The sequence below is a fragment of the Hydra viridissima genome, unplaced genomic scaffold (genome assembly GCF_058129835.1).
Source record: "Hydra viridissima isolate aposymbiotic clone 2 unplaced genomic scaffold, HvirCarnegie_v1 scaffold_9, whole genome shotgun sequence".
NCBI lineage: Eukaryota > Metazoa > Cnidaria > Hydrozoa > Anthoathecata > Hydridae > Hydra > Hydra viridissima.
The window spans coordinates 9,499,621-9,643,799 of NW_028324308.1; the positions used below are offsets into that span (position 1 = coordinate 9,499,621).

General features: G+C 30.8%; 8 protein-coding genes, 2 long non-coding RNA genes and 7 pseudogenes across 32 annotated transcripts; 8 read left to right on the forward strand and 9 right to left on the reverse strand.

Annotated features, from left to right (window-relative positions):
* Nucleotides 1-11,395: 11,395 nt before the first annotated feature.
* Nucleotides 11,396-38,201, reverse strand: LOC145191447 (uncharacterized). Of its 4 annotated transcripts, XR_016455844.1 has the most exons (6): nt 20,498-20,905; nt 19,919-20,379; nt 18,430-19,474; nt 18,186-18,361; nt 12,681-12,842; nt 11,396-12,115 (listed from the first exon to the last, which is right to left on the reverse strand). XR_016455844.1 is itself a non-coding variant. In XM_090098448.1 (4 exons), the coding sequence occupies exons 1-4, from the start codon at nt 38,082-38,084 to the stop codon at nt 11,496-11,498; spliced, it is 1,152 nt and encodes a 383-aa protein (XP_089954574.1). In that variant the 5' UTR covers nt 38,085-38,201; the 3' UTR covers nt 11,396-11,495. The 4 variants fall into 4 exon arrangements, 1 of the variants encoding a protein (XP_089954574.1); XR_016455843.1 differs by having other exon boundaries at nt 18,186-19,474; XM_090098448.1 differs by lacking the exons at nt 18,186-18,361; nt 18,430-19,474; nt 19,919-20,379; nt 20,498-20,905 and adding exons at nt 37,483-37,681; nt 37,914-38,201.
* LOC149883929 (uncharacterized) lies at nt 18,818-19,821 on the reverse strand. The gene is made up of 3 exons (XM_090097426.1): nt 19,657-19,821; nt 19,364-19,474; nt 18,818-19,312 (listed from the first exon to the last, which is right to left on the reverse strand). Exons 1-3 carry the CDS (start codon nt 19,819-19,821, stop codon nt 18,818-18,820), a joined length of 771 nt encoding a protein of 256 aa, XP_089953552.1.
* A 14,724-nt stretch (nt 38,202-52,925) lies between the features above and the next one.
* Nucleotides 52,926-57,693, forward strand: LOC145201049 (uncharacterized). Of its 5 annotated transcripts, XR_016455644.1 has the most exons (9): nt 52,926-53,284; nt 53,524-53,634; nt 54,109-54,189; nt 54,310-54,390; nt 54,502-54,615; nt 55,846-56,012; nt 56,109-56,261; nt 56,708-56,818; nt 57,008-57,693. XR_016455644.1 is itself a non-coding variant. In XM_090097741.1 (8 exons), the coding sequence occupies exons 3-8, from the start codon at nt 54,123-54,125 to the stop codon at nt 57,394-57,396; spliced, it is 915 nt and encodes a 304-aa protein (XP_089953867.1). In that variant the 5' UTR covers nt 52,926-53,284; nt 53,524-53,634; nt 54,109-54,122; the 3' UTR covers nt 57,397-57,693. The 5 variants fall into 5 exon arrangements, 4 of the variants coding, with proteins under 4 accessions (XP_089953867.1, XP_089953871.1, XP_089953870.1 ...); XM_090097741.1 differs by lacking the exon at nt 55,846-56,012; XM_090097745.1 differs by lacking the exon at nt 55,846-56,012 and having other exon boundaries at nt 54,310-54,385.
* A 3,136-nt stretch (nt 57,694-60,829) lies between these two features.
* On the reverse strand, nt 60,830-62,042 carry LOC149883930 (uncharacterized). The gene is made up of 2 exons (XR_016455645.1): nt 61,868-62,042; nt 60,830-61,639 (listed from the first exon to the last, which is right to left on the reverse strand). It is a non-coding gene; the product is annotated as an uncharacterized LOC149883930 (long non-coding RNA).
* A 213-nt stretch (nt 62,043-62,255) lies between these two features.
* LOC149883931 (uncharacterized) lies at nt 62,256-63,181 on the forward strand. The gene is made up of 3 exons (XM_090098666.1): nt 62,256-62,406; nt 62,530-62,883; nt 62,961-63,181. The coding sequence occupies exons 1-3, from the start codon at nt 62,256-62,258 to the stop codon at nt 63,179-63,181; spliced, it is 726 nt and encodes a 241-aa protein (XP_089954792.1).
* A 358-nt stretch (nt 63,182-63,539) lies between these two features.
* On the reverse strand, nt 63,540-64,408 carry LOC149883932 (uncharacterized; annotated as a pseudogene). Its single transcript, XR_016455923.1, has 2 exons — nt 64,228-64,408; nt 63,540-64,111 (listed from the first exon to the last, which is right to left on the reverse strand). The product of XR_016455923.1 is annotated as an uncharacterized LOC149883932 (transcript).
* Nucleotides 64,409-66,439: 2,031 nt separating this feature from the next.
* Nucleotides 66,440-67,913, reverse strand: LOC149883933 (uncharacterized; annotated as a pseudogene).
* A 2,394-nt stretch (nt 67,914-70,307) lies between these two features.
* LOC149883934 (uncharacterized) lies at nt 70,308-75,255 on the forward strand (annotated as a pseudogene). Its single transcript, XR_016455711.1, has 6 exons — nt 70,308-70,384; nt 72,316-72,520; nt 72,715-72,960; nt 73,036-73,167; nt 73,246-73,535; nt 73,729-75,255. The product of XR_016455711.1 is annotated as an uncharacterized LOC149883934 (transcript).
* Nucleotides 75,256-84,498: 9,243 nt separating this feature from the next.
* Nucleotides 84,499-98,619, forward strand: LOC149883935 (uncharacterized; annotated as a pseudogene). Its single transcript, XR_016455610.1, has 4 exons — nt 84,499-84,650; nt 94,480-96,200; nt 96,411-96,501; nt 98,398-98,619. The product of XR_016455610.1 is annotated as an uncharacterized LOC149883935 (transcript).
* Nucleotides 87,922-92,955, forward strand: LOC149883936 (uncharacterized). Of its 2 annotated transcripts, XM_090097677.1 has the most exons (3): nt 87,922-88,273; nt 91,238-91,453; nt 91,659-92,955. In XM_090097677.1, exons 1-3 carry the CDS (start codon nt 88,120-88,122, stop codon nt 91,682-91,684), a joined length of 396 nt encoding a protein of 131 aa, XP_089953803.1. In that variant the 5' UTR covers nt 87,922-88,119; the 3' UTR covers nt 91,685-92,955. The 2 variants fall into 2 exon arrangements, with proteins under 2 accessions (XP_089953803.1, XP_089953802.1); XM_090097676.1 differs by lacking the exon at nt 91,659-92,955 and having other exon boundaries at nt 88,009-88,273; nt 91,238-91,647.
* Nucleotides 98,620-99,228: 609 nt separating the features above from the next.
* Nucleotides 99,229-100,161, forward strand: LOC149883937 (uncharacterized). Its single transcript, XR_016455612.1, has 2 exons — nt 99,229-99,276; nt 99,877-100,161. It is a non-coding gene; the product is annotated as an uncharacterized LOC149883937 (long non-coding RNA).
* A 605-nt stretch (nt 100,162-100,766) lies between these two features.
* LOC149883938 (uncharacterized) lies at nt 100,767-107,012 on the reverse strand (annotated as a pseudogene).
* Nucleotides 107,013-108,733: 1,721 nt separating this feature from the next.
* On the reverse strand, nt 108,734-112,823 carry LOC149883939 (uncharacterized). Of its 7 annotated transcripts, XM_090097866.1 has the most exons (5): nt 111,027-112,823; nt 110,802-110,929; nt 109,562-110,477; nt 109,125-109,364; nt 108,734-108,948 (listed from the first exon to the last, which is right to left on the reverse strand). In XM_090097866.1, the coding sequence occupies exon 1, from the start codon at nt 112,698-112,700 to the stop codon at nt 111,261-111,263; it is 1,440 nt and encodes a 479-aa protein (XP_089953992.1). In that variant the 5' UTR covers nt 112,701-112,823; the 3' UTR covers nt 108,734-108,948; nt 109,125-109,364; nt 109,562-110,477; nt 110,802-110,929; nt 111,027-111,260. The 7 variants fall into 7 exon arrangements, with proteins under 7 accessions (XP_089953992.1, XP_089953995.1, XP_089953994.1 ...); XM_090097869.1 differs by lacking the exons at nt 108,734-108,948; nt 109,125-109,364 and having other exon boundaries at nt 110,210-110,477; nt 111,031-112,823; XM_090097868.1 differs by lacking the exons at nt 108,734-108,948; nt 109,125-109,364 and having other exon boundaries at nt 110,210-110,477; nt 110,799-110,929; nt 111,031-112,823.
* Nucleotides 112,824-115,591: 2,768 nt separating this feature from the next.
* Nucleotides 115,592-118,522, forward strand: LOC149883940 (uncharacterized). 3 transcript variants are annotated; one of them, XM_090098332.1, is made up of 3 exons: nt 115,592-115,882; nt 116,192-116,241; nt 116,644-118,522. In XM_090098332.1, exons 2-3 carry the CDS (start codon nt 116,198-116,200, stop codon nt 118,505-118,507), a joined length of 1,908 nt encoding a protein of 635 aa, XP_089954458.1. In that variant the 5' UTR covers nt 115,592-115,882; nt 116,192-116,197; the 3' UTR covers nt 118,508-118,522. The 3 variants fall into 3 exon arrangements, with proteins under 3 accessions (XP_089954458.1, XP_089954459.1, XP_089954457.1); XM_090098333.1 differs by lacking the exon at nt 116,192-116,241; XM_090098331.1 differs by lacking the exons at nt 115,592-115,882; nt 116,192-116,241 and adding an exon at nt 116,255-116,537.
* Nucleotides 118,523-118,628: 106 nt separating this feature from the next.
* LOC149883941 (uncharacterized) lies at nt 118,629-125,253 on the forward strand. 3 transcript variants are annotated; one of them, XM_090098335.1, is made up of 9 exons: nt 118,629-118,707; nt 118,891-119,142; nt 119,283-119,378; nt 119,478-119,637; nt 119,717-119,772; nt 119,905-120,077; nt 120,176-120,335; nt 120,558-120,713; nt 125,001-125,243. In XM_090098335.1, the coding sequence occupies exons 2-8, from the start codon at nt 118,929-118,931 to the stop codon at nt 120,665-120,667; spliced, it is 969 nt and encodes a 322-aa protein (XP_089954461.1). In that variant the 5' UTR covers nt 118,629-118,707; nt 118,891-118,928; the 3' UTR covers nt 120,668-120,713; nt 125,001-125,243. The 3 variants fall into 3 exon arrangements, 2 of the variants coding, with proteins under 2 accessions (XP_089954461.1, XP_089954460.1); XR_016455812.1 differs by lacking the exon at nt 118,629-118,707 and adding an exon at nt 124,538-124,657 and having other exon boundaries at nt 118,863-119,142; nt 125,001-125,253; XM_090098334.1 differs by lacking the exon at nt 118,629-118,707 and having other exon boundaries at nt 118,863-119,142; nt 125,001-125,240.
* A 1,679-nt stretch (nt 125,254-126,932) lies between these two features.
* LOC149883942 (uncharacterized) lies at nt 126,933-129,596 on the reverse strand (annotated as a pseudogene). Its single transcript, XR_016455976.1, has 7 exons — nt 129,331-129,596; nt 129,103-129,237; nt 128,298-128,421; nt 128,041-128,213; nt 127,769-127,833; nt 127,367-127,458; nt 126,933-127,149 (listed from the first exon to the last, which is right to left on the reverse strand). The product of XR_016455976.1 is annotated as an uncharacterized LOC149883942 (transcript).
* A 145-nt stretch (nt 129,597-129,741) lies between these two features.
* On the reverse strand, nt 129,742-131,947 carry LOC149883943 (uncharacterized; annotated as a pseudogene).
* Between the last annotated feature and the right edge of the window lie 12,232 nt (nt 131,948-144,179).

The window sequence follows — 144,179 nt, forward strand, 5'->3', positions numbered from 1 at the left end:
ACTCTTTAATCTCTAGTAATTTGGAGAGCTTTGAATCTGGTAATAACAATCAAATACACGTCAGAGTGAAAAAATAGTGTACTTTTCTTTCATTTTGTCAGCAATATACTTTATTTTGTTTTATTATTAATAATAAAAAAGCCTAAGAGATGGTTTGAACTGTATTTTTCTTAAGTGTTTAGGATATTGTAAAATATATTTGAAACTATTTTATTTAAAATAAGAGCATTGAAAGAAGACATTACTTTTAAACCAAAGCTTAAGCCGAAATCCATAATCAAAATAAATTTTTATGCTGAGTCTTGGGATTATCTTGTTTCTGTTGATGATATTCAGGTTGAGCCCCCAACAACATAACGTCAGAAATTCTGAGAGAGACTATTAAATCAAACCTAAAACTTTCTGTAGTAGATATGCCTAACAATTCTCAATCTGTGGAGAGAGCAGTTAAATTAGCCTCAGAGGCATCTAAACAGGTTTATGGTTACGAAAAGAGACACAAATTCATTTTTGACTAAAACCCAAAGTCGAAGAGAGAATAAAAGAAATGTAAAAAAGTGTGGCTGTTTTATAAAATGAATGTCTAGTATTTTAGTTATACTTTATGTTTATTTGTTTTTTTTTTCTTTAAATGCTGAATGAAATATTTACTGTAGTCAATAATCTAAGTATAGTTCTATTGATATTAATGTCCTAATTACATAGACTTCCAGGGCCGGTTTTCTAGGGAGGGGGGCAGTTGGTGAAATGGACACAGGCTTCACAATTTAGGGGCCCCCAAACGCTAATGAACTTCTTATTAAAACTTTTTTTTTATAATTAATTTTGCAACTATTCAAAATGACTAAAAGTACACATAAAGTTATTGTAATTATTAAAAATTTGGTTTCATCTTAATTTTCGATAGTTTTTCTGTTTTTTATCTTTGAAACCTTTTTTTTCAACCAACTTCAAAAATTTAAGAAGAATGTTAGTATAAAATTATATTTATATCTGTGGGCCCCTAAAATTATTATTGCACGCGGGCACCAGAAATAGAAAACCGGGCTTTTAGACCACTAAAAAATAAGCTATTTAACATATCAAAATGGCTTAAAAGTGTGATTATTAAATCCAATTTACCGAAGTAAAAATAACTTTAAAAAAAGTAAATCTTATTGTTTTGTGTTAATAACATTGCAATAAAAAAATGCCAGGATGACTCTTTTTGACTTTAAAAAAAAAAACACCCAGTAGGCAGTGGCCTACTGATGTAGGAAATTCACACAAACAAAAATTTTTAATTCTATGCAACTTAAAGGAACTTTATGCTGCGTCCAAATTAAAATACCCAGAAATAAGGGTTGGTTTCTTCACATTTGCCAGTTTAAGGCCTAAATGGTGTGTTTTGGCAGGGTCTTCTGGTACACATAGTGTTTGCGTATGTCAGCATCATGAAAACCTAAAACTCAAACTTTGTGCTCTTGATAGTACCTTAGAGCTAACAACCATGATGGCTGGCTAAACAAGTATGCAGTGTAAATTCAGAAGAATGCATGCTCCACAAATGTGAGAACTGTGGCAGAGTTAACACTGTAAAGATGGAACTGGAAAGATATACTACTTACACTTTCAAACAATAGGTTAATGTTGACCGCAGTGAATTAACAACAATCGCATAAGATGTACATGTGTTTATTGAAAATTTAAATCTCTATATTTGGAAACTATCCATTCATGAATTTGTCAAGCATAGAGAAGCTGCATACCTTAGAAATCTGAAGGATTTACTTCCGCAAAATGAAATTCTGATAGTTAGTGACTTTGCCAAAAATTATACATGTATTGTTCAAAATTCCATACAAGCAGCATACTTCTCAGACACTCAAGTGACATTACATCCATTTGCTGCCTACTACAACACAACCAATTGCTTAACATCAAAATGTTACTGCATACTGTCAAACTTCATGGATCATAACCATGTTGCTGTTCACTCATTCCTTAAAGAACTTTTACAAAAAGTCAAATCACTGGTTTCAGAATTGAAACACATTCATTATTTCAGTGATGGATCAGCTGCACTACAAAAATTGGTGAATAATCTATACCTATAATAATAGGCTTATTAACAACCTTAGTAAAGTTGTACAGCATACACTTCTACGATTTTAGATACATCTTGTGAATCTTGCAAACCACAAACACGATTTTGGTGTAGAAGCCTCCTGGAATTTTTTTGCCACAATCCATGGCAAAAATGTATGCGATGGTATTGGAAGTACTGTAAAACGAGTGTTGTCTAAGTTATCACTCCAGGGACACCTTCTTAATAATGCTGAAAGAATTATGAATTGTTGTATTGATAAGATTAAAGGAATAGAATAAGCACTTTACACTCACTAACTTTATTTTATTTTGAATCAATAACATTGTTACAGTTCAATTTCAAACATATCATAAATATTTGCAAAAATAAAATGATAATAAAATTTTGCAAAAATAAAATAATAGTAAAATTGAAATAAAAAAATAAATGATAAAAAATAAATGATTAAAAAATAGTAATGAATGAAAAAGTATGAAAAATAATTAGTAAAAATGATATAGTAATGAATAAATATGATTTTTAATTTTAGATTCATCTAAGTTAGTTGTTTCTCAATGCCAATCATATCTACAGACTCAATACCAAAAGATGACTGATCCAATAAGGGGAGCCCAATCTTTCCATGTCTTTTGAATAACAGATAATGGTCTTGCTGCTTATACTCTCAGTGAGCATATCAATTGAACGCTTGTTATTCCAGTTAAAGCAAGCTTATTTAATTAAAAAAAAAAAAAAAAAGCAAATATACTTTTAATTACAAGAAATAATAGCAATAACAATAAACAGGTAGCATACATTTTTGTAAATTCTTTTTTGAAATTTCAGAAAAATCAAAGTATGTGAAAATAGGTGAGGTAACATATATCCCGATAAAATATGAGAAATAAATTATTAGTAAACTATTTACAATTGTCAATAATCATCATGACTTTGATTAGTTTAGTTGATGATCATGTTTTTAACAAAACATTAAGTACAATGTATTAAATTATGAATTTAATCAGGTATTCAGTATTATCTTAACATGTACATTCTATTTTTATTTAATAGTCTAAGACATATAATTTTATATTGAAGAAGATTAGTTTACTGTCTAATCTTTATTTTCATATATAAATTTACTTTTCAGCATGATTCCTGTTATGGGAACCTGTGATATCAGTTCAAGAAATTCTGGGGAAGCCGAAATTGCACCTAAAAGCAAAAACAATAGACAATTTTATTTTTTGTATTGAAATAATGTATACATTAAGCATCTGCGTCTTGAATCAAAAAGTATTGTTATGATAATTTTTAGCAAGACTTAGCAAGACTTTTCAAGACTTAACAAGACAAGACCATAATGGTCTTGTCTTGTTAAGTCTTGAATCAATCAAGACTAACTTTTTAAAAAAATTACTTTATCAAGAAATAACAAGACTTTAAAAAAAAATAAATTTTAACAAGACTTTTCTTGTTTATAATTTTTAACAAGACTTTTCTTGTTAATGATTTTTAACAAGATTTTCATGGTGAATTCTTTTTTACCTATATAAGCAATTTTAGCCACCTTGCAAAGTTTGTGTTAATGAAACTATTAGATGGTATAGATGAGTGCAAAATTTTAAACTTGTACGATAATATGTCAATAAGGCTTCAGGCCTATTTCCGGTGAACTGTAAATAAACGGTGAAAAACCTTTGTTTGGATCATCTTTAGTTTTTTTCATCTTTAGATGGAGCTGCTACTGCAAAGTGCAAGAAGTGTTTCAAAACTTTTGCAATCAAAAATTCCAATACATCCGGTTTGCTGAAGTACTTAAAAAATATCCATCCCCAAATTTTCAAAGAAGTACAAAAGTCCAAAGACCAACAGAAAAGGCCTGCTGAAGAAATGGATGAGGAGGAGGAGGAGGAGCCAACACAGAATGTAACAAAAGTTCAAGGACACAAAAAACAGTGCCTTGACAAACCAAGCACTTTCAACAACCGAGAAGGTCAACAAACAGTTAGGTTATATTTCTATTTTTATTTAAGTAATTTAATAACTATACTCTTAATATATCTTTGACTTTTCCCCTCAAAATATTGCATTACATTTTTCAAACAAGCTTTATTTTTTTACCAAAATTATAAAAAATTCAATGTAAACTTTGTAAGTAAAAATTTAAAAATCGACCTTTTCCAAATTTTCTTTTTTCAGTTCTTACACAAAGTATAAGACTTATGACACCAAACAACTCAGATGGGATCTGGAAATCATGAAATTCATTGCAAGGAACAATGTTCCCTTCAAAGTCAGCAACAACATTCAGCCGGTTCAAACTACCTTTGTTGTATGAAAATGTGAAGTTCGCTGTTGACAAGGTTCTCTCAGAAGAATTACCTGGCTCTGGTGGCATGGCAGTGTCAACTGATCTCTGGACTTCAAGGGCAAATGATAATTACCAGTCATTGACCATCCACTTCATCAACACATCATGGAAACTTCAAAACTTCGTTCTCAATGCATCTCAAATCAAAGGTATATATTTCCTGTATTTCTCTATGGTTTTCATTATACAAAATACAACAAAATATCTATTACAATACTGCTTTTTCCTCATCCTTCAAAGACTGATGCAGTTTAAGCCTTTGACAAATTTTTATCTCATTATATTTGAATTGGCTAGTTTATATTTTCATTCCATTTACATGGCATGCATTTTCAACTCCATTGATTCCATCATTTAAAATTCAAATTGATTTTAGTTTCAATCAGCTTTTATTTCATACATGCATTAAGACTTTTTTTTGCCCAAAATTAATGTGGTTATTGAGTCTAGCAAACTTTTAATTTTACCTGACTTAAAAGTTTTAACCAAAAAAGGTAGTCTACCTTTCATTTATTCAAATAAAATTGATAAAAATTTGTTTAGGTCGTCACACTGGAGAGGCTATATCAAAGAAAATTGAGCTGCTGATGAAGGATGTCCCATGTGCTGAAGATCTTCCCATTGTTGCAGTTCACGATTCAGCAGCCAATATGAAGAATGCCATGAAGGGAAGCCAGATCATCGACATTTCCCTCCCCTGCTCTGATCACTTGTTGCAACTAGCAATTTCTGGTGCTGTTGCAGACTGTCTTAAGATGAGTGAGGCGGTAAAGTGCTGTACTGCCTTGGCCTCCAAATCCCACAAGTCAACTCTGGCAAAGGAAAGGATTCAGTTGGAATTTGAAATTGAAAAAGATGAAATGGATGTTACTTCAGGTAAAAATAATCCTTTGAATCAAATTGCCTGCATACTTTTTGAGAATAAATAAGCCAGTAGCTTGTGAGGAAGAATCTATTGAATAGGTAATAAAAGATTGATTGTCTCCAACAATTGCAGTTTGCATTAAGTCAATTATTTAATGCATAAAAAAATGTGTAAGGTATTTATATTAATGCTTGGTAATGTTTTGTTATACCCCAAAATGAATTGTTTTTTCTTTAGAGGAGAGTGAAAACTATGCTCAAATCATATCGCCTGTTGCTACAAGGTGGAATTCGGTGACCATGATGCTCCAAAGTGTGTTGAAAATGCGCAGGGCGCTCTCAAACATTCGGGACAATCCAGGTCGTGAGGATGGAAACCTATTAGATGTTATTCCAACTGAAGAAGATTTTGATCTGTTTGAAGAGTGTTTGGATGTAATGGTTCGTGTAGCAGAAATCTCAGAAGCATTTTCTGCTGAAAATCATCCAACTATCAACCGGGTAATGTCTCTGTTGTTTGAACTTCAATCCACTATTAAGAAAAAATTGGCCCAAAATCCATCAGCGGTGGCTGAGTCCTTCTTCAGAGCCCTAAACATTGAAATTAAAAAAAAGGTTTCCAAAATGTGGTGGAATGGTGGCGGCCTATGCATTTGGCAACATGCTGAACCCTTTCTATCGTGGTGTGGGTGTGGAATGCATCAGTCAAAATTTTCCGGAAATGTATTCTTTGTTGATCACCAATCACCAAATGTGGCTGACAAAAACGAATCAAGGTAAACAGCACTTTTTAATTTACATATATTTTCATCTTGCCCTCTGCATTGTAAACATTTTTTATTTGGATTCCTTATAATTTCTTTTTTAGAGACACCTTGCAGCCATTTTAAGATATTTCAAAAGATATTACTATAAAGCAAAGTAAGATGATTGATCTTATTGTTTATTTAAAGTTAAGAAATTTTTGCTTTTAGGTCGTGTCAGTATGATTTCTGATGAAGAGGAGGAGGATCCCCTAATGGCATTGGCACTCTCACAAGACCTTTGTGAAGCTCAGCGTCAACCAGCATTGTCGAAATCTCTGATTGAGACAGAGTGGGAGGAGTATAAATCAATGCAAAGGCCAACCAAAGATGATGGAGCAGGAAACATTTTAAATTGGTGGAAAGCAAATGAGAAGAAGTTTCCACTTCTGGCAGGCCTTGCTCGACGCTGGCTTTACATTCCTGCATCATCAGCCTCATCAGAACGAGCTTTTTCTTCTTGTGGAAGCATTGTTTCTTGCAAGAGAACCAAACTTCAACCAGAAAAAGTAGATAAACTTCTTTATATTCAGAGAAATTATGACAATGTTGAAATTAGACGTTGGAAACTCGTCTCTAAAGATAAGTTTGATGAATTGCCAAGATTTGAAGATGAGGCATTTGAACTTTTGTCATTTTCTGGTCACAGCAAGGTGTAAATAATTATTTAGATTTTGGCAAACTTTTTTTTTCACTTAAACTTTTTCTATGTCTTTCCTCTTTTGAAAAATGAAATAAATATTATAAAATGAACCACTTTATACTTTGGGTCGTGGAAAGTATTATTATGAAAAACATTTTTTTTCAATTATAAGATCTATTAGAAAGGTCTTGAAAAGTCTTGTTAAGTCTTGTTAAGTCTTGTTAATCTTGAAATCATAAACCTATTACAAGACCCATTAGATAGGTCTTGAAAAGTCTTGTTAAGTCTTGTTAATCTTAAAATCATAAACTTATTTCAAGACCAATGTAAAAGAGTCTTGAAAAGTCTTGAAACATTTCAAGACAGCATAAGTCTTGTCGTAGTTTGGTATTGAAATAAATTTATTTCGAGACGCAGATGCTTAGTATACATACTTGCTTTTGTATTAATTTGTTAAATAAAAATGTTTTTTTTGTAATATCAGTTTATGTAAAAATATTTTTAAAAATTAATTATGGTTGAGATTAGCGTGCTAAATTATAAGATTATATCATAATATATAATGGCCTGTCGTTTTTATATTTTACTGAATAAATGAAAAATTTTCTTTCCTAAATAATATGCTATATATGATTATTATTTGCTGTCATTATTAGATCGTTACAAGGTATCAGAAAATTTTAATGACTATTTAAATTAAGTCCAAAATATGTCGATTTCCATCAATGGCAATTTTTAACCATCTATATATTTTTCCTGTTAAACAATAAATGAAGATTTTTTAAATTTTAACTCTACTTTTGTGGTAGAGATTATAGTTCTAAAAATATATATAGTTTATTATACATCAGAAAAAAGTTATAATGGCATAAAAGTAGCATTTTTTTTCAATTTAATGAAAATTGTTCCACTTTTGTGTGCTGATTTTTTTTTTCTGAAATCAAATAAATAAGCTGCACCTTGTTTTTTATTTAGGCTAAGTTACATTTACTTAGTAAATAAAAAAATATGCATTTATTATATCACAGAAAAAGGTTATAAACGTTATAAAATGCCAAAAATACAGTGTTTGAAAAAGTAGGCTTCCATCGCAAATCTTTAATGCCTATAATTTAGTCACGGGTAATGCAAATACATTGAAATTTTCAGATTTTTAATATTTTATTATTATTAACATAATTTCAAAGAAGAGCAAAATTTGTGACAAAGTGCCACCAACCTTTTGTTGAATTCTACTGGAATGACCCACTTGCGAAGAGTTGAAAGTTTTGCCAAATTATATAGACAAACTTTTTAAGTGTTCAATTATATTTGTTACAAATATGGGTCGTAAATGCTGTGTCATAACTTGTAACGGAAATTGGAATAAAATTTCCAAAGAAAAAGCTTTTCGTCTTCCTTGAAGACCAGTAGAATGAAAAAAAGTAACGAAAACGAAGAGCTCAAATGACTGAATCAAGAATTAATTCTTTTTTTAGAGTTCTTCCATAATATAGGTGTGCCATTGTTTGTTCTGAAAATAATATCTTTATTTTTTAAGTCAACTGTAAATTTTTCATCAAAAATCTGTTAAGTTTTTTTAAACTTAACACACAGTAGATATAAAAATTGCATTCTTCTATTAGATGGTAAGACTATGAAGTTTATATTAAGGACACATTGCAGTACCATGGAAGAGCGGTTTTCTGAAAAACACTTAATAATCCATGTGTTCTTGCTGATACTGTTTGAGTTTTATGGTAGTAAATTTGTTTGTTGGACCCAAATTTTCAAATAAAATTCTTCCTGTGCTTAAATTAGATTCAAATTTTCTTTTTAAACGAACAAGATTTATTTTGTTGTATCTATAGTTTGTGATGATTATATATATTAATCAGGCATTTTTCAAGAAATTTGAGACAGATGGCGTACATTGGCGAATAATAGATAATATCTAGCTTTTATAGGATTTCGTGTAACTTTTAAAAAATATTTGCAATAATTAGTTAAGTGAAGACTCAAAAACTTAAGTTTTTTTGTTAACAACAATTAGAAAGTTGCTAAATGGTCTCATATTGCAGTCTATTATAAATTAGAATTAAATTCAATGATAAAAATGTTTAAACTTATGGACGTTGCTATATTTCCCAAACCAATTAAAAAGCAAAAAAATTCGACTTGCCTAAAAGTATTTTGTGAAGAAAGAGTGTTCTAAAAATGTCATCCAGAATTGAAAGATGTTGACAGCATAAATTGTTTTTTTAAATGATTAAATTTTGGAAAATTGTTAATGCTTAAAGCCCCTGATACAGATATAGGTAAGTGTAATCCAAATCAAACTGCTATTTTCTCTTCTGGCAATTTTTATCTTAAAAGCTGTTAGAATTTGAAAACAGAACTAACCAAATGTGCTCTTCTTATATTTGTTTTATTGTTTCACAAAAGATATTTCTAAAAATTTTTATCATACTTGTAATGGTGCCTTTTGGAGTTGTCAAAGTTCCTCTTGTCTACAAATCATAAATATGTTTTGCTTAGAACATTTACAAACTAATCATTTTGTGAGGGTGGCGTTTTTTTAAATGAATTTATATTCAATTGTTTTAATTAATAATTGTTTACGTCGTGTTTTAAGGAAAGGATAAGGTAAGTTAAGGTTTGGGTTTAGTGTTGTTGGGTTAGGTATATGGAGGTTGGGATTGAGGTTAGTGGCCTGGGGAGCACTTGGTTAGAAAAGAGCGAGGTTTGGTTTTAGTTTGGTTAATAATAGACAAGGTTTAATCTAAAAGGGCTTAACTTATATTCGCCGTCCTCAGTATATTCTATAATATAATAAAACTCAACAAATGTTCTATTAATGTGTAATGGTTAACACTCTTATATTCATAACTTTTATATAACACAAATAATATTTGCTTACGCTTCTTGCAGTGTTCAATTTTGTTTATATCAATCATTCATCTTTCTTTTATATCTTCTTTTATTAAAAATATCTCTTCTTTGATTAAATCTTTTAGTTATTCTCCAACAATCAGTATTAAAATCTTCTTTTCTTCTTTTATTCAAGTGGTTATAAAACTGCTTGTTCATCAAAGTACTCTTCTTATCACAAAATTCTCTCTCTTTTTAAAATTCTTCTTAAAACTTCCTTAAAACTTTCTCTTTAAGATTACGTCTTCCTTCTCCTTTTAAAACTCTTCTTCTAAAGAGACGACTGTACTCATCAGTCGCTCTAATCCTCTTGTTTATTTTTTTTCGCTTTTAGCTCTATTTAACTTTTGCTACTTATCACTGAGAATCATAAATCACCTCCCTTGCACTCTCCTCTACCTTCCCTTAAACTATATAACTTCATGATCCCCCAACTCCCGACTTAAATTGTCTGGCACTGTGCTACATACTCTCAGTAGAAAGCTAAGCGTGTCACCACCAAGCACTAAAGAGTTGCTCCACAAACAGAAAGACTGTAAGTATTCAATTAACTTTGTTTCTCTGGAGAGAGAGAGTATTAGAAAATTAGTGATTGAAGAAGCTGTTAAACAAAAAGAAGAACTTAATGAACATTGTAAGGGACGCTTTGTGATTCTTAACAGAGTGAACTATTTTGCAAACAATGTTTAATTCTTTTTTGAAAAAAATGAAGCGGTTACCAAGACATTGGCAGTAAAAGACATCAAAGCTAATCATACCAGCAAATTTCTCCAGGTCTTAGTAGAAAAGATTCTTAAAGAATATGAACTTAAAAAAGAACAAGTTCTTTCTGTCCAACCGACAATATTTCAAACATGATTTTGAAAAATTCATGTTATTAGCGACTGCATAAGAGTTTATTGCATAACAAGAGTTCAGAAAAGTTGTTTGTTCAGAAATCGTTTTCTAATAAATATTGTTTAAAGCACTAAGTGGTTGGATTATTTGTATCATAGGAATGAAATAGCCTATGTTAACATTTTACTACAGTATATTTGTTGTTAAGAATTGATTACTTCTGAAGGAGTCGGGGTCGGTCCATGATAAAATCAAGGAGTCGGAGTCGGAACAGCAGCTTACCGACTCCCCAGCCCTGGTTTTTACTTAAACGAAGAAAAATTTTTGATAGTTGATAACTTTTTAAATTTAGAAAGTACAAGGTGACAAGAAATAACGACTCACTTTTTAAACATTTCAATAGAAAAAGGCATCAGTAAAAAAAAATCAAAAAATAAAAGTTTTTTAAATCCAGAAATTCCTAAAAGATTCAGATGACTCGTACTTTTATTATGATAAATTCAAAGATTTTCCGAGGAATTTAGTTGTGGAGGATTAACCGTACCCGAGGATTGATATTTCAATGGGTAAAATTCTGCTATATTATGTTTCATAAAGTAACTGATCATAAGTGAATTTCGTCTTTGTTACAAAATGTTAGTTTACTTTGTTGTAACGTTTTAAATGTCAATATGCTAAACTAAGTTGTTTTTTAAATTTCAAACTGTTTTAATCGTCATGCAACGTCAAGTGATGTTAGAAATTGACTTTTAAATATAGTTTTTAAAGAAGTTAGCTAAAATAGTGTCTTCTTAGCGCAATAAATTTTAAGAACAAAAAATTCAGTTTTCTTTAAAGAATTCTTTAGGAGCTAAATCTTATTCATCAATCTTCTCCTTATCTAATTGAAGAAAAAATTTTTACCAAAATTTTAACTTTTTATAAATTATCAAAAACAGATTTTAAATAATACGATTTCAAACTCAAATAGATCATTATTTACAACGAAACAAAAAACTAAAATAAATCTTTCCAATAAGATACTGCAACAAATGCTAAAGTTGAAAACACTAAAAGGACATTAAAACTTTTGGTACTTAAACTGTCATTAACGTGACCAGAAGCAACATCAACATTCTTTTCTACCTCATGTAATTTTAAATTTGAATTATGGATTTTTTCATGTTGTTCTCGGAGTAAGTCAGCTTTAGTCTTTTCGATTGTTTCAGCATTAATCTCCAGATACTTTTCAAATAGAAAAATTTTTGTTTTGAACTCAATAAACTCCTTATTATGCAATAAACAATTCAAAATATCTTCAGGTAAGTCTTTAAGGAATTTTTCATTAAAGACAGGCAACCTTTGAGCATTTTCATAGAATACTTTTAAAAAAGTACAAGCTTCTTCAAGCTTATTTTCAAACATTTCGATCACTTTAGAACCATGTTTATCTGAGAAAATCCCACTATCGCTTTTCATAACCGCTTCGCTAAGAGAATGAAGCTGTGAAGTTATAGCTGTTTGATGGTCCTTAAAATTCATTTTCATTTCGAGTAGAACTTGACTAATTGCTGACTGAGTAATAGTGCTCATTCCTTCCAATCTGTTATGCGTGATAAGAGAAGAAAAAGTAAAACCTAGAAAAAAAATCATTTACATTCCTTTTGCCAAATAAATCCACTGTGGAACTGATTTCATATGATCATAAAGAGCAAATGACATATATATATATATATATATATATATATATATATATATATATATATATATATATATATATATATATATATATATATATATATATATATATATACACATATGTACATATATACATGGCCGCCGAGAGCGGGGGGGGGGGGGGGGTAGTAGTGGTGGACAGGGAAGATTCCCTGGGTCCTGTGTGTGTACAAATAATTTTTAAAAGATTTAAATAGTTTTGATTTTTAAAAGATGTAATTAACTTTTATTTAACTTTTAATGACCAGAGGACGCTTCTATTGGTTCTGGGTATATAATTGATCATAATGAGGGCTTTTAAGAAAGCTTCCCCAGGGCCCGAAAGTTCTCTGGGTGGCTATGTATGTATATATATATATATACACACACACACACACACACACACACACACACACACACACACACACACACACACACACACACACACACACACACACACACACACACACACACACACATACGAACCAAGTATAGTTCCGCCAATAGATGCAATTAAAGACCAGTACTTTGTCCGTTCACTGTTTAACCTCTCTCTCTCGTGAGATAGACGAACCGCACCGGAGTACAAACTAAACAATTGACGCTCTTGCTGCTCAGCAGCGCTGAATTCACGATGGAGATGTTTGGCTAAGAGCAAAATTATTCAAAATTTAACATACAATAATGAAATAATTAAATATAGAGGTTATTATAAATTCAGTGAAGTATGAAATGCTCTTAAAGTTGCGAAAATAAGGCGCGCAAAGTTATTCTTTACACGGCATGAAGATACAGAAAATAAAAAGAAAAAATATTTCAAAAAAATATTATTTAACTTAAATATAGATTTGAAATTATCAAATTTTTTGCGAAGAAAAAATTCTTTAAACTTGAGACTTCGTATGCTGCTTGTTTAAATGACAGGAGTGTACAAAAAAGAGTACAAGATTTTACTAGATTAAATATGATTAGATTAAATTTGTTCATTTCGGACAAGCCCATTTTAGTGGAAGTTTGAGTCCAGCAAACCTTTTGAGGACTTTTTATTACAAATGATAAAATTGCAATAGCATTTTATAGATGTTTTCAAACTTTATTTTAACTATCTTTAGCTTTTTTTAAACAATCAGCTAACACTTACTCTAGAAAATGTACAATACACAATCTAACTACTAGCTAAGGAATAATTTTCAACAATTATTACTGAAAAGGCCTCAGCATTAGGCACAGTAAAATCTTTAAATAGTTTTGAAATTAACAAATAAGATAAGAAGCAAGAATTTGCATGCCACTTGTTACTGTGCATGCTTTTGCAGACACTCTGCACAACATTTGTTACTTTGAAACTTTATGTAAAAACCTTTCAGAGTTTATGATATTTACAATTTTATTTTTCTCCTTCTGTCAAAAAATTGATGAGAACCATAAGTCAAAAAATAACTTTAAAAACTCAAAAAATGTTCCATTAAAGTTGTAACAATAAAAATAAGCTTGGAGAAAAATTTAAAAAAATAATTGCATGCTTCATAATTAAAATCTGCTCTTATGAGAATCATACAGAAGCGTACAAAAGTAACCGGAGAAGCGCATAACTTGAGATAACTTTTGAATAAAAAGTCCAATTTCTTTCAAAATTTCACTGGAATATCAAAAGATTGACTAAAACTTAAAAAAAAAAAAAAAAAAATTATAACTAAATCTAGACAATCTAATCTTAAAAGTTCATTTTATTGAAATATGCGGTGCAAAAGTATCCAGGCAAAACTAAAATAATAAAATTCCAATACTTTTGTCGGCTTTTATCTAATGTTTTAAAACGATAAATACCGTAGATTTCCTTAATTCCGAACAGCTAAAGTTCTTAGATTGTCAATTTTCCCATAATTTTTGTAAAGTTTTTAGATTTTAAAATTTCCCCTAATGACGCAGATGAGTGGCATAAGCTAAAGAGTGTTTTTGAAAAGTTTAAGGGTGTCCCTGAGACTCAACATTTTTTGGACTCCTGTCGGATAATCTGCCTAAAACCTGCCTAAACATTTTGAAGAACGCACTTTTTCCAATACTCTATTGCAGGACGTAGTAAATGATATTTTAAACTACCTTTCTGATAAAAACAAATTCAATGGTGAGAAATGCGAGAAATTAACCATGAGTATGAAGGATGGAGAAATGAAGTTTGCAATATTTAGCTGGTTATATTATTCACAAGCTGTTCAATAAGTTACTCAAAAAACTCTAATTCTTTTTATAGCATTCAATGCTGTTCTTTACTTCTAGTATGTAAAATAGAATTGCTTGTGATAGAGGTGGCTTAGGAAGGGTGAATTCTAAAATCGTCGATGTATTTGTACAATGTGAACTATTATTAATAAAAAAAAATTCAACACTTATTACAGTGTTTTTTGCAGATGATTTTGTAAAAGAAATTCTTACAAATATAACAGTTACATCTGATTTAAACAATGTTTGTATGCCAACTGATACTTCTGTTACAAATGAAATTAAAACAAATGTGCTTGAGCAGATTATCAGTTTGTTTGTAGGAGTTCAAACATTTTCATTTGAAAAAGATAAACGTAAAAAAAACAGAAAGTTACAAGGAAAGACTCCAAAAAAAGATCACTGCAAACTGAAAGGAAGAAACTTAGCTGCAGCAACAAACTTGTGTAAATTAAAACGCGTTAAAACTGCTATTAATCTAAATTTATGTTTTAAAAAATTACTGCTAATTATAAATTTTTAAGAGTATTAAATTAAAAAAAATGTAAGTTTGCTAACAATAAAGAATACAAAAGTTACATCAAACAACAAGTGTTATTTTAAAATAGTAAAATATCTTTTATATTATCACTCTATATTTTCTTAGCTTAATTAGGTCAGTGTAAAATACTTTTCTTATTTACTTTTTTTAAAATGTATTTATGTAAACTTAGATCTACAGGGATAAATCAGTAGATTATGTATATATAACATGACGTTAAACTGATCATATAATAGGGCAGGCAAGGCTCATTAGCCTTGGTAAAGAAAACTTCTTTAAAAGAACAAAAAATCTGCGATAAAATTCCCAATTTAATTGTGGGTAATGTCAGGAGGAGCTAGTAATCCTTTAATGGTAAACCTCCTAGAGGGGTTATTATAATAAAAAAAACTCAGTTCTGATCTGCAAAACAAATTAACATCAGGAAGGGCATTTGAATGTAATAAATTGCTCCAACTTCCATAGTGTCAGATTTGCTTATTTAAATCTGACATTAAGCTTCAATAATGTCATATTTAAATTAGAAAATGATGTTATGGAAAACTGTCCATAGCACACACACATATAGTGCATATAGTATATATAAATTTATATATATATATATACATATATATATGCATATACATATATATATATATATGTATAAATATATATATATATATATATATATATATATATATATATATATATATATATATATATATATATATATATATATATATATATATATATATATATATATGTATGCATAATACACACACACATATACACAAATATATATACCAAACAAAAAAAAAATATTGGAAAAGCTTTTCTTTTAAAAATAAGAAAAGGTAAGAAAAGATAACTAGAATACTTGATCACTACTGTAAATAAAATACTGTAAAACAAACAGTAAACAGTAAAAACAAACAATATTAAATAGCTTATCAGTATATATCTTGTTGTTTTGCATGGCATACCTTTTTCTTTTATACTGTTTAATACTAAATAACTAGTTATACATACATACATACATACATACATACATACATACATACATACATACATACATACATACATACATATATGCATGAATGCATGCATGCATGCATACATACATACTTAAATATATATGCTAAGCAAAAAAAAAATATTGAAAAAGTAATATTAGATTATAAAAGAATAATATTAGTTTTCTTTTTGTGCACCTTCAACAGGTCGTTGATACAAGTTTCAAAATAAAGCAGTTGAACAATAGAAATGGTCTTTGTTTCCAAACTACGTATTCTTGTGACTATACTTTAATTTACAACATTTTTAGTTTAAAAAATCTTTAAAAAAAAATCTACTTTAAGTACTTTTTTCTGCCTGGATACTCTTTTAAACTTTTGCACGCGCATACTTCAATAAAATGAACTTTTAAGAGTAGATTGCTTAGATTTACTAAAAATTCATTTGTTATTAGAATAGATACAAGATATAGTAGTATGCTGTAGTAATGATATATTATGATATAAACCAACTAAAATCTTAATAAAATTTTGAAAAGAGCTTACAACAAGTTTCAAGAAATATTTTAATTCTTTATTTTGGAAAATATTTATTTAACAAATATTTAAGAAGCAAAAAATTATTCTCTTATATATTAAAATGAAATTATGTGTGTATGTTGTGCTATACAAATTCACAGCTCATCTGATCACATCTGATCCTCGTCAAATTTTGCACACAGGTCTAATTTCTCCCAGGGAAGGTTTAAGGCCAGGTTTGGACCACCCTTGACTCCATGTTTAAGGTGCTTATGGCCAGAACCAAGTTCCATCTCCCTCTGACGCTCCTTGCCCCCGGCGAGGAGGTGACTACAAAGCTAATAATTTTAATAGTTTTTGCCAGTGAAAGCCAAAAAATTGTAAATATGAGTTCGCGGTTTTTTATGACAAACTTTGAAGGATACATTTGGAAAAGTATACGGAATAAATGAATGAGAAAATTTGTAAAGCAGGTTTTTGTTTGTAGAGATTGTCATTTATGACAATCTCTACAAACAAAAATGTGTTTGTTGCGAAAAAGCTAGATTACCACACAGGGCGCTACAAATCGTTTTTTAGAAATGGACGCTGAAGTTCGTATCTTAAATTATTGACAAACGTCTAATTTAAGAGATACATGTCAAATAAGGGAGTTTTATATTCAAATAAATTTTTATTCTAGTTAATAAGTTTTTGGATATATCAATTGTCATATTTTCAAAATAATTTTTCACGCAAGTGCGCGCAAATTATTGATTATAACAATACAAAACCTTTTTTTTTCAATTTAGTTCGTTAAATTTATTTACTCATAAAATATACATATAAACGTGAAGAAATTAAAATAAACAGAACTAAAGAAATAAATCGCAAAATCACATCTCATTAATATTTATATATTAATTTTTATATTTATATAAATGGATTTAAGAATCTAGAATCTAGATTTTAGAACTTTTTAATTTACGGCCATCCAAATGTCTTATACCAACTACTGCGTAAATCCAATTCTTGACATGTTTTTGGGGCAAAAAGTCCTAAATTAACTCGCCATCAAGCTTTATACGCATAATATCTTCTAAGGTGTCGTCATTAAATGAAGTTGTCAATATAAATTCAACTAGTTGTTGCCCGTGTTTTTTATTGCTTGGCGGCAATCCATTTACGGTGTTCCAAAACATAAATTTAACATCTTTTGGCCATCACAGGTACCCTGAAGGTGACTTAAGACCTTATATCCCATAAGTTATTTTTTTTGATTTTGAAAGTAGTCCATTTGTACATTCCAAAACTGTCAACATTTAAATCCTTTTATGGCAGCTTTTCGAGAAAACTTAGTTACAATACTTGTTTAATCTAGAGATTATTACCCCTCTGACTCATACTAAGACCCCTGAGAGTGGATCAAATGGCCGTATAAAATTTGTTAGGTTATTTGTGCTATTGTATTGATACTTTGTGGATCGGATTTAGAAATAATTTCTGATAACAACTTGGGTTTTCTAGTTTGAATTTAGACTAATTTATAAGGTTTTAAAAGTTAGTTTTTTTTATTGAGGAGGATAAGATAAATTACAGGAATAGAGTGGTTTTATAGAATGATCTTGGAACTTGGGATAAAAAATTCTAAGTAAAATAGTTTTTTTTCTAAAAAAGAAATATTTACTAAAGCATAAATACTACATTTAACTAAAGTTATAAAGTATATATACTACATACACGCTTTGTTTATATGTATCCCTTTAACTATAAATGCCTAGTGTTGTACACGCAGACAGCTCTTTGCAAGACTTCATTGAAATTAGCGTTGTGTTGTCCTACCTTTTGTATTTCCCAAAATTGTTTTAAGTCTTGATGAACTGATTCCAATGATTGCTCAGTCCAATATCCTAAACCTTTGGAAATATTGAAGATTAATACTTTTATATGTAAAAATCTAAAATGTTTTTTAATATACACTTACCAAACTTTCCTCCTTTCATTATGATAAACTCTTCAACATGATGCTCCACAATATGAACTTTAGGTGTAATGTTTGTACCAAGATCTCTAAAGCTTTGTGAAAATCTTTTAATATATTCAGAGTAGTTTGGATTTAATGTTTTCCCAAAACACCCATGAACAATATCACTAAAGTCTCTCAAAGCTTTCATATACTTTCCACCAACAATATTGTGCTCATTCAAATAGATTTGAAAACGATCAAGTTTTCTTAGAAACTTGTTAGATCCATTTCCTTCTAACCTGTGTTTACCTTGATAAGGTACTCTGGCAAGATTAATTGTAGATAAATAACTATTTACAAAATGAAATCCTTGATAAGTGCTCTCAAACAAGTTTTTTTCAATTAGTTAGAGAAGTTTGTCTACTATGCCAAGCAAAATATGTAACCCTGGTATATTGACAATTGATAAGATCTTCATTGCTACATTTCCAGTCAATAAAGGAGGATTAACTACGTTACTAAAATACTTAGCTTTTGCAATGTTTCCTCCAGCAGCCATCCATTTATTATACCACTCACACATAGAAGTTAGAGAATATGACTCAGCTCTCAGCATACTAGGTGATTCTGTTTCACAAAATGGACAAGGATGCTTTGAAGCTGCTGACTGCTTTCCAACCATCAGCAGAAGAACCTTTAGATCTTCTGAAATAGAGTAATCCAGAGAGTTAAGTTTTAATTTATCCAACAACCTTTTTATATTTGCATACTTTTCATCAATAGAGGGTAATACAGCCAAAACTAAAGTTTTGTGAACACTAGTAAACTTAAAATCTTTACATCCATACTCATCAGAATATTTCAGTCTTTTCTTTTCACTTAAATGTGCATCAAGCTCTGGCTTCAATGTAATTGATTAGGTAACCTTTAAATAGCCTTGCCCTCCATCTACCCCAATCTTAACATCTACATTATCTGGTTCAAGAGATCTATGTTGTAAAACCGTTGCAACAAACTCATCAACATTATTGCATATTACACCAGGAACAGTTCTTTCGATGCACTAAACAATAACAAAACAACTTAAATTCAGTATGCTGATTTGTTTTATGTTATCAACTTAATCAAAATATAAAATTATTATGTTGCATTAAATATTATTTTATTATAATATATTACTATTTTAGAGCTTTTTAGTGGAGCTAAAATCAAAGTAAACAAAGTATAGATATGTTTTATTTATACCGCTTTTTGCTTATCTCCGATATCCTGTTTAGACTGAATCAGCATAAGCTCAGCATCAAACAAAGACAATAGATTTTTATTTTCTTCTGTTAACTTTTTGGAAAAACAAGACTCAACAGATATTCTCCCCCCATTTATTCTTATAAATTGAGCAATCTCTAACATCTTATATTCACTAGTAAATTGGATACAAATGTTAAAAACAATGAACGTTTTTTAAAGTAATGTATATTTTTTGAACTCTGTAGTAAACAATATATACCTTGTATGAAGTTTGCTTTATAGTTGTTTCAGCTTTGAGAGAGAAAAGTAAGGTGTTTTTAGTTCAACTACTCCAACAGAAACAACAAGTCTCTTAGGGCCAAAGGTGTTCAATTTTATTTCTGTGTCATTGGTTACTAAATTGTTGATTGTGGTTGATAAAAATTTTCCCTTTAGTTACACGTGAGGTAGATTGTACAATATGCGCCAAATTCTTTTGCTTAGCTAACTTTGTGCAAGGATGTTTAATACCTTTTCCTATAAGTTGAAAACAACTTTTGCAAAGAACAAAGTTTTCATTGGTTGCAGAAAAATTCACATTATTTAGAATGTGATCTACATCTTTATTAGTTTCACATGAAACCATTGGTGGAGGAGTTGCCATTTTAGTACCATTTGTACGCCCATTAACACAAATAAAACATTCACATTTCCCACCTTGAATAACTCTAGTATTAAGACCTAAAAGTAACAAGAAATTAGTTTTTTTAAATGAAAACATAATATTGTTTATAAGAAAAATAATAATGAAAAAATTAACTAGTTTTTATTGGCTTATTTTTTATTAGAAAAAACATACCTTCGTACTTGGGTCGAGCGGTGAATAAAAAGCTTTTTGAATCTGCTTTTTCTAAACTCACTAGATTTTTTCTACAATTTGAACATAATATTTTAGGCAGATCAGGGTTTTCAACAGAGAAGTTTTCCCAAAAAAATCTCTTGATAAGATTTTCATAACGTTTTCCTTGTTGTGGGCATGAATTACTACATTTGGTTTGAATGCATCTTAAATCATTGCCTTTTTTCAAACAGCATATACAAAAGCACTTTAAAAACTCGTTATGATCTTTAGCAAAGTATGGCATTTCTTTTCTTTTCTTGAGAAATAATTTTTATATTTTCAAATTAATTACTTACTTTAAATTAATTACTGTGTATTCAAATTGAAATACACAGTAATTTTATAATTATTCTCGCTGTTATAACTTAAGTCTTTATTATTATTTAAGTCAATAATAATAAAGCCAATAAGCCAATCGGAAACTAATAAATATTATTATCACCAATCGCGTGGTTGCAATTACAGAAAGTAAACAGCAATAATGGCCGATGGAAAAATATTATTTTAATATTAAAACATCGTCATTTGTAAAACTTCTTACTAAGTTTTCTCGAAAAGCTACCATAAAAGGATTTAAATGTTGATAGTTTTTAAATGTACTAATGGACTAATTTCAAAATCAAAAAAAAAAATTAATGGGATATGTTATAAGGTCTTAGGTCACCTTCAGGGTACCCGTGGCCATATATTCAATTTTCTTAAAGTCATAGCACAATCCAAGTCATTGCACTTTTTTTTGCATGCTTAGTTTTTTTCTCTTCTTCTCCTTTGCATTTAATGCTACGCTCTTTTTTGCCATGTTTCTTTAACATCGAAAAGATGCTTAGTTGTTTTTAAATTTTTTAAAAAACTTTAACAATAATAGTAGATTAAGTATTCAATTATAAGTTAATAAAAATATCATATTATTGGAGTTGTTAAACGCACAATAAAAAAATTAAAATTATAATAAACATAATAACTTTTTAAAAACTTTTAGAAAACTTTTTTTTAAAAAACTTTTTTTTTAAAAAACTTTTAGAAGTTTTAAGACTTTTAGAAGCAAACAAACTTTTAGAAGCAAACAAACATTACTTCACTTTAAGGAAAATAAGAAAAAAAAAAAAAAAAAAAGCACGCTATTGAAGAAAGCAATCGTTAAGTTTAAGCATGGTTTTTTAAAAGTCATTGCAAATGCAGTCATTTTTAGTAAAATTTTCAATGTTTTTGTAAATGCATGTAAAAACCATGCTCAAACATAATTATTTTCTTCATTCCTTTGAAGAAATAAGTTTTAGCGCGGTTTCTTTTAAAGCCTTTGAAAATGCGTTTAAAATTTTCGTAACTGTTTTTTTATTGCAATCACTTATTTTTTATAATGAATAAAAAATGATCAATCGCTTAAATATTTAGAAAAAAAAAATTACCGAAGTAATGCGTTCGTTTTGAAAAATTTTGAGCGAACGCCAACGTTTGTGCAAGGATGTTTTAGTTAGATGGACGTTCAACGCACCGTTTCATAAAAAAGATAAGCGTGTTAAGGAATTGTTTAGATAACAATTGCGAAACAATAGGTGATAATTGCGAAACCGGGGAGTATTTTTATTTTATTCAACGCACTATGAAGCGAAAAGCTCAAAAAGTGGCCATAAGTGGAATTTTTTTAATACACCATTTTCATTAATTTTTTTTTACAAATTATTAGAAAAAATATCAAATGATAAGAAAAATATATATTTTGGTTCTCTCATGTCTACTATCCTAGTCAGAGAAGCATTTTTTCCTACCTGGTGGAAGGTAAAAAGAGTTCGCTAAAATTCGCGAACTTTTTATACTTTTTCTCATTTTTATTTTTTTTACTCATTTATATGATTTTTTTTATTATTATTATTTTTTTATCATAAAGATTTATTTAGGCATTCTTTTATCTTTTTCAAAAGTAAAAAGCTTAAAATATTGAATAGAGCTTTTGCTAAATGAGTAATTAAAATATTAGGTGAAAATATAAATTTTCCGATAAATATTGTTTTTGAAAACAATATATCTCAAAAGTTCCGCAGAGTTCCACCCTGAAATGACTTTTTTATTCTAGGGGATGTTATCATGGAAAACTGAAAAAAAAATCAGCTGCCCCAAATTGCCCGAAATGGATTTATGGGCATAAGTATAAAAAATAAAAATCTGAGTAAAATATTTTTCCCCCCACAATGAAGGGGTTGTAAACTATACGTGGTCATTTCTTCTGAACGCAAAAAGATTTTTTTTATGAAACTTGAATTCTATTGATAAAATTAAATTTTATTTTAAGTTTTGAAAACAATTATGTTTAAAATATTGTCCCCCTCTCAAAGGGTTGGAGAGGGGCGTTATTTGGGTTCTTCATGTTCCCAAGCTCCAATAGGGGCATTTCATGTCAAGTGGAACCACCCATCCGACATCACCGTCTCGGATTTTGATAAAAATTGGCTCATATGTTGGGCATATGGTCAGAAGAAAAACATGTAAATTTTTTTGATATAGGTCAATTATTTCCTGAGATATGACCTTTCAATGTTTTGACCTTTTCACTTGACCTTGGTTATTTAAAATGTCAACTTTTTTGATATCTTTTGGATTCCCATAAACAGCTTTGAGATTAATATTAAAGCATAAGTAGGTTCTAAAAATTTATTATTTAAATAGCTTACAATTATACAGAATTTTAAGGTAATTTATTGAACGTAGGCCCTAGGTTATATAATATCTACTATATACCAAATATACTATACTTTAGTGATACTTGGCCTCTCTCTCTTTTTATATATATATATATATATATATATATATATATATATATATATATATATATATATATATATATATATATATATATATATATATATATATATACTACTGTGATCAAAAAGTAAGGTGAATTTTTAATTTAAACTTCCCGCCTTATTCGAATCGTCCAATCTTTTTTATTTTTAAGTTGGTAGGAATGTCATTAACATTTGCGCCAAATTACATGTCAAACTCATAATTATTTTTTTTTGTTTACGCTTGTTTCTGAAGTACCAAAAGTGCATTCGGCGATTTTCACGATGTCTAATTTTGTTGAGTAAAGAAGTGCTATTAAATTTTGTTTGCGGAATGATATTTCTGCTGCTGAAACGTATCGAATGTTGCAAAAGGCCTTCGGTGAAGAGACTATGTCTCAAAAAAATGTTTACAAGTGGTACAAAGACTTCAAAGAAGGCCGAGAACGTGTTGATGACTTGGAACGCTCCGGACGACCATCGACTTCGATTGATGATCGCCTCATCAACAAAATCAAAGAATTGGTGCTTGCAAATCGTCGGTTAACCATTCGAGACCTTGTTGACATGGTTGGAATATCATTTTGGTCGGTGCAAGCGATTTTGAAGGATCATTTGGGCCTCAGAAGACTCAAATCACGTTTGGTGCCGAAATTTCTCAATTTCTTTGAAAAAGAGCGTCGCGTTAAAACGTGTGAAGCAATGTTTTCTGACTATCAAGACGTCTACAAACAAATTATTACTGGCTATGAGACTTGGGTCTACGCATACGACCCTGAAACAACCGACCAATCGAGTGAATACCGTGAAAAAGGCGAGCCGAGACTGAAGCAACCACGTCAAAGTCGCTCAAAAATCAAGGTCATGTTGACTGTTTTCTTTGATTATTGTGGTGTCGTGCACTACGAATTCCTTCCAACTGGCCAAACTGTCAACAAGGAATATTATTTAAGCGTTATGCGACGTTTGCGTGAAGCTATTCGCAAAAAGAGACCGGAATTATGGGCCAATAACTCTTGGATTTTGCACCACGATAATGCGCCTTCGCACACAGCACTGGTTCTTCGTGAGTTTTTCGCCAAAAACTCTACCCATGTTGCTCCACAACCACCGTATTCGCCCGACTTAGCACCGTGTGACTTCTGGCTGTTCCCAAAGCTCAAGAGACCACTCCGGGGAAATCGTTTTGAGTCCATTGAAGAGATCCAACGTGAATCGGCACGCGCATTGAAGGCTATCCCTACCGAGGACTTTTCGGCATGCTTCGAAGACTGGAAAAAACGTTGGCAAAAGTGCATTGGGGCCGGGGGGGATTATTTTGAGGGGGACGATACAAATTTGGAAGAATAAATAAAGATTTTTCATTTTATAAAAAAATTCACCTTACTTTTTGATCACAGTAGTATATATATATATATATATATATATATATATATATATATATATATATATATATATATATATATATATATATATATATATATATATATTATATATATATATATATTAGGGGTATGACTAAAAAAAAAATTTAAGAATTTTTTATTCCCCATGTAACCATGAGTGGAGAAATTATATTTATAAACATAAAATATATTTTTTTTATGTAAATTGTCAAAAAAGATCACCCCTCAAGCTGAAAATAATTTTTCCTATCTTTTTAGTGAGTTATAAATTAGAAATATAATAGAGAACCCAATCTTACTCAATATACGACTGTGATCACAAACATTATAAATTCTACAGATTTCTTTACGAGATAACTGAAACTTTTAATAACTGCAATTTTCGATTTGAACCCTGTTGGACCGCGCGGAAGTGCTTCAGCATTTTATAATTGGTTTTTTGTATATAACCGGAATTGTCTTCTTTAACTTTGTCAAACTGTTATCTTGTGTTTTGAACATTATGTCCAAAAAAAGAGTTGCTTCAAACAAGAATAAGAAAGTTTGGGAATCAAATTTAGTAAGGTTTGAAAAAGCTAAAACTTCCAGAAAATGTACTACTGTTGTTAAAAGTATTACTGAAATGAATAAGATGCCAACAGAACAGCGTATCATTGATCGATTTAAAAGTTTGTCATCAAATGTGAAAAGTAGAAAGGAGAGAATTGCAATTGTGGCTGAAGAAACTAAATTGCTATGGAGAAAGCTAAATATTCCTATTCAACAAGGGAAATCGGCAGCAGAAAGAAAAATAGAAAATGTATTGAAAAAACTTGACAAAGATAGTCGAAAACCCGGAACTCAAAATTTTACACGATTATTTGACATAACCGATGAGAAAGGTGAATGGTTGTGTCAGGAAGATAAAGAATTTTATTGTCTTCAAAAGTCAACAAATGGAAGAGCTGGATATTGTACCACGATTAAAGATGCTGAAGGTATTCATCCAAGAAAATTAGTGTTGATAAAGAAACAAATGTCCATCAGTCAAGGACAAGATTTTGTTGAATCAGCTAGTGAAGGAGAACCTTCAGAAAGTGAAGAGCAGTGTTCCAGCAGTGATATTGAAGCTGAAGGTCCTTCATCATCATCTAAAAAACAAAAAACAAATTCAGCAGTAAATTTAGTGATTTCTGCTAAGATTAGTACCAAAAAAGCACATAAAGTCTGTAAAACTCTTTCAGAAAGTGGTATTTCTATTCATACTCCAACGCAAAGTGGTATCTACAAAGGTGTTATGAAAGAAGGAGAAGAGTTGTAAGCAAATTATATGGAAAACCTAAAAAATGAAAAGTGGTCTTTGCACTTTGATGGAAAACAAATAAAGAAAATGGAACATCAAGTAGTTGTTTTGAAAAATGAAAATAGAGAGGTTAGGCTTGCTGTTCTGGAAATGATGAATGGAAAAAGTGAAACAATATATAATGGGATAAAGCATGCGCTAGATGAGTATGAGCTGTGGCCAGCCATAAAAATGATTGTATCTGACACAACATCTACAAATACAGGATTAAGAAATGGTGTAGTTACACGGTTACAGAAACATTTTAAAACCATTGGACTAGAAAAGCCTGTTTTTATTGGATGCCAACACCATATTCTAGATACTCTTTTGAAACATGTCATGAATGATCTTTTTGAAGGATCGACAATGTCACCATATCTCCATTACCCTTTTGTGACAAGGTTGCAGCAAGATTACGAGAACTTGAAGCTATTGTTTAGTAATATTGGAAATCCTTTGACAAAAGTGAAGCGAACTCGCTAGAGAGAGGCCATGGATTTCCTGAATCACTTAATAGCATGTTATAGAAAGTTTAAAAGCACAGGTAACTTTCCAAAAGTTAATTTCAAATCACTTCCTGCTATAAGCAATTCAAGGTGGAATTCGAGTGCCATTTTTATTCTACTTGCTTACATTTTAGTACCAGAATACCAAGAATCAGAATCAGCTCAAGCAGCATGTGACTTCATCTGTGGTTCATGGGGTGATATATGGTTTGGGGGTCACTACTTCAATCCTGCAGACTTTGTTAATCTATTAGAAGCATGCAATGAGCATCCTAAAGCATTGAAATCATTGAAAAGGTTTTGGTCCACTGAGCCAACACCAATACCAACACAACGTTCAAATATATGTGCAGAACGTGCTGTGAAAGTGATGCAAGACTTAATGCCATTATGCCATAGCATAGAAAAACTAAATATTAAATACTTATTGTCAAATACACAGTAGACAAATTTTAATTATACATGTTTATTGGTTTCTATAAAGTAGTGGAAGATGTGTTGCAAAACTACATTTTTTAAAAAAAATTTACAAATATTTTTTAATTGGGGGGTGAACTTTTTTGACATATAGTAAAAATGCTTGTTATTTTTCTGATTTTTGCACAAAATCTCCACTAAATTTAGTATGGGGATATAGGGTTGCAAAATTGTCATATCCCTAATATATATATATATATATATATATATATATATATATATATATATATATATATATATTGAAAAGTAACAAAAATGCCTTATTTAGCAGTTTTAACTACATGGCAGTACAGTACTGAATGCAGTATGATATTTACACCATTACCATTGCAATACATATTTGCTAATAATAAATTAAAAAAGCTATAATAGTTAATGATGATGCAAGTTAAGTGCTTTGGTTGCTCTTTCAGACACTTTAGAAGTAATGAAATATGACCGACCAGTTGTAGTTTTGGGTTTGACTGCTAGCTAAAGATCATTCAAATCAACGGTAAAATTATCTGGAGGATCTCTGAAGAAGAAAAGTAGACTTCGACCATTAGGGTGAAGAAAGTTCATGGTTACTTCTCTTTTTTCTGGATTGCTCTCCAACACACAACCTATCCACCAATGTTTATCATACTCTACAACCATGTAACCAGTAATTGAACTTTTTGTGACGTATTTTTTTAAATTCTAGACACAGAACTGGAACTATAATCTTGTACTTGAAGTTCATTCGTAGATAATAGTTTAAAGCAATGAAATTTTTGGATACCAGGAATCGTTTTAGCATTCGAAAATCTTTCCTTCAATATTGTGGATTCGATTGCCAATCATTTGCAGTGAGGTACTCAAAAGAAATTCCATGGATATTTTCTTTAGCAAAAGTATATAATTGATAAGTGGTCATTATTTGGTCATGGTATGGACGTTGTAAGCTTGCTTTTGCCGCTTCACGTTTAACAGTTCCTCCAACTCAATCAAAAGGGCACTTACCATGACTTGTGGCAAAGAAATGCCATTCGGCTGGAATACCAAAGTCCTCTTTTTTAATACCTCAAATTTCACTTTTAAAAAATTAATTAGTTTACGCTGTGTCATGAGTATTACATTCCAAAAGCAGCACATAACTTCCATGACATAAATTTCCTTCATATTTATAATAAAAAACAAAAGGATCTATAGTTGCTTGACTATTTGTCCAATGATATCCCTGTGCTGCGTCTTATTGACTTGAGCAATAAAATCATGTCTAGTAAGTGTTTTCAAGCTCCCTAAAAGTCTTTCAATAAATTCATCAGTGGACTGTATAAAGGTTTGAAGCTGGGACCTATCTGTTGTAGTCCACTGTTTATACTCAATTTCTTTAACTCCTTTAATTTCAAAGCATTGCAACAGCCATTCCTTTAGCATAGCAACTCCAGGGCAATTTTTACACTTGCTTAGAGGACATGCTGGAAAGGAAGGATTGCATTGGATTTTCAAATTACTTAAAACTAATCTTTTCGGAATATGTTTTCTTTCTCCATTTGCCATAACAGATAGAAAATCAGGCATTACACGGCTAACACTGTCAGAATAATAAAGCTCTTTTATCATATCTTTCACATGTACAGGTAGTGATTTCCCTTTTTTTGGGGTTAGGGGTTGATAAAACACCTTTAGTTATTAAAACTTCTTTTGCTTGAGATACAAATCGATGCAAGCAATTGGATTCTCTCAACACTTTTTGATTACTTCATTGAGCAACAAATATTGTCAAAATCATATCTTTTCACTCTTACTTTGTGTTAATTTATACTTATCCTGGAGCGCTTAAACAATGTCATCAGCACATGTGTTGGAAACTTTTTTTTTAGTTGCTTCGTATTCATCATCCTCTGAAGTATCAATGGCAATAGCATCTGAATTAGAAGATAAAAGGTCTAACTTCCTTTTTACAAGTTGTTTAGGCTTTTTCTTTTTCTCCGGAATATAACTTTTAACAGTTTTTTCCAAGGGTGACTCACCCAATTTGAAAGTTGCTAAAAACTTCTTCCTAAGTTGTCTTTTGATGACTAATTCAATGGAAATGAATATATTATTTTGATATAAATATATATAGCTTTAAGCCTCATATAGTTTAATACTGACTTAGTATGTATATATAGTACAAGTAATTAAATTACAACCTAGAAAATAAAAGGAAAAAAGGAAATAATATATATCTACAATAGGCAATTTACAAAAAATGACCTCAAAATGTTGCATTTGTGAGGCTGATAAACATTAAACTTTTAGAATCTACTTATACTTTAATATTAATCCAAAGCTGTTTATGGGAATCCACAATAGAAAAAGCAATGTGTAAAAAAAAATTATGAGCTTTGACCTTTGCCATTGACCTGGGTCAAAGATCAAATGACAAAATTACCATTAACTTTTTTTTTTTATTGAACTTATCATTTTTTAGACACAAATGTGCAAGAGCTTCTCTATGCAAGAGCTTCTGTTCGCCACCAAAACAAACTTCCTAAGTATAATATCAAAAAAGTTATGACATTTTAAATAACCAAGGTCAAGTGAAAAGGTCAAAACTTTGAAAGGTCATAATATCTCAGGAAATAATTGACCTAAGTCAAAAAAATTTACATGTTTTTTTTCTGTCCATATGCCCAACATGTAAGCCAATTTTCATCAAAATCCGAGTCGGTGATGTCGAATTTGACCAAAAAGTGGTTTCACTTGACATGGAATGCCCCAATAACCATATTATTTTGTAACACATCCTCATTTGACAATAGTATTAAAATAAAAAATTTAGGAGTTCACATTATGCCTGGAAAAATGTTTCATCCGTATTTCATGAATCTTGATTTAGGGTATATCTCTGCATTCTATTTCAGTGAAGAGTTATTAGAAACTCTTCACTGAAATAGAATGCAGAGATATACCCTTCAGTCAAAGTAATATTTGATGCAAAATCCAAATGTTATCCAGAAAATTTAGAAATTTTAGAAACATCTGCTAAATGTTATGTTCAGTCAATGGTGAACCACACTTTATCAAGAATTATAAACATATTTAATACAGAGTGTCTAGATGGATCAGAAACAACTGGAAAATTCTATATGAAAGCTGGAAAGGATGGAGCCTCATCTAAAAGTGTATAAAATCAAAGGTTTGATGACACAGATCTTTCAACAGGAGTTGAAAACAAAAAATCCTTGTTCCAAACTGGAATTGTTCCGCTGAAACTGGAAATAGGGGCCATCACCGTATGGTCAAACCCAATACCTTCAAGCCCCCTCTTTTGCAGGCCTCTTCACCTGCAATACCAAAAAGAAACAATTGAGTCAACAAGAACTGAAGAATAAGATGTTAGGAAACAAATAGAAAGTCTTCAAGATTTTGAACTTGAAATCCCGTTCTCTAACCAGAAAGCAAAAATAAAAACAAAAATTGAAATGACCATGTTGGACAGCAAGGCAGTGAATGCTATAACAGATACAAACTCAACTCAATCTTGCAATGTTTGTTCTGCCAAGCCTAGTAAAATAAACAAGCTGGATGTAATTAGAGAAAAAGTTTGCAATAAGCAAGCTATAGCTTTAGGATTATCCACACTGCACTGTTGGAATTTTTGAATTCATTCTACACTTGAGATAAAAAATGGATAGTAAAATATACCAGTCTCGATCTCCAGAAGATAAATTATCTGTAAAATCTGGGAAAAAAAAGAAATCAAAAAAAAGTTTAGAGAGGTGTTAAGCTTAGTGGTTTACACTCCTAAGCAGGGATTTAGAAATACTAATACAGGAAACAGTGCAAGGAGGGCATTTCTAGCAGCAGAATCTTTCTCTGAAATAACAGGAGATAGTTTGGACATCATTTTAAGACTAAGAAACATATAGAATGTGGTTTGCAGTGGATTCCACCTGAACTTGGATGCTTTTAAAGCATACTGTTATAAAACTTCAGAGCTGATAGTAGAAACCTATCCTTGGTACATTATGCCACCTATACTTAATAAGGTTCTGGAACATGGATTTTTAATTGTTGAGCATTTGGATCTTCCCATTGGAGTGTATTCGGAGGAGGCTCAGGAAGTACAAAATAAGGCCATAACATCTTAATAAATGTTATCTTTTCAAATTTAATCTTTTTCATGTAAAAATTCACTTATCAGTATATATAATCAGGGATTACATATTAATGCTTGATAAATAAGGTAAATTTTTTTCACTTACAAAATATTTTAGAATAATTTCTAGAATCTAAAAATTAAAAAAAATTGCATTGAAAATTCAAGGAAAGAGGGGGAGGGAAGAGGGGGGTAAGAGGAGTGGTCTATAACTTGAAAAGTTTTTAACTACCCACTTTTTATGTTTTATTGAATTGGAACAATAATTTAATAAAAACTTTTATTACTTTACAAAACTTTGAGTTTTGGCCGCTTTTTGATCATTTCGCTTCACTGTGCGACATTGGAAAAAATGGTCTTGACTATCCAATAAAAATATTTTCAAAAATATTTTTCTGAGCAGCAATACATAAAATGAGTATGACAGAAAACTTCAATATTAATCAAGAAGATTATTTTTCTTTGCTTGTAAATATTGAAAACAAAATTGAAATAATTATGGATGATTTTATTGAGATAGATCTTGAAGAGTTAGCGGACTTGTTATCAGAGGAATTTGAATTGGAGCTTATACAGAAAGAGCTCTGCAGAAGAAGAAACCAAAATGCTGAAAAAAACAGAAGAACCCTTAATAACTAAATTTACCTGTCCGAAATGTCACAATAAATATCTTAGAGAATCTAATTTTAAAAAGCATGAAAAGAAATGTTACATTGGCACTAAAGGTGTGTTTATACTCACATGTTGTAGAACTTAATATCTAAAATATTTGCAAATACTCCCAGATTATGAAAATATTGTAATAATTCTTAATTTTGATTTTAGAAATGGCTAGTTGAATGTAATAGATAATTGACTTTCATTACTCTTTAACCTGGATTCCATTACAGGCAAGTTAGTATGGTAGATGGTACTGAAATCACAACAGACTTCTGAACATATCAATGAACAATCTTTATGTCTAACAACTTTAAAGTTTTCAACTATATTGCCTTCTTTTGTTTCAATTATTCCAACATCCTCATTTGATGTGCTTCGGAAGTTTTTAAAATCAGAAAATTTATTTCTGATTAGAAAAAAAGATAGTGGAAGTCATTATTACCTTTACAGATGTTTATGCATGAAATGTTGGAGAATATGATATTTGCAGATTGAAGATTTAGTAGACCTGGAAGAGATTTGTTAACATTATTGGATAATAGCACTTCACGATTTAAAACAATTTGTCTCCACATTCCATTTGATTGGCGATAACTATTGATTTTAACTATTACAAAATAATTTTTGTTATTTTTATTGAAACAGTCAAAACCATGTTTTGATGCAAATGCTTTTAACTGTTGATAAATACTTATCACATGTACTTTTTTATTTCTTCCAACTCTTGTGAGTGTGTTACATACATAACAGGTTTCTGTGTGTTCAGAAAAAATGAATAATTTATCATTCCTCTCAACTTCAAAGCCTTTTTTTGATTTTAAATCTAACCTGCATAAGACCATGTTGCTTGCTTAAAGATAACAACAGGTTTAACTGATAGTGACTATCCTATTTTATTATGCAGCCACACTTTCCACATAAATGTTTTAAATATTCCTCATGAAGACTCATTATATATATCCAGTAATAGATAGAAACATAAGATTACTTCTTTTGATATATTTAGAAAAGGTTAAAAATAAGGTTGATATCACTTAAAGAAGGCTCAAGAATATGCAACAAAAGGTATGGTCTTACTATTTTTATTATCATGTTGTTACTATTAGTAACAACAACAATAATAAAAATAATAAGATCATTATAAGTTAAAGTAGCTTTACATAACTAAAAGCATCTTAAAGTTCATGAAATCAATAGTTTTTCATGAACTTTAAGATGCTTTTAGTTATAATACCTTTAGACAAAATGCGATTTAGGGATCGAAAATAAGAAAATTTATACTTAGGATATTCGCAAAAAAAAAAACACAAATTCAAGGGGAAAAAAAGCGAGGCAAATAAGTTTGACATTTCTGAAAAAAAAAAGAAATACTCTCTGATTTGAGCCTTAAAGTGGGTAGCATAATCTAAGAGTGGGGTGAAAAGAACACTGAAAATGTCTTATTCAACCTTTAAACTATATCATAGCAACTTTATTTTAACAAGGAAAATTTGTTTCACTTTACTCTATCCATTCTAGTAAACCATACATTGTCTTTTTGCAAAAGCCTAGTTTTAGACGTCAAAGTTTAAACACAGTTAAATTTTTATTAAGCAAAGTTCATGGCTCAAATCAACCTTTTTCAGATTTGTGAGCTTTTCTTGATTAATATTTTTGTTTTTTATAACCATAAGATTAATATTTTTGTCTTTTATAACCACAACTATAATGGGTTGGCTGAGGGAGGTTTTTTGAAACAAATTTGACGGGTAGAAGTTGGAACATCTGTATCATGATTTTAAAAAATTGAGGGTAACACGCATAGCTTTTGGCTAATTGGCGGCACCTTTGATCTATAACAATGCATTGAACATCCATCTATTAATACATCCTTGGTTTGTGTAAGGAAAAGTAAAGGAAAGTGACATTCGTTTTTCTGTCTTTTTTTTAGCAGACGTTCTCTTGTTCGTCAATTTGTTGTGCCCTGATCACAGTGTGATTTAGTTCCCAAAAACATGACCATTAAGCTACAAATGGATTTTTGATTAATATAGTAAAGTCTTATACCTAATTGCTGGAAAACCTGGCACATTGCACAGGGAATTCTAGCTAGAATATATTAAATACTAGAGTAATAAAAACAATGAATCTAACTTGTGTTTCAATCAACCACAGTTCACTTAATTTTTACAGGCAACATCTTTATTCTAGTTTGCTCAGCCAAATAAACCTTGTATCTTTCATGTGGTTTTTTAGGAGATTTTATTAGCTTTATTATTTTACCTATTTAATATAGTTTATTTTAACTGAAAAAAAAAAAAAAAAAAAAAAAAAAAAAAAATTTAGAATTTTCCTGCTGAAGGGGAAAGTAGACAAGGGCAATTTAATATAAAGGTTTTTTTGCATAACATTTTTCTAAAAAGATAATTATTCGAATCCAACTTTATCAGGCAGAGACTCTCATTTAGGTAGAAAACAGAGTTAGGCAATTTTAGCACTATAACAACTTTAAATGTTAAAGGAGCAATCAGGATGAAGAAAATGTGAAGAAATGCTGTAAAGTGAAACATAAAATGGTAAATTTTGCTGTAAATATGCTACAGAAGAAAAATTAAACTCCTTGCACTCTAGCCTAAACTTTTCTTCTATTGAATTGGAGAGAAAACATTTACTTAACTTTTGGTCCTAGTAATTTCCTATTCTTGTGAAAATCATAAGAAATCAAAAAATCCTAATGCTTTATCACAAGGTAAAGCATTAAAATCTCAAAAGGTGATCAAAACACCTAATCTTTCTAAGTAAGTTTTAGAAGAATAAATGTTTGAAGAATAATTTTGAGTAATTTACATTTGCAGGTAAGCAAATAAAACAAAAATGCCTAAAAAACTTGTAAAGATGGTTAGAAGAAGCATTGGTTAGTGCATTTGTAAAACTTGTTTTTTTACCACAAAATCTTGAAGTTTTCTGATTTAACCTTTTCTCTCCTGGGATATTTCCCGCTATATTGCCAGAGTCAAAATTCCTGATTCTGACTCAAACACTTTGAGACCTTGTAGTGACTAAAATAATAAACCAATCTCTCTGAAACTTGGCCTCTTTTTTACTAATACATTGATCGAACAAAATAACTAAAAAAAAATTATTTATCACAATTGTAAGACGTCACAAAACTTAAAAAACGGCCTTTGACATAAATCAAAATTTTGCTTTTTCAAAGTAAAATCTAAAAATACTACTACCTCAATTTATTTTACTGTTTTTCCGAATACCACCCCAAACTTTTACTCTTTTTCGTTCTGCTATATCGTTTTTTCTAGTGGAACTTAATAATTGATCAGGGAATAGAATTTTATTGATTTTGTTAGGGTCTGTTTCCTCACTAATATTTTCTTCAATTTCAGGTAAAGGTAAATTAGGAGCTATAACAAATTCTTTATGTTCCTCTTCATATTCCCAATCTGTTTCAGGTTCGCTATCATCTGCTGATAACTCACCAAGGTCCAAATCATCGCTGCTATCATCCTTAACAATTTTTAAAATTTCTTCCATATTTGAATAAGTTCTTTTAAAACTAGCCATTTTTTAAAATGCTTTTGAACTAAATTGAATTTTGACAAACGGTTTTCAGCATTTGATATAAAAATTATTCTATTTTTCATATCTGTAAAGGACAATACATGAATCGTTATAAAAGCATGGTTAAATTGCAGATGTTTGCATGACCCGCACAGCGGATCACTGGGAAAATCACAAGGTTTGTTGTGACCTGCTGTGCGGATTAAAAGAAATGTCAAAATATTTTCTAAAAAAACCAGATACCAAAATGTTCTCTGAAGCCAATTGATGTATTTAATGCCAGCTCTCTAAGCAAAGTGAACTTTATGAAGAAATGATTGTCTAACTTTTCTTCTAGTTAAACTTTGTTAACCTTCAAGTTATCCATCTCAAAATCCAAGTTAAACTGAAATTTTCATTAATTATTAACAAGGTGCTGGTGGTTATAATGACCAACAAAGAAAGAAATACATTATGTTACTTTCTCAAATATTTATTTTCCTAGTACTTAAGATTCATACTGTTTCCTTACCTGCTTTGTCATTGCCTCATTAAACTTGAATGTTGAAAAACAAATAGTGTTTGTTAATAACACATTTTAACATGTTTTATCTCATTAAAGCTTCCATTTTTATTATGAGAAATTACTTTTGATTATTTGATATTTTTCAAAAATCTGTGTTACATACTGACTGGTTAATCAACTTGTAACCAAATTAACTACATAAACTTTAAAAATGAGTTTTAAAAAAATGTTACACTCAACATATGCAAACCTTTTAAGTTCAGTTAGTTGAATGTGCTTAGTGTAACTTTTTCTGTGATACTTGCATGTAAACATACCATGAAAAGGAGAAACACTAATTACAAACATATGTTTATATATAAAGTTTGAATTAATTTAGCATTTGAATAAAAATCTGTTTTTAGTAAACTTTTGGCTTATTTACATGGTTTTCCATGCTCATATAACTATAAGATGCTGAGTTGAAACCATGTTTCCTCTGTTAAATAAGCATAATCAATACAATCTGTCATTTAAGCAATAGAATAAAGGTTGATATCAATAAAAATTTCATCTACATCAAATAAAGCTTTCTAATGCCTTTTCTATAAGTGTATGCATATTTTTATAACTACAGCTTTATGAAGGTCACATACACATAATTTAAGGAAATCCAAGTATGACTTTTCCTTTAGTGAAAAAATACATCCATGCTAGATTCAACCCCAAAATGAAGAGTCTAAATCAGATTTATTTTTTTCTGCAATCCACAAGCAGCAGGTGGTTTCAATGATCAACCAATGAAGAACCAAGTATGATGTTGGAACTTCTTCTTTTTTATTTGATCAGTATTGGATATATTCATTATAATATTAATTTACATTTTGTAGTTGTTTTGTCTAGCATGAAAGTAAAAAGTGTTTGGCGATATTACCCTTTTTTAACATAAGAAGCAATCTTAAATTAAACTAAACACTTAGCAACAAATGATTCAGGGAAAATGGTACAAACTCATTCATTATAATTTTATGCAGATCTAAAGCTGTAACTTAGTCCTAAAAGTTTCTGGAAGTAAATAAAATAAGTTACTTCTAGAAATAACTTATTTTATTTACTTCTAGAACATTTTAGGACTAAACTAAAGAGATAAATATGAAATAAATTGTAAGTTTATAAATGCTTCATAATTTGTAAAACAGTAGTTTTAAACTATTTTATGAAAAAATTTTTCGAGATGAGCATTTTCATATTCTGTTGCCTGTAAGAATTTGTTAGCATAAAGAATAACAAAATCAAATGAAAGAAAGTTTATCTCTTAGCAAATCAAAAGAACTTCAAAACAAACATCAGACTTATAAAGTTGGTGTTTCAAAGTTTTGTTGGTGTATCTAGTAAAAAACTATCAAATATATTCTTAATTCTGTGAAGATATATGTATTCTATTTCAATCCATAAGAGAATAGGAGATCAGAGAAAATTATTTGCATTTTTAAAATGGTTTAATGAAATGAAATTTTAAATCAAAACTTAACAGTTATATAAGTTTCTTCTTCATTTTTATTTTCTCATTTCATGACTGTAGTTTATGAAACCTTTGAAATGTAATGCATCCTATAGAAAATAAAAAGTAAAAAAGAAAAATTTACTGTTTAAGAGGAGCTTATGTTCATCTGCAACAAGAAGCAAATAACTTTCATTATGTCGGTCACACCTATCCAGTTTGTGACGTATTTCATTTAGAAGATCTTGTTTTTCTTCCATAATTTGTTTAATTGCATGAACTTTATTTCGTGCATTCTCAAATTGCTGCTCATATTTTGAAACAAGAGATTGAGCTTCAATAACCTTGAAAATTTAAAATTTTGCACAATAAAAAAATACAAAAATATAGTATTATTAATACTATAGCTGTGTTGTAAAAAAAAAAAAAAAAAGTGCTATGGCTAGGTTAGATATTTTTGTTTGACTTTACAGAATTAGGACTAAACTTTCTTTTTATGCAATGTATTATTACTAAGAATAGTTTTTAACATAAAATTTCATTTCTTTGTCATTCGATAATAAATATATATTTAACCTGTGAAAAACCAACAACATCATCAAATAAATTCAGAGTTCTTCTTAAATGTCCTTTAAGTGGAAAAAATAGGTTCCATGCATTAAAATATTTACACTTTCTTCTTTCTATATAAGAATTTTGATACTGCAACTTCCCATATATGCTTCGGCCAATAACATTAAACTTCATCTTAAAAATCAATATATAAACCTCTTAAGTTTTTCACCTTTTTAAACAAACCATAACATTATCGAAATATCGATTACCTGATAATCGATAGTTCGTTAATCCGTTAGCTCAAAAAAGTTCGGTCCGATAAACTGATCACGTACACAAAAAATATCAGAAGAATTTTAAAACCCATTTTGAAAAAAAACCGTACATCTTTTTTTGTGATATTTTTATTGAATAAGTGGCTTTAGGTTTACACTAAATATGATACTTTACATACCTTGCCGTCCAATTTAGCAAAGTACCTTGATTGGAACGAAGTAAGATGAACTACTTTGCCTATGCCTAACTATCTCTCTGGTTGAGAGCTTCAGGCCTCAACTTTTTTTATTGGAAAAACTGGCCGATCTCAAGCATTATCACCACATAGCTAGAGGTCTGAAGCATTATCGCCTCTTCTTCATCACTCCACGAGCTCACTGTGCTAACAGGTCTGATTGTGATTTATAGGAGGCTGTCTATAAGCTAGATGTCAAATATTTATCAGTAATTGTTTTCAGAAATTTAACTTTGACGAAATAATAAAATTAATTAATGAAACATTTCATTATCAAAGTATTTCTCTTCAAATAAATAACATTTTAGGATAGTCAGATTTTTTGTCAGATGGTTTTTAATTAGTCCGATAGTTATCGAATATCGGAATTCTATTTTTGCTCTGGTATTTGAAGTCCAATACATATGTTAATCCAATAGTCTGATATTTTTCTCTTACAGTATATTAAATGTAATTATATATATATATATATATATATATATATATATATATATATATATATATATATATATATATATATATATATATATATATATATATATATATATATATATATATACAGTATAGGACAAAACATTTGCAACCAACATCGAACAATGCTAAAAAGTGTTCCTAATTTTACAAGTCTTAAAAACGAAACGAACTATACTACCACAGCAAACAGTTCAGGAGTCTGGAGTCATAGCATGCCATGACATGAGCAATCAGCTGACAGGTGACAGCACACAGGCAGAATTTCGTTGACAAGTGCCATTTTGCAGCGGACAAAACAAGTGCAACTTTTTTGGTTTGTTTCATTTTTTTAAGTCTGGTCCGTGTCAACGTCACGGAAGTTTTTTAATAATTAAAGGAAGTATTCAGAAGTTTCCAGAAGTTTCCAGAAGCATGCAGAAGCTTGCAGAAGTTTCCAGAAGAAGCATCTGGAAGCATCCAGTAGCATCCAGAAATATCCAGAAACATTCAGAAGCATCCATACGCATCCAGAAGCTTCCAGAAGCATTGAAAAGAAGCATCTAGAATCTTCCAGAACAGGTTCACACAGGTTCATTTTACTATATAAGAGACATGTAAATCGACATGTAATTCAGTCAGTATATGGAAGTCAATCAGTCAGTATTATCAAGACAGTTTATCGAAGTGAGTTTTATCAAAGTGTTTTATCGAAGAACATCATAACAAGAAGTGAAATACAACAAGTGTTTCATTACATCAATACAGTCCACATCCAACCAAGACGTTGTGTTCCACAGAGCATTATTGTATCATCACAAGGTAAATGTAACACGATAAGCCTTGAGAAGCGTGATTATTTATTTTTATTATTTTTATGACTTCAAGTGCAAAATTGGCTCCGGACAGTCTTGAATTGGAACTAAGAAAGAAAATTATTGAAGATTACGTAAGTGGAATGTCACAAAAAAGTATTTGTGATAAATATCACGTTAAAAAATGGACCGTATCAAGACTATGTTCTAAATATCGTTCTACGGGGAAGTTGGCAGCAGATAACAAAGGTGGAAGACCGCGTTCCACCACTTCTAGAGAGGATTCTATGATCGTCAGATCCGTCAAGAAGGATCCCTGGATATCATCAGTCGAGATACAAAAGCAATTAGAGCTGCCTGTATCGGACCGAACAATCAAACGACGTGCTATTGAAGCCGGATTGTTTTCTCGACGCCCTGCAAAGAAACCGCTGACTTCACTAAAAAACCAGAAGAAAAGATTCCTGTTTGCTACATCTCATATTGATTGGAATGTACAGAAATGGCGAACTGTCCTGTTCAGTGAGAATTTGCCGTGTACGTCGACCGGCCGGAAAACGCCTCGATTCACGTTAGTGCCATAAGACCGTGAAGCATGGTGGAGGCAATGTAATGGTCTGGGGGTGTTTTTCTGCTAACGGTCTAGGTCCAATGCATCGAAACGATGGAATAATGGACCGTTTCATGTATAAAAATATCCTGTAAGATGTTATGTTACCTCATGCTGAATGGAATATGCCAATAAAATGGGTTTTTCAGCAAGACAACGATCCAAAGCACACTGCAAAAGTAGTCAAGCAGTGGTTTCAAGATAACCACCTATCGGTGATGGATTGGCCGCCTCAATCTCCGGATCTCAACCCTATCGAGAACCTGTGGGAGATCGTCAACCGCATAATTTATCGTGAAGGTGTTCGTAATAAGGATCAACTGTTTGAACAAATCCAAAAAGCCTGGGCAGCGATTCCACAAAGTTTTATTGATCACCTGATCGAATCTATACCTCGAAGATGCAAGGCTGTGATCGACAACAAAGGATTCGCCACGAAATATTGATAGCGAAATACAGCTTGGTCAACTTTTTGTCGAGTTGCACTTGTTTTGTCCAGAAGAAAATCAATTTTTTTAAATACTTTTGATTAATTTATTATTTTTCGTGTACAAATAATGAACTTTGTGATGAATAAAACTTGAAGAACTTTGTCTCTAAACAGTTACATAGGTATTTCTCTAAATTGAAAAAATGCAGCACTTTTATATAAAGAAACTAAATTAGCATTATTTGGTTGCAAATGTTTGTCTAATACTGTATATATGCATATAAAGAACTAACTCATTTTTGATTAGATCAATGTAGATTTTTTAGTCATTAGCATTTCATAATCAGCATCGATATACAGCCCCAGAAAGCTCTAGACTTTGCAAAGTTGATATCAATCAACCATATTGACCTTGAGAGTCACTGATTGTATGCCCAAATGAATATAGACTGCATTTATCCAACGCACTCATGGCAGTTAGCAAAAAAAACTCAACTTTTGGAACTAAGAGATCACAGATCCAGAGCCGTAGTGAAGGGGTGGCGAACGAGGCCACAGCCATGGGCGGCAAATTAGCAAGGCGGCAAATTTCAAATTTTAATAAACATTTTTTAATATATGAAATGTTTTAAAGACGCCTCAACACCAAAATAATTTTAATCAGCGTTTCAAAATCTTTGGACACGCTTCATAATTTTTTTCGCACCTTCATGCAAATTAAAGTAATATCCAAAGTGAAATTAAAACATTAATTAAAAAAAAATTAAATAATTAAAACAAAATCTGAAAGGCAGTGGAATATATATTAACGAAGATTTCGCTAAAGAAGCTATGGAAGAGAGAAAGAAACTATGGGAAGAAGTGAAAAAACTGCGCAATCAAGGTAAATACGCAACGACTAAATATAACTAAATTAATTGTCGCGAATTTAAAAAATAACTTAATTTTTTTTTTAAGCGTAAGAATTAATTACTCTTACAAATGGCTAAACAAACAATAGATTTTGGAACGCAACACTTCAATGTTTTCAAAACTACAAATATTGTTTTAATTAATGACTTTTACGACCCAGATTTGCAATTTTTTAATGAAAATAATTTTAACTCACAGTTTTTTGACTTGAGAACTTTTAAAAAAGAAATCGAGGCAAAATAATTGCATTTATATTTATTGATTACACCTAGTCGCACACAGAAACTTTCATTCTTTCTTTGCCAAGAAAAGTAAAATATTTTGAAATAAAAGTTTTAAAATCTATTATGTCACCATCAAAAAAAAGAATAAAGCTATCTGGTTCAGCTTTCAAAAAGTTAAAAAAGTAACGACTTGAAAGTGACAAAAAATTACAAAAGGTGTTTGCAAAATGGATTAAATAAAGCGAAGATCAAACAGAACAACCAGGTAAAAATATTTTTATTGATGGATTTTCAAGTCAAAATCACAAATAAATTTAATTAAAAAACTTAGCAAACTAAGCCATGTCATTTGCAATATTGCAATGGAAACAATGTTGATATAGTTTATTTTTATTTTTACAACACAAAAAAGTCCAGTTTTTTTTGATGTGATGATGAACAGTTACTGCAAAACAATGAAGTCAACCAAAATGCAATTACAACAAATCTGTTAGAATTCAAGTTTGATGATCCACCAACTTGACCCAAAATTAATGACAGTCTAAGATGTTCTTTGGTTGAACATGGTGCTAAACAAGACAAGAGAGAAGTCTATCCTACCACAACAACATCATCAGAAAACCGACATTTCAGTTCTAGTTGGTTTGAAAAAAATCTTCCTAATGGGGAAAAAGTTAATCGTCAATGGTTGTTATACAGTTCATCAAAAAATTCTTTGTTTTGCTTTCCATGTATCCTTTTTTCAAACACAAAGACAAGCAAGTTTGCAGATACATCAAAAGGTTTTTCAGAAAGGAAACAACTAAACCCTTGAATCCCTGAACACGAGAATAGCTGTGAACATTGAAAGTGTTTCACTTCATGGAAAGAAATGGAAAAAAATCTGAGAGAGGGAAGATCTTTAGACAAAGACATTCAAAATGCCATCCAAACTGAAAAAGAAAAGTGGTGAAATATTCTAAAAGTTGTTATAGATTCAATTATGTTCTGCGCTGAGAAAAATTTGGCTTTTTGAGGCAGTTTCAATATTATTGGTGAGCCAAACAGTGGAATCTTTCTCAACACAATTGAACTAATAGCAAGCTATCATCATCCTTTAGCGGAACACATTACGAATGTTAAACTTAAGCAGAAATCTGTTAGTTACTTTTCCCCAAAAATTCAGAATGAACTAATTGAACTTCTTGGCAGAAAGGTGAAAAGCGAGATAGTCACGAGAATTAAAAAAGCCAAATATTATTCAATTTTATTTGATTGCACTCCTGATCTCTCTCACAAAGAACAAATGGCAGAAATAATCCGATGTTTATGTCACTGATGGAGAATGTTCTATTTAAGAGAGTTTTCTGGATTTCATTGAGTCTCATCAAAAAACCGGAGTTGGTCTGGCTTCAGAAATATTATTCAGCTTAAATAAAGATGAATTAAACATCGAAGATTGCCGAGGTCAGGGTTATGACAATGGAGCCAACATGTCTGGAAAATATTCTGGTGTTCAAGCCCAAATAACTGCAAAAAATGATTTAGCACGGTATGTGCCTTGCGCAGCTCACACTCTAAATCTTGTAGGAGTCCATTCAGCAGAAGTTTCCCCATTTATGATTACATTATTTGGAAAGGTTCAAAAAATATTCGATATCTTCTCAAGTTCTACTACCAGATGGGACAAACTGATGAAAACACTTGAAGTCACCCTAAAAAGTCAAAGTGAAACACGCTGGTCTGCCAAAAAGAAGGCTATCCATTCATTAAATAATCAAATCACAAATTTTTGCAATGTTTTACAGGAAATTAGTAATGATTCTCTGCTAAATGCTGAAACAAGGTCCGGAGCTAGAGAGATTTTGATTCAAGTTGATTTTGAGTTTCTTTGCTGGCTTGACCTTTGGAACATGATACTTACATTAATTGACAAAGAGAATCGCAGCTTACAATAAAAAAATATGACAATTGATATTGCATGGTCTGATTGCTTCTATACAAAACCTTCGAGACAGGGGTATTCATAACAGCATGAAAAAAGCTGAAATAATATCAAAAGATCTTGACATTGATGCTAGCTTTCCAATCGAAAGAAAACGAAAAGCAAAAAGGATGTTTGATGATGAAACAAGGGAATAAAGTTCACACATACCTCCAGAAAAAGATTTTGAAATTAATAGTAATATTGTCTTTGACAGTATAATTACCCAATTGCACTGGAGATTTGAAACAATGGCTAAGATTTCATCAGATTTTGAGTTTCCAAATGGCAACTCTCTTGCAAGTATGTCAGTTGAAGATCTGAAGAAATGTGGAGATAAACTTTGTCAAAAATATGTTCGTGATCTTAATGCTAATGAATTTTTATCTGAAATTGAAAGCTTTAAGTTTCAAGCCAGTGTCCTGATTCCAGATTTAAAAAACACAAATCCATTGAAAATCTTGCAATTTATGCACACCTATTCTTTGACTGAGGCATACCCTTTCATTGAAATTGCTCTTAGAATCTCTCTCACACTACCCGTCACTGTGGCATCATGTGAACGTAGCTTTAGCAAACTTAAACTTTTGAAAAATTATCTAAGATCCTCCATGGGTCAAGAACGTTTGACTAATCTTGCCATTTTGTCAATTGAAAATCCCCTGGCAAAGTCTCTGTGTTACGATGAAATTATTGATAACTTTACATAATTGAAAGCTAGAAAAATAAATTTTATTTGAATGTGTCTAATTTTAATATTTATTAAAAAAACTAATGCCTGGTAATTTTTTTAATGACTTTCAACCACAAAGCACGATTTAAAGTTGATTTTAAATGTGCTTTAAGTAGGTTTATCAAAATTTGAATCAAATTAAACATTAAAAAAATTATTAAATTTGAGGCGGCATTTTTTCTCCTTGCCCGAAAGGATTTTTGATCTCACTACGGCCCTGCACAGATCCACAGACCTTCAAACTCGCTCTCTTCTTCTTAGGTAATTCGCCTTCTCCCCCCCCCCCCCCTTTTTTTTTTTTTTTTTCTTGTTTTTCCATTTCTTATCCTTCATTCAAGAAAAACACCACAAAGTTAACATACAATAAGCAACTCAAAAAATAAATTATACTTGGCATAGCCTAATGAACATCCAACACTTACCGTGCGACTCTATTCCATTTAAGAAATTATGCCAGGAACAAATTAACTGAATAATTCGAAAAAACCAACATTCAATAAAAAAGTACAATAACCTTAGCAAATTATAGCCATCTCCACCCATAACAAACTACCGAAACACCAAATTGATTTGAGATTTATTCAAGGTTATTAAATAATGAAGATTATCATTATTGTAATTATTATGATAATGGTTAATATAGTTATGATTAGTATTATGATCATTATACTATTACTAGTACTGATATTATTATTACTATTACTATTACTATTATTCAAAAAAATTGAGAACTGGACTAAAATTGCACTAAGACAGTTTAAACCTTCCTTGAATAATTATTATATTCAATAAGAAATGTCCACTTTTAAACGAATATTGACACAAAGCAAGAATTCTCACTTATTTTAATTATATAAGTCAAGGCTAGAACTTGGAGAATTAGGCTAGAAATACACCGAATAGATATTTAATCCCATTAGAAATGTCAATTTTAAAACGAATGCAACACTGGACTAGAACTTTAAAACGACTGTTAAAACTTTTGCAAAAAATTGAAAAATCGGACCAGAATTATATCAAGCAGAAACTTATTTCAATTAGAAATGTAAATTTTAAAAAGAATATTAACATTTTTTCATATTAGAAGTAGCCATACAATCTAATTCAATCGCAGAACTACATGAGGCGAGTGAAGCATCATAAGTGGGTTAAAAGGGTGTTTGAGTAATATGTCAAGAATTTAACAGTTTTAGTTCTCTCTACCAATAAAAAATGGAAACTGTGTTTAACGAAAAAAATATGAGTAGTCAAACAAAAGAATATTAAATCTTTTAACAGAATTTGATGATTATAGACCATTCAATTTTTCTTCCGATTGCACTGATGAAAGTTTTGACTCCAATTATAAAACGGAGGACTTTTATTATAAAATGGAGGATTATTTCTGAAGTTTATCTAAAAGTCGTTTACGAACTTTTATATATTCTTAATAGACATCAAAGTTGCCAAAAGGATCCTTTTAAAAACCCAAAGACTTTTGTGTTTTATATTCAAAATGATTTAAATAATTTTTTATTCTATTATTTTTGCATATATCTACATATCTCCTGTCTACCACTTAAACAATCTTTCTTTCTGTAGGTTTTCCAATAGTCAAAACACTGTCAGAATAACATCTTTCGAGGGAATTGGTTTAGATATTGTCATACCATAATTGAACTTCTTTCAAGAGATATTGCAGACTATCAAAGTGATCTTTAAGAAAAGTCTCTTCAATATCTGAAGTAAAACGTCTTATATGCGGACATTATAGACCGTTTTGAGATATTATTAAGCGTTCTTTAATAAGAGGTCCTAAAACCGTCATCTAATAAAGCTATTAAAAGATCTTATAAATCTTTAAAAGGACGCCTTTTAGACAACTTTTTGTTTCCTGGGATCAATAAAATAGCACAATAAACTCTCTAAACTTTTAAAATATAAGTAAGATATATCAATTTCACAAGTTTTTGAAGTGATTTTTAAATGACAAATTATCATGAAGGAGAATCATACGTTTAACTCTTTAAAAGCTAATTTACATTAACATTTTGGTAAACTATACCGAAGATTGTAATGCAATCAGTAAAGTTGGTTTGATTATTTCTACCCTAATAGCGTCATAACACATTGTTAAAGTATATAAAATAAAAACAAAAAAAGTTCCCCTTTATATTCACAAAAACTATTTATTACTAGCATATAAAAAAAAATTCCTTTGTGAGTATTTCTTGTAAATTTAGTATTAGGAAGATCCAAGATAACAACGATTAATGCCAACAATAATTTAATTAGCAAAGTTCAGATTTGCAACAAGAGCAATGGACTGCCTCTTCAATATATACATCCGCACTAATTTCCGAACTGCATGTGCTTAATTGGAAATGTTTTGTTTTTGTAGATACTGCACAACAATTTTGACATATACCCTCAAAATAGGGAACATCTTGAAGTGGTCTTTGAAATGAACCGCAAACTCCTAAACATGCTTGAACATGGAATATTTCTGGTTTACAACCAATTCGTGAAATTTCTTTTTGAAACTGATGTACTTCACAATATAAACTAATATTATTGTATTTCCAAATACTTTTACTTGCTATTGCATTTGATATTATAAACATGACTACATATAAATGGATTCTCTCAAACATATTTACTTCATAAACTGTACTTTTCATGAACGTTATAAGACAGAAATCTCCTAAGTACTTCGATTTGTTTCGTCAATAATATTCAATTCAATATCTTTAACCTATTAAAATTCTTTTTAAATTGGTTTAATGATAAAAAAAAAAAAAAAAAAAAAAAAGTTAAACGCAATATGTACGCAAAGTTTTTTTTTATCATCTTATGATTTAAACAGTATGACTTATTGATAGCTTACTAAACAAAAACCTTGCAATTGATATTTCAGATTAGAATCAAATAATTATGATGATCCATCGCGCTGGGCGATGTTTTTAAATGCTTAATTTTTCAAGCATTTTTCCATTCTGAATCCCACAGAGCTAATGTAACATTAAAAAAGTTTTTTATAAATAGTCAGTTAGATGTAACTTACATAAAACTCCAAAATCCTACTCTTAATTGAAAACATATCTCTTTCTGTTAAGTACATAATTTACTTAAAGACTCAAATTTATACAGGATTAACTACACTGTAAAAAAAATAAATTATAGCTACTGTAACCAGGAAATAAATTCACCTAAGATTGGCAAGCATTGTTACAATTTGCTTTAATGATGTATGAGTTGGAAGCTATTCAAGTGGAACTTGATTTACAAAGGCTTGTGCAATAAATTCGATAATATTATGAGAGTCACGGCTAAGTCTGAGTAATTTTAAGGTTTAAAAGTTTCCTTTCAAACTCAATAAAGTTACTCTTTCCTTTGTCCATCCAAAATGCGCTTTTACAGCAGAAGTTGTTTCCAGTAAAAAGCTTGCAAGAGATTTTTCTTTTCTCACAAAGGCCCGTGATTATATTTCTCAAATAAAGCTAGTTAGCGCATATAAATGCCATAGAGATGTGACCCCAATTTGGTAAAATGAATAAGCTAAATATGTGTAAAGGCTAAAATCAGATGGCTTTCATATTTTGGAAAGCTATATGCGGATGACGCCGAAACCTCAGTCAAAAACCTCGATCCAAAAAGTAGAGAATTAACTCTATTATTACAAATATTATTAACCACTATTGATTTATAATAAATGCAACGTTAACATTTTTTATTCAAACAAATTAAAATTGGTATTTAAGAGCGGATTTAAAAAAAAATGTTTTTAAACAATGGTTAATTATTATATGCTAGAAAATATTTAGCAAAGAAAACTACTTGATACCCAAGAAACAAATTTTACTAAGTTACGTTTCACTTACATTCATCACTTCTACTCAATAGTTTTGTTTATAATAATTGAATCGGTGAATATTAAAAGGGCGGAAGTCACATTTTTACAAAATTGACTTTTTTGCAAGTTTGTATATTCAAAGGATAGCTCCATCATTTTGTGTTAAAAAGGTGTCTGTCAAAAGTTTTCTCTAGCCTGTACAGTGTCTAAAAGTTTTGGTTTTTTGTTAAAAGGGCTTAAAGGTGGGTTTCCACTCATCCTTTTTTGCTACGGGAAAGGGAAAGGGATGGGAAAAAAAACGAATTTGGACAGATCGGATGGGATATATCACTGATCTCAAAATATAACTGGATAGCGTATACTAAAAAATTTTTTGAAGCCAGTTTTGGCCTCCCAAGATGGCGGCGGAGTTAAGGAATGGTGATATGAAAATTAAAAAACTGATGATAATCAAGTTTTATATCTTAAGCTCAAATATTGATAAATATAATTTTCTAATAAAAATCTAGTTTTTCTGTTTAATATAAGATTTTTTTCATAAAAATAACGGAATATTACATATTTACATAAATTTCAAATATAAATATTTTTTTATTTAACAAAACATATTCTTACAATAAATTGCTCTATATTAACTTTCTGTTTTCCGTTTTTTAGAATAAATATAATAAAATAAAAATTCTCAGTAAAACTAAGTACAAATTTTAATTTTAATTTGCTTAAATTTAGTTTGTTTAATAAAAGTAAAGAAAAAGTATTTGTTTGCTTGTGCAGAAATCTCAAGTTTCAAATAGTTAGCATTTGTTATATAATTTATGTACCTATTAGTTCTTAACTACCCAATGCTGTGTGCTAGAAGGTTAATAACACAACAGCATGGTAGGCAGCTGATTTTATTTTTAAGATAAAATGTTTTTTAGGCATTAGTTCATCAGATAGGCACTAAAAATTTAAAAATGCTGCATGAATAATTAGCTGAGCGCTGTAATTACACACAACTCAGAGGTTCCTTCTAGAGTTATTATATACATATACATACATACATTATTATATACATATACATGTATATATATATATATATATATACATACACATATATATACACATATATATATCATATCATATCATAAAAATATGTTTGATTGGTTTTTGAATAGGATAAGTTTTGTTAATTGCTTCCTAAGCTTTTTTCCAGCTATTTTGGCTGTTTGTTTTTTACCCAGGTGATAAAGATATATTTTTGCATAGTTTTTTGAAATAAGTTTAATCAATAAGTTTAGCTGAGTCAAACATATGAGAAGTTTGTTCATTAAATATTTTTGAGTAATCAACTGATCTCAAAACAGCACCAGAAATGGCATTTTGAATTCCTATATCATTTAGAAGGTTGCCATTTATTGAGGCAAGCAACCTTTGGAAACATCTTTCAGTTTCTTCGCATATGATAGCAACACTTTAAGTTGCCCAGTCGGCACAACTCGGCGATATGTTACGCGTGGTTTCTGTTACGTGTTTAAAACCCGCTAAAACATAGGGAATAACACGTTTCAAGAATCTGTTTTCAATCCGAGAAATAAACTTGCTCTTTTTACCGAAACACCAATTATAATTGTGATGTATTTAATAGAATATTCTGCTTTTATGGATGGTTTCACCGTTGCAGAATCGTAGAATGATTTTGTAACAGGTTTTTGTAATGGTTGTGAACCAGTAATAAAAACACGCGAATATTTAAAAGTTGATTTACGCGCGGAAGCAATTAAGGAAAGTGGATACAGACGTAGTTTTCCTAAAATTCTATAAATATAGATTTAGCGGTTTTTTTTATGAACTTATTTGAGGCATTTTTAAAAGTATAAATTCAAGGCGAAACTTTTGAAGAGCAGAGTTTTCAATGAGTAAAGAAGATTTAAAATTGCAAAGTTGTGTTCCCTGCAAGAAAGCTACAGCTGCTTTATTTTATATTTTCTTGAAGGTTCAACAGTATACTTAGAGTACATTTTGGGAAATATTTGTCAGAAAATATGTTATTACATATATATTTATGTGTTAAGTAATTACAGTTTTTTTTTTATGTATTAGACTTTAATGTTTCTGGTTTTCGTACATTTGTTGCCTAATGTAGATTTTAGACCAAGCCTATGCAATATTTTAGAAATATATCTATATTTCTGGTAAATATTTTTTTGTTGTTGTTGCTATAATGTACATTAGTTTGTTGCATGTAAGCAATAAATTGTTGAATGTTATAACAGTAGTTGGATGTTAATATATTCTCAATAATATGGTAATATGTGTATATCGGTAATATGGCAATATTATAGATAATATGATAACATGCATATTATCAAATTATTGATGTTTTAGCAATTAATTGATGATCATCTTTAAAAATTATCTAAAATTATTTTTTTTTGTTTCCTATATTTATATTTTTTCTAATAATTAGGCTTTTTTCTTTTTTTTCTTTTAACATTTTATAAGTTTTAGTAATTAATGCTGTAAAATTAGCAATTAATTTAACAAAAATGAAGAGAGCAAATTCAGCATCATATATGAAAGAATATATGAAAAAATACCGAGCAGCTTTTGCTGGAAATTTATCTTCATCAAGTTCTCATTCTCAATCTGATTTCTCAGAAGAAATGTCAGAGGATAGTGAGAGTAATATTTCAAAGTGTTCACACAATGATTCCCCTATGATAACTTTAAATTCAAGTAGTCATTCTCATTTTGATTCCTTGGAAGAATTTGATCCTTTTGAAAGTTCAAGCTCAGAAAATGAAGATAGATGTTTAATTAAGCAAACTGTGCATGAATTTTTATCGGATCTTACCAAATGGGCAGTAAAATGCAAACTCCAAAGAGAGCATTTTGATGAGTTGTTAAACTTGATACGAATTAGTGGTCGTTTTCATCAAGAAGACATCCCAAAAGATTCTCGCACTTTACTATGTACGCCTTGTAATGTTAATGTTGTTGATAAATGTAATGGAAAATATGTTTACCTTGGATTACGAAAGGGTATTTTATCAATTTTTCAAAGAAGCATTAAAGAAATCAGGTCTGTTGAAGTGGACATTAATATTGACGGCTTACCTGTACATAAGTCATCAAATTTACAATTTTGGCCAATTTTATGTAGAGTGGTTGGTTTAATTGACCAGCCATTTGTGGTTGCTTTGTACAGTGGTAATTATAAGCCGTCTCATCTTGATCAATTTCTAAGTGACTTTGTTAATGAAGCTAACTTTATGCACCAGCATGGAATTTCTATTAATAATATTGAATTGCCATTTCGTGTTCGCTCATTTATTTGTGATGCACCTGTGCGAGCATTTATTAAATGTGTAGCAGGACACACTGCAAAGTTTGGTTGTGAAAGATGCACAGTAGAGGCAACATCAGAAAATCATAGAATAGTTTATTTAAAAACTGATGGAAAATTGAGAACTGATATAGAATTTCGTAAATGATGTTATCCAAATCACAAACTCTCTGATAGTCCTCTTCTTCTGTTAAATGGAATTGACATCATTAAAGATTTTCGATTAGATTCTATGCACCTTGTTTTTTTAGGTGTTTGTAGACGATTCTTATGTTTTTTAAAATCTGGCCCTAGAAATGTCTGGCTTAGTTTTGGCAACATAGAATCTATTTCAAAAAATTTACTTAACATATCAGAGTGTACACTTTCACAGTTTGCAAGGTGTCCTCGCAGTTTATTACAACTTGAAAGATGGAAAGCTACAGAATTCAGACAATTTGTTTTGTATACTGGAATGGTGGTTTTAAAAAACAAAATTTCAAAGGATCTGTATGACCTTTTTTTGGCATTTTCAATTGCAATTAAAATTTTGCATATTGAAAATTTTACTAGAAGAAACAGTTTGCTTCCTTTTACCCAAGACCTTCTTGAAACTTTTGTTGCAAACAGCAAGGTTCTCTGTGGTCAGTCATTTGTGACTTATAATGTACACAACTTACTTCATATTGCTGATGATGTGAAATACTTCTCTTGTACTTTAGCACATATTTCTTGTTTTCCATTTGAAAATTATTTGCAGCATTTGAAGCGTATAGTACAGGGAGCCAAAAACAATCCTGTTGTTTCAGCAGTGAGACGAATCGAAGAACATGCAATTTCAAATGTTATTAACTGTCATAAAGAGTATAAAAAAGTTAAAATATCACTTACAGAAAAGAGATAAGTTTTTTATTGATGTAACTGGCAACTATTGTGAAACAATTAGTTTTAATGGAAATGGTGAAAGCCAGCTTTTAATTTGCAAAATAGTTCATCCAAAAAAACTGAAATCATTTTTTGATCAGCCGATTAATAGTAGGGAGCTTGGTATTCTTTACTGCTCAGATATTGAAAAACAAAAAAGAAAAATTGTGAAAATGAAAAGATGTGATGTTGCACAGAAGTTGTATGCCATGAAATATCTTCAAAATGGAATTATTTTTGTGCCAGTTGAATCCGTTATAGACTAGATGCTTGTCTAATTGAACTTTTGAACCAAAAATTCATTATTATTTGCATTTTGTAAATTAATTATTTGACATGTTTTAGTGTATATGTAAAATTATTCATTTTATATAAGTTCATACAATTGTTTATAATTCATCATTGATAATTAATTGTTCAGTAAAATTCATATGTTAAGTTTTAAATATTTAACATTTTGTTTTAGAATGACCAATATAAATAGATATTGCATTGCAATTTGGAAAGAAGGTCAGATTGAAATTGAAGATATTGTTCCTTGCTGTTGGATTGATACAATAGAAAATGTTTTATATTATCCAAAACAGTCACCAAAACCTGTGAAAGAACTAATTAAAGCATGTGCCCCTCCTCAAATATCATGGTTTAGTTTTCAGCTTCTAAAATTAAAGCAAACAAGTTGTAAGAAACTTTGTTCTTTAATTATTTCACAATATCCTTTAAAAAGTTACCAATATTTAGAAACTTAATTTAAGTTTGTATTTTAGTTTACACATATGTAAGTACATTATGCAATTTAATAAGGTTGTTTTTAGGTAAGTAATTATTTTAAATAAGGCTTACTTAATTATCTGTTGCATAGTTTCAAATAAATAGCATATTTTCATGGCTATATAGTAAGAGTAATATTTACATCTTAGATTCATTAGAAGAACTATCAAAAGTTTTAACAGCTGGTTTAAATGAAAAAGAAGAAAATACTGAGAAACTTGTATGAGAAAAAAGGCCAAATCGTGATATCAATTTCATATGTGAGTTCAAAACTTATTTTCATTTTCTTTTTGAACATTTGTGCCCACAGCTTGGGTTAGAAGTTTTTTTTCTAAAGTAACTCTGTTATGTTCATATGAAATCTTAATACATTATGTTTTGCTGTCCAATTTATTTAAGCAATTTATTTAATATATATTTATTCAGTTTATAAAAGCTATATAAGTAAAATTAAGTTAAATTAAATTTTCTTTTAAAAGTTTTACACTTATAGAATTGTTTAAATATTGGTAGTATAGTTACTTATCGATAATTACACTACTGGTAGGTGGAGCCTATTAACTTTGAATGGAGCTTGTTAACTTAGAAATAATCTTGATAGTAATATAAAACTGTAGAAAAATAAAGCATCAATTTATTTGTCCTTATGACTTTATATTATAAAATAATATATTAAATGATTAATTGTACAAGTTTAGTTAACATTTAAGGTTAAATTTTTTTTTATTCAAAAGATGATTCATCTGATATGACAGAGCATGATGAGCATAATGAATCAGCTCAAGTTTATGATGACAAACAAGATGTTCTTCAAAGTACAATAATTTATTTCATTATTAATTATGCAGTGCTGTATTTAATTTAAATGTACTAGTTCACATGTTTTATGTAAAAGTTATTTGAAAGATAAAATTGGAAATTTATGTTTTTTTTAGATGAAGCAAAGCTGCGTCGATATCCTAACTGTGATATATCAAATGGCCATTCTCAACCATTATTGAGAGCAAAAAGGTCTAGTAATAATTTGTTGCAAAATGTTTTCTGTAAACAATTTAACTGTCTGTCATTCTATTTTTCTAATTTCAAAAATAGTATATAAATGTTAAATGGGTTTTTTATTTTCTTAGAAGATACAAAAGTGAGTAAACAATATAAAAGTTCTGGTATCAGACAAAGCCAGCAAGAAACCATCATTCACAGTGGATCTGATGACAACAATGATAGTGTTTTTGTTGATAAAGGTAGGGATCTATTAAAAAAGCAGATTACTGCTAGTGACATACATTAGCACAGGTGAAATATATGCATTAGGATTTTTAAATGTGCACAGACATGAAAGTGTTAAATAGACACTATGATAAAATGTATTTCAATTCTTATTTTATACATGATTTGAATAAATTTTTATTAAAATGGTATATATACCAAGATTTTAATTGATTAAGCATGCCAAGGCCCATTGTTGGTCAACATAAAGGTAGATTTAGGCAATGAAAAGTATCAGAAAAACTTTCAGTTTCACTTTCTACTGTAAATAGAGTGATTGTACAGTTTACCAGAGAGGGGAAGGAAATGCACATCAACACAGTCAAGTTGTCCTGGGACTTCTGACAGACCATTGCATCTTTTTAAGGCCTCAGACATAGCAACATAACCTGGTGTCAGTCCCAGAACAGCTGCCTGGTATTTTTATAAACTAGGCTACTATGGCAGAGCTGCATGAAAGAAGCCACTTTTTTGTCCACCCAATATCAAATGAAGAAAGGATAAGGTTTGTGAATAGACTTTGACATCAAAAGATTGCAGTCACAGTTTCCATATTTCAGGAAGGACTTCTTCCAATAATCTCAAGTGGATGATTACTTATTTATGAAAGATGGAGCAACATGATTCCTTATTTATGGAAGATGGAGCACCTTGTTACACTGCCAAAGCGACTCAAAAATGGTTAAATCAAAATGAGATTAAGAAACTGCCATGGCCGAGTCAATCACCTGATATAAACACTATTGAACACCTCTGGGCCATATTAGACTGGAAACTTCACAAAAAGAATAAAAAGCCATCATCACAGACAGATTATTTAAGTTTTTTGCATGAAGTATGGCAAGAAATTCCTCAAGATGATATTTGTGAATTTATTTCTAGCATGCCTAAAAGGGTTCTAGCATTGAAAAATGCAAACAGGATGTCAACTAAGTATAACTTATTCAAGTTGTAATCATTTTTAAAAAATATTATTGTATCATTTACCATTTTCAATAAAAATTTTGGTTTATTGAGTGTCTATTCAATTCTGTCATGTATGTATGTATGTATGTATGTATGTATGTATGTATGTATGTATGTATGTATGTATGTATGTATGTATGTATGTATGTATGTATGTATGTATGTATGTATGTATGTATGTATGTATGTATGTACGCATGCATGCATGCATGTATGTATGTAAATGTATTTTAAACCAGGATATGTGCATTTTAATGAGCAACAAAACATAATTGAGATGGACTCTAGTCAACTGGTAAATTTTTCTACATTTTTAAAGAAAAAGCCAATGAGAGAAGATTTAACTGCTGGTTTGACTGCTGATAAAAATACTTGTATTAAAGCTCTAGCTTCCATATCTGGAAAAGTGAATATTTATTTGTATTTAATAAAAAAGCTAATAAAATGAAAAAATTACTTTGATATTTCGGGTGATTATGTTCTGGTAAATTTAATCTTTTAGGAGACGAACTGGCACCACATAATCTTGGTGATGATAAAGTTTTCTATCAAAAACTTCGGAAACTAAATAAAGATGATGATAGTTTTTTTGTTGATAAAAGTAAGGGGCTATCAACAAAGCAGACCGCATCTAGTGACGTTAACATGAGCACAGGTGAGATATGTGTGCATTAGGATTTTTAAATGTATATATTAATATATATATGTTATGTATTTGATATATATATATGTGTATGTATTTGATATATATATATATATATATGTGTGTGTATGTATTTGATATATATATGTGTGTGTATGTACTTTATATTTGTGTATATGTGTGTATGTATTTTATATATATATACATGTATGTATGTATGTATGTATGTATGTATGTATGTATGTATGTATGTATGTATGTATGTATGTATGTATGTATGTATGTATGTATGTATGTATGCATGTATGCATGTATGCATGTATGCATGTATGCATGTATGCATGTATGCATGTATGCATGTATGTGTGTGTGTGTGTGTGTGTGTGTGTGTGTGTGTGTGTGTGTGTGTGTGTGTGTGTGTGTATATATATATATATATTTGTTGTATCATAAACCAGGATATGTGCACTTTCACAAACACCAAAACATAATTGGGATGGATTCCAGTCAACCGGTAAAGATTTCTACAATTTCAAAGAAACATCCAACAAGAGAGGATTTGTTTGCTGGTACGACTGCTAATAAAATATACTTGTCGTGAATCTCTAGTTAATGTTTATGCAAAAAAATATATATATATTTATTGTTAAATTTTATCTTTAGTTAAAAAATGCATTTCTTTAGATAAAGCAATACGAAACAATAGAAAACGATCTTATTTTTGTTATTTATTATAAAACTTGTCTTTTCTCTACTAGAGAAAGGCGAGTCATCAAAAAAAAATACCAATAAAGGAGGTCGACCGAAAAATCCGACTAACGAAATTTATCCAATGGATGATGCCACATTCCAGCGCAAAATGATTATGTCGCAATATGATATGAAAAAGAAAATAAGCACAATCGAGAAAACTGTCAATATTGCTGTTGGTCTATTGCAACAGTTTTTAGATAAAGATGTGCATGAAGTGACATTTGAACAGGTTTCATCAACAAACGAGTTAGTAAAATTTGAAAACCGCCTTGAGGACAATGTAATAAGAGAAAAGTTAAAAAGAAAATTTGATGCAATTGGAACTGTTTGTAAGGATGCAAAAGCGCATTGTTATGCAGTTTTAGATTCTATCATGACGGAAGTAGTACAATAAAAAATTAACCTAATGTATGGTAACCATGTGCCAAACAAGCAGTATACTGATCATTTGTCATTAACACACGACTTACCTTTGATTTTGTCGACAATTTTAATGTCTTTAGTGTCATGGAAGGTTCCTGAAAAACAGTTAAAAACTTATTTGAGTGAAAGGTTAAAGCAAGGAATGAAAAGAGCAGTTGCTTCCAAAAGAGACTGAATTATTCGTTTTCTTCTATTTGCCGTTTTTTAAATTTAGATATATGCATGTATCTTTATAATTTTTTTTTTTGAAGTAAAATTTTTGAAGAAATATAGCTGCGTTAATTTTTTGGTTTGGAGAAAATAAAGAAAAGTAGAATTATGTTATAAATATAATCTAGTAAATAATGAAAGGAACATTAATGTTCCTTTTTTTATGATAATTTATTTTCTTTACTATAATATAATAAGTTGCACGTTGAAAATGATAATCTTAAACGAACAAGTTATTCTAATAAATTAAAATGATTTTAAAAGTTTCCTTGATTGAAACTTTATTATAAACACGTGACAGAATTAGTAAAACTCACGTAAAATCTACGTATTTTTAATTACGCTTAACCCGTCTCGTACACGTGTTTGATCAAGATTTAAGTTCCAAACTGAAACTTCAATTAATACGTGCTTGAAACCTTATAAGACACGTATTTAAAACCTCAATAAACACACTTCATAAAAGACGTGTCAAACACCAGTAAAATTCCCGTGAAATCTCCGTGTTCTTGGTTTACGCCTGGATCGTGACGAATACGTGTTTATAAGGGTTTTAATTCCGAAATTGAAACTAGATGTGCCGACTGGGTGGTTTAATTAAACCTCCTCTGTCTTTGAATTTTAAAAAACTGGTTTGTTTGAAATGAAAAGAAAGTACTAATGCATTCCAACATTTAATGCAGATAGTCTTTTGTAAATTTACGTATCATAAATTTTTTGATAAGATACATAATAATGATAGTGTTTGATAACATACAAAATATATGTTATCAAAACATTCCCTTAATGATTTGTTTGGCGCTACTCAACTTTCTCTCCCCCCCCCCCAAAAAAAAAAATTTTTATGATTGATTCTGATAGAGAATTTTATGCTGATTCATAAAAATATAAAAACATAGACCTGAAAATCAACGGAAGTGCTCTAATTCGAAGGCAAAGTTGTAAAAAATCCCACTAAAAACCCTAATATTCGCCATTTTTTTCAAAACGCTTTCATTTTTAACGAAAATTAATTACCGTTACATTGCGCAATAAACAGACCTGGTTTCCATAAGCCTTAGCATTATTATTTTAAAGTATGGTAACGAAAGTGTTATAAGGAAATGAAATTAATAGAAGATTTCAAATAAAGTTTGAACGTAGAATTTGAGAATGTAGAAAAATTGATGGCTAATTATTATTGTATTGTACGCTGGTTTTTTTTATTAAAAAAAACGGTTTGAAGGTTACATTTTCTAAATTTTACATGTGATAGAACAACTATGAACTGAGTTTCAAAAGTTCTTCTTTTAGGAAAAAAAACTGTTGAATTCTTTTTTAAAATTTATTACAAAAGTACATTACTTGCAAAATAGTTTATTCTCTAATAATCAAAAAACGGCTATTTTCATTGCCACAAAAAATTGCGCAAGATAAACATCTTTTAACGACTTTTTTAACGTAAAAACCATGCTATTAATATATTGCTTTTGTCAGCTAAAAGTTCATTAACTTATTATTTTCAAAATGGCGAATATTAGGGTTTTTAGTGGGATTTTTTACAACTTTGACTTCGAATTAGAGCACTTTCCGTTAATTTTCAGGTCTATGTTTTTATATTTTTATGAATCAGCATGAAATTCTCTATCAGAATCAATCATAAAATTAGGGGTGGGGGTGGGGGGTGGGGAGAAAGTCGAGTAGCGCCATTTGTTTTGAATAACAAGTTAAAAACAATTGACTCAATTATTGAGAGCTGAAATATTACAAAGAATAATATATAAGTAAAATAACATATATTAAAAATAATATTTTGTACTTAAGGTGGCTCACCCCCATTAAAAATCAAAAAAAAAATTTTTTTTTTTTTTTTGAATTATGTTATATTAAGCATCGAAGTACAAAATTCATAATATATTTTTACTATTATATGCTTAAAAAGTAATAAAAAATACCGTTATTGTGGTTAATACAGTTTCCTACTCCTTAGCAACGCCATAGCAACGGTGTAAACAACAAATTTATTCATTACTTCTTGAAGATTTTAACTTAAAGTTTTGAACTATTTTTCAATTTTAGATCTATTATGCTTTTCTACTGTTCTGTAAAATGTAATATTTCTTAAAAATGTGCTCTGTATCATTAATTCAATGTAACTGAACTGAAAACTATCTGGATATGGCAAACAAAAGAAATAATATTAGAAATTTAAAGTGAAAATATCAAGGAAATAGGTATACATGGAGAGCAGAGGAAGTAAATGGTCGTAGCAGGAAATTAGAAACAACAAGTGATCAAAGCTTAATAAATAACATGACTTGAGTGCTGCAACAAATTGTGATTCCAAAGTTGACAGTTTTTTCTTTATTTGTAACTTTAGAATTATTAAAAAAGTATTTGAACAGTATTCTACATGCAGTGAGTGTAATAGCAAGCTAACTATTTTTCATAATGAATCTATAGGTATGGGATTTTCTATTGGAATTATAATACAATGTCCAAACTGTGACTTTGAAAGTACATTTTATTCATCACCATCTATAAATCGAAGTGCTTCTAGTTCAAAACTAGTGACACAATTCAGAACTTTGTTGAAATGGCTATAAGACAAAATAAAAATAACCTACTGAGTATAGGAAATTCTGTAATAGCTGTACTTTACCATTGTACAAACTTTCCATATGAAGTCACTTGTCATCAATTTTGTTTAAAAGTGAAAAACAGTTGGTGCAAATGGCAATCAGATAACGTTATGGGTAAAACAAGCTATGGATAAAAAAATTAATTTACCTGTGACAATTATGGAGGAAATTAAACCTATTTTTCAAGAATTGTCAAACCCTGAAACGCTAAGAAAGTGTTTACATGGGATGACACAAAACTGCAAAGAGTCATTGAGTGGTTTCATTTGGAAGTGATGCCCTAAAACTACTTTTACTGCAAGGAAAATTCTTGGAATATCTGTTTATTCTTCTATTTTAAATTACAATGATGGATTTTCTTCTTTAAGTTGCATTTTTAAAATGCTTGGGTTTTCTGGAGGTGTTAATTTCGAAAAAAGGAGCTTACAAAAAAGATAAAAAGTGATAATCAAGTATGTCAAGAAAATTGACTGATATTAACAAAAAACGAAGAAAACATACAAGATCAATAAATGAAGGTTATTTAGACATTGAGAAAGAGAAGGATGATGTGAACTCTTATGCTAGTGGCAGTTTTTAGTAACTTTTTATAAAAAAAACTTTTTGTTTTTGTTGTTTTTTTTTTTAATAGTGTTTTTTAAGACTTTCTTATTTTAATATGTTTTTCTTACGAAAACGTTAATATCTTCAGTTTGGTTAAAGCTTTTTTCTTCAAATTTTCACAGTATGTGTATTAACTTATTTATGAGGGCTGGAACTAGAATTGTAACATTTTAAGTATAAATGAGTTAGTTTCAATGTAGTTTTTCAGACTGACACAGGCTATTAATTGATTTTGGCACATTTATTGCTGCCATTTTAGTTTTTTTTAACATTTGAAAAAAATTTTAGTTCCAGCCCTAAAGCAACTATTTAGCTACAATTTGGCAAAATATGGTGTAATAAGTGCAAATTTTACTCAAGATATCATTGTTTTAAATAAGGTAAGATTTTAGACAAATTATGCTGACTCAGCATCAAAAAATGCAAATTTAATTTTTATTTTGAAAAGTTAAAGTTTTAATGCAATTTCCTTATATAAAAAATTAAAAACAAGTTTAGAAACTTTATAAATAAAAAGTTAGACTTAATGGGGGTGAGCCACCTTAATATTTTTATTAAATACTATATCCATTAATTACATATATGTATTAAATAATCCTAGAAGGAACCCCTGAGTTGTGTGTACTCACAGCACTTAGCTAATAGTTCATGCAGCATGTACATATCTTGCTACAAAAATTGAAAATATAAAATTTGTCAAAATTGTAAGTAGACACCACTGCCGCTTACCATACAGTCATGTTATCAACCTTCTAGCACACTGCATTGAGTAACTAAGAACTAAAAGGTACATAGATTATGCATAAATATTATTTAATCGTAAAGTATATCGAATATTTTGTACCTTAGTATCAAAATAATTACTTTAATTGTCTGATTTTTTTAGAAATAATTTCATTTCTTTAAATTCATTAAAACTTTATTTCATAGTCTAGCTTTTCTTTTAAAACTCTATTTAATTTTTTTTAATATTTCTGTAAAAAGCCTTATAAAATGTAAATAGATCACCGCTAAGAGCTCCGATCGCCGCCATCTTGGAAGGCCAAATTTGGCTTCAATTTTTTTTTAAAAAGGCAATTGAATACGCTACCAGGTATATTTTGAGATCAGTGGTATATTTTCATTTCCATTTGCACTGGTCAAACTTGCTTTACTTTAACTTTCACTTTTAAGTAATGATAGCTAAATAATAAAAATGGCGGTGTTATCGATTCTTAGCAGAAGAATTTTACATTTGTTATTACTGAATTATTTAAAAATCAAAAGAAGGCAAAAGTATAAAAAAAGGTTTTGGCTCAGAAAATCATTTTGAGAAAGAAAAACAAAAGGAGCATTCAATTTATTTATAAAAGATATGCAACTTTTCGATCACGAATTCTTTTTTAAGTTTTTTCGAATGACACCTACAAAGTATGAACATTTGTTAAGTCTAATTGCACCGGCGATTACAAAATCTTCCCTCAGACGCGAGACAATTGCAGCGAGTAAACGTTTAATGATCACTTTGAGATATATTTTTGGAGGTACTTCACAAATAGACCTATATGGTATGTTTCGAATAAGTCGAAACATACCAGATCTATAGCAAAGGAATTTGAGAAGAAATGGAACTTCTTCAATTGCATAGGGGCTATAGATGGGAAACATATAGTTATGCAAGCCCCTTCAAGATCAGGCTCGTTCTACTTTAATTATAAAAAATCTCACTCTATTGTTCTGTAATGCAAACTATGAATTCACACTTGTTGATATTGGTAGAAACAGTGATGGTAGAAACAGTGACGGTGGTGTATTAAGAAATAGTAAAATGGGAATTGCTTTTGAATCAAAGTTATTAAATATCCCAGAATCTTATGAACCAATAGGCTCAAGCGTAAAACTGCCATATGTTCTAATTGGAGATGAGGCATTTCCCCTCAAAAACTATTTAATGAAGCCATACCCTAAAGAAATATTATCTTTAAAGGAAAGAATATATAACTATAGATTGGCACGTGCACGCAGAACAATAGAAAATACTTTTGGTATTTAGGCAGCAAGATGCAGAATTTTTTTCAAACTAATTATTGCAAAAAAAATATTGTAATTAACGTGACTAAAGCTGCCACTGCTCTGCATAACTACCTTATGCATGGTCGTCAGTTTGAATCATTAAATCAATATTGCCCTTCAAAATTTGTTGATTATGAAACACCTTCTGTATTGCAAGCTGGTGAATGGCGAAGTGATGTTTCTGATTACCAAGGAATAACACTTTTACAAAAACAATTAGGCTCAAATAGCTATACTCATGATGCAAAGGCAGTGAGGGAATCATTTTGAGACTTCTTTAATTCTCCCCAAGGACAGGTTCCATGGCAATATGATATGGTTACTCATACTCAAAACACATTTGATCAAAGATGAAATTCCTCTTCCTTTATATATGTGTGTGTGTGTGTGTGTGTGTGTGTGTGTGTGTGTGTGTGTGTGTGTGTGTGTGTGTGTGTGTGTGTGTGTGTGTGTGTGTGTGTGTGTGTGTGTGTGTTATATATAAATATGTATAGTTTTTTTAGTTACTTTATTTGTTTTTATTTTTGAAGTATTTTATTGTTTACCTTAAATGTATATATTGAATGTAAAAATAACTAATATCTTCGTATATGAAATATATTTTATTTGAAAATTAAATTTTACATTTTCATTCATCGTCACTTTCCATTTCAAGGAGGATTTCCATAACTTCTATTTTTGCTAATTTGTTTTTCTTTTTTGAAAGATTATGAAAAGAGCTTACTAAGCTTTTACAGAATAACTCATCTGGATCATTTTCATTTGTTTTCATCAGTTTATTTTGCTCCACATCATTCATTATCGCTTTTTCAAGAGCAACTTGTAATGGGTCAATTTTCATTTTTCTTTTCATATGATTTGGTGATGAGATAATCATCTGAGGTGATGTAATTGAATTTATAACTGTTTCATTTTCTACTAAAGTCAAATTATCTCTTGAATTTGATGCTCTAATGGAATTGTCTATATTTTCAAGTCCTCTGTGTTCAACTAAATGTTGTGTTGCAAAAATATCGCGTTTTATGTTTGAACTAGTCGATTTTACCCCAATGACATCTTTCAAAAACATTAATTCTGTGAAGAATTGGCATGATGGTAATTATTCCCCACCAGTTCCAGACATGGTAGCCTTTTTTTGGCGATTCAAGCATCTACGAAAATTTTCTCTCAATTTCGTCCATGCTGAAGTCAAAGTTTTTTCTATACACACACACACACAAAAAATAATAAAATAGGTTACGTTATGTAAAATAGGTTACGTTATTTTATTATTTAGAAATTTTTGTTGAAATTTACTTGGAAAAATAAATAGCTACCTTCTACTTTTAATAAAGTAGATATCTGCCTCCATGCTTCAACTTTTAAAGGTGTTTCCTTATATGCGCGAGTTGTTGTGTCCCATAAACATGGAAATTTTCTCACTTCTTCTATTAAATGAGCCTCCAAGTTTGTTGGAACAATTTGTATTCTTGAAAAATCCACATTTAATTCATTCATTATTAAATTAAGTTTATAATAATCAATATCGTAAATCGGACAGTTCACTTCAAAGTTTAATATTTTAAAATTTTATTCGGGTTTTTATACAATTTAAAATTAGCAGTAAAACTAACAAAAATGTAACTGTGAGTAACTAAATATCTTAATGATTTCCATTTTGCTTCATAGTAGGAAAATAAAAATATACGCGTAAATAGCTTTAAGTAATTACATACATAAATATAGGAAAATAAATGTTTTTGACAGAATTACGAAAAAAAGCTTTATGACAAAATTACGAAAATGGAAAAATTCTTGGAAACTTTTACACTTTTTTGTTTTTATTTTTCGAAAATTCTAGCATGGTGATTGGCTGCTCGTTTCGCTATTTGCTTATTTACGGGAAAAAGTTGATTTGAGATTAACCTTTTCCCGAGACAGATGTAATGGGAAAAACTAAGCTGCGGGAAAATCAAATTACAAACTGCGCATGCTCACGTGATTAATTTTCCCATCCCTTTCCCGTTCCCATAGCTAAACGGTGAGTGGAAACTCACATTAAGTCCGGTGTCACGTTAAATAAGTAGCTCGTTAAATAAGTAGACAAGCGAGCTATCTACGCATGCGTCATATTACGGCTACTTTTTTAACGCCTATATGCGTAAAATAAGTAGTTCGTTAAAAAAGTAGACGAATTGAACTATGTGCGCATGCGTTGTATCAACAATCAAGCAATCATTTAAGTTTGGAAAATCTTAAACAGTGCATGCGATATTTTTTGTTATCAGAAGCCATTACTTGATGTTTTATTTTTTAGCTTATAGTTTTAATATAAATTATCCGTTAAACTTTGCTCGTTCTTCTACAAGAAATTTTACGAGTTCATGCTTAAATTTCTTGAAAAAAGATTTCCCGACTACTTTACGCTTTTTGAACGTTAAATGAGAATTCAATTTAAATTATATAAATAGATGTACAGATACGCAGATAAATGGGAACTTAAACTTTAGATTGGTATTAACAGCACGAATTCGTGTAGAATTATTCTGATATTTTTGCAGAAACAGTCCAGGAGAAATAAAATTAATTCATTTACTGCAGAAAACTGAGCTTTGTAAAACACACGGGTTTCACTCGACAGCGATGTCACCTAAATAGCGTATATTACAGAAAACAACAAAATGTGACCTAAATTCATAACTCTTTCTTTCGCTGTAAAATGCTTTAAATTAAAACGACGTTGAAGAAACTACACGGTTAATAATGAACATTTATTTCCAATCTTTTATGTAAAGCAATCGGGTATATATATAAATATTTATATATCCATCTCAATACAAAAAGAGCTCAGTAAAGTCAGCACGTGCTAAGAACGTTACTCAAAATACATTTTTCCAGAATATTGAACAAAGCGCAATTCTTGCTCGAGGATTAGGATGACGCTCTTTTTCTGTCATATTTATACATCAAGTACAGAACATTGAAAAGTAGTCAATCAAAACTCTAAAAACTGAATTGCTTAGATGTTTTTTCCTTCCTGTTCAAATGCAAATGCAGACATTACTCTCGATACAGTGCTTCTTAAAACTCCAAACAACTCTGTTATTTCTGTAACACTAGCGCCTGCCATACGTGCACCAAAAAGTATCCTCTTTTGAAATTTGACTAAAAGTCCGTCAATAAGTTTTTTTTTTATTTATTTCTTAATTATGATATCTGAAAAAAAAAAAAATTTTAGAGCAACATGATAAAGTACATAAATAATTAACTAAAAAACCAAAAAAAATTTTTAATTTTGAAGATTTTGCTCTTTTAAAGCTGGTGTTTGTAGTATTTTGACCAACCCCTGTATATTTAAAAATCTAAAAGACATTGATATTATCAACTGAACTTGAATGTTAAAGTTTATACTAAATAATACTGACAAAACATTCCTATGTCTCTACAAGATTTCTAATTAAACACAATACCAGCAGAAATAATACATAAAATTATCTTCAATTCCCAATTATGATTATAAATGCATAACAAGAAAAATTCAAATGACAATCAATTATTATTCTCTTGTCTGCACATACAAAAAGAATTACAGTCAAAAGAAAAAGCACACCTTTTATGACTGTCTAACACAGTAACAAAAGGAAACATCTCTAATTTACCATTCTCAATACATTTCAGGTAATGTTGCCTCATTTCATTATGTCTCCATAAAACTAAAATTGGATCGATACCATTGCATAAAGTTGTTGCATTTGCAATTGCAAAAAGACCACAATCATTTCCATTTTTTTGTGTTTGACAATTCATCACTTCCACAGTTAAGTAGTTGCTTGTCTTACAATTCAAGTAGGAACGTGCAACTGTGTGCACTGATAATGGCACATCATCTTTATTTGAACTATTAAAAAGTGAATCGTAGTACTGGACACACTTTGAATGTGAACCAACATCAGAGGAGACATTACTTAAAAGTACCCAGTGTGATTTTCTAACGTTAACTATTTGCACAAAAAGATAACTTTCTGAATGAATATAACTAACTGAATTAAAAGAACTAAAAATACATGAACTTTGAAACCCAGATATTCTAGGAAACTGAAATGAAAGTAAACTATGTGCAATATCAATTAAGGTATCATCTAGCCAGCCAGATGGGTTTTTAAAAATATTTAGAGCCTCAGCTTTAGCCTGTGCTGACAACTTAGAATAAAAGTTCCTGGCAACAGAAACTGCATGATAAACTCTAGTAAACTCTGATCTTCTACATTCACATTTTTAACGATATCTTCAAAATCTGATTCAACACTTTTTAAAACAAAATCAACTGGCTTCTCTTCAGCAACAACTAACATTTTGTTACTGTTATAATTGCTAGGAGAAGAGGAAGATTTTCTCACTTCATTAACTTTTTTTTTTTTTCTCCCTAAATCATACCTTATTATAGATGTATGTTTTGCATGTGTTCTTTTACTTAATGCTGTGAAAGAGCAACTAGAATTTTCTTTATAGGATTCTTCATTTATATATATCGGATCAGTATTTTTCAAACAGTAACTATGCTCTTTTAAGATATCTGTATAGATCAAACCTTGATTTTCTTCTAAGTACGGCTTCATATTGGGTAAAGCTACAGCTGACTTCCAAAGTTTACCATTAACAGACACAACAGCACCAGTTGGTTTAAAATCATTATTTGTAGCAGGCCCAAGCCAATCATGCTCATACGACTACCTTTATGACCAATCTTTTTGTAATTCCTTACTAAAACCTTGTCACCTACTTTAAAATTAAATGATTTGAAACCTTTCAATTGTTTTTTATTATAGTACTTTTGCATTTTTTTTTGTGCAATACAAATATTCTTATCTACTATAGCATGAACTGAAATACAAGAATCCATTCTTTCTTGAATTTGGTCTTCAGTTGCATTACCTTTCAAAATGGAAATATTATCACCAATAAAATTAGGATTACTATCATTAAGAGCTAAAGTTGAAAAAAGGTGTGCTTCTCTGCCAAACATTAAAAAAAAAAGGTGTGTACTTAGTAGAAGATTGTACACATGTATGGAGACCAAACAAGACTCTAATAAAGTCTCCCAATTATCCTGGGTTTCATTAGCTACTTTTGATAGAGCTCTCTTAATAGTCTGATTCGTTCTTTCATCTTGTCCATTTGTTTGTGGATGATAAGCAGAGGTTATTAAATGCTTAACATTAAAGGTAGAAAATAAAAATTCATTTAAGTCATTTACAAACTCTCTACCTTGGTCTGAAATAATCTTTTTTGGAGGACCAAATCGATAAAACAAAGTAGTAAGACATTTAGAAACAAAAGAAGCAGACTTTTCTGGTATTGAAAAAGCTTCAACATACTTACTCCAAAGGTCAGTAACAGTTAAAATATATTTGTTACCTTGTGTTGTAAGTGGAAGGGGACCATAAGGTCAATACCTAAAATTTCCCATAATTCATTAACCTTGATAGGCTTCAGTTTTGGAGCACATGTTTTAATTTTCTCCATCCTCTGACATTTGTCACATTCTTTTACCCATTTGGTAATATCATTAACCATACCTACATTACATTATAAAAAATATAAGTATATAACTCTAGAAATTGTATTCTCTTTACAATAAAACTAAAAATAACCATCTTAAGTCTCTTTTAATGTAAAAAAAAGTGATTATTTTGAGAGAATATTTAGTGAAAAACAAACTCAAATACTCTTACCTAGCCAGTAAAAAGCACTTTTTAGCTTTACTCTGGTGTTATTAAGACCAACATGGGCACCATGATTTGAGTTATGCACATCTCTAAAAGCAAATTTCTTTTCTTCATCTGTTGAAAGAACTTGTAGCTTATGACAAGCGTTTACGTAGTACAAAATTCGGCGCTACTCCACTTTCTCCCCCCCCCCTAATTTTATGATTGATTCTGATAGAGAATTTTATGCTGATTAAGAATCGTATAAAAACATGGGTCTCAAAATCAACGGAAAGTGCTCTAATCTGATGTTGAAAGTACAAAAATATACCACAAATCGCTAATATTCGCCATCTTGAATTCACTAACTTTACGGTTGATATTGTTTTTAACCGCAAAACATTGCCAGCCTGGTTTTTACTATAAGGAATTTTTTCTGGTTTAATATAGATAGCGATTCCAGTTGAAGCAAATTGACGCGATAAGAGTAAATGCCATTGAATTTCATTACCTGGTAAGAGAAAAAAAATGCGGTCAATACACCTGATTATGAAACTTAACGCACCGGTTCTTTGTTCTTTTATTCGAAATCTTTTATATAAAAAATAAAAACCAGGCTGTTGATACTTTGAAAGGATAACTTTTAAACAAAAAAAAATCACTTTTCAAGATGGCGAATATTAGCGATTTGTGGTATATTTTTGTACTTTCGACATCAGATTAGAGCACTTTCCGTTGATTTTGAGACCCATGTTTTTATACGATTCTTAATCAGCATAAAATTCTCTATCAGAATCAATCATAAAATTAGGGGGGGGGGGGGAGAAAGTGGAGTAGCGCCCAAAATTCCATCTCAAAGAAAAGGATTAAATGGATATAAATCAAGTGTGCCACATTTTAAATCAAACAGTACAGGTTATGGCTGAATTTCAAATTAAAAATAAATTTTTTTAAATAACATATATAATTCATAGCATTTATATGGAATATTTATATATATTATATCTGCAATAACTTATCTCCAAGTAAACTTAAAGTTAAAAGCAGATCTTCTTCTAAAAGTCAATACATACCATTGGTATGTATTGACTTTTAGATTTTTCAATATTTTGGTATTACCAAAATATTGAAAATTCTTTGCATATTTTAGAAATGATTTACGCTGTTTCAAACTTAAAACTTTCTTAATTTTCCCATCACAAAGATATTGCTTAACATCAGCAATAGAATAGTCATGGACCACCATTTTCTACGTTTAAAATCTCAGGTACTTTTTTAATGCTGTGGTTTAGGATCCTTATTTTGAGAATTATAGTACGTTTGGGCATGCGCAGGACTGTTTTTCTACTTTTTTAACGAGCTACTTATTTAAAGTGACATTTACCTAACGGAACAAGGCTACTTATTTAACGATAGATTTCACCAACCTAACGGAAACTTAACATCATATCTGCGCATGCTTATCGCATGCGCAGAGCTATCTGTCTACTTTTTTAACGGGCTGTGACGGAAAAACTGTCCGTTGGAGTAAACTGTCCGATCGGACATTTTACTCCGGAGTAGAATGTCCTAGTTTGGAGTAAGTTGTCCGACCTAGAGCATAGTGTAATTTTATGAATTTGCGGCTGATTTTGTACCATCATTTTGAAAATAATTTTAAAAATGGATGAACACAATAATGCTTGCTGATATCAGTGCTTGCTGATATCAGTAATTATCTATCTACATCTGTTTATTGCCATGACTGCACCCCGAATGAAAAGCGGGCGATTCGACGAAGAGCAAGCAGGTATAGATTATAAACATTAAGCATAGATTATATCATTTTGTAACTATGTTACAAGTAACATAGTTACAATATGATATATACTTTGATAGTCATTATGACAAATTGTTTGTAACATTTGTGACACTGTAAAGTAGATTACAAATATATTCGATATGACAAATAGAATATATGATAATTGTATATTCTATTTGTCAAATAGAATACCGTAAAATGAGGTGACTTTGGCCTTGTAGGTGACTTTGGCTAATTTATAAAAAAAAGTTTTAACTTTTAAAAACTACTTTGTACTTTTGCAGCTTCTTCCAAATTTAAGTTTATCTCAAAAGTAAATTTATTTTGTTTATTTATTACTTATATTAATTGCAGTTTGCGGAATTATTAATATGTTTTTTTTGTTTGTTTATTAGAGTCTATAAAAATTGTTAAATTTATATGCTGCAAAATTGTGAGTTGGTTAAAAATGCTGTTAATATTTGAGTGGGTTGTGATGTTATAACTAATAGTATATTTATATAGGATGAGTTTTGTACAATAGTTGCCAAATTTACAACACTTCTAATTAAAAATAACTTTAAGTAAAATTTATGGGGTGGCTTTGGCCACAACTTTGGGTGACTTTAACCTAAGTAAAAAATGTAATTATTTGATTTTCAATACTATATTTTTGATTTTTTTTTTCAGAAAATGTTGTCTATAGATATAATTTTATTGATTTAATTTTCAATTTTGGTTTTTAGGACAAAATACTATTTAATAATCATACTTACATCAAAGAAAACATGCCAAGAACATAAATGTGTTGCTGGGAGTCGTGATTATACTACATACACCCAGAAAACATTAACCAAATGTTTAAAAGAAGTAAGAAGTGAAAAAACTTCTGAAAAACATGTTCTAATTGGGGACAATTTATCATCATATATAAATACATATGTACTGTCTTTGTGTGAAGAAAACAACATTAAGTTTATTGCACTTCCTCCCAACTTCACGTATTTAATGCAGCCATTGGATATTGCATATTTTTGACCAATAAAAGCTCAGTAGAGAAAAATATTAACAACTTGGAAGGAAAGTGGCAAAGGACGTAAAGCTCCTTCCCTTCCAAAAGACCAGTTTCCAGCATTGCTTAAATGTCTCATGAAAAAAATTAAAGAACCTGGTTTTGAAAGTATGAAGGCAGGCTTCAGAAAAACTGGATTATACCCACTTGATCAAAAACAGGTAATAGATAGACTTCCTAAACGAACATTTACAAATGAAGATGTCACTGTAGAAATAGGTTCTCTTGTCAGCGATTCTTTCATACAACATTTAGTTGAAGCTAGAGGTGGTGATCATATACCCCTTAATAAAAAGCGACATAAAGTCTCTGTTGTACCCGGAAAAAGTGTATCTTCAATTGATGTAGTTAATATGCAAGCAGTTATAAATACAAATAAGACAAAGAAAAAATGACTTTTGTAAAAAAAAAAGCAAGGTATCCACTCTTGAACAGCAAATAATTACAGATAATTTATTAAATAACTCTAGCACTTATAGTTTAAGATTTCTGTATGATTTATATCTTAAATAAATGTGTAAGTTACCTTCAAGCTTTTGTTTTTAATATTTTTTTGCCTTAAAAACATATCACCTAATATCCATGTATCTGTGAATATGTAAAATATGAAACGAATAATCAATAATTATAATTTGCTTTTAGGTGGCCAAAGTCACCACCACTATAGGGGTGACTTTGACTTACCTTAAAAATTGAAAAAATAGGGTAAAAGATATAAAACTTTTGTTTTTTATTTTAATTATTTATTTCTTTGACATCGTGCACACCTAATGCAATTTATATCAACGTATTAATCATTTATAATTAAATTTTGAAAAAAAGTTTGTTTATGTATTATTGGAAGTAGTTAATTATTTATAATTTGCAGGTTTAGGATGGAGGATGATAAACTGCATCACAAGACAAAGAATGACATATGGTTGGAAGTGGTTTTCAGCAAAGAACAAAGAAAACAAGTTGTTAAGTTTTGTCATAGCGAACCTACTGCCGGTCACCTTGGTAGAACACGAACTTTTTACAAGGTGTCAGAACGTTTTTACTGGCCAGGAATTTTCAAAGATGTAGAAAATGCTGTATGTATATTACATCATTGTTATCAATATTAATATGGCATTATATATATATATATATATATATATATATATATATATATATATATATATATATATATATATATATAATACCTTATATATATATCCTGTGACATCAGAATATTAATATATACCATATGCTAGAATTTGTAATTTACAAGTTACACATAACATAGGTTAAAAACTGTGAACAATGTCAGCACACAAATTTGCGAAAATTCAAAAAAGCTAGTCCAGAGCTGCATCCTATTAAAGTACAGTCACCATGGTTTCATATTGGAATTAATTTAATAGGACCACTTCCTGAAACATCTGATGGAAATAAATATATTCTTACTATCTCTGATTATTGCTCAAAGTGGGTAGCAGCATTTCCCCTAAGATCAAAATTAGCAAGTGGTGTTGCAATAGCATTGTATAAGGTAAATTTAAATATTATTATCTTATTGCATTTAAATAATTTTTTTGAAGATATAAGAATATTTTAAATATTTTAGTTGTTCATGCAAATGGGTATACCAAAAGTTGTTACCTCTGACCGAGGCACAGAGTTTTACAACCAAATAAACAAGGAGCTAATGTCTTTGTTAAATGTGAAACATCATTTTACCACAGCCTATCATCCACAGGTTTAAAAATTTGAATTCAAGTTGTATATAGGAGCTGTCTAGTTTTAAAATATTGGATTTAATCAACTTGTGTTTTAGGCTAATGGCTTAGATGAGCGGTTCAATCAAACCATCCAATTAATACTTGCAAAATTTTGCAATGACCGCCACATTACATGGGATACTCATTTGGATGCTTATACTTTTGCATACAATACATCAAGGCAAGAGTCTACAAAATATACTCCCTGTGAGTTAATGTTTGGAAGGAAGCCCATACTTCCTATAGAATTAGAAGTTGCAGGAGAATCTCCTCAATCATTGTTAATTGAATTTAACATGAGACCTGAAAGCAACCAACATTTTATGAATAAACTAATTGAGGAAAGGTATAAAGCATTTACTGGTTTGTTAAAATATGTTTGCAGAACATTACTGTAACAATTTGATTTTTTTCAAGGTTTTTTCTTTCTTTTTTTATTTATTTCTGGCATGTTTAATAGAGTTTTAATATGCAAAATGTTCTTTTTTCTTTCTTTAAAAATATACTTTAAAATTTTACAATAACTGTTTATACTTTAGATCAAATCTGCTAGAAAAAGCTAAGCAAAACATTGAAATGGCTCAAGAAAAGCAGAAAACAAATTATAACAAGAAGCATGCAAATCCATTTGTTTATGCCATTGGGTCCTTATCAAGGATTTCACGCAGAAAAAAACGAAAGAAGGCAAATTAGATTTCAGATGGCTTGGACCTTTTTGTATCCTGAAAAATTTAGGAAAAGGATCATATCTCTTACAAGAGATAGCCACCTTGAAGAAGAAGAAAGTTAATGGTTCCCACATCAAACCATATATTAGTGGAAGCAAAACCTTAACACCAGAGGCTGATTCTCTTCAAGAGAATCTTACTTGTAGTAAGGTTAGTGGTAAAATTGATAGTAGTCATGCAACTTCTGTTAATGTTCCATCAAATACTTATTCAGTTTCAACCATAAGCTCTTCTACAAGCAACAACAGCAACCAGAATAAAATATCTCATGTATTTTTAACACCTAGTATTAAATCTATTCCAACTACGATGTCAATGAAACCCTCAAAATGCTACTATGAAGAGCATAATTATTGTAAACCAGCAAAGCGAAAATATTATGAAACAAATGAATCCAATGATGATCACAACATTGAGATAAATTCAATTGAAGTAGAATCCTTCAAAATTGCATCCAAAGAAGGAGAGAACAAAGTATTGTGGATAAAAAATGGTTCATTTGAGTTGACATTAGTGGAAAAAAAAATTCTTCTAAGTGAGAATAAGTGGCTAACAGATAACATAATTTTTGCCTCACAAAATATTTTAAAAGCACAATCATTAATTTCTGGTTTTCAAGATCCAATTTTAGGATTAAATAATGTCATTTGTTAACATGACAAGTCCTTTTATCCAGATACTTCACGATGGATATGGACACTGGTTTGTAATTAGCAGTATAGGAACACAAAAATTAAATGAAGTTCATGTTTATGACAGCTTGTTGCACTCATTGAGTGATCAAGGAAAAAAACAGGTGGCTGCTCTTTTAACATGTCCTGAAAAAAACATTGCTGTAAAATTAATGGATGTTCAACAGAAAGGAGGGAATGATTGTGGCTTATTTGCTGTTGCTTTTGCTACAGCTTTAACTAAGCAGATACAACCAGAGCATTGTTTGTTTAAGCAAAGTATAATGCGGGATCATTTGTTAAAAAGCCTTCAAGAACAGGTTCTTTCCATGTTCCCAACTGTTAGTGTAAATATAGGAAGGGGCGGTGTTAGCCGCATTGAGTTCATAGAAATTTTCTGTTCTTGTCGGATGCCTGCTGAAGGCAAAATGATTAAATGTTTAAAGTGCAATGAGTTATATCACTTGAACTGTTTGATCAACATTTCGGAAAGCAGCTTTGATGATTTTTGTTGTAATTCATGCAATTAACTACTGGATAATAAAAGTAAAAATAATAGCACTAATATAAGTAATTATGAAGACATTCCATTATAGTAAAAAATATAATAATCTGCTTTTAAAAACGAAAAATCTATATATGTATATAATGTATATTTATATAATATATATTTATAAAATATGTCTATTTACATGTCTATTTGCATGTATATTTGTGCAAATCATTTATTAAAATTACCAGAAGATCTTAGTAACATTATTTACAAATAAATTTAATAAAAATGACAAATATATATATATTTTTTTCCATGTAGCAGAATTAAACTTATTAATATTGAAATATTTCAACTAATTTTTTAGAATTCATTATACAATAAAATTTCATTTTAAATGAGGAGGTTGTAAACTTTACATATTAATAACTTGTTCAAGGCTTCGATTTTAGATTTACAAATTTCTTTCTTATTTGATGTCAGTATACTTGATTTAGAAAATGGCATTTTATTGTTTCTAGTTCAATTATTTATTTGTATATGAAATTTTCCTCTTTTTTTTTCAGAACGAATAATACTTAACAAATAAATGAAGTTGCTCGAAAGAGTTTTGCTGATCATTTAAATCCATCATTTAAGATTTTATTTCTTTTAGCTTTTAATTGTGTTATGTGTTATATATATTAAAACTTAGTTATCAGAATGCATATGTATTCCAATAACTTAATACTTGGTTTTAATTTAATCAAATTTTAATAACTATCCAAATTTGTTAAATAAAAAAATACATAACCTCTTTCAGGCGACTTTATTGAGGGGATTGTGAGTGGGATCAAATTGAAAATTTTTCCGATTTATTTTTTTGGAGAAATTATTAAGTAATTGATAGTTACTTTTTAAATTAAAATCATTGTTATATTTTAAATATGCAAAACAGTAAAAAGTACTTTTTCATTTTAGACTTAAAAATGAATATAAATCAAAAACTGGAAATATTGCTAAAAAAATCACGAAAGATATGAGAAAAACCAATAAATACCAACAACTTTCTATTTTTTACTGGAAGTATTTATCCAAATAAATTGTAATATATATTTTAAGTTAATAAATTGTGATATTGATATGCCACTTGTTTGCGTAATTCCCCATTTTTTATGTCTTCTTTTTTATAGCTTTTTCATGACAATATAAAAGTGAATAAAACGAAAAACAAATTTTAGCATGGAAACAAAATTTGCTTTCAACAATCCAATATAACTAATGTGATTGTTCTGCGAAAAGAGTATACTCATTTCGCAAGCATGTTCCTAACCTTAGATGTATTAGATTTCGTGTGTGCCAGTTTTTCACGAAATCTTAGATTTAAGTCTTCTATCGCAATATTATTTACTCGCAAAATATATTCCGAGCTGACTGCGCAGTTGCCTAGTATATAATACATTTACATGTGAATTTCAAAAATTTTCAAATATCTATCCACGCAAGAAGTGTAAAATATGTCGATGTAAACTTATTTTGTGATGTTTTAACTTTTCATACCATCAAAAATTGACCATGGGAACTGAAAAAAATTTGGTTAATTTATATAAGCTCCATAACTCATTACTATGTTTATTATAATTGTATTATGTTTAGTGTTTAAATAATATTAAAGTGATCAAGTTTCTACATGCCTTTCGCGCAGAATGCGTGAGTTTTTAAACCACCGTTTAAACAAAAGCTAAACGACATTGCTTGAATACTCCGAAGAAAATTATCCTCAAAATAGTAGGACAGTTTACTCCAACGTAGGACAGTTTGCTCCGGAGAAAGTTGTCCTAGACGGACGGATAGGACAAACTAGGACATTCTACTCCGGAGTAAAATGTCCGACTGGACAACTTACTCCGCGGACAGTTTTTCCGTCACAGGGCTACTTATTTAAAAAAGTTAACAAATAGTTCTGCGCATGCATTACGCTTGCGCAGTATGGTCAAAGAAGCGTTCGTTAGGGAATGAAATTAGACGTTAAAAAAGTTGCATTGTTTCATTAGGGTATGTAAAATAATAAAAATTAGTGTACACTTAAACTAAAAATGGCTGTCCATGTTTACTCAGTTGATGAAATTATTTTATACTTTATGTTAAAAATGGCTCTCCATGTTTACTCAGTTGCTGAATTTATAAGCTTTACTACTGATATATGGACCAGTAGTTCAAATGAAAGCTTCATGAGCCTGACAGGTCACTGTTTAGACAATACATTTAATCAGAAAACTTGTACTTAGAGTAGCTCTATTTCCTGAGAGGCATACAGCAGCAAATATTGCTGAGTTGATTGAAGATATTATGCTTGTATTTAAAATATCACCTTCAAAAATTCATTTAATAGCTGGAGATAATGGTGCAAATATTGTTAAGGCTATTAAAGATAGCCCATATGATAGTACGCCTTGTTTTTACACACACTGCAACTAGTAATTAATGAGTGTATTTTTGAAAAAACAGTTGTCAAGAATGTCATTGCAAACTGCTATTCAATTGTTGGGCATTTTAGCCATTCTCCCCAAGCCTGCCCTAAACTTAAAGCTCTTCAAGAAGCAAATAATGTTCCTAAGCACAAACTTATTCAAAATGTTCTAACAAGATGGAATAGTACCTGTCATATGTTAGAACTAATTTATAAACAAAGGAAACCTCTAACCATGTATGCACTTGAAAATGGTAAGCTTTCTTTATTAAATGCAAACAAATGGATGATTATTGGACAGTTTTGTGTTTTGCTAAAAGATTTCCACAAAACAAGAGTTCGCTTGAGTGAAAGATATTCTATTGTCTCAGATATTATACCACAGATACAGTTTTTGAAACATTTCATTAATAGAGCTTTAATTGATGACAACTAATTCAATGGAGAATAGTTTCAAACAATATACTGATAGCTATAACATCATCTTGTCAATATTTCTTGATCCCAGATTCAAATTAAAAATTTTCAAAAATGAAAACACCTTTTCAGCTGCTAAAACAAGTACTGAGAACATAACCATTCAACTTATTAAAACCCATGAAAATATAAAAAACATCAAAGTTACTGAAAATGATCAGCCTGCAGCTTGTGACATTGAAAATATTGACTGAGAATATGAAAATAATGGTACAGTACTAAATGAATACAAAGATATAGTAGAAATGGGTTTTGACAATTGCTTCGAAGAACTTGTAGGATTTAATTCTAAATAAATCGGTCAACCACAAACTTTAATTTCAAATGAAACTCTATTAAACAAAATTCAACACTACTCAAATGAAGACCTTATTGACAAAGAAAGCAATCTTTTGTTGTGGTGGAAATCACAGAAAACCAAAATGCGACTATTAGCAAAGCTTGCTTTAAAGTATTTAAGCTGCCCACCATCTTCTGTGGAGAGTGAAAGACTTTTTAGTATAGGTGGAAATGTATATACTGCAAAGAGATATAGCTTAACAGGAGCTCATGGTGAAATGTTAATATTTCTGAACTATAATATGAGAATTTAAAAATATTTGATTTTGTATATATTACTATAATTAGTATAGTATAATTCTTTTAGAAGTGAGTATCTATGTTCTATTTTTTCATGAAATATAATTTATTTAGGAGTTTAAAAGCTTTGATACTATGAGGAGGTCAAATGAAAAAAAAAATGTCATGAAAATTGTATAACTTTGTAGAATTAGAAAATTACAGGGAAAAAAAATTTGGAAAAAATAATTGAAACTCTCTCTGAGAGCTTTTGCTCAAAAATAAAAAAAGAATGCCTCCCAATGCCTTAATCAAAATTTCAAAGCATATTCTGTTGTGGATTTGAGGGTTGCGCAAATTAAAGAGTATCGTTAGCCAGGGTAACTTTGGTCAGTTTTGGGAGTTTTTCTTAAACATCTCTGAATCTTATTAATTTTTTACAGTTTTCTCTTGTGGTAATAACATTATAGGTCTTGGCTATAGGCCTCTATATTTTTTTAATTTTTTTATTACAAATACTTATTTTTAAACGCCGAAAAGTGACCAATGTTACCCCAGGTTTTTATCATGTTTGATCAATAATACCCCTGCTATGGGGTAACATTGGTCACTTTTTGGAGTTTTAAAAAATCATCAGTCCTTAAACACTTAGAGAAACATGAAAAGAACATTTAAATGGACAAAAATTTTTGCAACTAGCTCCCTGTTATTGTGCAAAAGTCATTAAAAGTCATTTTCTAGTAGGTCATTATCGTCATCTGAGGATGATGACACTTGTTCAACTCTTGCCCTTTTCTTGTTATTCTTGGTGTTACTGTTATTCTTGGTGTTATTGTTATTCTTTGATGTGATAGGAGTTGTGTTATTCACCAGATCTTGCGGTGTTATCGCTTTGCCAGGTGTGATCTTTTTCCCTCTGGTGCGATTTGTTTTCCCATCCTGTCCACAATGTTTCACTAATAGACCTTCTATATCTTCATTGAATACTTCCTTAACAGTACTACCGGTACCTCCTCCAATGTCTTTGTTAACCTGTGGGAAACGCTTCATGACCATTTCTTTATCGAAGGGAAATATTCCACATTTTTTGGTATTGATTCTTTGATGCGCGTTTCTATCTTTAGCGGACGGAAAACAGCAACGTCCAGCGGTTGAAGCAAATGGGAAGCGTATATTCCGAACTGTCGACTAGCCTTTCTCACGCTTTTCTCACGTTCTCATTGGACAACGTTTCTTGACTGTATGAAGTTGCATATGCTCTTGAACTACGCTTTCGCTTATATTTCCTCGGCATTTTCACCGGCTAAGAATTCAAACGGTTCAATAAATGTATCAGAAGAGTCAAAAAATGCCAAAATAAACTCAATGTAGTCTACGAAGTAACTGTGCTATATTCACAAAAACTGTTGATATACCAAAATTGTTGATAAAATAGTCGATATATATTGTTGGTATCTCTAACAAAATTAAAACATGTTCTCTTTGTTAAATTTTAGGAATTAAAAAAAAAATCAACAATTGACCCCGGTCAACAAAGTCACCCCGGCGACCAAAGTTACCCCGGTTGACGGTACCATTTTGAATACTTTTTTAACGGGCAAACTTTTTTAACGGGCGTTAAAAAAGTTTTAATGATTTTGCGCATGCGCAGATTTCACGTTTATTAAACTTTTTTAACGACTTAGGGTAAAGTGACCAAATCCGAGCCAGTGACCAAATTTCAGCCACATTTTAAATTTAATATTTCTGTCTTGGTTTCTGCTTTATGTTTGTAAATCCGAATTTTTTGAGACTGGTATGAACTCAGCCAATAAAAAACCAACATTATTTTAGTTGGCGGGTGTTTATAATAGAAGTATTATAATAACAAATACTTATCTCAAAAAAAGTACTAGTTTAGATTTAAAAGATTATGTAAGCATCCAGTTTGAAGCTTATAAACATTAAATATTTATTACTTAACGAAATGGTAATTATTTTAAACTATAAATATATTTCTTAAAAAGACAATTTTAGTTTTATAATTATGCTGAGTCATTTCTATAGATTGTATTTCTGAATTAAATGCACCTGGTAGAAAGACCTAAATCCGGCCAGGTTTTATACCTTATTCCGGCCAAGACCGAAATTAGGTTCACGAGTGTCTAAAAGTTACTCATACTTGTAAGATATTTATATTATTAGATTTTGTTCTTTTAATATAACTACTTTATGTTATATTTATATCCTAAAAGTTATCAATCTTAAATATATGGACTTATTTAGTTAAATATTTATGTAATATTTTTCAAATATGAGGACGAAGACTTAAAAATAAACAAAAGTCTAAATAATTGAATATATATTGTTTCATGTAGATTATTGCTGATAAATTAAATTATATGAGAAAATAATCTTTAATTGAAAGTTTTGATAATTTATAATATAAAGTTTTCATTTTAGAATGGCTGATAATAAAAAAAAATTTCATAATAAGAAACAATGTCTTCCAACTCGAGGTAAATATTTGAAATATAAAGAGGAAGTGTTACTTGAAGCTATAAACAGTGTTATTACTTCACCTAAAATGTCTGTTAGAGCTGCTGCTGAATTTTTTAAAGCACCCCGAGCAACTTTGCAGAGCAGGATAAAAGAAAAAATTGAGATTGGTGCAAAAGCAGGAAGAAAAAGTTTAATACCACTTGATCTTGAAAAAAAGTTACTTGATTTTGCAGACAACAGAGCTAGGATGGGCATTGGTTTTGGTAAAGAGCAATTCATGGTATATGCTGGCAAGCTTGCCAGAAAATATGGATATTCTTTTAAGAATGGAAAACCATCTAATAAATGGTGGAGACTACTAAACAACCGACATTACAAAAAAGTAACTCTTCGACAACCAGAATCAACAGCATCAGTTCGTCATCAATGTATGAATCCGATAAAGGTGGCAAATTATTTTACTGCACTTAAAGAAGTCATTAAAGACTGTCAGCCTGAAGTAATATGGAACATGGATGAGACAGGGCTGCAGCTAGACTTTAAGGCACACAAAATTGTTGCCGCAAAAGGTAATAAATATTTACATATGAGAACCAGTGGAAATCGAGAAATGATTACTTTAATTGTTTGTGTGAATGCAGCAGGAAGAGCCTTACCACCTCATGTGATACCAAAAGGGAAAACAGTAAAACCCCTTTGAGCTTACATTTTTAAAAAACATTGGACCACAATGTCCACAAGTTTTAATTTTGGATGGCCATGATTCCCACAATTTCGTGGAGTTAATAGATATGGCCATACAAAACCAAATTGAAATTGTTGAATTACCTGCTCATATACAAGCAATTGGCTTCAACCTTGCGATCGAACTGTATTTAAGCCATTCAAAGTTTCATATAATAAAGCAGCCCAGGATATGATGTCTAATCACCCAGGGGTTATAATAAACCAGGCCAATTTCACAGGACTTTTAACCAAGGCCTGGAATAAAAGTATGACAAAAGCCAATATTGAATCTGGCTTTAAATCATGTGGAATCTTTCCATATAATCCTTCAGTTATTCCAGCTGAAGCTTACTTGCCAAACTATGTGTATTCTGAAGACAGGTTAGTGACTAATCTCTTTGATTAAATTAAAACAATTGATAATACAACAACAGTTGAGCAGATTAATCAAACAACAGACAGCACAAAAATACTTTTACCGGATATTGAGTTGGAACAACATATAATTACCAACCCAAGATTTGCTATAGCAAATGATCATGACTATTTACCTGAACCAATAACCGTAGTAGAAATTCCAGAACATAGAAGTGGTGGTTTAGTGGAACTAAGTATGAAAACTGTAAAACTAAAAGCTGCAAGTAATAAAGCTGCATTTACTAGTAAGTTTGAAGACAGCTTTAGGATGATGTCTGACTCTGAAATTGAACAGCCTATTGATCAGTATGAAATTGATTTTACAGTTTCAACTCCTTTAACTTCTGATTTTGTAAAAACTCGTTCTTTTGCCCCAAATTTCCCTTTTAAAAATTCATCTTATCCAGGAGATGGAGATAATGATATTTTGCCATATTTAGATGCAAATTTTACAAAAAGCAAAAAAGCTAAGTATGCAGACAAGTTTTTTGTGCTTACTTCTAAGGAAGCATATGAGTCACAATTAAAGCAGGTACAAAAAAAAGCTCAAAATGAAACGGAAAAAGAAATGCGTAAATTGAAAAGACTACAAAACTTAAAAATAAAGGAAGCAAAGATATTGTCAAAAGATAATCCTAGAAAAAAAACCTTCGCTATAAAAATGAACCAATAAAAGTATAAAAAAACAATGTGTAATTTGATTATGTTGTTATGAATTTTTGTTCTTATTGCTTAAAAAAGTCTTTTATATAGTTCACTGAATTCTTTTTTTTTTTAACATAAATATTATATTCTATGCAAATCTTTTAAAACAGTAGGTCAGATTATTACATTGACTTAAATTATCCTGATTTACACATAATAGGTTCTTATTTAAAATATTAAACCTAGTTTTAGGTTTGGTTTTTATTTGCATTTAAAAAGAAATTTCCTTTTATTTGTTACCAACATGTAAACGTTTTTTTTTTCTTGCCCTTGGACAAGGTGGTGCAACTCATCTCCTGAAAACATATTTTTTTACAAGTTAAGGCATCCTTACTAAGTTTAGGCAAGTTTATTTATTGATTAATGCTTAGTATTAAGTTAAGCAATCATTTTCTAATTGATGTTTAAGAACATGTTCATTTTAAATTTAACCTAAATAAACTTTAAGTAAATCCAATTTTGCTTAAACTGTTTTACTTATTGTTTATCTGTCAACCGGCTAATTTGTGGATTTAAAAAAGTTATTGATACAATATTTAGTAATACAATTAATTTTTAAATATTTTAAATGCCAACCCATAAAAGTATTGGTAAAAAGCTTGTCTTTGATATTGGCTGTAATTAGGTTCATTCCGCATAGGCCTGACTGAAATTTGGTCATAGTGGCTGTATTTTGGTCTAATTTATATACTTTTTGTTATCGTTGTTTTTTCAAACAATTTTCATTTACAATAAATGCTGTAATTATATCCTAAATGCTGAAAGATTTATCTTTCTAGAAATGCATAGTTTTCATATAGACCTTCTTGTTAATATGTCTGTAGAAACTATTTTGTAAAGATGCGGCTGGAATTTGGTCACTTTACCCTACTTTTTTAACGAAACACCGTACTTCAGCCCTTTTAACAAAAAATAAGAAACTTTGCGCTGAAGATAGCGGACCAAACGTAACGTTACTTTGCTGTTTTGATTGTACAACAGCGTGGTAAATAAAGTTTATTTATTTCGTTAGTTCATATTTTAACAGTGATTTAAATTGATTAACTGTTTTTTTAAATGGGTGATAGTGATAGTGAGTCCGATCCACTGATCTATATTGTAACTGGATAGCGCATCTCTTATATCGAAATTGAAGCCGAAAAAATACTTTGGCGGCCATATTGTGAGGACCCACGATTTGTTATGATGCGCTTGAAATTTTAAGAAAAGAAACCAAAAGAAAGAAGAAAAAAAGAAAAGGATTGAAAGTACCTAGAAATTAGAAGCAAAAAAGGCAATATCAACAAATTAGTAAAAATCTGTTGTAAAATGTCTAACGAATGATCGTATTCTTTAGATAATTTATCTAGATTCCTATGTTGATATTTAAAAATTATGATTATAAGTACAAGTTGAAAATATAATGCTCCTAAAAGTAAGTAAATAATCTTTTCAATTATTACGTTACTATTTACAATATAAAATAGTTTTGTGTTTGTAAAAGCTGTAGTTATTGATGATTAAATAATACCAATTGGCTTAATGTTTTTCTAATATTTTTCGATGACATTCTCAGTGGCTTGTTTTCCCAGATCATAAAGTCTGACTTTGCAATAACATTGAGAAATTATTTTGATTAATTTAAAAACATGGTTTTCATTAATACCAGTATCAAACATATGTTCATGCAAGTCTCTAAATATAACAGATCCTAAACTTTCTAAAACTGAAATAGATATAGCTTCTGGGATATTTTTGGACTGTGGCAGTTTTCTAGGTATTGTTGCTAGCATTCCTGTAATTTTTTTTTCAGTTTCTTCACAAACATTAATAACATCTCTTGTTGGTTTCATAAGACCACCACTGTCCTGTACTTTAAGAAAATTGGATTCTGGAGCATGTTTTTTAAAACCAAATGCATCACAACATAACATACAAAATATTTGCTTTTTTGCCATTTTATCAACGAAGCCAGATATACAAGAAACAGCTGCTTTTTTATACTCAGTTAGCAATGAAATATTAGTAATAAAAGAATAATCATGATCAGTAGTCTTAGATGTTCTTTCAGATAAGTCGTATTTTCTGATTATGTTTACTGTTGTAATATCCAAACTGCTGTTATTTATCATAACTGAATCATCTAAAACATTTAAAATATTTTCTGCTTGTAATTTTTCACAATTCCCTGATCCTCCTTCAATATGGCTTCGAAGTAAAAGTCGTTTACATGCTGCTGTGAATTGTTGCACTGTTGGGTTATTGTTAAATCCTCCTGATCCTCGTATTGAACCAAAAAACAATTCCAGATGGTCTTGACTTAACTTATATGTTAGAAGATATTTTAAAGGTGCTTCAGGAATTTCAACAAGGTTATAAAATATCTTAACGTATAAATGAAATAAATATATATATATATATATATATATATATATATATATATATATATATATATATATATATATATATATATAAAATACATACAATATATATAACTTTAGACACAATTTTCAGATATAAATAAAACTTTACAAAATATTTTAACCTGCTTAATACTTTTTAAGCCATTAAAAATCCAATAAACCCAGTTTTTCTTTTTGTTGTATGCAATAATCTGAGATGAGTCTTTTAAGTTTGAAATATAATCATATGCTTCATTAAGAAACTTATCCCATATATGCTTATTACTCATTTTTAGTGCGGATTTATAACCTTTAGCAAAAGGATTTCTTGAGTTTAAAATGTCAAATAATCTATCAAATATTCTTATAAATTTAACTGTTGCATCACTTCCTTGAAACTGCATTAATTTAAGGTCTTTGCAACAGAACTCTATTGCATTAGCTACACCTGAACTAATTGCCTGAGCAGCAAGATTCACTTTCATTTTTTGTTGCCTCCAATTAATGTGCTAATCTTAATTTATTTCCAAGACGTAATCCTTCATTTTCTTGCAGTTTTTGAAGATAAACTATATATTTCCATGATATTGCATTGTTTTCGCTATCAAACAAAACATCACTATCTGCGAAGCAATTTCGAATTAGCTTAAGCATGTGACAAATATCGAGTAGAGTATGAACTTTTTTATCAGAGTTGAGAGGATGAGTGAAAGAAGTGTTCATTTTTAAAACATTAATTGAAACACCAAGGTTTGATAACATGGAAATGTGACATGAGGGTCCATCACATGTTAATGATATGACTTCAACACCAACATCTGTCAATTGTTTGATACATAAATTTACAATGTTTGCTCGTTCAGCACCATTTAACCCATCTATAAAAAAATATCCGCATGGAACTTTCCATGAGCTGTTTATACTAATAGCCATGAGAACTAGGGCATCTTTTGCAACCGGGGATGAATCATCTTGTATGCCATTCCCAAGATCAACATACCCCTTAAATGCTTTTCCATCCCATGATATGTGTTTTTTAATAGCCACTTCATCTAACATAAGTGAGCAAATGACTTTAGATCCTAACTTTTCAGCTTCTATAACCTTGTATTTAAGTGCTGCAAAAGCTGGCTTTGTAAAACCTGGTTCTGCTGAAACTTTTCCATACCATTTCCTAATTTGTGCTTGGTGTGGTAAATTAAAATTAAATGTTTTTCGCACATAATCATAAGCTTTACTTGAATAAAACTGCAGGGTAGGTGCAAAGGATTTAATTTCTTCTGAATACTTAAATCCATTACCATGATTTTTATGCATAATCATTCTTCTGGTTAGAGCTTGCGGAACTTCTGAAAATGTTTTTAGTACCATTTCTTCACAATTTGATGATATTTTTTGTTTATTACTTAATATTTTTACAACTGATTTAAGAGATGTTATCTTTTTTTTCATACTTCGAGATTTTTGCTGTTCTGCTTTTACCTTCTTTTTCAAAGACACAATTATCTTGTTTCTACGATCTGTTATTTTTTTTTCTGGAGTTAAACTGCAATTAAATATTTTTTTGGGGGAGCCAACTTTCATGCAGATAGGTATAACACTAGTTTCAAAATCACTTTTTACAGAATTTTCAAAAGTTGATCTATTAACAGGAACTTTTCTCTCTTTCATTTTCTAATATTGAAAGAAAAAATATATATATATGTATATATAATATATAAAAAATTAAAAATAAAGTATATATATATATATATTATATATATATATATATATATATATATATATATACTTGTATAGTTTTTAAACTTTATATCAAACTAGAAGGAACCTCTAAGTTGTGTTTACTCACAGAGCTTAGCTAATAGTTCATGCAGCATTTATAAAATAAAAAAATACAATAGCAAAATGGTTATTATGTTTTAGCTGCTTACCATACAGTTGTGTTATAAACCCTCTAGCACACTGCATAGGGTAACTAAGAACTAAAAGGTACATATCAAAAAAACCTGTACAATACATTAAAACATAATTGATTATATACCTTTTTTAAGTAGTCTGGAAATTTTTAAAATCTTTTAGGAAAAGAATTTTCTTTTAATCTAACAGTTTGTCCAGTTCTGTCAATATCTTTTTCTAAAAAATGATCAGAACATATCAAACTGCTACTACTTGGACTCCATTCTTGACGTTGTATTTTGATGGTCCATTCTTTTCTTTTTTCAGTGTTTGAAGGAAATCTGAATAAAATTAGTAGGAAAAATAAGTTTGTTATACTTTTTGCACAACTGATATTATTTAAATCCATTTCTTCACATTGCAAGCAAACTAACAGAGGTCAATAAATTTTTAAATATTTTTATTTTTAAAAGTAATTAAGAAAGTCACCTATGAAATGTTCTAGGAAACTTTCGTTTTAAAGATGATTCATCATCAGAGATTCCATCGCTATCACTTCTTTTACTGTCGCTATGTTTTCTTTTATTGCAACCAAATGCAACACACTGTGTCCCTCGCTTTTTGGAATTTTCTCCAGACATTTATATAATGGAGTAAAAATTTTTCAAAAAACAAAGGGTTGCACCCTACATCACCAAACTTTCTGAAATTTGGCACAAATGTTTAGACACATAACTTAGGAAAGACTAAATTTTTTTTACAAAATTCTTATCCGTTTAGGATTTACAGCAACTTGAAGTTTGTTGAGTAGGTACAAACGGCGGGGCGGGGCGGATCAGCGGAGCGGATCATTCAAGTGACACGGCACTTTTAATAGTTTAATTTCTGCTAACGAATTCAACCTGAACAAACATACTGCTAAATTTTTTTATGATGACTTTTTAGTAAATGGCTGTGCCTGTTTTGATAGGTAGCATAAAGCACCTTAAAATAGAGGTTATTGCAAATCTTATCGCCAAGAGCAATAATGAAGATAGAACAACTACACTCAACAATCCTAAGGCAGGCGAAGTTTATGTCATACAAGTGAATCATGAAAAAGGTTAGGCAACAATATTTCAGTGCACTTGTATAGTATTTGTATTTTTAAAATATATTTGTATACTAAAATAGTATAATGTAGTAAATAGCATAGTTTTTGGATTATACTAGTAAAAATCAATTACGATGCCTAAAGTAAAGTTAGACTTTAAAGAAGTTATACCTGTAATCTACAATGTAGACTGTAGCCTACATGTAGTCTACAAGACTGTATATAGCTTTGTTTCTTTTAATATGTTTAAAGTAAAATCTAACATTACTTAGGCATAGTTTATCCTTTACTTAAGGCTATGCTATAGTAAAGCAAGATATCTTATTAATAAATATGTAAGGACTTCTAAATGTCATTTAATATTATATTGAATATTTTCAAGATGTCATTTAATATGCAACATTTTTTTGAAGCTAAAAATTGTCTTTCCTATTATAATTTATTTGAAGATTTATTTATTATTGTAAAATGGCTCCATAACAAACTTACATGCTTGTGTCTATTTTATATTATGTCAGTGTAAGACATGCTATAGAAAATAATCTGTAGGTTTTTAAATGACCTTTTTTATACATGCTGTTTAAAAGTATCTGTGTTATGATTTTAAAATGTGAGCACCAATGTGCTTTCATTGTACTTGCCTGAAAACAATCATAAATTATAACAATATAGTAACTGCTATATTATTAAAAATATTATTATAATTTAGTAGTAGTATATAAAATGTGTATTATTATTATAATTATAATTATAATTTATTAGTAGTATATATAATTTAGTAGTAGTATATAAAATATGATTTAGTAGTAGTATATAAAATATGATTTAGTAGTAGTATATAAAATATGATTTAGTAGTAGTATATAAAATATGATTTAGTAGTAGTATATAAAGTGAGTTTCTAATTCACTCGCTGTTAACACATAGCTATGTGTTAACAGCGAGTGAATTAGAAACTCACTTTGACAACTCACTTTTGATAATATAGGTATATATTAATAAAAAGAATAAAAAATTTAAACAAAAACTACTTAGAAGACTTAAGACCAAAAGTAATTTTTGTTTAAATTTTTTATACTTTTTTTTAGTATTAAAAATTTTTATTACTATTAAAACTCATTAAGTTAATTTTTTTAATGCTAAATACTTGTCTAACTTGTTCTTGAAACTGTTTACATTTGTTGGCAATGTTGGGGTGTTAGCCAGGAATATATTTTATGATAAACAGAAATATATCTTTAATCCCGGTTCGAAGCCCTCATGTAACCCAAACTTCTAGCCCTAAAATGGGTGAGACATATTTTCAAAGTTATAACTTTTCAAAACTTTTTTATAAAATTAAACTTATAATTTTGCAATGAAAATGAAATTATAATATTTTTTCTTTTTTTGATAGAGAATTATCTCTAACTCAGATAAGACTAAATTTTTTTCTGGGAAACCTTATCGCAAAAATCTAGATCTTCCTATATTTATGAACAGTAATGTACTGAATGAGTCATCTACCCTTTGACTTCTAGGATCAAATCTTACTTCTGATCTTAACCATCTGCTAAGGTTGTATCTCTTTACCATGCTTGCTACTTTATTACTCCTGATTCTATTCTTTATCTCTGTAAATCTCTATTAGTTATAGTACCAAAAAAACATAGAACTTACATCAATGAGGACCTCAAAGGTATTATTAATTAGTATGATTAGTCAACAAAAAGTTCAATAACATTGTTGGTTTATCAATAAACGCAGATTAATTACTACCTAGGTAGCAATAAATTTATGTTTATTGCTGATAATAAAGTTAGATTAAGGTATTAGTTAACTTTATTATCAATCTTAATTAATATATTGTCAATATCATTATTCAATTTATTTTAGATATTATTACATATATGTTCAACATAAATATTATTTATTAATATGTTATCGTTCTAACTATATTATCAATCTAAATTTATTACTATATCAATCTTAATCATTCCACTAATACATCAAACTTTGCCATGTTTAAATTGACTATTTGCTTGCTTAATCGTTTATCTTAAAATAAATAACTTTTATGACAAATCCCCTGATGTTACTATGTAGCTTAACATGAGTGCAGTTTTTGCCCTCATGCTATGCACATTTTGTGACATAAGGGCAGATTCGTAAGATGAGAACATTCTGTGTAACTTAATATTGTTATGCAGGCAAAATATTGTAACATGAGGGCAAAATTTGTAGCGCCAGAGCTAGGCAAATCGTAAAATGAGGCCAACTAAGATTACTACTACTACTATACTACTACTACTACTACTACTACTACTACTACTACTACTACTACTACTACTACTACTACTACTACTACCACTACCACTACCACTACCACTACCACTACCACTACTACTACTACTACTAAAAAAAAAAAAAAGAGGTGTTGAATTTTGGAAACTTTAAACCCATTGGGAATTCTACAGTATACTCGGTGCCATTTGGCTAATGATTAGGCTAGCTAACACCCTGAATATGTTCCATAAATTTTCTGTTTTGTTTATAAGGAATTTGTACCTTGGTATAAACTTAGTTTGTTCTCAGCTGTATTTTTTATTATTACCTCTGCATGTTTTGAACTTTGTTTGTTTGCTTATATTTTTGCTCTTTTTACTCAACAATTTTGGTTGTCCTGATTACTGTCACTTAATTTATATGATGTGAAGTTGTTCTCCATGTATAAAGCAATTTCAATAATTCCAGCAATTTCCACCTTTTTGCCTGCCATATCTATTTTTATTTTATACTGTGGAACCTACTAACTATACAATTGATGAGTTGTTAAATCATGCTCTTTTTAGTTCACACAAAAGTTTAAATTCTCCTTATTTGTTACCAAGTGATGTTGCATGTAAATATTGTGGTTGTTTATTGTATATGCAATGTATATGTGTGTGTATATATAAATATATATTATTATTATTATTATTATTTTTTTTTTAGACGATTGGCGGGCAGATGGGTATAGGTGGAAGCAAAATGGTTCCAGTAAAATTCCTCGGGCTTTGCCACTTTACACAAAGATCCATTTTGCCACAGTTATACCAACAGGAATTTCAAATGATTTCCAGAAGTTTGTGTACTGTGACCTGAGTCGGACAGATCTTGTTGTTATCCATTACATCGGTAACCACAACCTTGCAGTTTTAGTTCCTCATGGTAAATATATCTTGCATTTTGATAATGGTTTTTGTTTTTCTTTTAAAAGTTTTACGTAAGTTTACTACTAAATAAAACCTACTTTAAATAAAATCTTTTAATAATATATTTAATTAAAATTCATGTTGTGTAGCCCCCTCTCTTTTTCATTCCAAACTTTGCTTTGAGTTTTTTTTACACTGTCAAGTAACATTTTGTTTTTAAGCAATAAACATTCACTCTGGCCGATGACAACAGTAGGCGGATTACCTGATATAAATCGGCGGATCACGTTTTTTTTTTGTAGAACAATCATTAAACTTTACAGAGTTTCACCAACTCTTCACATAAATAAGTGATAAAGCGTTAGAAGAAAAGTTAAATACAACTGAGAAAAGATGTAAACGTGAAGACTCGTAAATGATAAAGCGATAATAAGAAAAGTTAAAAACAACGATCAGAAAAGATACCCACAAGATGACTCGTCCACTCTTCACATCAATAAATGATAAAGCAAAAAGAATTAAGTTAAAAACAACAACCGAGAAAAGACGTAAACATGAAGACTCATCAACCTGCCATATAAATAAATGAAAAGATATCGCAACAGGAAAACAAGCAAAAACTATAAAAGCTCAAAAAAAAGAAAGAATCTAGGAAGTTGGAGTTTTTGTTAGAAGAAGAGATTTAAAGAGGATTTTAAGAGAAAAGAATTTTTAAGAGATTTAAAGAGGATTTTTAAAAAGAAAAAGAATTTTGTGATAAGAAGAGTATTTTGACGAATAAGCAGTTTAATAAGCAGTTGAATAAAAGAATTTCAAGTAAGATTTTGTTTTTAAGCAATAAACATTCACTCTGGCCGATGACAACAGTAGGCGGATCACCTGATATAAATCGGCAGATCACGTTTTTTTTTTGTAGAACAATCATTTAACTTTACAGAATTTCATTTAAACAATAAAAATATTAGGCGAATCACTTGATATAAGTTGGCGGATCACCTTGTTTTTTTGTAAAACAATCATTAAAATTAAAGGAGTTTGATTCAAATAATCAAAATATTAGGCGGATCACTTGATATAAGTTGGCGGATCACCTTGTTTTTTTGTAAAACAATCATTAAAATTAAAGGAGTTCGATTCAAACAATTATAATATTAGGCGGATCACTTAATATAAATTGGCGGATCACCTTGTTTTTTTGTAAAACAATCATTAAAATTAAAGGAGTTTGATTCAAATAATCAAAATATTAGGCGGATCACTTGATATAAGTTGGCGGATCACCTTGTTTTTTTGTAAAACAATCATTAAAATTAAAGGAGTTCGATTCAAACAATTATAATATTAGGCGGATCACTTGATATAAATTGGCGGATCACTTGATACAAATTGGCGGATCACGTTGTTTTTTGAGTTCATAAAATTTATAAAATATTATAAACTTATATACTTTTTTTTGTCGTTTAATAAAATTGTAATATGCAAATTCCTTCTAAGTATTATATCGTTAGTGAATTTAAACTATATCTGAATCGTTTTTTTTAATGAAATATAACTCGCTTTAGTAACGTTTAAATGATCCGCCCCGCCGTTTGTACCGTTTAAATGATCCGCCCCGCTGATCCGCTCCGCCCCGCCGTTTGTACCTACTCAGTTTGTTTGATTTTGACTGAAAAATGAGGGGGGAAAAGTGCCGGAAATGTGTCCGTTTACTATTACCCTTATAAGGTGCTTGTAATAATTTTGCAAAGCTAAAATTTGGTACCAAAGGAGTTTGAATCCTGTTTAATCTGAAAATTATAGATTTGTATCTCTCAAAACAACAAAATAAAGTTTATTTCAAGATCTACAAAACGCACCAACTAATGATAATAAAAAAGAGCATTGACAACTATAACTCTAGAAAAAATCTGACTGATAGAAAAAACTTTTGGTTTTAATTTTCTTAAAGATTAGACATATATCTACTTTACGAACCAATTTTGTTTTGGCCTTATGTTTTGCTGAGGAGTTATTGGTGTTTTGGTTTTTCAATTTTTCTGAAGAAATTTAAAAAAAAATAAGTGAGCAAATTCATTTTGGTTTTGAACTAAATACAATTATATTTGTTTTTAATCAAATTTTGAGTCAGTTAATTTAAAAAAAAACAGAATGTGTGTTATGTGATTTAAATTTTTACAAAGTTGTTACAAAATATTGTTAAATATTTTGTAAACATATAAATTTGTTATTTTCATTACATAATAGTTATGTCATTTGCATTGTTATTTTCATTACATAGTAGTTATGTAATTAAATTAAACAATATTGTGTAATGTTTTTTTTTTATTGATTGTTTTATTGTAATAAAATAGTGATTATCTAATCAATAAAATAAGTAATAAAATGACAAGTGTACATAATAATATCCAATAAATATTACCTTGTTAAATTATATAAATAAATATAATTATATTTAGTTATAATCTACTTTCACCCTAATTTTTGGTAGATAATTAGTAGAGAATTGACAATAATTAGTAGATAATTAGGCATTTAAAGTTCGTCTATTAAAACTAATAGCTATTTGTTCAAGCAAATGTTCTTTATAAATATAACTTTATTTTTGCTTTAATCATATTGTTTGTGTACAAGGGTACTTTGCTCATTAGGAATATTGTATTGAAGATTTCTTCTATTTAAGTGTTTAGATTATAATTCCTCATTATAGTTTTATATGGATAACAAAATCAATTGTTCATTTGTAAATGATTATGGAGCTTGTTATAAACAATCATATACCCAAGTAAGAAATCTGATTGAAGATATTGACAGGAATGATCTTAAATTACTTGTAAAATGAACAAACTTGAAAGAAGAACAAATTACTAGTATATGCACACATCATCGTGATATGTTAATAGTGAGTTATAAGAGTAATAAGAAAATTGCTGTAATCCATTTCTGACTCACAAAAAAGCGTTTATTAGGATTTGTTCATTGTTTTATAACAATAGTATAATTAATGTTATAGTATTTGAGTAATATAGTGCATTTTCTTTTTAGCATCTCTACGTGTGATTACAATGCATACTGTAATAGAAGCAGAAACCGTAGGTTTAAATCTTATACCTGGAAAAAAGTTGTGTCCAAGCTATCAAAGTAAAGTTATGAAACATTTATCAAAAAGTATGAGTGAAAATGATGAAGATTTTGATATTGTTAGTGAAATATCCATTCAAAATAAAAAAGAGGGTGTAAATACACACTTTACAGTTGCTGGAATATCTCCTATTAAGGTCAAAGGACTGTATAAGTCAGGTAAAATTAGAGAAAGTAAACAAAAATTGACAGCATTAACAACCTCCATTAAAAAAAAGTAGCCATTTCCCTTAATATACCAGAAGAAAGTTTTGAAGAACAGTCAAGTTTCGGTAATGAGTATATGGAAAAGGCAAACTTGTTTGATAACATGATGGTATTGTTAGCTAATAAAATTGCAGAGTCTACAGCAACATCTAAAAAAATACAACTGACAACACTTGCTCCAGCTGACTGGTCAATAAAAATAGTTTCTGAAACATTACATGTAACAAATTATGTAGCTCGAACTGCACGTAAATTAGCATTAGAAAAAGGTATTTTAGCCATGCCTAATCCTAAATTAGGGAAAGTTCTTCCTGATAAAACAGTTCAACTGGTCAAGTCTTTTTATGAAGATGATGAATATAGTCGTATAATGCCTGGTAAAAAGGATTATGTAAGCATAAAGAAAAATGTTCACATGCAAAAATGTTTGCTGTTATGTAATTTAAAGGAATTATTTGTTGCTTTCAAAACCATGAACCCAGAAATGAAAATAGGGTTTTCAAGGTTTTGTAAATTGCGACAAAAATGGTGTATTACTGCTGGTGCTTCAGGAACACATTCAGTATGTGTCTGTGCTATTCATCAGAATTTAAAACTGCTTTTACATCCTCTTGGTGTGACTTACAAAGAACTGTTACCTTATACTGTTACATGACTAATAAAGACTGTATGATACGTAAATGTGAAAGATGCCCAGCAACTATGAATGCATTGGTTGAAAAACTTTATGATTTAATTGGAGAGTTTGAAGATGACGATGAAATAGAATTTGATCAGTTGACAGCAACAGATAGGTCAAACTTAACACATAATAAAGAGCTAGTGTCTGAATACATTGACTTAGTATGTAAAAAACTGTAAATTTGTAGTTCAGGATGAAGTACAAAGCTTTAATTGGACAAATTTACAATGTACACTACATCCTGTGATTATCTATTTCAAAAAAGAAGGTTTTCTCAATCACAAATCTTATTGTATTATTTCAGATGATATGATACATGATCTGAACATGGTTTACAAAATTATTGATGTTGTCAGCAATGATATTAAAACAAATCTACTTCAAATAAAAAATATTGAATACTTTTCGAATGGGTGCGTAGGTCAATAAAAGAATTGTAAAAATATTTTGAATCTTTGTTTCCATCTTGAAGATTTTGGTCTTTCTGCTAAATGGAACTTTTTTGCAACTAGTCACGGTAAGCAACCTTGTGATGGGATAGATGGTACAGTCAAACATTTAGCAACACTAGCAAGCTTACAAAGAGATATGGGTAATCATATTTTATCTCCACAAGCAATGTTCAAATATTGCAATTAAAACGTTGAAGGTGTACATTTCATTTATATATCATCAGAAGATTACCATACCTGGAACACGTAGTTTCCATCAGTTTGTACCACTTGGCCATCAAAAGGTTAAAATATATATATTTAATATACCTTTTATCATCTTTAAAAAATATGCATAATTTTTATTGATAAACTCGAATAGATTTTTTATTTGTGTGGAATCATCGTCAAAAGTATTTTTGTTTTATTTTGGATTTTTTTTTTTAATGCCTTTAAAAAACCATGTTTAACAAAATAAGTAAAACGGAATAAATGTTGCTTTTTTTTTTTTCTAGATAGGTGCAAAGCCATGCAGTGTCAATGAAGATTTTGCTTTCATTCATGATTTTGGAAACATCCCTGTAACAACTGTAAACTTAGTACCAGGTGATTATGCCTGTGTTTCCTATGAGCAAAAGTGGTGGATTTAGCCAAAGACGACTTGAAAAAAATTGTTTTCCTTAGGAAATAGAGATTTTTTATATTTAAACTAGGGTAATTCCATATGAAATCATCCAAAAAAAAAAAATTTTTGACACCCTTACGTCTCAGAATTTGTTCATTTTTACCTCACTTGCAGTCCATATTAAAAAAATAATAACTGCGAAAATTTTAGTTAAAAATACACATGGGTTCCAGAGATATTGTCAGTTAAAATAATGCTGACTCAGCATTTTAGTGATTTTCTAAAGCGACTACAAAGCAACTTTGACATATATTATCTTTATAATGGCTTGGGGAAATTTCCTAAAATTTGGTACCCCAATAAATTTTTACTTGCGGAATCCAAAAAGAGCAGTGTCAAGACTCCATTGTCTCAGGAAATGTCTCGTTTATCCAATTTTGTTCAAAATTATTGACTTGTAAATTCATGGTTTTTGGAGGTAAAATGAAGGCTGTGGCCCAAAATCCTGAATAAAAAGTTTAATTGTATATCATTATTTTATCTTAGGTCTACTGAAAAAAATTAGATTCATCAATTGTCTCTCTAATACTTGATCAAAATTTGCGTTTTAAAATTGTCTTTATAGAAAAATTTTAATTTTGTAACGAAAGCAAAAGAAATGTTTTTTAAAACATTTATTTGAATAAAACATCAAATAGTGTTATTTATTGACTAGTTTAGGACGTTTATAGTCATAGGCCAAGGGAGCGCCAGCGGGCCTCTGACCAGTTCTCCCCCCCCCCCCCCCCCCCATCTCCCTGGATTTTTTTTTTTTTTTTTTTAATGCATTAAATGATATAATAAATAATTATTAAAATTCAATTTAAAAGGATTTTTTTTTTTTAGTTTAAGTTTGAGAAGCAATTTTTTTTCATTATTTCAATTCAAATCGGTGAATGCTTACCTCTTATTATATCAAAAGCAAGCAAATGTTTTGTTTTGTTCTTTTTAAAGGTTGCGCTTTCCTTGTTTGTATTTTTTTAAAGAATGGTTGTGAATTTTATTGTTTTTGTATTTTTTTTAGCAGGTAATATTATAAATAATAAACATATTTAATATGGAGAAATGTGAAATTGGAAAAAGTCTTAACATTCATTGCCACAAAACTGGATTTTCTAGAAAACAAGGTTTTGTTCAAAAAAACTAAAATTTTAGTTTTTAAAATTTTAAAATTTTAAAAAATAAATTTTCGCAGTTATTATTTTTTTAATATGGACTGCAAGTGAGGTAAAAATGAACAAATTCTGAGACATAAGGGTGTCATGGTCTGGATGATTTCATATGGAATGACCCACTAATTTCAAGTTTTTTGAGTCTGATATGTTCTATCTATACTTTTTTTTAATCTTTTATTTTTTGTACAATTTATAAATAATGTGAATGAAAAGCATATATAAAATCACTTAAATTGAGTATTCATTTTTCAAAAGGTTTTTTTATACCTTATTATTTTGTTCTAAAAAATTAATAAAAATAATTAAGTCACTAAACTATTAATTTCTAATTTTATTAATTTGTAGAAAATTGGGATAGATTGCCTGATTTAAAAAATTTTGTGTTCATATCAAACCTTAACAACTCCTCAAGTAAACGTAAGGCCAAAACAAAGTTGGTTCGTAAAGTAGATATATGTCTAATCTTTAAGAAAATTAAAACCAAAAGTTTTTTCTATCAGTCAGATTTTTTCTAGAGTTATAGTTGTCAATGCTCTTTTTTAGTATCATTAGTTGGTGCGTTTTGTAGATCTTGAAATAAACTATATTTTGTTGTTTTGAGAGATATAAATCTATAATTTTCAGATTAAACAGGATTCAAACTCCTTTGGTACCAAATTTTAGCTTTGCAAAATTACTACAAGCACCTTATCCTTCAAGTCGGAAAATCACGTGATCAAAGTTTGCGATTGGAGGAAGGCATTATGATTTAGGGGAAAATAAACTTTGTCCTAGCGCTTTTTTCTATATAAATATTGCATTTATTAGTTTATTTTTAGCATTATGGGATCTATTTATGAGTATTTTAAAAATCTAGATACAACATCTAAAGAAAGATATAATGAAAAATTGACATTACTAGGTAGCACTTTTTAAATAATCTGAAATTATAATTTTTTATTATGCATTTGGAGTGGATGATGTCATTTTTGATTATTGTTTAAAAGATTATGAACAATAAAGGATTATGCTAGATAATATTAAGCATAATTAGTATCTTTTATAACTTATAATCATAATTAATAATCATATATGTTATGTATGATTTATACTAAATCATACATAACATATTCGAGTTTTTTTTTAATTAAAGATTAAACTATAACAATTGTCAAGTTTTTGTTGGTATTTTTAATTTAATATTAAAACTTTTAATATTAAATTAATATTAATTTTTAATAAAAGTAAAGTTCTCTAAACTATAAGTTCTGAATAAACATTTAGTTTACTTTTTTAACTTAATATTTAATATTACAATAGATTATTCAAGCCTAATTTTTTAAAAAGATTTAGTGTTTAATGTATTATAAATCTTATAAGAAAATTTAAAAAAAAACTTTTTTTATTTTTCAAAGCATTCTTGACTACTTGATTTTACTGTTTACTCTTACTGTTTTTTCAGGTTTAAGTTTACTCTTAAACCTGAAAAAACAGTAAGAGTAAACAGTAAGCTCTTAAATCAGATGGGACTGTCCTGGCAGGTCATTGCAATTGTATGGCTGGGTAAGTAGTTCATATTTTATACATGGGGAGATCTAGGGGATATCCTATGATGCCTAGAATTCACCCATAATATTGTAACAAATTCTGAATAAATCCGTTTTGTAATATGAAAAACTCTAAATTTAAATTTATAGTATAATAATATTTATATATAAGTTGGATGACCTTAGGCCACATGACATTTTACAGATGGAGTGCAAAGTCCTATGGCTTACCTTCTCGTTGGTGCACTTCGTTAAAAAAATTAGGCAAGTAATAATTGTCTGGTTTATGAACAGAATAGCCAAGGCAATATTTTATTCATTTTATTTCAGATGGATATTTTAGAGTAATGTAAAGTAAGTAATAATAAGGCAGTGATGCCGCTTTGATGATGAATTGCCATTTATTGTTGGCAACAGTCCGCCCCCTCCCTTTATCCTCTTCCCCCTCCCTGCAGGCTAGAGGATTTTGCAAATAAATAAATAATCATCACCCATAAAAAATCCTGCATCCGCCCCTGTTATATATATTTTAGTTTGCACATATACACACACACACACACACACACACACACACACACACACACATAATATTTCTGATAATTCAAAATTTTTAAAGTCTAGGTGAAACATGCTCTCATGTTGGGGCTGTGTTATTTAAGATTGAAGCTGCAGTACGCATTGGTTTAACATCATCAACTCCAACTGAGTTAACATGTGTATGGAATCAAACCTTTGTAAGAAATATTACAGGTTGCCCAGTTGCCAAAATTAATATTTATTCAGATGCAGCAAAACAAAAGTTTAACAAAGTGATAACTGGTATCACCCGATTTGTATTGGTTTGAAACGACTGCCGAAAGGTAAAGCATGGTACTGCAAACAATGTATGAACTTAAAGAAACAATACCATTTTAAATTTATTTGTCTTAGTTTATGAGAAAAAATATCATTTTTACCAATGCTATTTACCCAGTGACGAAAAATCTTTTCCAAAAACGAAAATATTATAATATTTTAATAGTCCTAATATCATAAATGTATAAACACTCTCTGTGCGAATAAATTATTATTAGGATTATTTTGGAGCGTTACGATTTACGACTCTTTGTTACCGGTAAACTAAATTAAAAGAGACTCTGGTTTTGTAATTTATTTTTATTTTCCAATAGCCAAAAAAATGGTGCTCGGATTATTAAGCAGATTTCACATTTACATTCATTAGTATTTGTTCGATTTATTGTGAAAAAAAAAAAAAAAAAATTAACCGGTCGGCAGGCGCCTTCTTTACCCCTCCCTCTCTAAGGCACTGAGTTATAACTTTTAGAAATAACATGATTTTGACATGTAAATGTTATTACAAAATGGCTCAATAAAATAACCAACAATTGAAATTAAAGATTTTAACATATATATATATATATATATATATATATATATATATATATATATATATATATATATATATATATATATATATATATACAATAAATCATTACAAAGTAAATCTTAGGTTTTCATATCATTAAATACAATGCCTTCTCCCAAATTTGTCAGAGCAGCACATACAGTAACTATTTTATCACAGTTTGCCAAAATACTATTTGCAGACTCATCCTTAATATTTTTTATAATCTTTAATGGTATGATACCTTTTAATATAGTTTATCTGTTTTCCATCAATCCTATTACTCGTTCAATATGAATTCTAACAGATGCAATTTTTCTAGATGTTTCAATTTCTTTGGCAAATAACTGTCTTTTCCCCTGTGTAAATGCAAGGATTAACAACTCAGCAGAACTCCCAGCAGCAAAGTCATCTTGTAGAGTGAATCCACGATCTGCTAAGATTTGGTCTCCTGGCATATGTTTACTAGAAAATCCAGATTCACGTGTAATTAGTAGGGGAGATGGGGGCGCATTGATCGCCGGGGCAGTATGATCTTTTGGCTTTTACTTGTTCATTTTTGCCTTACTAGAAGTGAGGTTGCAATTTAATTAACCATTATGCTTCCCTAATTGATTATTCGTAATATTTTTTCATAAGGTTATCAGCGTCAAAAAAAATAAAGAAAATATTGTTTTTCGTCATAAAAAGTGATTTTTTTAAATCGTACTATAATTCAAATATATTTTTATTTAGATGTCTGATGGGTTAACAACAATTTTATTTTAAATTTGTAAGTGTTAGGTGTATAATATAATATATAATTTTTATTTGGCTGCAATTTATACAGTAGATATTGCTATCAATATGTTACCTATACCTATTGGGGTACATTGATCTTTGACTATGCGGGGCCCATTGATCGGAGGATCAAAGTGCCCCATAGAAGACGAAGTGCCCCATGTTTTTGTTTATAAGCAATACAGTTAAACGAATGGAATTGTATTTATAATTTAAAAAAAAACTATATATAAACAAACAATAGCTTTTAGCATTTCATTTTTTAAATCTACTTATGTTATAAGCTAGTAATAATAATACTATTATTTTATAATATCAAAAGAATAATATTTAACATAATAATTAAAAAATATTTAACATAATATTATTATGTTAAATATTAGCATTTGTTAAAAACATATGTTTTTATTGATATATTTTTTTACAGATCTTAAAATGGTTAGAAATAGAATTAAAAAAACAAATAAAGTTGCTATACCAAGTGAAACAATGAAAGTAGCTGTTAATAAAGTTTTAGAAGGAACACAACTGAATGTTGTAGCACGTCAGTTTAACATAGATAGAATGACTTTAAAAAGATATTGTCGTAAAAAGAGGCTTAATCCAAATGAAGCTTTCAAGCCTAACTACAACAATAGACAAGTTTTTACAGCAGAAGATGAAAAAAGTTTATCAAGTTATTTACTAATTGCATCAAAAATGAACTATGGCCTTTCAACTAGGTCAACGCGATTATTGGCATATGAATTTGCTTTAAAAAACAATAAGATATGCCCATCATCATGGATCAAAAATAAAATTGCAGGCATTGATTGGTTGCAAGGTTTTATGAAAAGACAACCAGAGTTGTCTCTACGAACACCTGAAGCAACGAGCTTCGCTCGATCAACAGCTTTTAACAAACACACTGTAAGAGAGTTTTTTCAAAATCTTAAAACGGTAAGAAATCGATATAAATATAATCCTAACTGTATATATAATGTTGATGAAACTGGTTTAACAACCGTTCAAAAGCCGGTAAAGGTTTTAGCTGGTAGAGGAAGCAAACAAGTTGGAAGAATCACATCTGCAGAACGAGGAACATTGGTAACTGCATGTTGTGCCTCTAATGCTATTGGAAATTCCATTCCTCCATTATTAATTTTCCTAGGGTAAAGTTTCATGATTACATGATTAAGGAAGGACCTCCTGGATGTGTGGGATTTGCAAATCCTTCTGGTTGGATGAACTCAGAAATTTTCATAGAATGGATTAAACATTTTGTTAAATATTCAAACTGTTCTCAGGAATCTCCAGTTTTGTTACTTCTCGACAGTCATGAAAGTCATATTTCTGTTAAAGGCTTGGAGCTTGGAATTCAACACGGAATTACAATGATAAGTTTTCCTCCCCATTGCAGCCATAAATTTCAGCCATTAGATAGAACTGTTTTTGGACCATTGAAAAGGTTTTACAATTCTGCATGTGATAATTGGATGGTTTCAAACCCAAGACCAATGACCATTTATGATATTGTTTCAATAGTTCGAGAACCGTATACAAAAGCTTTCTCACCATCTAATATACAGACAGGATTTAGAGTAGCTGGCATTGAGCCATTCAATTCTGAAATTTTCAAAGATGACGAATATTTACCATCATCAGTTACAGATAGAGCTGCTCCAGATACAGTTACTATCACTCCTGTCAACAACATGGAATCTGAAATGATACCAGCACATGTTAATCACATAGAGTCTGAAATAACTATAGTAAATATTGAAACAAGTATTTTAAACAAAGTGTCAACAAGTGTTGCTTCTATAATCTCACCTGAGGTTTTAAAACCTTACCCAAAAGCATCTGCCAGAAAAAAAAATGTTAAAAGTAGGCAGTTAAAAACAAGGATCTTGACTGATACTCCTGTCAGAAATGAAATTCGTTTGTCAAAAGAAAAGAAAATTTTGAAGCAAACCAAAAATCAACAAAAAGTCTCCACAAAAGATAAGAAAGAAACTAAGAATTACTTGCTTAGGAATAAAAAACAATGTAAACCAAAAGCTGCTTCACAACTTGACTTTCACAAATGATGAAATATTCTTAATCAAAATATTGTACTTTTAACAAGTTTTGTAAACTTAAAAGTTGTATTCTTATTTCAGTCTTTATATTTCAGTTCTTATAAATTTCAAGTTGTTGTAAAGTTTTAAACGTATATAAAGCGGGTAGCTTATAGCTGCTGTGATTTATACATTTTTTAATTAAAAATTAGACTAGTGGGTTTAACTGCTATATTTAAAAAATAATTAAAAAATTTAGATGTATTATATGTTATACAATATTACCCTTTGACTAAATTATTTACAAGATTTAGTTATAGAAGTGTTAAACGTTTAGATAATATTACGCATATAAGATCAATGTGCCCCAAGTCGGAGATCATAGTACCCCATAGTTTGGGGTACATTGATCTTTTGAGAGGGTTGTTTAAAAGTTAAAATTATTCATGTTTATCATTTTTTTAAATCAAAATATTTATATATTCCAAAAGCCAGATAGTTCTACATGTGTTTCGTAGTTAATAAGTTTTTACATCTCTTTCAGGTTCTGCGCAATTTTCAAAACACTGCTACGGCGATCAATGCGCCCCCATCTCCCCTAAATCTGAAGCTCTGCCTCCATAACATTTTGACAAAAAATTTATTGCCCCAAGAGGAGTACAGGAAATAAACACTTTAATTGTGCAATGTCTTTTGTACTGGCTGTAAAAATGAGCCCTTGCTAAGAGCGAAGACGGTGCTTCAACACAATCAATAATACATGTTAAACGTGGAAACTTAGCTTTGAAAATGCCAGGAATAGTGTCGAATATGTGATCTCGATCTTGCATTTTTATTAAAAAGTTAAGTTTCCAATACATTATATCAAGCCACTTGTAAAAATATTCAATAGCAGTTGTTTTGCTAATGTTAGATATATAAGCAATTAAGTCAAAATTTAAATTTTGCTTTAACTTGATTATGGTTATAATAACTTGATCATAACTTCTCAATTTTGTTGGTCTTCTGCTGTCAAATATATCTTCACATACATAAATTATTGTTTTTTCTAACACTTTAAAGTCTAAGCCAGTCAACATCATGCAAACAGACGGATTTTGCTTCAAAGCTTCTAAAGAAAATGGAGATGCAGCTAACTTTAACTCGATATTTTTTATTTTTAACCAATCCCTTTCATTTCTTAGTTTATAGAGGAAAATAAATTTTTTGCAAAAAAATAGACTCAAATTATCACTTGTTAAGAAGAAATTATTGTTTAAAAATGCAGCTAAAACTACATGTTAATTGCTGACTTTGCATGTTCATGGGCAGCTTATAAGCTGCCCATGAACATGCAAAGTCAGCAACTAACATGTAATTTTAGCTGCATTTTTAAACTTTCAACGTAAGTAGATAAAAAATTATTATAATAGTTTTTTATCTATTTACGTTGAAAGTTTTTTCATTCTACATGTATTTAATCAAATATTACTCTGAAAATCAAAGGATTAACAGTTTAAAGCAAAACAAAAATTCTATAAAATAACAGAACTTAACATTACCATGTTGTCAATGGTACATTTTAAAGAAATACATACCATTTCCTTTTTCCTTTTCTTTAGAAAATTAAGCTGTTGGAAGTAAATAAACTTAATATTTTCCACATTATCAGGATTATTTAATTAGCCATTTCCATAGCAACATTCATCAGCTGTATTTATTCATCAATATTATAAATAGAACTTTGAAGGTTAACAGTTGTTTTTGCTTTGATATAAATTCATGATATTTTTCAGAACAGACGCTGCTATTATTTTTTAATACTTCTTCTGACACTATTGAAATATCCAATTTCATGGGCTTCTTCTACAAATATGTTGAAATATTTAAGATAAATCCAAATAACAATGTGCAGAGTTGGTAAAAAAACCTAGATATAAATGTATGTGTATAAGTTTTAGTTTAAAAAAATTAAATCAACTTTTAGTGACAATGTACAGCAAATCAATTATCAATAGTTAAAATTGAGTTAAATGAGAGAAATGATTTTAACTGATCTCGAAATACCTACAAAATTGGTTCTGTTATAACATTATTGTAATTTTTTGCATCTTTCTTGAGATACTCATTTTACATAAATGTTTGATAATCGGTTTGAAGACTTTCAAGTGTGCAACATTCTATTTCTGTTAGTGTTGTTATCGACTTAAAGGTCGACTACTCGAAAGCCGAAATAAGTCGACTTTGAAAAATTAAATAGTCGAATTAATCGACTATAGATCTCCTACTAATTGACTAAAAGTCGATTTAATCGGGTAATCGTCCTAATATCCTTATTTCAATTTTTTTTACTTGATTTAATTTTATCAATCTTTAATATTGTTATGATACTGACCAATTAGTAAAGAGATATATTTATAAGTAGTTTATCTTGTAAAGATAAACTATTTATAACTATTGAGCCATGCGTAAAAATATCATTCATAGCGGTTTTTTAATTCAACCAAAGTATCTTACTATTGAACCTAATTTGCTCTATCACATAAACTTAACTCTTAGGTTACTACTGTATGTAGCACCACTTCATTAATGTTTTCTTTATCTTATTATTGTACCCAGTTGATGCTTTTTAAACCAAAACGTTAAGTATTGTGTTATAGCACTCAGTTAAGGATGCGAAAATGTTTTATAAATCTGCCAACCCAAAAAAAGTTTAGCAGCCCCATCTGCCCCTACCTATCTACGCCACCTTTTTTTTTAAATCAAATTTCCTGTTAATTTTTGCTTTAAATGCAGTAAAAAATGATATAAAATGCACATCTGTATTTTTTTCTTTACTTTGCGATAGTAATTTCCGTTTTATTTTGTTTGTCTATTCGATTTTAATTCATCTAATAGATTAGATGAATTAAAATTGAAAGAAAATGCTCTTGATATATCAACAACATGTGTTATTATAAAAGTATTGCATACCACCTAGGATTTTTGTTTACTCTCTTAAAGTTCTACCTGTTTCATTCCTTCTAAAAAATAAATTGTCAAGCAACATTAAAAAAATAGAAATATGTTTTTTTTTTGTTTTTATAATTTTGTAAGTCAAAAGTACATAATCTATTGGAAAAGTGCAAATAAATTATCTAGGGGTCGGGATGTGTGTGTGTGTGTGTGTGGAAAAAACGTATTACAAAATATTGTATGTATGATAGGCTGAAACATACATATTACAAAATATTGTATGTATGATAGGCTGAAAAACATTTTGAACATAATGGGAGGTCATATTCCAGACAAATTGTTTTTGTCCGTTTTATGCTTGGTTTTCCGCACATCTACATCTACGTCTTGGTGTTCCTTCCACAGGAATATGTGGAGATTTTGAAGATACGCAGTTTTTTCATATGGTCCTCCTCTCGACAAAAAACTTTGTGCAGCTGCAGTCATCTGGAATTTCTAAAAGTTTCTGGAAGTTCTTAGGGTGAACTGAAGTGTTCCACCACTTTAGTACAAACACCTCCAACGGTTTTTGAGATGTCCAATGGCTTGCTCCATATCATTTCATACCTGACAGTGAACTTTATTAAAGTATATTTCCTCTGGTGTGTAGTTGGCTGATTAAACGGTGTAACCATGATTGGTGACAACCCATATCCTGAGTCTGCAAAAAGGAAACCTGCATTTGGATCATATTCTAATGTCAGTTTTGTCAGTAATGCAGAATTAGAAAAAATAAAGGCATCATGGCAAAATCCAGGATACTTTGCAACAACATCTCTAAACTTTCCATTAGTATCAATGACAACCTGACAGTTCAAAGCAGGATATTCTTTTCTAAAAAAATAGAGGTTAGATAACTTCAAAATGTTAAAATGTTAAAAAATACTGAGAGCAGCTTAAACCTTTTTGGGAAACACTGACATCATGTTAGAACAACTGTTCACCTAGGCCAAAACAAAATTGTTTTTTAACATGATCTTTTATCATAAACTTTATGATCTTAAACTATGATATTGTTTTAAGTTTAGGACTTAGTTAAATTACTTGATGTTTTCAAACTTTAAAGAACTATGATGTGCTGTTTAAAGTATTAAAAAAAAATAATTGATTTTTGTAATAAACATGTTGCACTTTGTGAAATAGAAGTATTGTCTCTTCATAAATTAAATATTTTTTTTTTACATAATATTAAGAACATGAAGCGCTTTATAATAACTTAATAATATGAAGTAAAATACAGCATAAAAAGCATTAGCACCTAAAAAAAAAGAAAATAGTAAATAGTTTTTTTTTTATTAAAAATAATAGAACGGAAATATTTTTTTTTAAACTTGCATATATTATATGCAAACATACATAGACAGAATTAATGTGTGAAACAAAAGCATTTTTAAGTTTCTCATGTTAACCATGCCTGTGTAAGTAGGCCTAAACTTTTTGAATAATGAGTTAAACCAATATAATCAAAATATTAAGGTATCAAATCAAAATGACCAGGTATTAAATTAAAATGATGAGTTTACCTGCAAATATATGCTGGCGCATCTGCCATAGAAAATCTTTTGATTTGTATTATTGTACCATCTATTACTCCAAGAAGACCTTTAACTCCAAAAGATTGAAAATACTTTCTCTTTGTTTCAACCATCTCCTCTGGACTATAATACCATCTGACAAGGTGATGATAGTGCTGAATAAAACATTTGATAAAACGGAGAAGTATGCAATTGTAGCTTGACTGGCTTACATGAGAGGTGTCACCTAAAATTACATGAAACAACATGTGAACGAAATATGCATTCTGACTATTATTTTTTAATCAAACAAAGCAAGTTTTTTATCTGAGAGAAAAGTGAACTTTGACAAGGTTAAACTCCAAATAACTTGAAATACAGTAACCTTACCAAAAGTCTGCAGAAATATAAAATCACAATTTAGGAACAGTTGGAGGGTGCAATATAAAAAGTAATTTTTTGACAATCTATTATGCTAAGTTAAAAATATTAGGGTTTGTTTCATTTTCGCTATACAATAATGAAGTATCATATTTACATATAAAGAAAAAAGAAATTTTATTTTATTTCTTAACAATTAATAAAATGAAAAAGGAATAAAGTTACTTTTAAGTAAGCAAACATGATAAGTCTAAAAACAGATTTGCCACTCCAATTTTAAAAATTTTTCTTAAGTTTTCCCAGAAAACAGAATGTTTTCCCTAGTTTAACTTTTAAAACTCTCGGAACTTCTCCATAATCTTTCCAGGTTATCACGAGGAATTTATTTGTACATATTAAAACATATAATTTACACTAACAAGCTAAAAGTTTTACAACAACAATCATATCTTTCAAATTCATTGTTATCTGTCTTGACAACTCATTCTTTAAAAAACGAAATTATGGTACAAAAATGGAAAAAACATTTCTTCTGTAAACAAAGATTTTCAGATTTGCCCTGGGAATTTTGCAGCTTCTTTGATTGCTTTTGTATTCTGGATTGAATAAAAACATGAATAAAGCACCACCTTTAAGCTGCAATTATAACAATCTGTTAAAAACAAACATATTTAACCATAAAGAATCATAAGATTAAAGCTAATCTTTTTGACATAAACTAATAACTCATACAAATTACTGCTTGAAAACTCCAAGCTAATTAAAGCCTTACTGCTATTAGTACTTTTGCATCTGAAAAAAATGAGTTGCTTCTCAATGAGATTGGTGACAAATCATTGTGTAACAAGATGAATATAACTCTGACAATATTTTATGTCACACGAAGACTTTAAAAATATTCCCCATAAAAGTAATAGCTTTAATCAATATGATAAGTCAAATGCCAAAAATAATCTTCACCATGTTCAGCTATAATAACTGGAATATCTATTTTGACCAAACCTTTATAGAGCTGTTTAAACAACAATAAGAACTAAAATTCAATATTGTTATACTTTATATATATATATATATATATATATATATATATACATATATATATAATAAACTTTTAAGATGATATATGTTGAACTATAAAGATATAAAACAATGTAATATTGTTAATATCACAATATATCATTTTAAAGAATATAATAAATCATTATATACCAGATTAAGACTATAGGAGTCGGTAAAAACATTGAATTCAGCAACATTAAACCCAAATAACGCAGTCTCATAAAAACTGAACAAAAAACGACGTTTCGTGGCCAATTACGGTGCTTGCCAGCCTTTCAGTTGACTATCTTTGCCATTTTTGTGCACAGCCTGATAAGATACAACAAAAAATGAGCAAGGCATTCAAGAGGAGTCGGTGAAAGCCTTAAATTTGGCAACATTTGGCTCAAATTTTGACGTTTTATGTGGAAATTGACCAAAAAACGGCGTTTTGTGGCCAATTCCGGTGCTTGCCAGCCTATCTGTTGACTGTCTTTGCCATTTTCGTGCTCAGCCTGACAGGATACAACAAAATATGGCCGAGGGATCCAATGGGAGTCGGTGAAAGCCTCGAATTTGGCCACATTTGGCCCAAATTTCGACGTTTTCTATGGAAATTGAGCCGAAAACGGGGTTTTGTCGCCAAATCCGGTACTTGCCAGCCTCTCTGTTGATTGTCTTTGTCATTTTCGTGCTCAGCCTGATAGGTTACAACAGAATATGTCCAAAGGCTCCAAGAAATCTCGGTGAAAGGCTCCAATTTGACGAAATAATCACAGAATTCACCTATCCAACTTAAATTCTACCATTTTGCGCGGCGGGGACTGAACTCTAATTGTGTGGGTAAAAAGTCGAAAAAGCTTCCAAAATATCTGTATTTGAATTAGTATTTGTTTGTATTTACCTTTTGAACTCATCACGATGGGTAACAGAGGTAACTGTGCAGTAATAGGGTGTTCGAATAGCCATTATAAACTTTTTAAGTGGAAAAAACAAGAATGTAATGTTCATGAAGGTTTGAAAAAAGAACAATGTGGTTGTAATCGTCCTTTTAATCTTTACTGTTTTCCAAGTTCTTTAAGAAATTCTAGAAAAAGAGAAAAGTGGAAAATTTTGTTAAAAAGAGAAGGTAAAAATAAGAAAGAATGGAATCCATGCGACAGTGATCGTGTTTGTTCGATGCATTTTGTAGATGGAACACCTACGATTGCTAATCCAGATCCTACTTTAAATATGGGATATAATTCTACTAACATTAAGCCAAGAAAGAGTTTATATAAACGTTGCCCAAAATCGAACTTTTTAATTTTGAAAAGTATTAGCACAGAATGTAATGATATGAATAATAATACAAGTGAAGATAATACCAATGAGTTAAGTAATAATAATGATAATACAATTTATTTACCACCTCCAAGCTGTGAACATTCATATGCTAGTCAGTCATTGCTGAATGTGTGTGAAGGATGTAATTCTAAAACGTCTTTGATTGATTCACTCATTAAAAAAGTTAATTTCTTGAATATATCCTTGAAGCAACTAAACCAAAAACAAGTTAATCAAACTAAGAAATTAATGATTTTTTCATGCAACAAAGTTAAAACAGACAAAAAAATGAACTTTTATACAGGGATACCTACAATAGCTTTATTTAATGCTATCTTCTTACTTATTATACCATTTCTTCAAAAGCTTAGTTACTGGCGAGGACCAAAACATGTTCAGAATACTAGCAAATTAAAGCGCAGATTTCAGTCAACTAAATATAGAAAACTTTCTCATCGTGACGAATTTTTTTTAACAATTGTGCGACTTCGTCTTGGTATTCTTAATGAAGACATTGCAGAACGATTTGGAATTTCTCCTACAACTACAAACAATAAGTTTTTACCAGTAAATAATTTCTCCTACAACTAAACAAACAAGTAACGATACAATCAGGACTACCACCAATGAAGGGAACATCTCTATCTAAAAATAGCCCACAATCATGCATTGCTACACCTTTATGATTGATTTTTAAAATTTCATAAAAACAATTAACAGCATTTTGTTCCATTTCCCTGCCATACTTTATTGCAGGTATGTTTGAATTAACAAACGACATGCCAGATATACGTTGATTTAACTCCCACATATCAGCATCAATTTTATTTAACTTGTTCATTTTTGTCCAAACATTATAACTTTTTGAAGCTGTTATAACACCTTTTCTATATTCATACCAGTATTTGTTTTTATTTTGTCCTTTGGTCAACTGCTCAATTTCTTCAATATTTTTAAGCGTCATATGAAGTGTTATATTTTTTTCAAATGATAATATATCTTTTGACATAACCAGTATATCATTAACACTCATTAGATTTGATTGGCAAGTACTAATGTCGTTTACGACTTCTAAACTAAAGTCAATATCTGGTTTTGAAACAGCATTAAAAATGATGGAATTAGGCGCTATTTCTTTTAATGCTTTTGCAACATCCTGAAGATTAAGTTTAGTAGAATAATTAGAAATTGGATTAAATTTCTTATACAAACTGTCTACAAATGGTCTTTTTTTTTTTAAATCTTGAGAAAAATTTTCTCTGCTAAAATCTAGATTTTTAATTTTAACAGGTAAAACATCTTTTCGATTTGGAAGCCATTGATTTGAAACCATTGTGCAAGCCGGATTTGTTAAGCCCATTCTTACAGCAGCTTCAATTCTAAACATTGCTGCAGCAACATGGTTACATGTTTGGCTCATTCCTGCCATACATGTACAGTGACAAGATCGGATTTTAGCATTTTCTTTTTCTATGATCAACCACAGTTTATGGCTTGTGTCATTAATACGTTGTGAATGTCTGCATTCGCCTTTTATTGCACAAAATGGACTTTCCTCACTTATACAGTGATAAGAGAGTTTTTGAAGCCAGCCTGTTTTATAAAAACTAAAAGCTTTTGAATTTTTATAATCATTTAAGTCATTGCTGCCTAATTCAGATGGGTTAAACATCAAATAGTTAAAAATATCTGAATACAAAACCATTGGCCATTGTTTAATACTGTCCTCTTCAGGTAACCAACCATCTAATAAGATAAACGGATCACTGCATTTAACATTGTTAATTAAAAGTTTTTTTTGATATTCATCTTTAAGTTCTTCGACTGCCTCGGTAGCAGTAAGTACAGGCTCAATAAAGTTTTCCATTGCAGAAAATACACGAGCAACTAATTCCCTCTTCGTTCCAGAAACACGCAAATTTCGAAGTCTTAAATACTGCTTTAACTCATAAACTTTCATTTTATTAATTAAATCGAAATCCATTATGAGTTTATCTTAGGATAAATAATCTTAACAAAAGAAAAGCTCAATGTTTACTTAAAAATCCTTTGTACGTAAAAGTTTATTTTTATTTTACCCACACAATTTGGATCCAGATCCTCAATATTTCTACGCGTTTTTTACGATCGGATTGGTGTATTGACATTACCCTGCCGGCACAAGCGCATTTTAGACTTCTTATAGAGGTCTCCATTTGGTCTCCGTGAAGACTGGTTTTTAATTTGCGTTTTGTATACGTTTTTAAGATATCATGTTTTTGGCTCTGAGAATGATATGAGCTTAATTGCTTTAAATGATGCTATACTTGGGCTGGGTTTTTTTTCTTTATTTACAAGTTCATTTATTTTGTATTTCTTATCTGTTTTATCTTCTCATTAGTTTTATATTTTTTTAACCTACGATATTTTTCGTTTGCATAAGCATTAGTTAGGTTTAGCAAACAACTCTTTATGTAATAATGAAATGGATATTATTGCTGTTGATTTTGTATTATAAATAGAGAATAATTAGTTGGAACCAAAGAATACATTTTAATCACAGCGCAAAAGTTCTTAGGGGCGATTGAAAGTGAAATTAATCTTGTATATTCACTCGTGAGAATGTTTTTGATTTAGCGTCTATAAATTTGAAGTAAACTTAGCCTTTGGGATCTTTTATATAGCAAAGAGGAAAGGAGGGGCAGGGGGAGGGGAGGGAGAGGAAGGGGATAAGGATGAGCAGTAGTAATTTTTTTTATATGAGATAAACAAAAATATTAACCTAAATTAATGAACAACATAAATAAAACTCACTGAAATATTTTTTAATTCAAAGCATCATATGTTTACAAAATTATAATTTCACCTGTTAGTTATATTACCTATAATTATCATTTCACCTGCTTTACAGTCTGAAACACATAATTGTTATTTTCTTATAATGATGAGAAAATGTTACTAAACCAAACAAATAATTCCATTTAAATTTTATTTCAAAATAAGAAAAAAATCAGAAAACAACAACACAACGAAATGAAACTTTTTTTAAACTATAAAATATATTTACAACTAGATCATTTAATGCAGATTCTTTGCCAGATGATGTTGCAACAGTGGTACATAAATTTTTTTAAAAAATATTGCACAGTATTATACAATTATGTTCAACCATATCCATTAAATAATAGTCTGATTTCATCATAATTACTTAAAGTTTTTCTGCAAACATGATCTTTAACTATTTGAAAAGTTAGAACAAAGAAATTGGCAAGAATTAGCTGATGGAAATTTAATCCACCCTAATCCAAACAAAAACAAAAAGAAACAAACAAAACAAAGCAAAAACAACTATATTTAAAGATAATCAATAATTACAACTTTGAATAATAAAAAAGCATTCTAAAACACAAACAATTTTAAAAGTTTAACAAAAGCAATAACCATAAAAGTAATAATCAATTACAAAAATGGTAAGTGATTATTTTTACAATTACAAAAATAATTTACAAACTTACAGTTACAAAAATGATAAGATAAAAAGGATAAAGAAAATTGATATTATAACCATGTTAATTTAAAAGTATAACAAAGATAATAAACAACAACAATAATTAAAAATATATCAAAGTGAAATAGAAACCTTAACTAAGAACAACAGCAACAAAAGCCCTGTAACAACAAAAAAAAGCATAGTAACTGTATATTTGAAGAAGGAAAAAAAAAAAAAAAAAAAAAAAATCAAATGATAAATGAAATTTTAAATACTGAAACAGATGATGAAAATAATACAGAAGAACAAGTAAAAATATCAAAAACAGAAAATTTAAAACTTGATAAAAATATTAGAAATAGTAAGTAACAAATAACAAAAATAAAAAGAACTTTAAGATATAACAATAATGAAGATACTAAGAAAATGTCAGAATCTTGTGGATCTCGGCCTTATATCTCTTGATGATGAAAAATATGCCAAATAAGCACATAACTATGTCTGAATTTTAAATTTGATCTCCAATTATTTTTTGTCCAATAACCAAAATATGTTGCAAAATTACCTTTTTTTTTATTGTCCATTTTCAAGGAACATAAAAGTCAAGTATCTTATCAAACTTTGACCAGGTTTCAACAGTTATCATTAGATTGATTGTTAAAATAGAAACATTACGCTTAACTCCATTATGAAATGTCTCAAAGTGAAGATTTTCATACACCACTCATCATATTATGTATTTCTAATGCCACTTAAAGATATTATGTTAGTTCTTTGAGTTGGACCAGCAGTTGGAATCTGATATAAGGGTACTCCCAGCCAAGGAAATGGAGCTTTTTTTGGTCGATTTTTTCCTCCACATACTGTAACTGTTTCAAATTTTGGAGGCCAGTGTAACTCACAGATAACAGTGCTATTGTTAACAACTGAATTAGAGATTGGAATGGCTTTTATCCGTTTTTCACGCTCAACATTGTAATTTAAAATATGATGCACTGATACACTTTACTAGCTTCACTCGATACGTCTATTTTGTTCATTTTGATAATTATTGTGACAGGCATACACACAACAGTTTTTTTGGCACGATATAAAAACTTAATCTGAAATTAAAAATATATGTATATCACTTGCTTTAAACGAATTCTAAAACTCCACGCTAAAATTATCCAAGTTCGTTTGCATTACATCACGCAACAGCAATTCACAACATGTCATAAACAACATTGCATTTTCTCTTTTAAAACAAATCTAAACAAATAATTGTCTACAACCGTAAAAAAATAGGCCTGCACAAAAAATTCCAGTTGCACGACGAATAGGCCTGTTGTAGGAGGGGTGAGGGGGAGCGAGAGGGGTAAAGAAAGAGAGAGAGAGAGAGAGTAAAAATTTTGCAAGATAAAACCCCCTCCCCTTTGGTCACGTGAATGTCGAAAATTCCTAGGTTTGTGCGGATCCAGCGTCTATAGAATGAAATTGGTACATTCACGTGGGCCGTTTCCTGGTGTGTTATTGGTTAAGGCAAACAATGAGCTTGGAAGTTCGCCTCTGCCACAAATGTCTATCCTCCCACAAGAGGTTTGTCCTAATGAGCCAATGATGGGAAATACACCTACGTTAATAGGTTTTGAAAATAGACATAAAAAGGGCTTCTGTGATACAAGTTTCAAAATCTGCAAATGCCAGGAGTAAACTGAGTAAGTTTTTGTTTTGATTTTTCGAGTTGTTTGGCTGTTTTACAGAGTTACTTTAGCTAGCTTGAATAACCGGGGGACAATAATTTTCTTTGACGTGCTAGTTTTACTTTGCAAAATTTTAACATTTTATATTTTATCGATTTTCTCACGGTGTTTGTGTTTGTTTTATGAAGGCGAGTTGGAAATGTTGTGTTACTGTTTAATAAGATAGAATTTTTAAAGTTGATAAATAAGAATGCTTCCTGCAGATCTTGAGCTTTTGCCTTCTCCCTCCCCGGTTTCTTATATAGTTGTTGTTTTTTTTTTTAGTCTTAAATGAAAAAAAGTTTCAAAATCTGCAAGTATCAGGAGGAAACTGTGTATGTTTTTTGTTTTGCTTTTTTGAGTAAGTTTTTGTTTGGCTGTTTTACAGAGTTGCTTTAGCTAGCTTGAATGACCGGGGGACAAAATTGTTATTAGACATGCTGGCATCTCTTTGCAAAATTTATGTTATTTACGGTTTATCAATTTTCTCATGATGTTCGTGTTTATTTTATGAAAATGATTCGGTAATGTTGTGTTGCGTATTTAATGAAAGAGAGTTTTTAAATATAACGAATAAGAATGCCTTCTGCAGGTCTAGAGCTTTTACCATCTCTTCCTCCCCGGCTTTTTTGTAAGTTTAAAGTTTGCCTTGCGGACGCAATGTATACAAGATTTTGATACAAGTTTGTTTGTTTGTTGTTGTTTTTTTACTTTTACTATCATCGTTATGTTTATAGCACTGAAATGAACGAAAGAGCAAGAGTATACAGTAAAAAGTATAGGAGAATCCAGTCCGAGATTACCAAGATGCTAACTTCGACTGAACCTTCTAGTGGTGATGTTGCAGTACCAGACAAACATGATCTTCACGTTGATGACGTTTTAGCTTGCAGCGAAATTGTTAGCGATGTTAGCAGTGCTGATCGATCGAAGACATCACCTCTAAACATCGAATTAGCTAGGTGGGCAGTTAAGCACAATGTATCTCGTGAGTCCTTCAATGATCTGCTTTCAGTTCTCAATAGACATGGTTATGAGCATTTACAAAAGGATGCTAGAACGTTGTTAAAGACTCCCAGACGAATCTGTACTCAAGAAATCTGCGGTGGCTCCTATACTTACTTTGGAATTCAGGAAGGTTTGATTCAATGTTTAAAAGAAATGGATGTGATTGATGTTACTGAGATTAAGTTAAATGTCAGCATAGACGGTTTGCCTTTGTTTAAATCATCGCTTGTACAAATGTGGCCTGTTTTGGGCATGTTTCACTCTAATGTTTTCATTGTTGCACTATACTGTGGGAAATCTAAGCCCCATCCTGTAGATGATTTTTTGAAGGACTTTGTTCTAGAAGTCAAGCACCTCTGTGTAGCTGGTATAACCTTCAACAAAACAAACTCAAAGTTTGGTCTTGGTGTTTTTATCTGTGATGCTCCAGCTAGAGCATTTTTGAAACAAGTTGTTGGACACACCTCAAAGCACGCTTGTGAGCGTTGTGAGATTGTTGGTGAGTATGTTGCTCATCGCGTGGTGTTCAAGCCCCAAAGTTCATATCTGTTAAGGTCTAATGCTTGTTTTGATCAGCTGTTGTATTTAAATGGTCATCAAGTTGGTGTATCCCCTCTCTCAAGTTTAGGTGCATCTTTGATCAATGACTTTGTTTTAGATTACATGCATTTAGTTTGTCTAGGAGCAACAAAAAGAATTTTGGCTTTTTTAGTTCAGGGTCCAAGAGTATGCAGGCTGTCAAACTTTTTAATAAGCGATGTTTCTAACAGACTGTTATCTTTAAATGGCAAGTTACCTTCTGACTTTGCTCGCCAACCACGTTCATTGTCTGAGCTAGACAGATGGAAAGCCACAGAATTCAGGCAGTTTTTACTTTATACTGGTCCTCTGGTGTTGAAAGCTGTGCTTCAAAGCGACATGTATCAACATTTTCTTTTGCTGCATGTTTCTATTTCTATTTTGTTGAGTTCTAATAGTGAGTTCAGGCGTCATTACTTATCTTATGCTAGGGACTTGCTTAACTGTTTTGTAGAAAACGCTGCAACTTTTTATGGTGAAACCTTTGTGGTTTATAACATTCACAGTTTGGCTCATCTCTCAGACGATGTTGAAAATCAAGACTGTTCACTCAATGAAATGTCCGCTTTCCCTTTTGAAAATTTTCTGCAAACATTGAAGAAACAAGTTCGAAACTGCAACAACCCAATATCACAAGTTGCAAAGCGTCAGTTTGAATTGCAAAATGTCAGAACTGTATTTAAAACTTCAAAGCGTACAAACCTGTCTGTAAGTTTTCGAGATTCTTGTTTTCTACATCAGAACTATTTTTTTGTGATTGTTGAAAATCTTGTAGATGATAACTACTTGTGCAATCGTTTAAAGGTGAAATATACTAAAAGCTTTTATACCAGCCCAGTGGATTCTAAAGTCTTTGACATTGGTTTTGTTGAGAAGTTTGACAAAGTGGCATTTACATCCAAAAGGGTTCTGGTTCTCAAGACTGAACTTGTAAGAGTAAAGAAGGTTTCAGTATTGCCTTTCAATAATGGTTTTGTATATTTTCCTCTTTTGCATGAATCAGAGCAAAAATAATTTTTTTTTTGTGCATTAGTTGTTGTTGTTACTTTGTTTGTTTTTTATTTGTTTAGTTTTTTTTTTTTTTATTTAGTTTTTAACTGCAGAATTAAAGTTTTTCAAAATCAATTTGCTTATTTTAGCACAATGCAACATCCTTAACCAATTTCAACTTGCTCAATTTTTATTCTTCTTCAATATGGGAATTTAAGAATTAGGTTACATTGAAATGTTTTTCATAACAACAGTTTATTGATCATTTTAGTATTTCAAAAATGTTTTAGAATAGATTTATAGTACTTCTGAATTACATTAACAGTTGCATTACTTGTGATCATAATAATCAATTTAATATTGTCTTTTATTTGGAGCTGTTCTCATCTTAAAATTGTTTTCTTTAGATTGATTAACAAAACTTAGTAAAAAGGTTTGACGAAAGATGGAACCAGTACCAATGAAAAAGTGGGCTTGTGCGGTATGGCAAGAGAAGAGCAAAACAGAAATAGGAGTAATTTTAAGAAAATGGATTGATACAGAAAAAAAGGTTGTTTATTGGCCAAGTGGTGTAGATGTATTACAGGCTGAGAGATACAATCTTTCACCAAGTTCACACTGGAAGCAGTTTAGACTTATAAAAATGAAATGTGAGGATGGTAGGTCTTTTTTCATTTTTTCAAGTTGCTATTACTTTTATTGTATTTGTGTGAGTAAGATTTTAAATCAGCTATGTGTTTGTTATTTTTTTTTGTTTTTGTTTTTTTTTTTAAAAAGTAAATGTCTACTTTTGTTAAAGATGACATTGAAGTGTGTAAACTATCAGACTTGTCTGCTTCAGAAGATGAGCATGGTTTTGTTGTTGACAATACATTGACCTCAAATGAAACATCAGGTTAGAAACTGCACCCTTTGTTGGATTTTTTATAATAGGTTTACATCAAATGCATGTCATTTAATACAAATACATGGTTTTTTTGTTTGTTTTTTTCAGACATTCCATTGATACCAGCTTCTGCTCCTCACAAAACCAAATTAACAGCATTTCCAACTCCACCATCTTCTTTTGTCCCTTCGTCCTCAAAAGTCAGTCAATCATCGCAAAGTTTCAGAGAAGCAACACGCTCTCGGTCTAGATCCCCTGTGACCAACAGGTAATTTAACTGAGTTTTATCACATTGAACTCTGCATGATTAAACAATGCAGTGATGTGATATTTTATTTCATGTTAAGGACACCTCAACCTGTTGCATGCAGCTCCTCCCAAGGTTTTCCTCTTGAAACTGCACGTAAGGAAAATTGTTTTGACTAAAGCGGTTTATTTTAAATATGATTGAGCTTGAGAGTTGCAATAAAGAATTGTTTGGAACATGTTCTGTTCAGGTGACTTCTACTCAATATTTTTCAATTTATTCTAACAGAGTTTCAAAAAGCTGTTCTTAACAATTTGGGAGAGATTGCAGTATTCATGAATGAGCTACGCGAAAGGAGAGCTGTCCATAATGACACCAAACAAATCTCAGCTCTTTTGAGCATAGAAGAGTTTGAGACAGTAGAAGAGCAACTGAAGGATGAAAACTACAGAAAAAATTTGGTAATTTCACCACTGTTGTTTTTTTAACAATTATTGGACAGAAAATCTACTTTTTTTTTAAAGATAGTTCCTAATTTGCAGTTGGTCTTTGTATACAGGTAGAACAGCTCTCTCAAATTGGGGGTGTAGATGTCAAAGATGCAACTTCAAAAATCATTGACAGAATGTTTTCTGTGAAACTGCAATGTAAAATGAACATGAAAGGGAGTGGCGGAAAGTTAGCATTAGAAAAGTCTGGGTTATGGAGAGTTGTAATTGGTAAATATGCTTTTGTGTGTGTGTGTGTGTGTGTGTGTGTGTGTGTGTGTGTGTGTGTGTGTGTGTGTGTGTGTGTGTGTGTGTGTGTGTGTGTTTGTGAGAAACATCTAGAAAATTAGCTAATGCAGTATTTTGTGGGTAAATTCTTTACAGAAGTTAAGAGGAACTGAAACTAGTTTAGATATTTTGCTTTCTTTAATTGTTTATCTAATTTACTTAAAGATGCTGTGAAAATAACATTTCCTGCTATGAAAGAGTCCAGTATGAGAGAACGTGTAATGGTTAAGCTAAAGAATGCGCCAGGTCGAAAAGATGGTACAAAAAACCAATAAAAGGTTTACTCCGATCAACGGTCTGATGTTGGGAGAATTGTAATTGGTAATTATACTTTTATTTAAGACTAAGAAACAACTGAAATGGTAGCTAATGCCATGCATAGTTTGTAATGTTTTTACCAAAGAAATAATGAACTGAATTAGTTGTTCTTTTAAAATTGCTTTTAATTTTGTTTTTTTTATTATTGGATTTTTTTTTAATTGTTTATCATTTTTACTGTTTATTTTTAAACTCTTTTTTGTATTTATAATTGAAATGCTGCCTGCACAAACTGCATTAGTCACACTATTTTCATTTTGAGATGTAACCATTTTAAGATTACTTGTAATAAACTAAAATAAGTTCACTGCTTTGTTTATTTTTTAAACTTTCTTGTCAAGAAATTCACAAGTCTGTTTTGTTTTTCTAAAGATAGTAAAAAAGATATAAAAAGAGAAAATAACTTAAACTTTATTGTTTAAATATATAAAATAAATGGTTGATGAATTTAATAGCTATAAAATCCATCATGCATTTTTTAATATGCAGAATTTCGTTGCAAGAACCAATAGTATTGATTGTTTATTTTAAAAAATAAATTATTAAACAAATATGTTTTTTCAAATATTCTTTTGTTCAAAAAAAAGAAAGGATAAGCACCAAAATATCATTTCTATATTTTAAGTATTAAAACTTTCAAAATGTTGAATTAAAAAGAAAAAAGAAAATATCTCACAGTTTATTTTTAAAGAACAAAACAAGGATAACTTTGCATGGATTCTTTTTGTTACAAGATTTCATTATATTAACCCATTCATATGGTTTGCTTATTTCTCCACTTTTTTCTTCTTTTTTCAATTCTTGCAAAGCATCAGTTAATAAGTGTTATGAAATAGGGTAATTAATTATTATTCTTTGAAAAGCTCCATTGTACAAAGGTTAACCAAACAATACAAAAGATATATTTTGTTTTGACTGTAGCACTTCTAGGCCAACAGAGTTATCTTCTCGTTTCTATCATTCTTGTTTTCTTTAATATAATCATCTAAAAATGTTATTACTTCATTGGGTCCTTTATCTGCAGCATTTTCTACATTATAATAGAAGGTTGTTTTTTAAGAAACAAGGTTAATGATACCAAAATTGTGAACCCATGTGTCTTTTGTAATATACTCCACTAACATTAGTTGCTTACTTGTAGTTAGTTACTTTTTGATAATTCGTACATAATACAAGACTGCTGTTACTTTTTGATAATTCGTACATAATACAAGACTTGTTTGTCCAACTCATATTTTTTTGTTTCATCATAGAAAACCTGTGCTTTTCAGATATGCATATCATGTTGGAGTGTGAAGTTTTTTGCTAGAAGTATACCTCCTTTCAAAAGTTAGCATTAAAAAGAGTAATCTAAATATAAATTTGATAAAGTTATCATTAATTTATAACAAATTTGCTATTAACTTATACATTAAAAAGAATTTAAAATGCAACTTTATTACAACTTAGAGACTAAATTTAAAAAGCTAGACTAGACTAAACTGAAACATTATTAATTAATGATTTCTTTAAGGTAACTTAAAATATTACTTTAGTTTTATAATCATTACATGTAAACATACATTCAATATTTTTTTAATTGAAAATATGTCCTTAAAGATAGATGAACAAACTGAATTCCTAAATTGAAATTTTATTATATATCTATGAACTATTATATTTTACTTATTTACTTAAGTTAAAGTCATTTATAATGTATCTATAAGTAAATTAAACAGTAAATAGTATTTTCTATGCTAAAATGTTAATCTTTTTTCAAACATATTTCAAGTAAGGGATGAAATAGTTTGTAATTTAATAAAATAAACAATAATACCATGAAATATCATATAGTTATAATGACTGCTAATGGTAGTTACAACTTCAACAAAACAAATGTATAGGCATTACAAACACTAAAGATTAATAATGAAAGATTAATCAATAGCATGCTACAATTATCACAAGTGTTGATCCTTTGTTTAAACTTATTAATACAGTAGTATTGTTCCTTTTACCAATTAAGAGTTTCCATTATAATAACTGTTAATCATTATAATTGTAGAACAGATTTTCTTCACATTTTTTTTTAATCTTTTTATTTGTATTTCTGCACCAGTTTTCTTCAACTCTTTTTCTTCTTTTGGATGCCATGATAGCTTGTTTGTATTCGGCAAAAATATTAGATCTATTTGTCACTTGTAAAATCCCTTATTGAAATTGATTCTATTTTTTATGCAGCTCAGATATTTTTTTTTGTTCAAAATAGCTGGTACACATGAAAGTGTATTAGTTCATTATTGAAGTGACATAGTTATCTCTGTTTTTTGTTTTTTGTTTTTGTTTTTTTAATGGACTTAAGGAGTTTTTGCTGGCAGCACTTCATTTGCTATTGTTTATTATTTGAATTGTTTATTGCTTTTGTTGCAATTTTATTTTCTTGTGTAGTTGTTGTTGTTATTTATTATCTGTACTCTCAAAGAAGTTAAGTTTTGTTTATAATTGTTATTGTTTGGTATTTTTATCACATTTTAAAATTAACTAGTTTATATTTTTAAGTTCTTTTTCTTACTTATTATTGCTATTGCTTGTTAACTTCATTTTTTATTGCTTTTGATATAATTTTAAAATCTTTGTATCAATGTTTTTGTTTTTAATCATTATTGTTAAGTTTTGAAGTTTTTTTTAACTACTTCTTTATTAATTTAAAAAATTGTTGTTGTTCTTTTTATTATATTTCTATGTTTTTTTAATATTTATTGCTTATTGTATTTACTCTTTAATAACTCTTATTGAATTTAAAAATAAATTTTGACTACTTTATATTGCTAATATTTGAGATTTTTTTTTTATTGTAAAAACCTTTCTTGCTGTTTATTATTGTCATTGCTTATCATTTTTGTGATGCTTTTTTGTATTAATTACTATTGTTGTTTATTACTTTTATCACATTTTAAAGCTCTTGCTATTATTTATAGTTGCTGTTGTTTGTTAGTTTAATTATATTTGTATAGTTTTGATTTATATTTACAAGCTACACTTGATTGTTCCGTTATTTTGTTAATACATAGAGCTGCTGCAATTTTTTTATTTTTGTAGCAACAAAGTGCTGTTTTCAACTCCTCATTCAAATCAACAATCCCTTTCATCCAGATTATCCTCTCTCCTCCTCCCCTGCCTCCTTGCCGAAAATGAGGCCAGAATGATACATTTATTTTTCTCCTATGGAGCAAGATCCACAACATTCTGACACTTTTTTTATTATCTTAATTATTGTTTTATCTTAGAGTTTTTTTGTTTTTTTGTTTTCTATCTTTTATTACTTATCACTTCTCATTGCTAATGTTTTTATCAAGCTTAAATTTTTTTTTTTTAGTTGTTCTTCTATATTATTTTCATCATCTGTTTAAGTTTTTAAAGTGTCATTTTTTTAAAATTTCTGTTCCTTTATTCACATAGGCAAGTGCTATGCTTTTTTTTTTTTTTTTTTTTTTTTCAATCACCTAGATGCTAGTCTCAACTCCTAAATCAAATCAATAATCCCTCTCATCCAGATTAATCCCTCTCCTCCATCTCTGCCTTCATGTAAGGCTGGAAAGATACATTTATTTTCATTCTATGGACACGAGATCCACAACATTCTGACATTTTTTTGTTATCATTATTATTGTTTTAAATTTTTTTTTTTTACCATTTATCTTTTATTAATGTTAATAATTTCATCAAGCTTTAAATTTTTCTCTATAATTTTTAGTTTTTCTTCTGTATTATTTTCATAATCTGTTTCAGTTTTTAAAACTTCATTTATTTATTTATTTATTTTCTTTTATGTTTTTTTTTTTTTTCAGGCAGGGTTTTTATTGGAGTTGTTTGTTGTTGTTATTGCTGTGGTTGTTGTTGTTATTGTTGTTGTTATGGTTGTTGGTGTTGTGGTTGTTGTTGTTGCTGTTGCTGTTGTTGTTGATGAGGTTAGTTAAGATTTCTATTATATTTTGCAACAACTTTAACTATTGTTGTTGTTTATTATCTTTGTTACACTTTTAAGTTAATGTTGTTATAATAAAAAATTCCTTTTATCCCTTATCATTTTTGTAATTGATTATTACTTTTATTGTTTATTGCTTTTGTTAAACTTTTTAAATTCTTTGTATTAGTGTTGTTGTTGTTGGGTGTTTTTATTGTGTTTAAAAATGCTTTTTATTATTCAATCTTGTAACTATTAACTATCTTTAAATATAGTTGTTTAGTTTTTTTTTTTATTATAGCTTTGAATTGTTCTTACTTACTAAAAATGTTTACGTATTTTTGCAGATGCTGTAAAAGTTTCCGTTATTAAAAGAGTCGTTATTGCACGTTCGAGCATTAGTTAAGCTAAAGAATTTATCAATCCAAAAAGATGTTATGAACTGTATTTGAACGCATTACTTTGAGGAGTTTAATACGAATGTGGTTCGAAAAAGTAGAAACTCCTAAAATTTTAACAATTCGTACTTATATTTTTCAGCCACTGTATTTGTAGGATAGAAGTAATATTTCTTGTTAATGTTTTAAATAAGTATGCTTGATATTTGTGCTTTTGCATTTCCATTTAAAAGTTTTATTTAAGAAACTCTATAATCTAACTGATATAAGAACAAATAAAGTTCCGTGTTAGTCCTATTTTTCTACTAATAATGAATAGTTAAAATAACACATTTCTCGTTGAATTTTAGTATGTATTACGGTTGTAAACTATTTGCATTTGAAAAATAAATATGTATGACAGAATAAATATGCGTTTTACTATTATTTTCCAAATAGATAATAACATTTACAAAGAATGTATTTTATGAAATATTCCTATGCATTAACTATTATTAACTTGATATTATTGAAGGACATTTAATTATAAAATTCATTATAAAATTCCTTTCCGTAATATTGAGTTAATAATAGTTATGAAAAGAGATCGTAAAGAAAAAGGTTACAGGCAAGCTAAGAAAAAGAGCTCTAAAAGACGCAATATCAAGACCTCTTTAAGAAAACTTTCCGTAAGCGTCTTATCGTCTCACGTTTTAGACGTCTACGGAGACGATTTCAAAACCAAAAATATGCCAATAAAAAACATCTTTTAAACGTCTTAGTGCCGGCTGGGTACAAGCAAATTCTAAGCATTTCTGTGCATTTGTCGCAAAAATCGGTACTTACCACTGAATTGCTTGATGCCCTTGGGCATTTTTTTGCTCAGCCTGACAGGATACAACAAAATATGGCCAAGGGATCCAATGGGAGTCGGTGAAAGCCTCGAATTTGGCCACATTTGGCCCAAATTTTGACGTTTTCTATGGAAATTGAGCCAAAAACGGGGTTTTGTCGCCAAATCTGGTACTTGCCAGCCTCTCTGTTGACTGTCTTTGTCGTTTTCGTGCTCAGCCTGACAGGATACAACAAAATAGGGCCAAGGGATCTAAGAAGAGTCGGTGAAAGCCTCGAATTTGGCCACATTTGGCCCAAATTTCGACGTTTTCTATGGAAATTGAGCCAAAAACGGGGTTTTGTCGCCAAATCCGGTACTTGCCAGCCTCTCTGTTGATTGTCTTTGTCATTTTCGTGCTCAGCTTGATAGGTTACAACAGAATATGTCCAAAGGCTCCAAGAAATCTCGGTGAAAGGCTCCAATTTGACGAAATAATCACAGAATTGACATTACAAGCAAATTCTAAGCATTTCTGTGCATTTGTCGCAAAAATCGGTACTTACCACTGAATTGCTTGATGCCCTTGGGCATTTTTTTGCTCAGCCTGACAGGATACAACAAAATAGGGCCAAGGGATCCAATGGGAGTTGGTGAAAGCCTCGAATTTGGCCACATTTGGCCCAACCCAGTGGGCACACGGACGACTTTAAGACGTCTTAAATACGTCCCATCGGGACGTCTTTATTTTGTTTGCTTTGGAAATACAGAAAGACGTCCTGCGTGGAACGTCTTAAAGACATCCTTTGAGAAACGTAAAAAAGACGTCCCGATCGGACGTACAAATTTGGTTCAGTTTGGAAATACGGAAAAACGTTATAGATGGAACGCCGAAAAGACGTCTTATTCGTTTTTTTTTAATTTAATTTTTAGTTTAAATATTAACTCTAAATTATTTTTTCTAAAAACATTTTTTCTTAATTTTATAAATTAAACGAATTTAATTAAACTACCATATTCATTTTGAATAGAAGCAGAAAAGTTCGAATTCAACACACAAATTAGTAAAGGAAAATTTATTTACAGAAAACTATTTACAAAAAATGGTTTGATGCTACGAATGCTGTGAATCATCACTTCCACAAAAATCATTAACATCATCCTTGTTAGCAGACAAGACGGAAGAACAATTTCTTCCGCCACCATTTTTTCGATCTGGAGCACGTTTTAGAATGTTTCCAACAATCGAATGAACTTCATTCTCTGTTAAAGCATTCGGGGCACAGCCTAAGAAATGAGTTATAATATTAGTAAAATTGAATTTATGCAACAAACTCTTTTTAATCTGTTAATGTATAACTCAGATGATTTTTGTGCGTATGTAGTATAAATTGAAAGAACAATCTGTATAAAGCACTTCAGAAATTATAATAATAAAAATATTTTATATTATTATATAAAAATATATAACAACAAAAAAATATAATATATTAACAAAAAATACCTATAATTATCTTCATTAAATTTGTTTTTCGAAAACTCTCTTTTTTGGTACCAGCCAAGTTAAATAAACTCATCAGTTTATTTGACATCAATCTAAATAAATAAATGATAAAAATAAAAACCAAATCCAATCATAAGCAGTTTAAAAATTATGGACACCAGTTTTAAAATTACATTCTACTAATATGCATCAAACATGCAATGATCTTAGAGATTAGGAATAGTTAGTGTATCTGATAGGGTGAGTCAGGGAGGGTGGTTTAGGGATGTAGAGCATAAAGATGCAGATAATTGGTAATCAGCATGTAGAGAGTTAGCAGATTTAGGAGGTATAGAAGTGAAAACATGAAAAAAAAAATTGGAGAGAGTGTGTTACAGATGACATGAAAAAGCAAACACATACTTAACAAGAATTGCTTTCACAGCTGCATAACTGGAATTACCACCAACATTTGATAACTGACGCTTCTAAAAATAATGAACAGTGCAAATAATTAACATTTTGTTCATAACTTAAATGTTGTAATTACTAGTCATACTAGTAATTAAATGACAAAGCTGGTTACCAAATCCGAGAAAATAGGTCAACAGGTAAAACCATGATTATACATGATTTAATCATCATTTCTTGTTTAAGGCTTTTAATTTATTTTTTAGAAAAGTACTACTTCTTACTATATTCTTTTCTACTTCTTTATCTGATAAAGAGGAGTCAAATTTTTCGAACTCTTCTAGCGTGTCAATCTGTGATAAATCTAATGATGAACTATCTGCTCTTAATATATTTTTAATGCCCTCCATTTCATCACAAATGCCTGTTAGTAGATGGAGCACTTTGTATTGAAATTCTGAAAATTAAATAAAAGTGGTTACGAAAAACTTTAAAAGTATAATAAAGACTATATACTTTGAAAATTAACATATTTACATACTTCCTTCTTCTAAAGGGAATTTTGCATTATTCAACTTTTTTTTTTGAATTTTCTATTTGAGAACTATCTGATTTTAAACTAACATCAGTTGGACTTAACTTCCTCATGGGTGCTTTTTGGGATACTGAAAAAGTAAAGCAAATTGTGTGAATATAGCTATGATAAATTATAAAAGATGATTCTTCTCATAGTCAAGAAAAAAAAAAAAAAAAAAAAGAAGAAGCTGCATAAAACATACCAAGAAATTACAGTACAAAACAGATAAATTTGTAGTTTATAAACAAGAGTTAAAAATATAAACATGTTTATGTTTACAAATGGTTATTAAATAACAACTATAACATAATTTATGACAAATATAGAATATGAACTTACTTATTTTAGCTAATAAAGACTTTAAAGGAACATTCATGTTTTCTAGTATTGTTTTTTTTTTATGATAATTTTGAGGGTCTGTCTGGGGTCATTAACAGCCTTTTAACAGCATGTGACTTAAAGATATTTGATAAGCATCTGAAGTTTGTTATGTCAGGATATGTTGTTAAAACAGAATTTAATCCAACAAAAATATTAGTTTTAAAAGTTGACACAAAAATAACAATCAAGTTTCACATGTATATATATATATATATATATATATATATATATATATATATATATATATATATATATATATATATATACATATATATATATATATATATATATATATATATATATATATATATATATATATATATATATATATATATGTATATATATATATAATAACTTTGCAAACATATAATTTTTTTTAACAACATACAGTTTAGATCAGGTCTTGGTATTAACATTTTCTTTTTCTTGGTCTTTTTTTTGTTGGGATCTTTTTTTTCAAGCACCTCATTTTCAATTTCATTTGAAGTGGTAAACTCAAAATTTTCGCATAACTCTCTTTCATCTTTAAATAAAATTTTAAAAAGTATTAACACACCAAACATAAGATGCCTATCAAAAAACTTTTAATTTAACTATACAAACACATACTATTTACCATCTCTAACTTTCTCTTTTAACTTAACAAACTTGTGCCATGATGGATCAAGTGGAGTCAGTTCTCTGTATGCTCTGAGGACATTTCCTCCTGACGGCCAATATGTATAATCTTCATCTACCCAGACTGACGGTATAACACCTTCCTCTTCCAAATTTTCTTCCACCCAAACTGCTCTGCACCAAACCATTTTTATTAAATTTTTCAAGGTGTTTTCTAAAAAATATATTTTTATGAAATAAACAAATGAAAAGAGCAAGACTATTTCTTTGAAAACGATAAAACAAATATCATAACATAGAATTTAGAAATATTATTATCTGACATTTACAATCAAATGAAACATTTAAAATGGGCTAAGTTCATTCATTGCTAATGACACCCTTGAATTAAAAAACAACACAGTAAAGATTTATTTAAGGAAAATCACCCTCTTTCTATTTCATGCAAAATAGGAAATATTGCTAATCCACGTTGTTCTGGTAAGCATACACATTTCCTAATAAAACAAGCTCTATAAAGGATCTTACTCTTCAATTTTACATTGCTTCGATGTGGAAGTAACACTATGTTTAGATATGAAGACTGAATTGGCGTATTATGCACATCTTCCAAGTGCCTAATTTTTACTACATCATATAAAAAAGAATCATCTGATATGATTTCTTTAACAAATGCAATTCTGTTGTTTTTAAGAAGAAAGCAATTATCTTTTCCTCCACTAGATATCTTGGTTGAGAGGTTTTTTTTTGTTAGAAACCCAAATGAACTTTCCCATTGAAATTGTCTTTTTACAATTTGTGCAACTGGATTAGAAGAACCTTTTACAGCTTTCTTTACACGCTGAAGAAAATTTTCATAAGGAAAACATGATATTGTGTTTAATGAACTATTATAGTTTAAACAATCATCAGGCAAATGTAATAGATTATGAATATTGTACACTGTAAATGTATTTCCATAGATATATTTGCAATTATAAACGAACTGTGTTATTAAACTCCTTGCATAACCAATATACTGCATGCAAAAGTTATCATCAGACTGTAACATAATACTTATTGCAATGCTTAATGCCAAGAAATGTTTGTATGAATCTTTAGATAAAATACATCGTAGAACAACTGGACCGGTATACAAAAGAAGTTGACGAAATTCAGTTGCCTTCCATCGATCTAAGTCATTGAGACTCCGTGGCTGACGTACAAATTCACTTGGCATGTGTCCATTTAATGATAGGAGACAGCTTGAAATTTCTTCAAATTGATGAGCAGCTATTTTACCACCAGGACCTATTTTCCAATAATTCAATAACCTACGGACAACACCTAAACATACAAGATGCATGTAGTCCAAAGGGAAATTGTTGATCATATCTAAATTAATCAAAACTAAAGGAGATATAGATGTTTGATGGTGATTATATCCAAAATTTTTAAATGTTATGTTTTCCCTTAGAGGATAATCAATCTCATTGTTAAAAACAACACGACCTTCACATGTTCCATGAATACAACATCTTTCACAAGAGTCATAACCAGTGTGGGATATGATACATTTCAAAAACTCTCTGGCAGGGGCATCACACAAGAAACACTTAACCTTTACATCATATTGGTTACCATTGATTGATAAACTATGTTCCATCAACTCAATTAACTCTGCAACAAAGTCCTCTAAATAATCATTAATTGAATCAGGTTTTTGTTTCCACAATACAATTCAACAACAAATATATCAAAGTCACCAAAAGAAGCTAAAATTGGCCACAACTGTGTACTGCTTGACTTATACAATGGCAAACCATCAATGCTAAAACACAATGCAATGCATCTTTCAGTGAAATTGTGATGCAAAAATATTGTTTCTAAACTTTTTTTAATACCTAAATAGGTATATGTACCTCCACATTTTTGTATAATATTAACTTTCCTTGGAGTTTGCAAAAGTGTTCTGGCATCTTTTGGAAGTTCAAGCCCCTCTTCACAAAGTATATTAAAAGGCTCATTGACAGAAGCTCTAGTCCATCTGTTACGAATGGAGCAAGCAGTAAGTTTTTGGCAAAGGCTATAATTAGAATCATCAAATTTAGTATCATCATCATTATCAATGTGGCTCAAGACAGGTAAATCAGATTCATATGATTCATCAGCATCTGAAAGAGTACATGAATCATTATTACTGCTGCCATCAGATTCACGAAGAATGCAACTGCCATTTGAATGGTCAGAGAGATTTAATTCAGCACAGACTAGATTTTCATGTTTTTCAATCTCAAAAGTTTCATCATAATTAAAATCTAGTAATCCAAGCACTTTTTTATTTGTAGTTTTCCATTTTTTTACATAAGCTGCCATTATCATAATATTAGTTGTGCTTTTTAAAAAAATGACTGACACTTTTGTAAAATAAATACTTTTATTTACTAAAAAACACATAATACTTAATATATATTAATCAGCTACGGTCTTATTAAGTCATCATTTACTATCCAAGTTAGTTTTAGTTAATGCACTATTCCATGTCGATCAATTGTCGAGATGTCGAGTAAATCAAATTAAATCAAATTGAAAAAAATTTTATTAGTTATTAAAATTAGTTATAGTAACTAATCTTGAGCTTGTTATATAATATAAATAATATAAAAAACTTTACATGTAAGTAAAAACTAAAATAATAATCATATTGATATTAATAATAATAACAACAACCAGAATATAGTACCAGTGTATAGGTTTTACACTATTATTTTTTACAGTAAATAAAATTTAAGTGGTATGTTTCTTTATATGTTATTTTTTTATGTTACCAAATAGTTAACTAAATAGTAAATGAAAAATCTTCGACGAGTTCACAATCTCTATTTAGGTAACTGTTAGGAAACATAAAAAGGTAGCATATAAATTTAAAAAAAAAATACTTGGATCCAAGTATAAGAATCGCCATTTTTGAAATCCATGCTTATACGCACTTGCAGCAGCGAAAAAGCCGTTTATAAAACGTTCAAAGAAGGTCGTGAAAAGTAAAAGCGATCAATTTATTTATTTCGTTACATTTTCGGGACGGACAAGAAAAAGACGTTCATAAGACGCTTTGTTAAGGTTCAGATTGTCTTTAAATCGAGAGGACGTGAAATGAACGTACATAAGACGTCTTTATTCCGCCGTGTGCCCACTGGGAAATTTCGACGTTTTCTATGGAAATTGAGCCAAAAACGGGGTTTTGTCGCCAAATCCGGTACTTGCCAGCCTCTCTGTTGACTGTCATTGTCGTTTTCGTGCTCAGCCTGACAGGATACAACAAATAAGGGCCAAGGGATCCAAGAGAAGTCGGTGAAAGCCTCGAATTTGGCAACATTTAACCCAAATTTCGACGTTTTCTATGGAAATTGAGCAAAAAACGGGGTTTTGTCGCCAAATCCGGTACTTGCCAGCCTCTCTGTTGATTGTCTTTGTCATTTTCGTGCTCAGCCTGATAGGTTTCAACAGAATATGTCCAAAGGCTCCAAGAAATCTCGGTGAAAGGCTCCAATTTGACGAAATAATCACGGAATATACATTACAAGCAAATTCTAAGCATTTCTGTGCATTTGTCGCAAAAATCGGTACTTACCACTGAATTGCTTGATGCCCTTGGGCATTTTTTTGCTCAGCCAGACAGGATACAACAAAATATGGCCAAGGGATCCAATGGGAGTAGGTGAAAGCCTCGAATTAGGCCACATTTGGCCCAAATTTCGACGTTTTCTATGGAAATTGAGCCAAAAACGGGGTTTTGTCGCCAAATCCGGTACTTGCCAGCCTCTCTGTTGACTGTCTTTACCGTTTTCGTGCTCAGCCTGACAGGATACAACAAAATAGGACCAAGGGATCCAAGAGGAGTCGGTGAAAGCCTTGAATTTGGCTACATTTGGCCCAAATTTCGACGTTTTCTATGGAAATTGAGCCAAAAACGGGGTTTTGTCGCCAAATCCGATACTTGCCAGCCTCTCTGTTGATTGTCTTTGTCGTTTTCGTGCTCAGCCTGACAGGATACAACAAAATAGGGCCAAGGGATCCAAGAGGAGTCGGTGAAAGCCTCGAATTTGGCCACATTTGGCCCAAATTTCGACGTTTTCTACGGAAATTGAGCCAAAAACGGGGTTTTGTCGCCAAATCCGGTACTTGCCAGCCTCTCTGTTGACTGTCTTTGTCGTTTTCGTGCTCAGCTTGACAGGATACATCAAAATATGGCCAAGGGATCCAATGGGAGTCGGTGAAAGCCTCGAATTTGGCCACATTTGGCCCAAATTTCGACGTTTTCTATGGAATGTGAGCCAAAAACGGGGTTTTGTCGCCTAATCCGGTACTTGCCAGCCTCTCTGTTGATTGTCTTTGTCATTTTCGTGCTCAGCCTGATAGGTTACAACAGAATATGTCCAAAGGCTCCAAGAAATCTCGGTGAAAGGCTCCAATTTGACGAAATAATCACGGAACTGACATTACAAGCAAATTCTAAGCATTTCTGTGCATTTGTCGCAAAAATCGGTACTTACCATTGAATTGCTTGATGCCCTTGGGCATTTTTTTGCTCAGCCTGACAGGATACATCAAAATATGGCCAAGGGATCCAATGGGAGTCGGTGAAAGCCTCGAATTTGACCGAATTTGGCCCAAATTTCGACGTTTTCTATGGAAATTGAGCCAAAAACGGGGTTTTGTCGCAAAATCCGGTACTTGCCAGCTTCTCTGTTGATTGTCTTTGTCATTTTCGTGCTCAGCCTGATAGGTTACAACAGAATATGTCCAAAGGTTCCAGGAAATCTTGGTGAAAGGCTCCAATTTGACGAAATAATCACAGAATTGACATTACAAGCAAATTCTAAGCATTTCTGTGCATTTGTCGCAAAAATCGGTACTTACCACTAAATTGCTTGATGCCCTTGGGCATTTTTTTGCTCAGCCTGACAGGATACAACAAAATATGGCCAAGGGATCCAATGGGAGTCGGTGAAAGCTTCGAATTTGGCGACATTTGGCCCAAATTTTGACGTTTTCTTTGAAAATTGAGCCAAAAACGGGGTTTTGTCGCCAAATCCGGTACTTGCCAGCCTCTCTGTTGACTGTCTTTGTCGTTTTCGTGCTCAGCCTCACAGGATACAACAAAATAGGGCCAAGGGATCCAAGAGGAAGAGGTGAAAGCCTCGAATTTGGCCACATTTGGCCCAAATTTCGACGTTTTCTATGGAAATTGAGCCAAAAACGGGGTTTTGTCGCCAAATCCGGTACTTGCCAGCCTCTCTGTAGACTGTCTTTGTCGTTTTCGTGCTCAGCCTGACAGGATACAACAAAATAGGGCCAAGGGATCCAAGAGGAGTTGGTAAAAGCCTCGAATTTGGCCACATTTGGCCCAAATTTCGACGTTTTCTACGGAAAGAGAGCCAAAAACGGGGTTTTGTCGCCAAATCCGGTACTTGCCAGCCTCTCTGTTGATTGTCTTTGTCATTTTCGTGCTCAAGCTGATAGGTTACAACCGAATATGTCCAAAGGCTCCAAGAAATCTCGGTGAAAGGCTCCAATTTGACGAAATAATCACAGAATTGACATTACATGCAAATTCTAAGCATTTCTGTGCATTTGTCGCAAAAATCGGTACTTACCACTGAATTGCTTGATGCCCTTGGGCATATTTTTGCTCAGCCTGACAGGATACAACAAAATAGGGCCAAGGGATCCAATGGGAGTCGGTGAAAGTTTCAAATTTGGCCACATTTGGCCCAAATTTCGACGTTTTCTATGGAAATTGAGCAAAAAACGGGGTTTTGTCGCCAAATCCGGTACTTGCCACCCTCTCTGTTGATTGTCTTTGTCATTTTCGTGCTCAGCCTGATAGGTTACAACAGAATATGACCAAAGGCTCCAAGAAATCTCGGTGAAAGGCTCCAATTTGACGAAATAATCACGGAATTGACATTACAAGCAAATTCTAAGCATTTCTGTGCATTTGTCGCAAAAATCGGTACTTACCACTGAATTGCTTGATGCCCTTGGACATTTTTTTGCTCAGCCTGACAGGATACAACAAAATATGGCCAAGGGATACAATGGGAGTTGGTGAAATCCTCGAATTTGGCCACATTTGGCCCAAATTTCGACGTTTTCTATGGAAATTGAGCCAAAAACGGGGTTTTGTCGCCAAATCCGGTATTTGCCAGCCTCTCTGTTGACTGTCTTTGTCGTTTTCGTGCTCAGTCTGACAGTATACAACAAAATAGGGCCAAGGGATCCAAGAGGAGTCGGTGAAAGCATCGAATTTGGCCACATTTGGCCCAAATTTCGACGTTTTCTATGGAAATTGAGCCAAAAACGGGGTTTTGTCGCCAAATCCGGTACTTGCCAGCCTCTCTATTGATTGTCTTTGTAATTTTCGTGCTCAGCCTGATAGGTTACAACAGAATATGTCCAAAGGCTCCAAGAAATCTCGGTGAAAGGCTCCAATTTGACGAAATAATCACGGAATTGACATTACAAGCAAATTCTAAGCATTTCTGTGCATTTGTCGCAAAAATCGGTACTTACCACTGAATTGCTTGATGCCCTTGGGCATTTTATTGCTCAGCCTGACAGGATACAACAAAATATGGCCAAGGGATCCAATGGGAGTCGGTGAATGCTTCGAATTTGGCCACATTTGGCCCAAATTTTGACGTTTTATTTGGAAATTGACCCAAAAACGGGGTTTTGTCGCCAAATCCGGTACTTGCCAGCCTCTCTGTTGACTGTCTTTGTCGTTTTCGTGCTCAGCCTCACAGGATACAACAAAATAGGGCCAAGGGATCCAAGAGGAGTAGGTGAAAGCCTCGAATTTGGCCACATTTGGCCCAAATTTCGACGTTTTCTATGGAAATTGAGCTAAAAACGGGGTTTTGTCGCCAAATCCGGTACTTGCCTGCCTCTTTGTTGACTGTTTTTGTCGTTTTCGTGCTCAGCCTGACAGGATACAACAAAAGAGGGCCAAGGGATCCTAGAAGAGTCGGTGAAAGCCTTGAATTTGGCCACATTTGGCCCAAATTTCGACGTTTTCTACGGATATTGAGCCAAAAACGGGGTTTTGTCGCCAAATCCGGTACTTGCCAGCCTCTCTGTTGATTGTCTTTGTCATTTTCGTGCTCAGCTTGATAGGTTACAACAGAATATGTCCAAAGGCTCCAAGAAATCTCGGTGAAAGGCTCCAATTTGACGAAATAATCACTGATTTGACATTACAAGCAAATTCTAAGCATTTCTGTGCATTTGTCGCAAAAATCGGTACTTACCACTGAATTGCTTGATGCCCTTGGGCATTTTTTTGCTCAGCCTGACAGGATACAACAAAATATGGCCAAGGGATCCAATGGGAGTCGGTGAATGCCTCGAATTTGGCCACATTTTGCCCAAATTTCGACGTTTTCTATGGAATTTGAGCCAAAAACGAGGTTTTGTCGCAAATTCCGGTACTTAACAGCCTCTCTGTTGATTGTCTTTGTCATTTTCGTGCTCAGCATGATAGGTTACAACAGAATATGTCCAAAGGCTCCAAGAAATCTCGGTGAAAGGCTCCAATTTCACGAAACAATCACGGAACTGACATTACAAGCAAATTCTAAGCATTTCTGTGCATTTGTCGCAAAAATCGGTACTTACCACTGAATTGCTTGATGCCCTTGGGCATTTTTTTGCTCAGCCTGACAGGATACAACAAATATGGCCAAGGGATCCAATGGGAGTCGGTGAAGTCCTCGAATTTGGCCACATTTGGCCCAAATATCGACGTTTTCTTTGGAAATTGAGCCAAAAACGGGGTTTTGTCGCCAAATCCGGTACTTGCCAGCCTCTCTGTTGACTGTCTTTGTCGTTTTCGTGCTCAGCCTCACAGGATACAACAAAATAGGACCAAGAGATCCAAGAGGAGTCGGTGAAAGTCTCGAATTTGGCCACATTTGGCCCAAATTTCGACGTTTTCTACGGAAATTGAGCCAAAAACGGGGTTTTGTCGCCAAATCCGGTACTTGCCAGCCTCTCTGTTGATTGTCTTTGTCATTTTCGTGCTCAGCCTGATAGGTTACAACAGAATATGTCCAAAGGCTCCAAGATATCTCGGTGAAAGGCTCCAATTTGACGAAATAATCACAGAATTGACATTACAAGCAAATTCTAAGCATTTCTTAGCATTTGTCGCAAAAATCGGAACTTACCACTGAATTGCTTGATGCCCTTGGGCATTTTTTTGCTCAGCCTGACAGGATACATCAAAATATGGCCAAGGGATCCAATGGGAGTCGGTGAAAGCTTCGATTTTTGCAACATTTGGCCCAAATTTTGACGTTTTCTTTGGAAATTGAGCCAAAAACGGGGTTTTGTCGCCAAATCCGGTACTTGCCAGCCTCTCTGTTGACTGTCTTTGTCATTTTCGTGCTCAGCCTGATAGGTTACAACAGAATAGGGCCAAGGGATCCAAGAGGAGTTGGTGAAAGCCTCGAATTTGGCCACATTTGGCCCACATTTCGACTTTTTCTATGGAAATTGAGCCAAAAACGGGGTTTTGTCGCCAAATCCGGTACTTGCCAGCCTCTCTGTTGACTGTCTTTGTCATTTTCGTGCTCAGCCTGATAGGTTACAACAGAATATGTCCAAAGGCTCCAAGAAATCTCGGTGAAAGGCTCCCATTTGACGAAATAATCACAGAATTGACATTATAAGCAAATTCTAAGCATTTCTGTGCATTTGTCGCAAAAATCGGTACTTACCACTAAATTGCTTGATGCCCTTGGGCATTTCTTTGCTCAGCCTGACACGATACAACAAAATATGGTTAAGGGATCCAATGGGAGTCGGTGAAAGAATCGAATTTGGCCACATTTGGCCCAAATTTTGACGTTTTCTATGGAAATTGAACCAAAAACGGGGTTTTGTCGCAAAATCCGGTACTTGCCAGCCTCTCTGTTGACTGTCTTTGTCGTTTTCGTGCTCAGCCTCACAGGATACAACAAAATAGGGCGAAGGGATCCAAAAGGAGTAGGTGAAAGCCTCGATTTTGGCCACATTTGGCCCAAATTTCGACGTTTTCTATGGAAATTGTGCCAAAAACGGGGTTTTGTCGCCAAATCCGGTACTTGCCAGCCTCTCTGTTGACTGTCTTTGTCGTTTTCGTGCTCAGCCTGACAGGATAGAACAAAATAGGGCCTAGGGATTCAAGAGGAGTTGGTGAAAGCCTCGAATTTGGCCACATTTGGCCCAAATTTTGACGTTTTTTACGGAAATTGAGCCAAAAACGGGGTTTTGTCGCCAAATCCGGTACATGCCAGCCTCTCTATTGATTGTCTTTGTCATTTTCGTGCTCAGCCTGATAGGTTACAACAGAATATGTCCAAAGGCTCCAAGAAATCTCGGTGAAAGACTCCAATTTGACGAAATAATCACAGAATTGACATTACAAGCAAATTCTAAGCATTTCTGTGCATTTGTCGCAAAAATCGGTACTTACCACTGAATTGCTTGATGCCCTTGGACATTTTTTTGCTCAGCTTGACAGGATACAACAAAATATGGCCAAGGGATCCAATGGGAGTCGGTGAAACCCTCGAATTTGGCGACATTTGGCCCAAATTTTGACGTTTTCTATGGAAATTGAACCAAAAACGGGGTTTTGTCGCCAAATCCGGTACTTGCCAGCCTCTCTGTTGATTGTCTTTGTCATTTTCGTGCTCAGCCTGATAGGTTACAACAGAATATGTCCAAAGACTCCAAGAAATCTCAATGAAAGGCTCGAATATGACGAAATTATCACGGAATTGACATTACAAGCAAATTCTAAGAATTTCTGTGCATTTGTCGCAAAAATCGGTACTTACCACTAAATTACTTGATGCCCTTGAGCATTTTTTTGCCCAGTCTGACAGGATACAACAAAATAGGGCCAAGGGATCCAATGGGAGTCGGTGAAAGCCTCGAATTTGGCCACATTTGGCCCAAATTTCGACGTTTTCTATGGAAATTGAACCAAAAACGGGGTTTTGTCGCCAAATCCAGTACTTGCCAGCCTCTCTGTTGATTGTCTTTGTCATTTTCGTGCTCAGCCTGATAGGTTACAACAGAATATGTCCAAATGCTCCACGAAATCTCGGTGAAAGGCTCCAATTTGACGAAATAATCACAGAATTGACATTACAAGCAAATTCTAAGCATTTCTGTGCATTTGTCGCAAATATCGGTACTTACCACTGAATTGCTTGATGCCCTTGGGCATTTTATTGCTCAGCCTGACAGGATACAACAAAATATGGCCAAGGGATCCAATGGGAGTCGGTGAAAGCCTCGAATTTGGCCACATTTGGCCCAAATTTTGACGTTTTCTATGGAAATTAAGCCAAAAACGGGGTTTTGTCGCCAAATCCGGTACTTGCCAGCCTCTCTGTTGACTGTCTTTGTCGTTTTCGTGCTCAGCCTCACAGGATAAAATAAAATAGGGCCAAGGGATCTAAGAGGAGTAGGTGAAAGCCTCGATTTTGGCCACATTTGGCCCAAATTTCGACGTTTTCTATGTAAATTGTGCCAAAAACGGGGTTTTGTCGCCAAATCCGGTACTTGCCAGCCTCTCTGTTGACTGTCTTTGTCGTTTTCGTGCTCAGCCTGACAGGATACAACAAAATAGGGCCTAGGGATCCAAGAGGAGTCGGTGAAAGCCTCGAATTAGGCCACATTTGGCCCAAAATTCGACGTTTTCTATGGAAATTGAGCCAAAAACGGGGTTTTGTCGCCATATCCGGTACTTGCCAGCCTCTCTGTTGATTTTCTTTGTCATTTTCGTGCTCAGCCTGATAGGTTACAACAGAATATGTCCAAAGGCTCCAAGAAGTCACGGTGAAAGGCTCCAATTTGACGAAATAATCACAGAATTGACATTACAAGCAAATTCTAAGCATTTCTGTGCATTTGTCGCAAAAATCGGTACTTACCACTGAATTGCTTGATGCCCTTGTGCATTTTTTTGCTCAGCCTGACAGGATACAACAAAATATGGCCAAGGGATCCAATGGCAGTCGGTGAAATCCTCGAATTTGGCCACATTTGGCCCAAATTTCGACGTTTTCTATGGAAATTGAGCCAAAAACGGGGTTTTGTCGCCAAATTCGGTACTTGCCAGCCTCTCTGTTGATTGTCTTTGTCATTTTCGTGCTCAACCTGATAGGTTACAACAGAATATGTCCAAAGGCTCCAAGAAATCTCGGTGAAAGGCTCCAATTTGACGAAATAATCACAGAATTGACTTTACAAGCAAATTCTAAGCATTTCTGTGCATTTGTCGCAAAAATCGGTACTTACCACTGAATTGCTTGATGCCCTTGGGCATTTTTTTGCTCAGCCTGACAGGATACATCAAAATAGGGCCAAGGGATCCAATGGGAGTCAGTGAAAGTTTCGAATTTGGCCACATTTTGCCCAAATTTTGACGTTTTCATTGGAAATTGAGCCAAAAACGGGGTTTTGTCGCCAAATCCGGTACTTGCAAGCCTCTCTGTTGACTGTCTTTGTCATTTTCGTGCTCAGCCTGATAGGTTACAACAGAATATGTCCAAAGGCTCCAAGAAGTCACGGTGAAAGGCTCCAATTTGACGAAATAATCACAGAATTGACATTACAAGCAAATTCTAAGCATTTCTGTGCATTTGTCGCAAAAATCGGTACTTACCACTGAATTGCTTGATGCCCTTGGGCATTTTTTTGCTCAGCTTGAAACGATACTACAAAATATGGCCAAGGGATCCAATGGGAGTCGGTTAAAGCCTCGAATTTGGCCACATTTGGCCAAAATTTCGACGTTTTCTATGGAAATTGTGCCAAAAACAGGGTTTTGTCGCCAAATCCGGTACTTGCCAGCCTCTCTGTTGATTGTCTTTGTCATTTTCGTGCTCAGCTTGATAGGTTACAACAGAATATGTTCAAAGGCTCCAAGAAATCTCGGTGAAAGGCTCCAATTTGACGAAATATTCACGGAACTGACATTACAAGGAAATTCTAAGCATTTCTGTGCATTTGTTGCAAAAATCGGTACTTACCACTGAATTGCTTGATGCCCTTGGGCATTTTTTTGCTCAGCCTGACAGGATACATCAAAATATGGCCAGGGGATCCAATGGGAGTTGGTGAAAGCCTCAAATTTGGCCACATTTGTCCCAAATTTCGACGTTTTCTATGGAAATTGAGCCAAAAACGGGGTTTTGTCGCCAAATCCGGTACTTGCCAGCCTCTCTGTTGACTGTCTTTCTCATTTTCGTGCTCAGCCTCACAGGATACAACAAAATAGGGCCAAGGGATCCAAGAGGAGTAGGTGAAAGCCTCGAATTTGGCCACATTTGGCCCAAATTTCGACGTTTTCTATGGAAATTGAGCTAAAAACGGGGTTTTGTCGCCAAATCCGGTACTTGCCAGCCTCTCTGTTGACTGTCTTTGTCGTTTTCGTGCTCAGCCTGACAGGATACAACAAAATAGGGCCAAGGGATCCAAGAGGAGTTGGTGAAAGCCTCGAATTTGGCCACATTTGGCCCAAATTTCGACGTTTTCTATGGAAATTGAGCCAAAAACGGGGTTTTGTCGCCAAATCCGGTACTTGCCAGCTTCTCTGTTGACTGTCTTTGTCGTTTTCGTGCTCAGCCTGACAGGATACAACAAAATAGGGCCAAGGGATCCAAGAGGAGTTGGTGAAAGCCTCGAATTTACCCAAATTTGGCCCAAATTTCGACGTTTTCTATATAAATTGAGCCAAAAACGGGGTTTTGTGGCCCAATCCGGTACTTGCCAGCCTATCTGTTGATTGTCTTTGTCATTTTCGTGCTCAGCCTGATAGGTCACAACAAAATATGTCCAAAGGCTCCAAGAAATCTCGGTGAAAGACTCCAATTTGACGATATAATCACAGAATTGACATTACAAGCAAATTCTAAGCATTTCTGTGCATTTGTCGTAAAAAATCGGTACTTACCATTGAATTGCTTGATGCCCTTGGACATTTTTTTGCTCAGCCTGACAGGATACAACAAAATATGGCCAAAGAATCCAATGGGAGTCGGTGAAAGTTTCGAATTTGGCCACATTTGGCCCAAAATTTGAAGTTTTCTTTGGAAATTGAGCCAAAAACGGGGTTTTGTCCCCAAATCCGGTACTTGCCAGCCTCTCTGTTGACTGTATTTGTCGTTTTCGAGCTCAGCCTGACAGGATACAACAAAATAGGGCCAAGGGATCTAAGAGGAGTAGGTGAAAGCCTCAAATTTGGCCACATTTGGCCCAAATATCGACGTTTTCTATGGAAATTGAGCCAAAAACGGGGTTTTCTCGCCGAATCCGGTACTTGCCAGCCTCTCTGTTGATTGTCTTTGTCATTTTCGTGCTCAGACTGATAGGTTACAACAGAATATGTCCAAAGGCTCCAAGAAATCTCGGTGAAAGGCTCCAATTTGACGAAATAATCACGGAATTGACATTACAAGCAAATTTAAAGCATTTCTGTGCATTTGTCTCAAAAATCGGTACTTACAACTGAATTGCTTGATGCCCTTGGGCATTTTTTTGCTCAGCCTGACAGGATACAACAAAATATGGCCAAGGGATCAATCGGAAGCGGTGAAAGCCTCGAATTTGGCCACATTTGGCCCAAATTTCGACGTTTTCTATGGAAATTGAGCCAAAAACAGGCTTTTGTCGCCAAATCCGGTACTTGCCAGCCTCTCTGTTGACTGTCTTTGTCGATTTCGTGCTCAGCCTGACAGGATACAACAAAATAGGGCCAAGGGATCCAAGAGGAGTCAGTGAAAGCCTCGAATTTGGCCACATTTGGCCCAAATTTCGACGTTTTCTATGGAAATTGAGCCAAAAACGGGGTTTTGTCGCCAAATCCGGTACTTGCCAGCCTCTCTAATGATTGTCTTTGTCATTTTCGTGCTCAGCCTGATAGGTTACAACAGAATATGTCCAAAGGCTCCAAGAAATCCCGGTGAAAGGCTCCAATTTGACGAAATTATCACGGAATTGACATTACAAGCAAATTATAAGAATTTCTGTGCATTTGTCGCAAAAATCGGTACTTACCACTAAATTACTTGATGCCCTTGGGCATTTTTTTGCTCAGCCTGACATGATACAACAAAATATGGCCAAGGGATTCAATGGGAGTCGGTAAAACCGTCGAATTTGGCCACATTTGGCCAAATTTTGACGTTTTCTATGGAAATTGAACCAAAAACGGGGTTTTGTCGCCAAATCCGGTACTTGCCAGCCTCTTTTTTGATTGTCTTTGTCATTTTCGTGCTCAGCCTGATAGGTTACAACAGAATATGTCCAAAGGCTCCAAGAAATCTCGGTGAAAGGCTCCAATTTGACGAAATAATCACAGAATTGACATTACAAGCAAATTCTAAGCATTTCTGTGCATTTGTCGCAAATATCGGTACTTACCACTGAATTGCTTGATGCCCTTGGGCATTTTTTTGCTCAGTCTGACAGGATACAACAAAATATGGCCAAGGGATCCAATGGGAGTCGGTGAAAGCCTCGAATTTCGCCACATTTGGCCCAAATTTCGACGTTTTCTATGGAAATTGAGCCAAAAACGGGATTTTGTCGCCATATCCGGTATTTTACAGCCTCTCTGTTGACTGTCTTTGTCGTTTTCGTGCTCAACCTGACAGGATACAACAAAATAGGGCCAAGGGATCCAAGAGGAGTTGGTGAAAGCCTCAAATTTGGCCACATTTGGCCCAAATTTTGACGTTTTCTATGGAAATTGAGCCAAAAACGGGGTTTTGTCGCCAAATCCGGTACTTGCCAGCCTCTCTGTTG

Bases quoted from the DNA above. Each gene is read 5' to 3' on its own strand.
- LOC149883929 (XM_090097426.1), bottom strand. From the start codon at position 19,821: ATGTTAGAGATTGCTCAATTTATAAGAATAAATGGGGGGAGAATATCT. The intron at 19,475-19,656 runs GTATAAATAAAA...GTTATTGTTTAG, and splicing joins TCGGAGATAAGCAAAAAGCG to TGCATCGAAAGAACTGTTCC. The intron at 19,313-19,363 runs GTAGATGGAGGG...ATTACATTGAAG, and splicing joins ATGTAGATGTTAAGATTGGG to CCAGAGCTTGATGCACATTT.
- LOC145191447 (XM_090098448.1), bottom strand. From the start codon at position 38,084: ATGAAGTTTAATGTTATTGGCCGAAGCATATATGGGAAGTTGCAGTAT. The intron at 12,843-37,482 runs GTAAATTTTTCT...TTTTGCTCTTAG, and splicing joins ACATAAGCTCCTCTTAAACA to CCAAACATCTCCATCGTGAA. The intron at 12,116-12,680 runs GTTCGTATGTGT...TTTTTTTTCTAG, and splicing joins TATTGGCGGAACTATACTTG to GTTTTACTTTTTCTTCTCTT.
- LOC145201049 (XM_090097741.1), top strand. From the start codon at position 54,123: ATGACAGAGCATGATGAGCATAATGAATCAGCTCAAGTTTATGATGAC. The intron at 54,190-54,309 runs GTACAATAATTT...TGTTTTTTTTAG, and splicing joins CAAACAAGATGTTCTTCAAA to ATGAAGCAAAGCTGCGTCGA. The intron at 54,391-54,501 runs GTAATAATTTGT...TTATTTTCTTAG, and splicing joins ATTGAGAGCAAAAAGGTCTA to AAGATACAAAAGTGAGTAAA.
- LOC149883931 (XM_090098666.1), top strand. From the start codon at position 62,256: ATGACACCTACAAAGTATGAACATTTGTTAAGTCTAATTGCACCGGCG. The intron at 62,407-62,529 runs GTATGTTTCGAA...AGCCCCTTCAAG, and splicing joins TTCACAAATAGACCTATATG to ATCAGGCTCGTTCTACTTTA. The intron at 62,884-62,960 runs GTATTTAGGCAG...ACGTGACTAAAG, and splicing joins AACAATAGAAAATACTTTTG to CTGCCACTGCTCTGCATAAC.
- LOC149883936 (XM_090097676.1), top strand. From the start codon at position 88,120: ATGGCTGTGCCTGTTTTGATAGGTAGCATAAAGCACCTTAAAATAGAG. The intron at 88,274-91,237 runs GTTAGGCAACAA...TTTTTTTTTTAG, and splicing joins ACAAGTGAATCATGAAAAAG to ACGATTGGCGGGCAGATGGG.
- LOC149883939 (XM_090097866.1), bottom strand. From the start codon at position 112,700: ATGGATTTCGATTTAATTAATAAAATGAAAGTTTATGAGTTAAAGCAG.
- LOC149883940 (XM_090098331.1), top strand. From the start codon at position 116,434: ATGTTGTGTTGCGTATTTAATGAAAGAGAGTTTTTAAATATAACGAAT. The intron at 116,538-116,643 runs GTAAGTTTAAAG...TTATGTTTATAG, and splicing joins TCTTCCTCCCCGGCTTTTTT to CACTGAAATGAACGAAAGAG.
- LOC149883941 (XM_090098335.1), top strand. From the start codon at position 118,929: ATGGAACCAGTACCAATGAAAAAGTGGGCTTGTGCGGTATGGCAAGAG. The intron at 119,143-119,282 runs GTAGGTCTTTTT...CTTTTGTTAAAG, and splicing joins AAAAATGAAATGTGAGGATG to ATGACATTGAAGTGTGTAAA. The intron at 120,078-120,175 runs GTAATTTCACCA...CTTTGTATACAG, and splicing joins AAAACTACAGAAAAAATTTG to GTAGAACAGCTCTCTCAAAT.